The sequence below is a fragment of the Solea solea genome, chromosome 18, assembly GCF_958295425.1.
Source record: "Solea solea chromosome 18, fSolSol10.1, whole genome shotgun sequence".
NCBI lineage: Eukaryota > Metazoa > Chordata > Actinopteri > Pleuronectiformes > Soleidae > Solea > Solea solea.
The window spans coordinates 22315656-22443293 of record NC_081151.1 but is presented as its reverse complement, the minus strand read 5'-3'; the positions used below and the strand labels follow the sequence as shown (position 1 = coordinate 22443293).

The 127638-nt window shown below is 39.7% G+C and overlaps 9 protein-coding genes across 17 annotated transcripts; 5 read left to right on the top strand and 4 right to left on the bottom strand.

Moving 5' to 3' along the window:
* Positions 1–6137: 6137 nt before the first annotated feature.
* On the bottom strand, positions 6138–8946 carry si:dkey-177p2.6 (uncharacterized protein LOC568712 homolog). Its single transcript, XM_058614926.1, has 2 exons — positions 8151–8946; positions 6138–6947 (listed from the first exon to the last, which is right to left on the bottom strand). Exon 2 carries the CDS (start codon positions 6941–6943, stop codon positions 6179–6181), a length of 765 nt encoding a protein of 254 aa, XP_058470909.1. The 5' UTR covers positions 6944–6947; positions 8151–8946; the 3' UTR covers positions 6138–6178.
* Positions 8947–10317: 1371 nt separating this feature from the next.
* On the bottom strand, positions 10318–17915 carry cdca4 (cell division cycle associated 4). 3 transcript variants are annotated; one of them, XM_058614925.1, is made up of 3 exons: positions 17745–17915; positions 13839–13979; positions 10318–13041 (listed from the first exon to the last, which is right to left on the bottom strand). In XM_058614925.1, the coding sequence occupies exon 3, from the start codon at positions 13030–13032 to the stop codon at positions 12064–12066; it is 969 nt and encodes a 322-aa protein (XP_058470908.1). In that variant the 5' UTR covers positions 13033–13041; positions 13839–13979; positions 17745–17915; the 3' UTR covers positions 10318–12063. The 3 variants fall into 3 exon arrangements, with proteins under 3 accessions (XP_058470908.1, XP_058470906.1, XP_058470905.1); XM_058614923.1 differs by having other exon boundaries at positions 13839–13976; XM_058614922.1 differs by lacking the exon at positions 13839–13979 and having other exon boundaries at positions 17745–17913.
* A 3917-nt stretch (positions 17916–21832) lies between these two features.
* On the top strand, positions 21833–27633 carry ahsa1b (AHA1, activator of heat shock protein ATPase homolog 1b). Its single transcript, XM_058616351.1, has 9 exons — positions 21833–22057; positions 23040–23230; positions 23486–23568; positions 24748–24865; positions 25077–25168; positions 25891–26019; positions 26154–26255; positions 26404–26455; positions 26664–27633. Exons 1-9 carry the CDS (start codon positions 21978–21980, stop codon positions 26834–26836), a joined length of 1020 nt encoding a protein of 339 aa, XP_058472334.1. The 5' UTR covers positions 21833–21977; the 3' UTR covers positions 26837–27633.
* A 54-nt stretch (positions 27634–27687) lies between these two features.
* On the bottom strand, positions 27688–31381 carry LOC131445339 (uncharacterized). Its single transcript, XM_058616353.1, has 6 exons — positions 31233–31381; positions 30586–30658; positions 29964–30057; positions 29351–29467; positions 29007–29112; positions 27688–28238 (listed from the first exon to the last, which is right to left on the bottom strand). Exons 1-6 carry the CDS (start codon positions 31272–31274, stop codon positions 28113–28115), a joined length of 558 nt encoding a protein of 185 aa, XP_058472336.1. The 5' UTR covers positions 31275–31381; the 3' UTR covers positions 27688–28112.
* Positions 31382–31730: 349 nt separating this feature from the next.
* LOC131445337 (phospholipase B1, membrane-associated-like) lies at positions 31731–37534 on the top strand. The gene is made up of 16 exons (XM_058616350.1): positions 31731–32369; positions 32484–32521; positions 33030–33123; positions 33303–33361; positions 33604–33671; positions 33827–33861; positions 34009–34129; positions 34354–34405; positions 34507–34587; positions 34862–34927; positions 35016–35107; positions 36053–36134; positions 36779–36880; positions 36957–37052; positions 37128–37199; positions 37307–37534. Exons 1-16 carry the CDS (start codon positions 32309–32311, stop codon positions 37421–37423), a joined length of 1236 nt encoding a protein of 411 aa, XP_058472333.1. The 5' UTR covers positions 31731–32308; the 3' UTR covers positions 37424–37534.
* Positions 37535–38051: 517 nt separating this feature from the next.
* Positions 38052–62926, top strand: larp1b (La ribonucleoprotein 1B). Of its 4 annotated transcripts, none has more exons than XM_058616347.1 (20): positions 38052–38851; positions 42963–43024; positions 45652–45708; positions 47068–47293; positions 48201–48374; positions 49251–49376; positions 49587–49752; positions 52012–52156; positions 52753–52930; positions 53370–53569; positions 54156–54230; positions 55006–55365; positions 57602–57713; positions 57916–58085; positions 58176–58282; positions 58600–58760; positions 58852–58996; positions 60644–60753; positions 60894–61021; positions 62068–62926. In XM_058616347.1, exons 1-20 carry the CDS (start codon positions 38470–38472, stop codon positions 62350–62352), a joined length of 3369 nt encoding a protein of 1122 aa, XP_058472330.1. In that variant the 5' UTR covers positions 38052–38469; the 3' UTR covers positions 62353–62926. The 4 variants fall into 4 exon arrangements, with proteins under 4 accessions (XP_058472330.1, XP_058472332.1, XP_058472329.1 ...); XM_058616346.1 differs by having other exon boundaries at positions 38053–38851; positions 57599–57713; XM_058616349.1 differs by lacking the exon at positions 48201–48374 and having other exon boundaries at positions 57599–57713.
* A 1513-nt stretch (positions 62927–64439) lies between these two features.
* Positions 64440–74364, top strand: pgrmc2 (progesterone receptor membrane component 2). The gene is made up of 3 exons (XM_058616176.1): positions 64440–64983; positions 69734–69889; positions 72460–74364. Exons 1-3 carry the CDS (start codon positions 64641–64643, stop codon positions 72555–72557), a joined length of 597 nt encoding a protein of 198 aa, XP_058472159.1. The 5' UTR covers positions 64440–64640; the 3' UTR covers positions 72558–74364.
* A 2142-nt stretch (positions 74365–76506) lies between these two features.
* Positions 76507–87573, top strand: jade1 (jade family PHD finger 1). Of its 3 annotated transcripts, none has more exons than XM_058615773.1 (11): positions 76507–76664; positions 79302–79384; positions 80400–80467; positions 81738–81895; positions 82266–82450; positions 82532–82743; positions 82904–83071; positions 83524–83640; positions 84253–84864; positions 84978–85095; positions 85391–87573. In XM_058615773.1, the coding sequence occupies exons 2-11, from the start codon at positions 79309–79311 to the stop codon at positions 86344–86346; spliced, it is 2670 nt and encodes an 889-aa protein (XP_058471756.1). In that variant the 5' UTR covers positions 76507–76664; positions 79302–79308; the 3' UTR covers positions 86347–87573. The 3 variants fall into 3 exon arrangements, with proteins under 3 accessions (XP_058471756.1, XP_058471757.1, XP_058471755.1); XM_058615774.1 differs by lacking the exon at positions 76507–76664 and adding an exon at positions 76853–77036; XM_058615772.1 differs by lacking the exon at positions 76507–76664 and adding an exon at positions 77092–77761.
* Positions 87574–111315: 23742 nt separating this feature from the next.
* On the bottom strand, positions 111316–126165 carry nsd2 (nuclear receptor binding SET domain protein 2). Of its 2 annotated transcripts, none has more exons than XM_058615488.1 (22): positions 126014–126165; positions 123180–123831; positions 122495–122660; positions 122220–122392; positions 121523–121756; positions 121000–121201; positions 120550–120659; positions 120006–120126; positions 119798–119913; positions 119510–119599; positions 118636–118762; positions 117667–117867; positions 116989–117168; positions 116149–116305; positions 115853–116055; positions 114830–114933; positions 114459–114728; positions 114258–114374; positions 113934–114075; positions 113731–113837; positions 112999–113197; positions 111316–112465 (listed from the first exon to the last, which is right to left on the bottom strand). In XM_058615488.1, the coding sequence occupies exons 2-22, from the start codon at positions 123804–123806 to the stop codon at positions 112164–112166; spliced, it is 3948 nt and encodes a 1315-aa protein (XP_058471471.1). In that variant the 5' UTR covers positions 123807–123831; positions 126014–126165; the 3' UTR covers positions 111316–112163. The 2 variants fall into 2 exon arrangements, with proteins under 2 accessions (XP_058471471.1, XP_058471472.1); XM_058615489.1 differs by lacking the exon at positions 126014–126165 and adding an exon at positions 125056–125263.
* Positions 126166–127638: the final 1473 nt, after the last annotated feature.

The window sequence follows — 127638 nt, the reverse complement described above, 5'->3', positions numbered from 1 at the left end:
GGGTCACATTCCTGCGAGTGTCCTCATCAGGAGAGAAATTACTCAGAGTCACAAGATGAGAAGTCCTTTTTTTTTCTTTATCTGTGTCACTGTAAGTTCTTCCATGATGTCTCTGACCCCGCGTTTAAATGTTTCAATCCCACCTTGTCCCGGCATTTATTATTTATTTATTTTAACATTTCAAAATACCAAAAAAAAAAAACTTCACAGTTCCAGCTCCAGAGAGAAAATCACAGATTTAACATTGCACAGTGTTCAGAGGTCACGTCTTCAGTCTCATGTGTCGTTGAGTCAAAGTTATGATCGATTTCATGTCGCATGTTTGTTTATAAATAAAACGCGAGTCGAGAATAATTGTGCAGAAGTCACAAAAAAGACCATTTTATTTTATTTTTGTCCATAAACACGAGCCGAGCAAACGATGAACTGTCACATTTTCCCAAATTTCAATCCAACTCAGGACTTTTTGCTCAGGTGCGTTTGTATAGTTGGTGAAAATGAAGAACAACACGTTCTTATAGCCTCTGTACATAGTAACATAGTAATGGGGGGGGGGGGGAAAGCAGCCTAAATGCTCTGTATCTAACGGTTAAGATGTGGGGCCACATTGAGTGGGGGGGCCAAATGTTGCCTGTGCGCCGCCAGTTTGACACCTGGTGGTCAGGATTAAAACATTGCAAAGATTTGACAATCGTCTCGTGTGAAAAACAGACTTTTCTTTCAGTCTCGCGTCTTTAGTCCGTGTCAAACATCTGGACGCTCTCTGTGGGATGTTTCCCTCTGTGCCATCGTGTTTAGCAGCAGCAGCAGCAGCAACAACAGCAGCAGCAGCAGCAGCAGCAGCAGCGACTGTTTTTCTCCTGTTCTGTGAGTTTGTGCTGAGTCAGCACATTAAAGACGAGAAGAGGCCGGGGGCTTCACTGCAGCCGACGTGCGCCTGCAGAGAAACACTAAACCCCAGAGTGACGCAGCGCGGCTCTGTTGCTGCTGCTGTCCACCAACCACACCTTCACAGACTCTGTGCTGTGTCATCACACACACACACACACACGCACGTGTGAGTAAAGCTGGAGCAGTGGTTGTGTGTGTGCAGCAGTGCACGTGTTGCTCCTCCTCATGTGGCCACTCCCTGAAAAGGCAGCACCAACATCCGTGTGCTCCTCTGGAGTGAAATCAGAGTCCAACACGAGTGCAGGGGCAAAATCAAACCCACTGCAGTAACAGGACACTCCACAGTCTGCAGCAGAAACACTGAATTAATGCTGATTCACAGGTCCATTCCGTCTGTCCTGTTTCTGTACCTCTCCTGTAAGTTCTCTTCTTCCAGGGAGTCCTGGTCCTGATCAGCAGCACAAATATGTACAAATAGTAAGAAGAATGAGACAATTTCAGATATAAAACTCACAACAGAATATAAAAGTTAGAAAAGAAAGAGGTATAATAAAGTAAAGTGTACAGGAGACGTCTACAGGCCATAACAACAAGATCCTTAATCAAAGAGATTACATGTAAACAACATGTTTCCTTGTCTGTTTAAGACACGACCAACCTACAGAGCACAGGAGGAAAGAGCACTGAAATATTCTACCCAAGTCAAAGTGCCACTATTGACTACTACTACTACTACTACTACTACTACTACTACTACTATAGTGATTACATTTAACTGAAGTGCAAGTAAAAGTACTGAGTGAAAGTTACTTTTCTAACAAGGTTCTTGTGTCGCGCAAAAAAGAAAAGGGGACACAAATCTCACATGAACTGTTTTTAATTAAAAACAAATAAAATATGTAAACACATAATGTATCGGTCAACAGGGGTCAAAGGTCACAAACGCTTTAACTTTCTCACTCACTCAGGGACCTGAATTAACGCCAATTCACCTGTCCTCATCATTCACCTGTCCTCCTTGTTCACCTGTCCTTGTCATTCATTCACCTGTCCTCCTTGTTCACCTGTCCTTGTCATTCATTCACCTGTCCTCATCATTTACCTGTCATCATTCACCTGTCCTCATCATTCACCTGTCCTCATCATTCACCTGTCCTCTTCAATCACCTGTCCTCATCATTTACCTGTCCTCATCATTCACCTGTCCTCTTCAATCACCTGTGCTCATCAATCATCTGTCCTCATCATTCATTCACCTGTCCTCATCATTCACCTGTCCTCCTTGTTCACCTGTCCTCATCATTCACCTGTCCTCATCATTTACCTGTCCTCATCATTCACCTGTCCTCATCATTTACCTATCCTCATCACTTACCTGTCCTCTTCAATCACCTGTGCTCATCAATCACCTGTCCTCATCATTCATTCACCTGTCCTCCTCATTTACCTGTCCTTATCATTCACCTGTCTTCATCTTTCACCTGTCCTCGCCATTTATTCGCCTGTCCACATCATTCATTCACCTGTCTTCCTCATTCATTCACCTGTTTTTCTATTTTTCTATCTTTTTTAAACAGTTATTCCAAAGTTTCTCAGCTGTTTAAATGTGAATATTTTCTTGTATAAAGGAATGGAAGAGGACGTTTGTCTGTAGATCATCTTTAGTTTAGTTTAGTTATATAAAAAAAACAGTTTTCACCTGAAAATCCAAGTAAATAATCGACAGATTCTTCGATGATGAAAATAATGGTCAGTTAAACCTCGAGTATCAGGTTCAACAAACACCACTGCGCTCTCTCTGAGAATTTGCACCGTCATTGTCACTTTCACGCATCTGCTGTGTCACAAAAAGACCGCCAGGGGGCAGCCTTGCCTTTCATTTCACTCCTCAGTCTCACGTGGGCGCTCACGTTGTTGCCCTGTACTGAGACTGAAAGGCTGGAAAAAAACTGCCTGTGACAAAACACGACAATGTCGAATAACAACAATGATTATTGATAAATCTGCTAAAATCCCTTTTTATATAAAGTGTTTGTGGTGGAAAAAAAATATATTTTAACAATTTAAAAAAATATAATACAATTCACTCACGTGCCTGCTCACTTACAGCACATGTACACCAGGGGGAGACAAAAACGTGGGCCACAAAACAACAGTTTACCCCTGATTCCAGAGCCTTTAAGCAGAGGTCTCAAACACGAGGCCCGCAGCCCACATTTGGTCCCCCACCGTAAGTTGTGATGCACATGCGTAAATGGTAAATTTAGGCCTAATATTGTTGAAATTGCATTTGTTTGTAGTTGTTCATCATCAATAATAAATAATAAATAATAACGCAAACTAAAATTGAAAAACACTGTTTCGTTAACTGAAATCAAATAAAAACTAGAGTTTAAAAAGAAAAACAAACTCACTGAAACTGAGTTGTGTTTAAAACTAACACATTGTAGTGAACATTTTAATTTCATTAAAAAAAAATTCTTAGTTCATTTGTATTTGATCATATCGACATAAATCCAATTCCATCGTCTGAACACTGGCTAAATATAGAGTTGGCAAACACGGAAACAAAATGTGGTTCAGCCAATCAGCGTTCTTCAGCACACAGAAGTCCCGCCCCTCCAAGGTTCCTGGTAATCTGAAAAATTCCCTGGTAGCTTCTTCTTTCAGGGGAAGTTTCACCCGGGTAAATTTAGGTGGAAACACTCCACTGTTCTCTTGTATACACCAGGGTGTGTGATTGGATGAATTAAACATATCATTATTAATAATAATAATAATAATAATAATAATAATAATAATAATAATTAATAAAGCCTGACAGTGAATGTTTTGCCTGCAGGACAAAACTCAGGGCGGTGAAAGTCCAGGGCGATTTTCACGAGGCTGCTCATAAACCACATGACACCTCATTGTTAATGCATGGGCAGCGTGCAGCCGTGTTCAGTGTCTCTGAATATGTCTCAGAATATTCAGCAGAAACATGTTCATTACGTGTTATTATTTATTTATGTTACATCGTAACAAAACCAGTGCGAGCGTGATGTCGTGTCACAGGAATAAAGACTCACACGTGTCGATATTTGTGTTGTTTTTTTACTGTATTATTCAATAAAATCTATAAAATATCCCACACACACACACAAATACATTTCATTGTTAATGATCAGATCCTTCACTTACATTTATATCATAATGAACAGCTTTCATACATTTATAAATAACACACTGCAGCAGCAGGATTATGGTTTGTTTGACAAATCCAGCTGATCCACACACACACACACACACACAGTGAGAGTGTGTGTATGTGTGTGTGTCTGTGCACAACCGTGAAGAACAAAAACAAGTTGTTGTTGAAGCAGCAGTGGGCTCCTCCCACGTCGCACGTGATTGGTCCGTGGCCCGAGTCTGGGCAAAACAAGTGACGCAAGCCGCCTCCTCCTCCTCCTCTTCCTCCCTCCTCTTCCTCCCAGCCTGTCAGGATGCATTAAGCTCATATGGCAGCAGTGTTCACAGAGCGTAGGGAACAAAAATCAGGGCCAAGAAGAAGAAGAGGAGGAAGAGGGAGGAAGAGCTGATTCTAACAGCCACAGCAACACAGGACTCAGGTTCTAATCAATGACGGCCACAGATGACCTCAGCGCGACGTGAAAGACCAGGTTCAGTAGTTTAAGGCACGTTGTTGTTGTCGAGAGGACGGGCAATTCTGGTCTGGATGATCAGTAACGGTGCGGTTTAAGGGGCTCACAGGAGCGTGAGGAGGTAGAACAGGAGTAACCGCGTCGCCGCCTCCTCTCTGGACAGTAGGGCTGTCACTGTCCGCTCAAAGTTCAAATTTCACCACCTTACAAGTCACAACATACAGCCAAAAAGTGCATCGCGCGGTCTACGGTAATTACTAAGTGGTCCAGCAGAGGGCACTGTGGGCACGGCTTGACCTTTATAGAGACAGGTGACAGGTCTTAAAATGTGAATATGGACGAGTCATGTGATCGACATCACATGACTCATAGTGACTAATCACATCAGATTTCTTTGAGTAAGTGACAGCCCTTCTGTGCAGGAACTTGAAGTTTTAGGTAGAAACCAATGAAAAAGGAAATCACATGACTAAAGGCCATAAACAGGCGACTGTTGTCGTTTTACAATTCATGGACACGTGGCAAAGTTCAAAGGTCCTCAGACGACGTCCACAAAACTCTTTCACTCAGCCACCCACTCATTTACTCACTCACTCACTCATTCATTCGGAGTCGTGCGTGACCACCGATGCTGTGTACGTTTTCAGGCGTGTTAGCACGAGGAGGGAAGATCCTCTCTGAAAACGTTGTTTTCAAACGGTCAGCTGTCGTGTGGATGTAGCCTGAGTCCACACGAAGCCGGGGTTACATTAATATTTAAAAAACAAAAAAAAAACACGAGCTGCCGACGACGAGTCACCGCTCACGTCGTCTTCGTGGTGAGAATCTCGTCAGTTTACGACAAAACTGAAGCCACTCACGCGTGGTTCATTTACATACAGACAGAGGACGAGTAATATCTGCTGCAGTTTGTTCTTGATTTGCATTCATAAATAACAACAGCAACAATAATAATAATAACAATAATAACAATAATAACACATAAAGGCATCAATGTTCATTTCCCATGATTGGAAGCTTCTTTGGCTGGAAAATTCCCGCCAAAACGGATACAAAGACGGTCGAGTTTTTGGATGATTTCGGATTTAAAGCTCCATCAACATGAAGAAGCGTTCAGTCCCAGCGTGACGGGAAACACACACACACACACACACACACACACACACACACACACACACACAGACACACACACACACACCCTCTTAAGTAATTGAAGAGATTTCAATTAATAATCGACCCGTGACTGAACTGACGGCAGCTCAGGTTGCTGCTCTGTGAGCAACTTTTCTTCATTTTCCTCAATAGAAACAGAGAAGTGTTGCAGGAGCACGAGAGGAATTTAAAGCTCCACTTTGAAATCAATTCCGGGAAAATCTGTTGTTAAAACACGGTTAAAAAATCAAAACACTTCTGTCCAGTTCAAAACTGGGAAAAAAATTTTTTTTCTTTTGTCGCTTTGACAAATACTTTGAAACACAATGTGTTTTTGAAGATGCACACCAGTACTTCTGTGTTTAAAATACAATAATTCCTTTAAAGGTGCACTTAATTAATTTTTTATATTCTTATAGAATGATTGTCAGAAAATTGTTAAAAAAAGCTGCGTTCACACTTCACATGAGTGTAAGAATGTTTTTTGGGGATCAGGACTTGACCAGAATCTCCATGATGTGGTCCAGATCGTTCAGGTCCATGAGACACGACTGGAGACTCGCCGGCGAGCCGTGAGTCGGCAGCCGCACTTTCACGTCCTCGTCGTCCGCCCACAGCGACATGCTGACGGGCCACGGCGAGCCCGTCGCCCAGGGAGACGCCACATCCGACGTCTCGTACATGGACGTGTCGATGTCCTCGAAGATGTCGTCCAGGGCCAGGTCGCCGAGGTAGCCGATGGCGTTTACCGCGTCGCTGAAGGCGCTGACCGTGGCGGCGGGCAGTGATTTCTGTGGCTCAGGCGAACTGTCCGCCTCCTGGGGCGAGAGTTCGGGCGGAGACAGGGGCAGGTCGTCCTCGTCGCCCTCCAAACACCCGGGGCACGTAACGGGCATGTCGTCCATGAGGAGACAGGAGTCGGCGTGGACGCCCGGGCTGTGGTTTCCCGCCCCGTCACTCCTCACGTCCTCCTGGAGCTGCCGGAGCGTGTTGATGAGCAGCACGGAGCGGCGGAGGCTCAGCTCCACGCCCACCTGGTAGCGCTGAAGCTTCTCCAAGCAGAGGCCGAGCACCAGCTGACGCTGCTGCAGGTGACTCAGGTGGTCGTCCAGGACCTCGTCCACCACGCTCTGCTGCTGCTGCTGCTGCTGCTGCTGCTGCTGCTTCTCCATCACAGCGGCAGGAGCAGCGGGGAGAACCTTGGCCTCCAGCTCCTCCAGGCAGCTCCGCTTCCGCTTCACGCCTCGACCCAACATCAGCCTTAATGGGACACAAAAGAGTTCACAGTTATGATGTCATCAAGTCATCGAATTGTGGTTTTATCAACTCTTTTCAACATTTGCGGAAGGTAAACGTAAATATAGCTCAAACTGATGCCAATAGGCAACAAAAATATTTCTTATGTATTAGTGTTTATGAAAAGAGTATTACATAATAATATTGATATTATTCAGCCTACTGTTTTCATCATTAGTCGTGTAGTATGACCGAACCATGTTTGACCATATTATCCGATTTTAAATCCGATTCTGTGGCGTTAATATCGCGCATCCCTAATTTCCTTCAGCTAGCATAGCTTTTTGTTGAGTGGCTAAAATGCGTTTTTTCGTTTTTACTACGACTAAAACTACTCCTGGCTCTCACACAGCAGGGGGCGCTCACACACCCAAACTATCACTTTAAGTGTGATAACTTCAAACAATTGGCTGAAAAACTGTAATTACAATACATTTAAAAGACAAACCAGATAATCTCCACAGAATATAGTAAAAAAAAAAAAACAATCAATATAAAAGGCTTGTTAGTTGCTTGATTTTACTACTTTGGTTACTACCTACGACTTTTTGGCGTATGGTGTTAGAAATCATGTTTTTTATTTGGATTTAATTCAATAAATCGCCTAATTATTCCGTCTCTTCGAGGCATAAGTCAACAGTAGGGACTTGTCTGTCTGAACAATCACTTGTAACAAAATAACCATTAAAACATGAAAGGGACTATTTTTTCTATTTCAGACATTTTACATAAGCGAGCATTTCAGCTGTTAGTGTATGAGTCACACAGACTGACTCTCCTGCAGACTAAGACACTTTACTCATCCATGCAGACATTAGTAACACACATCACTGAGTCTGTCCGCCACAAATAATCACGCATAAAAACCTCTTTTAATGACAGTTTAGCCCCACGTGAGGCGACTCAAACTGATTTAATACAGACCATGTTTAATATCTGATTGGATTCAACAACTTAGAAACGTTTGAATTCATTAGAAATAGATATTTTAACCATGTTATGTACTTCTTTTGCCCAAATAAACGGAACTGTCACCTTTAACCCCCTTTAAATGTGCCCGGACTTCAGTGGGAAAAACCAAACCCCAAGTTTAAATGTGTGTGGGGGGGACTTGACCGGCATTTACTCAAAAGAGAATAGTAAATAAAAGGAGAGGAGTAAACCAACCTTACGTGTCCGTGGATAGTGTCATTAAAGTGTCCAGACTCCCGTGGATTCGCCCGGTTGTCGCTGTGTCCCTGCGCCGTGGAGTCTCGCTCTGTGATCAGGAATGTTCCGTGACCGTCGCTTCATCCACAGCAGCAGCAGGAGTACAGGGACAGGGGGCGGGGCCAGCGTCGACCTAGCGTCGCTTCTGATTGGTGGACGCGACCGCTGATCAAGCCCCCGCCTCCGCCACTCACGGGGCAACGAATGTGCGGACGGCTGTTCCGACAAGGAGCTGCTGCTGCGTTCACGGGCGTCACGTAAAAGTCATTCAGAGCACACGTGTGAGGCGAAAGAGCGACATTTTACGATAAGATAACGAACGTTTGAGTTTTACCCGAGTGTTATCACGTCTTCGTAAGTGTTATTGTTGTTGTTTTTTAAAAGTTGGCCACTTTTTCTGTAAAACAACCTATGACCGGACACTGTGTTCACTGCTTTATCTCATAGCTAAGTAGCCTAATTCTGGCGTGACACTGAACTAACGCTCCTTGCACCAAAGTCCATAGAGAAATGTATAGATTGTTTAATCACAGCACACAGGAGGTGTTGATCCACTGCTGCCTCCAACAGTAACTGCAAACGTTGTTATTTCGGTGTGTGAAATCCTCTGCTCGGATTTACCAAAAATGGCACAGACTGTCTAAACAAGGCAGCTGTAGACCAGCAGCTCCCTCCTGTATCCCTGTGAGCTAAAATCAATGCTATTCTCTGTGGACTTTGGTGCAGGAGGGCGATCGCTCTACAAACTTTCTAAAACAGTTTTCCTGTCAGAACAGGCCTGACCTCTAACCTGGGAACCACTATTTTAAATAACTAATAAGCCACATGAAAAGTATTTAAAGTTTTTTTTCTGCAGAGGTATTTGAATCAAACGGAATACACACATCAAACCTGGTAATTATGAACTAAATACTTTGATATGAAGGAAAGTGACTTAAAAACTGCCCAAGTTCACTCTTTAATTACAAATAGACCATCAAATGTGCTGTTGTAAGAAGAAATAAAATCATAATGTTAATACTGATTAACATTAAATTAAATACTGATGTATTTTGCAAGTGTTGTGGCATATGATAATCATAAGAACATTTATGATTTTTTTTAGGTTTCCTATTAAACAGAGGAAACCTTGATTTCTTAGGTATCAAAGCAATATAATAACAATAAAAAAACGTGTCAATGGTAGAAAAATCTCGAAGCAGCAGCGAGCACCTGAACGCGTCGCTTTAAAGAGACAGGTGACTCAGAAAGGAAGAGGCAGGGCGGAAGTGACGGAAATGAGTAGGAGGAGGGCAAACACCAAATAAGGAAATACTTCTTCATTCACGTTTTTTTTTTCTTTTTCTTTTTCCTCTCTTCCTCCTGAACCTGTCACATTTAAACTTCTCCACTCTTCTTTTTCTTCTTTTTTTCCCTCCCCCTAAACACAAAGTAAACATTCACAAAGCGCTGCATTCACTGTCAGCTGACCTCCATTTCGTGGTGTTTTTAAAGAATATTGTTATAATAGTAGTGGCCAAAATACACCCTTTTAATCAACACAATTCCTAGTTTTGTCACAGGTTTCTCAGCGCCTGCCTCACTGTTGCTGCTTTGTACGATGACGCGACAATAGTCTCTTTCTCTGATGAGTCGCTTCTTTCTTTATTTTCCTCAGGCTGCATTTTTGCTGAGTCACCCAGAGCCTATTAATCTTTAACTATAGGCCAACCAAAGAGCGGGCGGAGGGCCAACACGCAGAGTGAGCTACAAGATTTCTTTTTTTTTTTTAAATGCACAAATACCTTGTGACTAATTCAGCTTTGATGCCTTTTTGTGAGACAATGATTTGATTTGCTTCATATTTATGAATCTCCACGACCACGGGGTTTAGTTAAACCTCAAAGCACACACTCCAACACTGAGTCTTTTGCATTTTTTGTTTCTATTTTACATCCCTACAGAGGGACATGTACGGATACACAGGCATTATGCGGTTTCCTTTGCAGTGGATATGCAAATCCTTACAGGAACAGCTAAGTTTTCGGTCAGTAGAAGCAGCCTATTAGTAAAAATAAAGCAGGGAACATACTCTTAAAAACACACTTAAGCACAAAGAAACACAACAAAATGACACCACACACAGTTTATAGTTGCACCTTTTATTATAAAAAATATTTACAAAGATGCTACAATGTTTTTTTTCCTTAATATAAAAAAATGCATACATTTTACAACGGTAATTAGTCTTTGAAGTTTCTAGCTCCCATTCAGACCAGAGTGACATCCTTCAGGAGTGTTGCGGTAAGGTATTAAGCGTGTCGTAATACTGTATTTTATTCAATACATTTTGTTTGCCTGAGTTAATCTCTTCATCACGTTAAGGAACAATTTTGAAAAATGCATTGGATTTTTCCACATCTTGAGGAGAAAAGGCAACTGTTTGCATAAAGGAATTAAAGGACATTGGAGTCGTATACAATCATTTTTTTGAAACGCGTATGACAGAGCTGCATAGTGATTTGAATAGTAACCCGGTTGTTGTTATTACTTTTAATATTTTTTTTTTTAAATGTGAGGAATAAATAGGTACTGCATTCAAAATGAAGGGGCGAAATTTGGATAAATATAATTTCATCGGGGCCAATGAAGTCGATATGGCATGTCTGTACCTAGATATAATAAATACAATAAATAAAAACAACAATAAATTAGATGGGTTAACAGAGAAGAACTCTTCGTTTGTCGTTCAGACAAACGGGAGAAAGAAATATGGCTTGTTGATGCAGCTTTCAGTCCGGGGTTTCTCCAAACGCTTCAGGGAGAAGCTGCTGTTTATTGTTGTCAAGATTCTCAGATGTGTAAAGACGATAAAGGGGCAGGAAACTTACGTGAAATTTGCCGTCGTGGTGAATGTAAACTTTCCGCAAAGGGCAGACAAATCTTAACCAGCGCACATGTGTGTTTTTTGGTGGTTCGCGGTAAATTCCCTGCCCGACGTAAAGCTTTAGAGGAAAATGAAGGAACAGCGCCGATAAAGGTGTGTGACGATGCCAGAGTCCTGACAGCGGTTACAGTTGACTTATTCTTTTTACCAAACCATTGGGAAGACACCGTCTCAAGTCTGGCTACATTAAAATTTTAAAAATCGCCTGGGAGGGGACAAAAAAAAAAACAATAATAATAATATCAAATGATACTTGCAAAATCCCCCCAGCTGTATAATGCAAAAAATATATTTCTATATACACATACGTACATATACATATATTCCATTCATAATTGCTCAAATCTTTAGGAAAATATGCATTGATTCATAGATTTGGATTTACAATTTGTTCTGGTTTTTCTGGTGTGTGTGTGTGTATGTAGTGTGATGAATTGTTCCTCAGTCCATGTAACAATAAATAGAAAATGGACAAAATAAAAATAAACGGCAGAGTGCGACCAGGAGGAGCTAGTTATGACAGAATGAATGACAGACGAAAACATGGAAAATACGTAAATAAGAATGCATCATGGTATAGGTAATTATCTTTGCCTTCTCACAGACAACTGTCCAGTTTTGGGGAAATAGTGGGAAACTAACTGCGGCTCACGTGAATCCCCAAGTTTACCAATTTCACCCTTTTCAACGTCCAACGTTATTCGATTTAGTCAATAAAACATGAAGCTGCCGACTCGTCAACATGGCCGTTAGGAGAATAACTACATCTCTTACAAACAGCACATCCCAAAAAATCTACGCGGCTCGCTGTGAGTTTCCCAAGTCGCCCCAAAACCGCCAACAGTGTCCGTGCGTAACAATACCACAAACAGAACATGCACGTGTGCTGTGCATAGTCTGGAAAGAGTCTGTGGGATCAGGACAGGCCAGAGGAAATGTTCTGTTTCAGGATCCCACTATGATCTCCATGATGTGGTCCAGTTCATTCAGGTCCGACCTGCAGCTGGAGCTGGAGCTCAGAGCCGTGGGCCCGTGAGAAGAAAGGCTCTCCAGCAGGTCATAAGGCCCCATCTTGGGCGAGCTCTGCATTCCTGTCAGCACCGTGTCGAGGTCATAGTAGGACGGGTCCACGTCTGAAAACAGTTCCTCCAGCGCAGGGTCAGGGGGCGGCGCCGGGTGCTTGATCTCAAAGGTCCCAAAAACCTGCTCCCCTGTCCTGGAGTCTCCGCTCAGGTGGTCCCGCTCGACCTCCTCTCCCTCCGACACACACTCCTCGCTGTCCTCCTCCTCCTCCTCCTCTTCGTCCTCGCACTCCATGTCGTCTTCTTCCTCTTCCCAGCAGGGCCCCATCCCAAAGGGTCCTGCCAAGTACGACGCCGAGGACATCTGAGGGGAGACCGGGGACAAGGTGGACATGGTGACCTCCGTCTCCACCTCTCCCTCCATCACCACCTCCTCAGCGTGGTAGCCTTCGTCCAGACCGACCACCGAGTAGGGCTTCGGGCTCTGGCCGGCCTGCGCTGCTGCTGCTGCGTCCGTCTGCCGGCACAGCACCTCGGTGGCCACCAGGCGGTCGGTGGGACACTGGGCAGCAGCCAGGGCCTGCGTCATGATCTGCCAGGTGCCGTCCTGGGTCATCTCCTCCTGGATCTGCCGCACCGTGTTGGCGATGAGCACCGAGCGGCACAGGTTGGGCTCCACCAGCATGTGGCAGAGCTGCAGCTTGATCAGCGACATGTCAAGCAGCGACTGCCGCTGTAGGCTGTACGAGGACGACAGCGTCCGAGCCGCCGCTGCCGCTACCGCCGCCGCCGCCGCCGCAGATGCAGATGATGGCGCCTGGGCCTGCTCGCCACTGGAGACCGGCTCCTCCGCCGAGTCTGAGAACTTGCGCTTGGTGCCCTTCGGGAACATGTTGTCTATCTGCGATGATGGTGAGGAAACAGAGACACAGTCAAACACCAGACACCTAAACATTTAACTGAGCTTATATTACATTATCACACTGAAAAACACATCAAATGTCTACTGTTTTTCACTAGCTGTGGTGATTGTGAAAAGAAGAAGTTATGTAAATGTGTGATATTTAATGACTTATGTGGTGAAGGGCTGTCACTTTTCATCCGCACAGAATACAGGTAGGAACTTTAAAAAAAAAAACTACCGGAGATCTAAATATACAACCTAGAACCACCTTTCTATCTTCAACCTCTTTGTAACCCAGTGAGGCGACTCTTCCATTTCTGCGTACGCGCATCTAGTTGAAGTACTGCACAACTAATCGACAAATTATTCAGCAACAATTTTGATAATAGGTTGACTGATTTGAGTAGAAGTATACGAGTATAGCAGGTTTTGTGCCTCTTAAATATGAATATTTTGGTTTTTTGTTGGGGCATGTATGCACATGCTGGAATGCGACAAAAAAGGTTTGAAATCCATTTTGAATGTCATCTTGGCCCATTAGAAAAATATATAGTATTTCGTTTGGTTATTTGTTTTGTAAAACACATTCGCTTAAATGCTCAAATTTAAGAGAGAAAAAATGACAGCCCTTATGTGGTGTAATGTGTGTGTGTGGACGTGAGGAAGTTAGCGCTACAATCTGCTCAACGGCAGCTGTGACTTTAAAACTAAGCTCTACAAGTCTCTATGCACTATACAGTAAACAGTAAATAGTTTGTTGTAGTTGTTGTTTTTTTTCTTAAAGTTTGCTCTACCTTTCCTGTTGAGAGGCACAGGCAATAGCAATGCAGCTTGGTCCCGGCTGCAACGCTTCAAGTACTTTTGTACGAGCGACAAGCAGCTTTTGTTCAGCACCATTTCTGCCCATTTTAGGCCAGTCAGAGGCAAGACTCCTGCTGGGCGGAACAACCACACTTTTAACAGACCACCGAGCCACCGAAAATAGCATGGTTACCAACTAAAGACGGACGCTGCATCAAAGTAAGCACAGACTAGACAAACCTTTGTCAGGAGGAAGAAAAAAACAACAGCACACAAGTTACATGATCAGTGACATTTTCTGTCCCAGTGCCACCTGTGATCAAAAAAATAGGATTTCCTAATCAATAAGGTGCTTTTAAGGGGGGGTAAAGGTGATATGAAAAGTAACAGCATTCACAATATTCACAAAACAGTGCAAATAACCACTAGTATTTACAGGGGATATCAGGTTTCCAGGTTTACGCACGCACGCCACGCTTCAAAAACCAGTAGAACAAGATTTCCACTTTCTCTTCACTGAGGAGGGGAAGAAAAAAATAGAGTCAACTTCCTTATTACACACCACTTCGTACACACAAATGTCTTAAAAGGAAGTGAACAACACTGACAGTAAAGGCCCTCCGACTCCAAAAATGAATGGGATGCACGTTAAACAGGAGAGTGAGCTCTGAACAGCAGCCTGTGGCATTTAATTTTCCATCAGACAGGGGGAAAGAAATTGTGTGCAGTGTCCGGCTGGGTCTGTGTGTGTGTGTGTGCGAGTGTGTGTGTAAAAACCTGTGGGCAGGGCATTTGGGTGAATGACTCCACTTTCTTCCATTTTCTATCACTGATACATTTAGTTAAAAAAAGAAGAAAGTCACAAAAAAAAGATTAATAGATGTTGGGACTCAAAATTAAAAACAAACAGCAAAGAGTTGTTAACAGTTTTACAAAAATGGCCCGCTTTTCTGTGGAAACTAAATGCTCTGAGAAACTGTGGTTATTGTCACAATTCATCTGCAAACCAACAAGGCAGAATATGTTTTTAATCTTCAACGACAAAACAACTGAAATCCAATAATCTGTGCAAATTATACATAATTTCAAAATGAAAACATGATGCACTCAGATTATGCAGCTAAAAAAAACCCTGGTGTGACGACTAAACACCACATACTTTCATTCAGTCAAATTATAAATGACATCAAGAGTGATTTCTAGTTCACCAAGAACTGACTTAGAAGAGTTGCTGAGCTTCTCTGAGACAGAAAGAGATGATTTAATAACAGCTGCTGTCTTCACCTGACTGATCAGATGATTGAACTACATCCACACCACATTTCAAGAGATTTTACAGTCCACACCAAACAAAGACGTGTGTATCTAAAAGACAATGATTGTTCGGGAGTCGGGAGTTCTTTGAGTCCTCGCTTTCAAGCCAAAGAAAAAATGCAGAGTAACATTTCCTGACAGTGGACAAAATAGGGGAAAAAAGGTCATGTATGAAGACGCCTGGAGATCTAAAATACAAAAGAGTGAGAAATCAATTATAGACACATGTCTTCCTTGTGTTGTGCAATTGTGCGGGGCCCCTGTTAAATAAGAAACACTAGAGAGCACTATATCTCACTGCAGACAAAAACAACAAGGTGTCAAAATTCAAATATGATTTTGATTTGATACAACCTAAGAGAAGGCACAAATTTGTTTTTGTTACAAAGCATAATACACAGGAGAGAAAACAGATTTGGACACGAGATATATATATATATATATTTTTTGCAAATATATAAATGAACGTTTTAGAACACCCAATAGTTTGTCATTTTGAGGATAAATCTCCAAGATTTTAAATTAAATTAATAATTAATAACATTTGCTTTACGTGATATTTTAATTAAAAATAAGAAATTGATTTCTTTTTTATTATATCAAGGTCATCAAGCATCCACAGCAGACAAATACTACAGCAAATGCAGCAAATGCAATGTGCATTTTTGTAAGTCAACCATATTTACTACAGTTGCATACATTGTATATTAATAACCATAATCTCAATTAATGCTCCTGTGATTAATGCTCACAGGAGTGCAGCTAAACAATTATTTTACATTCATATTTTTTGTATACCTTTATTTCATTTATCAAAAAAAAAAGCCAATACTTTTATCATATTCTGATGCTGTAAGTCTGAAATTGACAGAAAGAGGCTAACAGATTATTTTGATAATTGATAGTTTCAATGAGTAATTCTAATTGTGCGGGTTTGTTTGATTGTGATTGACGGTCACAGTAATCACCTTGATCTCAGGTTGCATTGTGCATTTTCTCCACAACAAGTACTCAAAAAATGTAAATCAATTCCATGATTGATTACTTGTTTTCCTAATTATTAGGACAAAATACCCACCAATTTTCCAGAACAGCATCCTTTTGGACAAAATACTAAATAACACAGTGCATGGCCACATCAAACATTTTAAATGACACTCATTTTACAGTCTAGCATAATTCTTGATGTATATCAATAACATATGTGCCATATCTGTTCTAGATTATTACAGTGAATGAGTGTCCAAAACAGGCCATTTGAGGGTGAATTTGCCATATTTGTGGGGGTAATTTACCTTCTGAAAACATACCATCTGTATTTAATTTGTATTAAATGAAAAAATAACGTTTTACAGTATTTATCAAGTTGGTGGATCAAAAACATATACATGTACCATTGGCATTAAATTGTTAATACTGGGTGAAATTGAGCATGCAAACTGTAAAATTTAATTGCACATGGATTGAACTACTACGAACGAAGTTTCAGTGTTTATTTACTGAAAGGGGGATTAAAAGAGCTTTACGTTGCCTGCTATAGATGCTCAACTGGCATGACTGAGTTCAGTTTCAAAAATAACATGTAATTAAATTGTACGTCATGACAGTGAACGTGATCATAAGATTTAACACCAAAATGTTGACTATATGGTGTTCAAAAAAACCTGTGACGAGCACAAACCAGGAAATGAGTAATCATGGTTAAAAAAAAAGCATGAACCTGCCTGAAATTACAAACACCACTCGAGTCAAATACTAGTGTGTTACACAGGGATTAAAAGATGTATATTTTAGTATAAACCATTGTTAGGTTTATAGTAACACAGTGTGTGTGTGTGTGTGTGTGTGTGTGTCGTTTCAATACTAGGAGCCAGAAGCCAAACAAGATGCAGCCTCGCTTTACGTCAATGGCTCCTAACACGACCCATCCCCCACTGCACACACTGGGAACCAGCACTAACACTTTAGCTCCGTGCTAAATTAATAATTCAACTTGAAAACACGGTGGTGCTGATTTGAACGCTTCCCAGCCATCAACACACTGTCTTCACCGCCGTCAGCGGCGCGAACGAGTCGGTAAACCCGTCCAAGAGCTGCGGCTCGGGGCCGCTGGCCGTCACTGCCGCATGCTTTGTCTTTTCAGCATCAGAGCCACCGAGCGACAATGAGGCCATTTTGCGCTAGTAGCTAATGGCTAACCGGCTAGCTGTGCTAAGCTATGCTACGGAGCTGCCGCTACTGGCTAACCGGGTTAAATATGTCGACTCAGACGGAAAAATAGTGCCTCCATGGGGGCAACACATTAATTGGCACTCGTTCCATTTTAGTGAAATGTGGTGATTCCATTTTACTGCCCCCCATAGCTAAAGAATAAAATAAAAGAATGCTAGCAAGCTAATTAGCCAAAAAAGCGCCCACCCATCCTCCGCGGTGCTTCCTCCCTCTCGAGCCGAAAACAAGAGTTTTCACCGCTGCTCGGCTCTTTTAAGTTCCCCAAAAAACAACAAACCGCCGCCCGGTCGAAACCTCTACCACCGAGCCTGTCTGTGTTTGTTTATTTTTGTGTGAGTGCGTGAAGTCCTCACCTGGTGTTTGTGTTATTTTATTCCCGTCTGGCTCATAGGATCGACGGCAGGGAAAGCGGAGATCAGGTTCAGATGAGATCATTCATGCCACGGCTTCAAAAACTGAACTACCTCCTCTGTCTGTTCTCCTGCTGCTGCTGCCGCTGCTGCTGAGGAGGAGGAGGGAGAGCAGAGGGGGAGGAGGGGGGGAGAAAGAGAGAGAGAGAGAGAGAGAGAGAGAAAGAGAGCAGGGGGGAGGAGGAGCCGAAAAAAAGCTGCAGCCATATGCCTGGGATTCCTCTCTAATCATTTTTTCCCCCTGCTTTTCTCTCCCACTGATGCTTTAATGTGAAAAATATGGCTGCTGTCAAGAACGAGAAACAAAACAAAAGTCAGACATGGATTTAGATTCCGTACAACACACATTTATTTAGCTCTGTATATGCATTCAAGGAATGTCTGTCTTTTAATCGCATTAAACTATCCAACGGCTCGCTTGAGAGACTTCAAACTTGGCCAGTGACTTAGTAATGTCGGCAGCATGTACACTGCCAAATTTGACGGTATTTGAACGGAAAAAGCACAAGTGTTATCCGTAAAAATGCGACACATATTTCGGCAAAAAGAGCCGCTTCCAAGAGGTTCAATGGTGCCCCCTATAGTCCAAGCTCTCAATCACACCTGCAATCACAGCAGGAACGCCCGGAATTCCATCTCTTGCACAGCCCCCCCATCAACAAAGGTCGTACGTTTATAAGTAGTGAATCGGTAATGTTTCCTTTGATCAAAGTAATCAAAGGGGGCACTGTTTGTAGGACAACTTGGATCTGAACTTTGATCTGAACTTTGACCTGCGATTACGGACTTGTGATTAGGAACTTTGAACTGTGGAGGGCAGTGTTGCACCTTTGCGAGAAGAAGTATGTTATGCATGGGTGTATAATCGCTTTAAAACAAAAGTTGTCTGCTTCTCGTAGCCAAAGAATAAACCTGTTTGTACAGGCTTATGAGGGGCCTTGCTTTACAGGGGCCACCATCTTAGCCAAAACAGCCAGATTTGTGTGTGTTTTACGTAGTTTCAGTTCAGTTAGTGGCGTGCACAGGTAGACACTAGGTGGTGCTATAGCACCTGCCGTTGCCCTCTGGACCAAGCAAGTGCCCTTTTGAAAGTTCGTTGTTATGTGGCAATGCTCACTCTACACTCACTCATGATACTTTGTACAACAGTTCTGACACCTTTAGTTCTTAACATGTTGACATAAATAAATATGTAATTACATTGAACATGTGCCACAGTGCCTGTAATGTTTTCTTATTATAATCTCTCACTGCTATAATAAGGCAGCCGATAAGGCACCTGCCCCCCAAAACTTCTGTGCACGCCACTGGTTACAGGCTTCAAACTTGGCAGGTGTGTGCAGTGCCGACTTTGACATTGTTTGGATGAGAAACATCCAACTATCTACTATCTAGCTAGCCATCTATCTTTCTAGCTGTTTTGGGTTTTATTTGTTAGTGTTATTTCTCACACATCTTACATAACAGAAGTGGGTATAACCAGTGATTTAAATACCTGTAAAAACGTAATTTTACACACAAAAAACACCATTTATCCCAACAAGTGTAATAATCAGTCATTATGCTGCTGCTAATTACATCAACCATGTCTGGGTTTTTTTGGTTGTTTTCACTCATGGTAATTAGATGATATTTATTTCAGAAACCTGTTACACCTGGCTTTAAAATGTGTTGGAAAACAAAACAAATACAGTGAATGTATTTCCCTTTATTGTTCTCAAAGCCAACATAGTAATGTTGCTTGACACTAAAGTTCTCCGAAGTCTTGTTTTGTCCTCAAACCAAAGCCAATCAGTTTGAATGATTTCTTTGTTATACTGAGCGACAAAACCAGGTAATATTCACATTTAAGAGGCTAAAAAATCAGAGAAAGACACAGATTAAATGATTACCAAAACAGCTGACAATTCATTTAGTAATGGATGATTAATCAAACAGTAATGATAATGAGTGTCTCCTTTCTCCATCAGGAGCCACTTACTGTTTATTATAATGATTTAAAACAGAGAAAAGCAGCAAAACCTGACATTTGAAAAGGCAAACTCTGGGAATAATATCATTAATATTATTATTATTATTATTATTATTATTAGGGTTAGGGTTAATAGGTTAATTAATAGGGTTAATTATTATTATTATTATTATTATTATTATTATTAATAATAATAATAATAATAATAATAAATGTGATAATCACAGTGTTGTTTTGATGTGAAAGTGAAAAGGTTTTTCCAAGAGCCACAAAACACTGCGTCACTAAAGTTTTTGTTTTTCTTTTCCTCTGTGTTTCAGAGGACGTTTTACAGAATTCTTTCATATTGTTATTAGTGCTGTGTCATGTCAAATAAAAAGCAAAGATGTGACATTTAAATGAACATTATTTTAAGGTCCATGTGCTCAAACCTTTTGCTTTCCAGTTTGTTCCATAATAACTTTCTTTTAATTTGTATATTTGGTGCAGAAAAGACTTGATCTGATCCACATTGTCTGCATCACATCTTGCACTTTGATGAAATGAGATGAATTCAGTTAAAATAATTCAACTGCTGAGACTCTCCTGTCTCGTGTTGCACTCTTATTTCTACCAGGTGACCTCCCTGCTCTTACTTCATTCTGAATCTGATACAAACGCCTGCCGCCAATATCCTCATCCCATAAAATATTTAGTTTATGCTTTTTGATTTTTGCAAACTTTCGACTTGAAAGATTGTTCTCAGGAACAAGCAGGGGTTTGGTTTGCTCATAAAGGTGAAGGTGAAGAGGAAATTATTCAGTTGTGTGCCACCTTTCAAAGTTTGACATTGTTGAAGTGTTTACACTCCTCAGAGGATCTACATTCTGCTGTTGGTTTATTTGGTTAGGGCTCATACGCACTAGAACAGGTTTTTTTTTTATTGTATTAGCTTTTTATACACGTGGAAGCAGCGTTTCTCCAATTTTTGGTGTCTTTCTATGACACAGTGTTACAGCACTATGTACAGTACAATACAGTGTTTAGAGTCATTCGGGGGGTTGAAGATATTTCTTATTCATGTAAATGTTTTTAAGAACAAAAAAGACACATAACAGAGAAAGTTTTGTTTCCACAGTGATAAGGCTTGATAAGGATCGTTTATCCTCCCCTTTCAGGAAGGATATATTTAAACTGTCTGAAATTGTTGAAATGCGGATTGACAGATTTGAACTGTGGAGGGCAGCATTATTTTTATTATCATTATTTTTAGGAGAAGAATTGTTTGTGAAAAGTGCTGATTCAGGTGATCATTTTTATTTTGCCTAAGGTGGACCATGTGCCCAAAAGGCTGAGTCGACAACTTCTTCGACACTGCATTGTAAGTTACCTTCCACATCTGCTCTATACTTTAACTCCTACTGCACATGTATTCTTACACGGTGACTCACGACCCACAACGGTATCCGTCATCTCAGGAGACTCTGAGTTTGAAAACATGGGTTCGGAATCTCTGCATTATAGTTTGGTAAACTAGTGGCTGCCAAACAGCATCTTGCGTGTGGGCCCCCACAAAGCTGGAAACAGCCCTGAGCTCGATGATTGTTATGCGTCACTGCATTAATCTTGGATCTCAGTGGAACAACTCATTCATTGAGTAGTTGAACATAATATATGACATCGAACATAGACCAACACTTCAAACCTAACACATAACGTGTATTAAATGGTGTAATAATCGATGGGAAATGTGAATGGGTTTAACCTTACTAAATATTAGCTTTGCTAATGCAGTCTAACCTGCAGCGCTACCTGCATTTTGGCGGGCAGTCAATGAATTTATTGAAAACGGGGGATTTTCTTGTCATTTTCTGACAAAATGAAGAAGCTTGATGCATATTATGGGTCATTACTCTGATTTTAATAACAACAATATTCTTATTCAAAACACTTTTTTGTCTGTTTTTTAAAAACGTGTTGCACGCGGAACTACTCCATGCAGGAAATGGGGGGGTGGCGGACATTTTATGAGCGCCTTCCACAAAACGTTCCGCTTCTAGTACTTTCTGTGCACGGCGTATAAACGCGTGAGCACCGCCGCACACAGAGAGAGAGAACGAGCGGCGACCAGACGCTTCTAGAAACAACGTGCACCGGGAACAGTCACCGGCAAACTCACCTCCTCACCGCATCGACCGTTTATCAGCGCCGCTCAGCTACTAAAAATGGCCAAGTGGGGAGAAGGAGACCCTCGCTGGATCGTAGAGGAAAGAGCGGACGCGACTAATGTCAACAACTGGCACTGGTGAGATGAGGCACACCGACGTGCTAGTTTGTTAGCTAGCTAGCACGCTAATGCTAACACCACACACTCACACATTAAGCTATTTTTTTTTAACGATAACCAGTCGTTATATGTATATTTACTGTCGGTTAGTGTTGACGGTAAACACTGACTGTTGATTACTACAACTGAGTCAAAGTTCACGTTTTATTTTTAAATTTGCTAGCATGTAGCCGGGCTTAACATAACTGCAGTGCACAGTTACACTTAACTGTCGATCATTTTCTAGATTAATTGAGTACTTGTTTGGGCCATAGTAATCGATAAATAATCGACTCGTTGTTGCAACTCTACACTCAACATTTCACGACATAGAAACTCAATGTGTTAATAACAATTATGAAACCATTATTATAACTGTTTTACTGGTGAATATTATACTGTAGCAGCATGAAAATACAATGTTAATTGTCTCCTACTAAGGAACAATGCAACATTATTACCTGTAATGACATTATTTGTGCTCGGTAGAAGTGTGTGCTATGGTAGAAGCATGGATAATGTACAGAATATATAGGGACACCCATTACTGACAGTATAGAATATCCATGTTTTTAGTAGTAAAAACCACAACAAAATACTATAGAATAAATGAAAAAAAAAGGAAAAAAAAAACGGTTGAGCCAGCCATGAACGGATTAAACTGTTTTGGTGGGTTGATACTTCAGAAATACTTTAATGATCCACGGGGTAAAATTGCTTAAATATGATCATGAGCAGAACATTAATAATATTGTAAACTAGGATCTATGTACAGAGTTTCTGTTGCAAGTATGGTGCGTTCCATTTTTAGTACGTAGGTCATAGGTCGTCCTGAACTCGGACTGCCCGTCCCTAACTGACTCTTAATCCATGGCCACATTTGTGTCCGCCTTAAAGAAGTTTATAAAAATATGTCATTTACCTGTATGCGTCTGTTTTCTCATCACTTTGTTCTCCGCAGGACCGAACGAGATGCGACAAACTGGTCCTCAGACAAATTGAAATTTCTGCTGGTGGGACTGAGTGTGGAGAACGAACAGGGCACTTGTGAGGTGACGGAAGTGAGCAAGGTGGAAGGAGAGGCCTCCATCAACAACCGCAAAGGGAAGCTTATTTTTTTCTATGAGTGGACCCTGAAAGCCACTTGGACTGGTGAGTACACGACTCTTTACCTCACAGTAACGGCAACCTCGCTGATCAAATATGAACGAAACAAACAGGAAACTGACCTCGTTACTTGCAGCTGTTTGTCTCCCTTTTTCTCGTTCACATTCTTGAGTAGCGTGCAGAGGAGAGGGAGAGAGCAGCTGATCAAAACCATGTTGTCGCAGTCAGTTTTAAATTAAATAAACATGTCTTTGAGTCTGTACTGACGTTTTTTCTTTCTTTCTTCTTTTTTATATCCAGGAACTTCAAAATCAGGAATCAAATACACAGGAACACTTGAAGTTCCAAATCTGTCTGATGAAAATGACATGGAAGACCTTGATGTGAGTTTCACTCAGTAAAGGTGTTTAATTAGTAGGAATGTGTTTAATCAGCAATTATTAGTGGTGTTGTGGACACTGTCTCTCTCGCTCTCTGCCGTTGACGTGAGATTCCACACAGAACGACGTGTGAGCAGTAGTGTACCGTGGGGTTTCAGTCGGGGCCTTCAGAAAAAAACAAAAAACACGCACAAACACTGACTATATTCATGTGACAGTTGATCTGCAACAACCATAGCGCACACGCACACCACTGCGCATCTATAGGCTACTGCATCATTACCACCACATCTTCTGTTATGTCAATCAGCCACCGCAATTTCACAAGTTTTGTCCTTCCAGAAGTCCTCCAGACTTCTAAAAAATGTTTTAAATGTATCATTAACACTTGAACTACCGTAAATGATGTACCTCTTCGGTGTAGGTCTTACTCCTTCCTCCTTGGCTGACGACACACGTCAGTCAAAGTTATAACCAAATAGGAAATGGCAGCTTCAACGAAAGGCCAGCAATATTACTAGAGCAGGTCCACGGAGCTATGATGCGTTTAATGACATCCCGGAAAATCCAGCTCAGCTTCACAAAAAATTACCATATTCTTTCTGGAAATATAATCATAACATACTGAAAAAGTAATTGAATTCAGACACGTTCAGACACACATTTATTTGATTATTAAAAAATAAATAATAATAATAATAATAATAATAAAAAAAAAATACTTTTTTGATATTGTCAGGGCCAGCAGGGCCTTCTCTCTATGTGTCAGTAACATTAAACAAGAGCGAGCAAATGAAGTGATGCCTGGGAAATGAAAATTCTCAGATTTACGTCTCCCCAAAGACAATGACAAAGCATGACTTTGACAAGGATCCCAAGGACAATCACGTATCCAGATGCAGAGCGTGCGGAAAATCAATAAAATCCCATGGATGAAGATGCTTTTTACCTCCGCATCTTAAACTGTCAGCACGTTCGGTCCTTGAATTTGGGAGAATTGGTCCTGGAAAGTCTCTGAATCATGTCAGCCATGGTGCAGGAACCCTGATTATGTCTCTGAAATGGCACAAATGTATCACAGCTTCATAGTTTAAAAGACTATACTCGGGATAAACAAATCCCGGGTAAACCTGCTAATTTCAAGTAAATTTGGTGACGCTTGTCCTGTCGATCTTGGTCTAGGTTTCTGTATCGTTGAACAAAGATGAGCCTGAGACGCCGCTGCTCAACCTGATGAAAACTAAAGGAGCTGACAAAGTTCGCATAGCCCTGGACAGTTACGTGGGGTATTTAAAAACAGGTAAGGGAGGGTTTTTTTCCCTACCTTTTTTAAAATTCAATCAGGGTCAAAACTAAACTCTTAAAATACTGTCAACGCCATCAGCTGCTGGTCATGTATTTTCTAGATGTGCTGTGTCTAACTCTAACTACTTAAATATTTAAGATAACGTTAACAAAAAAACCCATGGCCACTAAGGTTGTGCAGTCATTTATTATTATATTTTTTGCAGAGTTCACACAGGGAATGATCCTGCCGACAGCCAACGGTATGGCCACGATTCAGTCCACGTCACAGTCCAAAGCCAAGCTGGATAAAACTCAGGTCAGTGCTGCTGAAACATCAAATTCAAAAGCTCACTGTTAAACCCTCCATACATATATACATGTTCATATGTTGGTCTTTCCAGATATCAAATTACCAACATGAAAGCATGGCAGTCACGTCATTGTCCAATAATGTTTGTCCCTCCTATGTCGTACTATGAGAGAGGTCAGACTATATTACAAATTTAGTCTGCTACCAAATCACGTTAGTCCAGTTCTTTCTGAGACGCAACAAAAGAAATCTGTTTAAACTTTCTTGTTTTCATGTATGTGAAATGTTCTGTTGCAGGAAAGTCAGACTACAATTGAGCTAGTCTTAGTCGGACTAACATACCTGCGTAATGTGATTCATAGTCTGATTACTCCTGTGTGTGTGTGTGTGTATATGCTTAGTCGGACTGGAGTCAGACTTTGCGTTCTGCACACGCACCAAAATGTCCTCCACGGTCTTTGATCCTGAAGTAGAAGGAGGCGACGAAACAATAATTTGAATAACGATTAGCATGCACAGCAGGTACGAAACATAGAACCACAGCACGCTCCACCTCACCGTTCTGTTTTTGTGTGACGTAAAGGTCAACTGGAAACTGATTCAATACGCACTCAGCTTATGAGGCGATACAGCGCCACCTACTGGAGTTAGAAGACTCCTACCAGTATTGGCACCAGCTCTGTTAGCTCCTCTCTTACCAGGCTGTGGTTCTGGTTGTGTTTGAATAGATTTCTGCGCCAGGAAGTTCGACCGCTCCGGTCAACACCGGCGTCAAGATCCCGACCTGCAAGCTGAGCCTGAGAGAGACTTTCCTCACCTCACCGGCCGATCTCTACAGAGTTTTCCTCAACCAGGAGGTGAGCGTCGCGTGCTCTGCGCCAGAGTCGCCTTGGCTCACGTTTTTCTTCACCGTCACTGAACATGCAGCGGGTCGCGGATCACAAAGTGTGAAAGGTTAACGGAGTTCTGGTTCTGTGTGGTTTGTGTGCAGATGGTGCAGGCGTTCACGCGAGCTTCAGCCTCGGTGGACGCAGACAAAGGAGGAAGGTTCCGTCTTTTAGACGGAAACGTTTTGGGTGTATTCACGGAGTTGGTGAGACCAACGTTTAAACTTTAGAATCCTGGAAATAATATTTATGTTCAACATTTAAATGTGTATATCAACACTGTCGCATATTTTTTAATGACGTAAATGTGTGGATTTTTTTTTTACCCACTTAAATATTTTTTTTTGCCTCCAGATTCCTGATGAGAAGATAGTTATGAAGTGGAGATATAACAACTGGCCCAGTGGTATGTTTCTGCTTTTTATAGTCTTAATATTTTTATTTGATTGATACAAACAGGAGAGTCGAGCCGAGTAGTGCTAGAACTGTATCATGGAAAAGCACCAGTGGGATTTGAAATAGCGTTGGTCATGGAAGCTAAAGGGAAAAACAAATTCGAATGTCCCAGTCGATTCCGTGGGACAACAAGCGTGTTTTGTTTTTCTGTCGTACAGAACATTACGCGAGAATCACGATGGTCTTCTTGGATCGGAGCAGCGAGACCGAGCTGAGGCTGGAGTTGGCGGGTGTTCCCGAAAGCGAGGAGGAGCGGACGAGAGAGGGATGGAAGAGATACTACTTTGAAGCGATTAAACAGACATTTGGTTTCGGATCGCGGCTCTACTGAAGACGGCAAACTGTTCACGCTGTTCTTTTCCTTTTGGGGGGGGGGGGTTACAAAATCTTGTCCTATAACGTCTCGGGCACAAGACGTCGGGTTTTTAAGTCAAAGCACGAGTTTAAGAAAGCAGCGAAAGCAACCTGTCTGGGTGTAAATGTTTTTAATTTTCTGAACGTATTTAAATCTACATCTTGTTTGTCCTTTCAGTATTTCAGTCCTAGGAGAGTAAATGGACTGTGCCTTTGCGATGAGAAATGGAATCAATAAAACAAAGAAGAATTTATCAAACCACTAACACAAATTGGCCTCGACTTCTAAATAAAAATGTAGTTCACTTCGAGATTTAAAAAAAAAAAAAACATGTTGCTTTTCTTTAATTTGAGCAGTCATGTTGCTTTAAAAAAACTGCAGTTAAGATGCTTTTCAGCACAGATGCATGATCCAGACAGAAGTAACAGCAGCCACTGAATTTAAACCTTTACTCGTCACTTCTCGCTCAGCAGTACTGTACTTTTACACCGGATTCATACACATTTTCAGTCCTAATGTCAGTGTGTGTGATCAGAGCAGCTCCACTTTCCAGCAAATGTTTTTTCAGTGTTGGATCATAAGAAAAACTGTTAAAAGTTCTTAAAGCAGGTATCTTGCGTAGCAACAACAGAGACATGATTGTAAATTTTCACTTAAAAAAAAAAAAAAGCTTTTAGAACAAAACTGCGTCTATTTATTCCTCTCATTTCATCCCATCATACTGTAAAAAAACTTGATAAGTTTATTGGAATAAACCAACTCCTGTATCTGTTTTTTTTGTGAGTTTTATCTTTAAATCTTAATTAAATTTATGAAACCCAAACCAGTTGAAATGAGCTTATTTATTATTTAGGTTATTTATTTTCACAGTTCATACTCAAAATGTTTTCTGCCTTTAAACATTTAATTTACAAGTGCTTTAAAAAAAAAAGTTTTCTGCTCAGGAAAAATAAGCACTTAGTTTGGTTTTACTGCAAGTTTCACTTTTGTTTGTGACCAAATAAAAGTCAGACGAAGACGATGCAGAGTCTAAAACTAACGATCAAAAAAAAGTGAACAAAACATCTGCTTCACTAACAAAAACGATTAACTTTCTATGGTACAAAAATACAATCAATACATTTTCTTTTCACAACCCTGAAACATAAGAATAGTAAAAGGGACCCAAAACAAAAAGCCAGGTCGTCTTTTTTATCGAACAGAAAAATCTCAAGTTTATCCAAAAAAACAATTTCATCAGGCAAACGTCGAACTACGTCATAGTAAATATCACTGAGCAGCTCAAATGAAAAGAAATGTTCAAACAAAAAACAGATGAAATGGCTGTAAATTCAGTGTTTTTTCCTCTGGTTTCATAAACAGAGTAGAGCTCCGACTCCTGGAGGAGGAACAGGAAGTGAATCAATTAATAACAACAATAATGTAAACAGAAACATGATTGTCTTTCTTTGATGCTAGGAGGAAAAGGGAACATAGTTTGAGGGTTTTTTAAAGTCTCACTTATCTGGAGTGTAATAAACATTTCAGCCTGTAGAGGTCACCACAAAGACCCAGACTGCGAAACCGGAAACAAAGCTCCTTGTGATTTGAAAATGTCTTGACTGACTGACAAGACGGACAGACACTGTCTAGTATGTTGGCAAAGCTACTAAGAAAGAAAGATAGAAGCTACCCAGCATGACCTAGCATTTCTGGCAAAGCTACTGAGAAAGATAGATAGAAGCTACCTAGCAAGGTTGGTTAGCTACTAAGAATGAAAGAGGCAACCTAGAAAGTTAGCTAACCCACCAATAAAAAAAAGCTATATATAAACAACCTAGCATGTTTTCCAAGCTACTTAAAAAGATAGGAGCTACCTAGCGAGGTTGATTAGCTTCTATGAAAAAATAAGCTACCTAGAAAGTTGGCTAACCTAAGAAAGAAAGATAGAAATTAGCAACCTATCTGACATCTGAAAAAAAGATGGAAACTACCTAGCATATTAGCAAAGCTACTAAAATGGATCGACATTGGCTACCTAACAAGTTAGATTAGCTACTACGAAAGAAAGAACCTACCTAGAAAGTTAGCTAAGCTGTTAAGAAAGAATGATAATTAGCTACCTAGCATGTTAGCTAAGCTACAAAGACTGTTTTCAGGAACATACGCTGGAGCTGGAGTCGTGGTCGACTGAGTCGAGGCTCATCCTCGGTGCCGGCTTCTTTTCATCCACATCAGTGGCTTTTTTAACTGAAACTTCATATTGTTTGGTCCTTTAAAGAAAAAAAAATCAAACATTCAAATAATGGATTCATCATTTCAAATCTTTCTTTTTGAAAAACCAGATTCCTTTTCGTGTGTGAGTGTTCGCTGAGTCACATCATCGTTAAACAAACGGTGTGAAGACGTTGCCGTTTCTACGTCTTTACAATAACATTGAATAAATCAAAAATGAATATAATCCTCACACACACACACTGGTTACAGGTGCGGAAGAGCGCTGGAGTCTACCTGTACAGCGGCCACATACTCATGCCTCTGTTGTCCCTCTGGGCTGCCGTAGTCGTCGATCGCTCAGTCAGCTCTTTCAGGAAGTAGAAGAGCTTCTCTGACTCGATGCACTGTTTCCTGCACAACAAACGTTCAGTTCACATGCAAATCTTCAACGTTTTTATTATTGAGACTTGGCTCAAAACAGAAGTAGAGTGTACTTTGTCACCACTTTTACATTAGCTAGTGATTAACGCATGTTTTCAGGTATTTTTAACGTATTGTTGGCTTTGATTCTTGTGTCAGACTTAACGCCTAAGGCCTCTAGTTGCATTAGCTAGTGATTAACGCATGTTTTCAGGGATTTTTAACGTATTGTTGGCTTTGATTCTTGTGTCAGACTTCACGCCTAAGGCCTCTAGTTGAGCTAGAACTGTATAATGGAAAAGCGACATTACTCTGTTCATCAGCATATAAGCAGTCTTTTTCTTTGGCTCCAAATACAAAAAAAGGAGTGAGAGGAAAAACCTCTCCGAGTCACTGAAACTACGACTTGTATCATGTGTGAAAAGGAGAATCTCTGACTTTGATTTACAACAAATCTTCAGACTGAGGAATCGTCAGGTTTACTCACATGTGAGCGACAGACATGACGGTGCTGAGCTTGGACTGAGTTATCACGCAGGTTTTAGTCAACAGAGACTTCAGGAACATTTCCAAGGCCCGGGCTGCTCTCTGTGGTTCAGGACGTCACTGCTACACAACAACAACAACAACACTCTCTACACACTCTGGTCTCAGTCTGCTGCTGATTGTTTCCTCCCAGCATCACAGTCTGTATCACTTGTTTTTCTTTTCCTCTCAGAATTATCGATTATTGTTGTTTTGTTTACTAACGTAGGTTCTTACTGCAAAACCTGGAGCAGAGAAAACATTAGTTTAAGCTCCAGTGGAGAATTTTAGCGTCTTAATAACCAATAAGTTACTTGAGTTTCAGTGACTTGTTTTTAAATATAATATAAAACACACCAAGGGGACCACAACTCCCAGCATGCCTTGTGTTTCATAAGAAAAAGTTTAGGGAGTGAGCCGCCATATAATATAAGAAAATATGTTGCAACAAAATCAGTGAGAAGGCACTAAACTTATACAGATACAACTAATCACATACACAGTTAATCAATCATAAAGCTATTAATCACAAATAAAGTTAATGGATAAAAGATTAAAAATGTTGCTCATGTGTGACAGGATACAGATGATCACAGGAACCGCCATCGCGATCCTCCCGACCTCGGTGTCCTTCTGCATGATCTTCTTGATTCGACTCTGTGAGTAAACATATAAAACAACCTATTAACACACTATTAGACCAAATGAGTGTGAAACTTATCTGAAGTGTTTGGAGAGAAAGGAGGTATGAAAATGAACTGTTCATATTTAAGATAATTTCATAGAATCGAACATAACACTTTAGCTTCTTAAATGTGAATATTTTCTGGTTTATTTGCTCTGTATAACAAAGGAAATAATTTAAACTAAACCATTTTGGTTTGTGGACAAAACAAGACATTTGAGAACATCATCATTTCCAGGTTTGGTAAACACTCATCAACATCAGACATTTTATGGACTAAACGATTACTGGATTCATCAAGAAAATAACCAACAGATTCATCAATTGAATTCATACAATTCAAAACAAATTAATTTAGACTTTACAGACTTTAACTTGTAATTCCCGATTTAATAACTGTTTTAGCTACGGTGGCTGCGAGGCTTCCCACCGTCCCTGAACGCAGCAGCCGCTCCACGCTAACGTTAGCACGTAGCTCCTCGTGAGTGGAGCGCGTTAAGTTTAAAAAACAGGTTTAATCCAGAGGGAAACGGGTTTAAAACTCACCGGAGGGAATCGGACATTAAATCTCCTCTTGTTTCCGGGCATTTTACTCGCTTCAGTTCGCGCCGTTCGACCACATTTCTCATGTTTTTACCGCAAACCGCCGCCGAGTCCATTTGTTTACCTTTAGCAGGAGAAGACACCTGAAAAAAAAAACCCACACACACACACACACACCTGAGGTCAACCTGCGGTCAAGCCCCGTGACCCCGGCATGACGTCACACGACCCAGCGCCTCCTTAATTCACCAAAGTTACACATTTTTAAACTCTTCAGATTCATTTTTATCACAAAATGTTGACGTTAATTAAAAAAATCATTACATTTAAGTTGAGTCTCGCAGATTATTGTGAATTATATAATAATATATAATAAAAATAATAATTTTACTAAAAAACACACACCTGGGGTCAACCTCTATGACCATGACATGGTTTTCTTGCTAATTTTATTTTTATTTGAATTTTTAATTTACTCAAAATTAAAAGATTTTAGAACGTGATTTTCTGCATGTCTATTCAATTTATTTTTGGGATTAAATCCATTATTTTGTTTTATTTGTTTTACAACAATGTGAGAAAACTGATCATTACTTTGATAAAACAAATGCAAATTTCTTTTCACTTCAATTTAGACATTTTATTTGTCTTAAAGTAACATAGTGGTAGAATGGAATCTAACCCTAACCCTACTTACATTGAAAATGTATCAGCTAAAAATAAACCATTAAAAAAAGAGAATGGTGCAAAATAATAATTTAGCCAATAACTGATAATGCCATTAGTGTTTTATTTCTTTGTTTTTTTATTTTCTTGTTCTTTTGTTGGCAGGGAGACAACACAAACTCACACACACAACATTATGAAATAAATAACCTTTATTACACTAAACATTTATGGGCGTTTTAACCTTTTAGTGCCCGCTTATTAAACAGATCTATGTTATTGTTCAGAACACGCTGGCTTTACGCTACAAAGGTCAAAGATAAGGTTCATAATTACTCGTTACAAGGGTCATAAAACATTAATGCAGCCTTAAAGACAGCATTATATTATCCTCCATTTTCTGAAGTAGAAACATGTTTGTCGTGTCTGTGCTGTTCGCAGCCTCTGTGTGTGTGACACACTGTCATGTCAGCGGTAGGTGATGAAAAAACCCAAAAACACTTTCATTCCACTGTAGTTTTTTTAATTTGAACGATTCTGTGGTTGAATTATGAAGACACGCGTTCACTTTTTCTTTTCCTCTTGCAGGACAAACACTGAATGCAGGACAAAACTCTGTCCAACAGGTATTTCTCTCTCTTTCTCTGGCACTTAAATGCATTTTTCATAAATTCTATACATTATATAATCTGTATAGACACAGTCAAATCTGGTTATTTTACCTTAATGTGCTATATTCAAGAATGTATCTACACATACAGTAACTTACATCTGAAAATATGTCATTTTCTTTACATACATGCACATTTACATAATTAATCTACCATATATAACATTAGTATTCAGTTATGACCTTTTTAAAAATATGAATAAGCCTTATTCAGATGAAAATGTTGTTTTTCCAACAACTGGATTAACAAACATCACAATAATAAACAACATTAAAAGAGATTATGCACAAAATATGCCACAAATCTAGAGAAATAGAGAAAAATTTGTGTTTTTTTTGGCAAAAAACAAAACTTTTGTTGTTGTTTTTTAATGAAAGCAAAAGTTTTGTTTACAGACAAAACGTTTGTGACCTTGTCTCTCTTCGCGTCTCATGAACGTGTGACTGTGTCTTTTTACCTGCAGGATGTTTACGGAGCAGAGTTCCCTTATCGTCATCGTCTTCATCCTCTGTTTCACTGTCACGACACGAGTCCGTCTGCAAACGTCCCCACGTCAGGTGATTCAGTCAAATCCTGTCACACTCAAGTCAAATATAATCAAATATTTACTTTTTATTCTTCATAAAAAAGTCACAGATCACAGATTTAATCATTTAGTTTTTTTTTTTAAATAATGTGTTCTGTGTCTTTATGATTATTTTTTCCTGTGTTTTGTGTTTTTTTTGTTGTGTTATAGTTGAATTTGTAAAAGCTGCAGACGTAAAAGTCATCGCTGCACTGGGAGACTCTTTAACTGTAAGTGAAGATTAAAATAACCAAGAAAACATTTCACTTTATTGTGTTTTATTGACAGAAATTGTAAATGAATCCCATCAGTTTTTATTGGGAGTGTTATTATTTTTATTTATTAAAAACCCTGTAATAATTATTATTTAATTGCTAAAACAAAACATGCCGATATTGTAATGGAATTTACTTTTGATTGATAGTGTCTGCAGCTTATTTATTTATTTGTTTGTTTGTTTGTTTGTGTGCAGACAGCCTGTGGTGCTAACGGCTCCACATTTGTTTCCATAGCATATGAGTATCGTCATATGTCGTGGAGGTAAAATCACTTCTTCTATATTTCACGTAAAAATTAAAAGTCATTCAGTTATTGCTTTAGTGACACTGCCCAAAACAAGCCATGAACAGCATTTAAATTACACATATTTATCATCCGTTTTTTTTTTAATACATGGAATTATTGTTTTTCTGCAGCATCGGAGGACACAAAGATGTCATTACACTGGCAAGTAAGTTCACAATATTCACTAACAAAAAAACTATGAAAATATGAAGATAATTGTAAATAAATTTTAATGACATCATAGTGAACGAATAAGACGTGCATAGAGAAAAACTGAATTTGTTTTTTAAGTTATTTAAATTTCTGTTTCCAGACATTTTTAAACTCTTTAATCCCAAACTGCTGGGTCTGTCTCCGGAGATGACGTTTTACGGTAACCCCACAAGCGTCAGTGAGACCGGCTTTAACTTCGCTGTCACCGGCCACAACACGCTGTGAGACTTTTTGACCTCTATTTCTTTAGCTAGATGAACCTAACATACCTCACTATTCAGTGTTGTAAGTCACATCAGAGAGAATGAGATGTTTTTTTTGTATGGGCCTGTTGTATGTTTTCTTAAGAACAAGAATAATTACAGCTGCAAGTTATTTGACATGCAAAATAACTTCATTTTAACAAAAGCTATTACTCGTGTGTGTGTGTGTGTGTGTCCAACAGGAACATCTTAAACCAGATCAGAAACATGATTGACACTTTCAAGTCTCATCCTGTATGTTTCAGAGCTCAGAGTTTCATAAATTGTAATTTCCTTCACTTCAGTGGCATCAGTCTCTTCAAAGTGACCTGACATTTCTTCTTCTTCTTCTCCAGGGTCTGAACTTCCAGAAGGACTGGAAGGTGGTGACGTTGCTGATCGGCATGAACGACATTTGCGATTATTGTAAAAACAAGGTAAAAAGGAAAGTGTACTACAGCGTTTAAATCAATACTACTTACTGTAACAATGATGATGGGTGTGGTTCCAGGTGAAATCTCCCCACACTTAACTACAGTGTATAGAAAAGCTGTGAAGGACAATCACAATCTGTCCTATTATAAAACCCATTAAAGTCTGCTTTTATAGTATTAGTTCTGATCATTCCTATTGTTCTATGTTTACTTACAGCCTACAGTATATTATGTGCTGTAAAACTGACCAGCTGCTCATGTTTCCGACCCTCTACAGAAGCTGTTTTCCCCCGACAGCTTCGCTCACCACATGACGGAGGCTCTGGACCTGATGATGAACGAGGTGAGGTGTTGATGTTGTGCCCTAAAAATGAGACGTCCACCTGGTGTCTCCAGCTGGACGTGACACAAGAGACCTCCTCTGGTTTCAGATTCCCAGGACCATCGTGAACTTGGTGCAGATTCCGCCGATGAAACCTCTGAGGAAAATACACAAACCAATTCTGGGCTGTTACCTTCGGAAGTAACTTCTACTGCTTTAACTCCTTCTCACATTAAAATTCAAGTTAAACCTCCAGATTAGAATAGAATAGGTCTTTATCCCTTACTTCCCCCCACTATTGTAAATGTATTCAATTTGAAATATAATCACTTCATCAGATTATCACATTCCTAGATTATTGTATTTTATCAGGTGTACACATTATTCCATGATCACAGTATTGGATTATTGTAATTTCCTCAGGTTAGCATGTCATTAGATAATCACATTGATAAGTTATCATTTAAATGGATTAACACGTCTTCACATTATTGGATTATTACAATTATATCAAGTTGATAACATAATCTGATGGTTAGGGTTAATCTGATGAAATTACAATAATTTAGAACTGTGATAATGTGTTAATCCTATGAAATATGAATAATCCAGTCGTGTGATAATCTTGATAATGTGTTAATATGGTTTAATTATTATTCTCCAGTAGTGTGATAATCTGGTAATGTGTTATCTGGTTGAATTGTTATAATCCAGTAGTGTGATAATCTGATAATGTGTTATCTGGTTGAATTGCTATAATCCAGTAGTGTGATAATCTGATCATGTGTTATCTGGTTGAATTATTATAATCCAGTAGTGTGATAATCTGATTATGTGTTATCTGGTTGAATTATTATAATCCAGTAGTGTGATAATCTGGTAATGTGTTATCTGGTTGAATTGTTATAATCCAGTAGTGTGATAATCTGATAATGTGTTATCTGGTTGAGTTGTTATAATCCAGTAGTGTGATAATCTGATAATGTGTTATCTGGTTGAATTATTATAATCCAGTAGTGTGATAATCTGGTAATGTGTTATCTGGTTGAATTGTTATAATCCAGTAGTGTGATAATCTGATAATGTGTTATCTGGTTGAATTATTATAATCCAGTAGTGTGGTAATCGTCTATAATTTGCTCACAGGGTTTTCTGCTCTTGCTTGATTAAACCTGAAGAGAACTCACCTGAACTGCAGGAGCTGGTTGAGATTAACTATGAATTTCAGGTGTGTTTGTCTTGTTGTTGGCACTAGTCGTCATATTTTATTTAAATTGTTTGTATTTTTTCCATTTGTTGTTGTTTTTTTTTTTTTTTTTTATCAAGATAAGTAAAGAGTTAAAAAGTCATTGACGGTTCACCGTAATTGATCAATAACTTTTTTCCATAAACTATAGAATTCATGACATAACAGAGTTGTATTTGTATTTATTTTTAAATGACAGCCTTTTCACTCTTGGATAAAGTAACTAAAAGTATGTTACCGGGAAATGACTTTCGTAGAAGTTTCGTAGTTGAAGTCACTTTTCTTTTCATATAATATTACTTAAGTAAAAGTCTTAAAGTTCATGACATTAACTGCACTTAAGTATCAAAAGTCATTCTCTAAAATAAAATGTACTTAAGTTTAAGAAGTAAAAGTTAACTGGAAGGTTGTGGGTTCAACTCCTGGCTCTGCTAGTCTGTCTATATGTGTCCTTGAGCAAAGACACTTCACTCCATGTTGCAGTGTGTGAATGGGTGAAAACTTTAGTGTAAAAAAAGCTCTATATACTGTAAATACAGACCATAATACCAACTCTTCTTCTGATTTTAGAAATTAGAAATATGAATAAAGTACTATCACTAACAACTTCCTCGTTTTTTGTGTAGAGACGTTTGGAGAAGCTGTTGCAGAGCGATCGGTTCATCAAGAAGGACTTTGCTGTTGTTCTGCAGCCCTTTATGGAGAACACAGAACCACCAAGACTTCCTGTGAGTCTCACATGGAAAAATGCACCCGCGCAACATTTAAAACACACACACTTCATCTTTTATGGCCTCATTTCAGGACGGGACGGTTGACTTCAGCTTCTTCACAGCAGACTGCTTACACTTCAGCGTGAAGGGACACGAGGAGCTCGCCAAAGGACTGTGGAACAACATGGTATCACGTTGATTGATCATTATTATACGAGTGAAGATCTTACTTTTAAACCCTCTGTCTTCGTCTGACTGTCAGTTTCAGCCTGATGGAGGGAAAGACAGGATAAGGACATTTTTAGAGCCGATGAAACCCATCTGTCCACCACCGGTACAAAACTTTTGTCTGACCCCCTGGGGAGTTTGTCATATTGTTTATTTTATTTTTATTAAGTAGAATGTGGTGTTGGGCTCATTTGTCTGCTGACTCTTCTGCAGGAGCATCCTTACATCTACACCAGACCCAGAGAGGCGTCACTTACAGCCACGCTGAAACGCTTCGCCTTCACACTGATGACACTCTTTTCGTCGCTTGTCCCCTTTCACTCACCGTAGCTGTGATCCTACGACATAAAAACACTTGTTATTTACAATCAAGGCAAAAAAAATAAACAAAAGTGGTACTGTAATTCTCATGTGATTAAAATGAATAAAGCATAACAAAGATGAATGGATGAAGACATTTTATTATATATATACTATATATATATACTGTATGTACATGTACTGTATGTATGAATTTGTATATATGTATTTCCATATTTTCCATTCATTTGGACAGACTACACAAAGCCTTATCACTAACCTTAATCATAACCAGTTAATACCTAACCCTAACCTAACTGCTATTACCTAACAATATTTGCCCCTAACTTAACTAGCTCCTCAGAAATTAGGTTCTGCCTCTTTAGAACCAGGTTTTGGTCTCTATGAAGACTACTGGTCCTGACAAGGTCAGTGTTTATGACAGAAAACGGTCCTAACAAATACAAACACACACAGACACAGACACACACACACACACACACAGTGGTTCCGTTTTATTCCACATATGGAATACATTTAAGTGTTTGGCGCTGCAGTACCGCACAGTGACCGCCGGGGGCAGCAGAGCCACTGTTTACAGCAGGCAGAGGGCAGCAGCAGCACGAGCTCTTCTTCACGAGCTGGAAGCGTGGAGTTGAAACCGGAGACCGAGAGGAGCGAGGACGCCGTTGTAGTTTGTTTTAAAGTGGAGAAAAAAGTGAGATAAAGTCTCGGGTGAAGCCCCCCCTTTCGGCTGGTGTCGTCCACACAGTGCCAGATTTGGAGGAAACCACTCGTTAGTATGAAACAGTCGCCGAATAACAACAATTAAGTCGGGCTCGCGCTACATGTCTAGCTGCTAGGCTAGCTAGCTAACAGTTAGCTGCAGAAGCTACTTGGGCTAGCTGGCTAGTAGCGAGGTCCAGCCCAGAAAAGTTGTTTACCCCAGGTTGTGGAGGTGGTCACCCTCCCCGAACTTTTTTCCCCCACGATTTTTCATTTTTTTCGGGTAAACAAATCGAGGACCAGCGGTTCACACTGGATTTAACAGCGTGTGCTGTCTGGAAACGAGCAGGATGTCCGCAGAGGTTCAGTGCAGTCAGGTCGACTCTGGTTTGACAGCGGTGGCGGTGGTGGAGGTGGAGGAGGACAAGAAGAACCAAAACCAGTCCGAGGGGCAGAAAGACCGACGAGACGAAGGGGAAGAGGGGCCGAGAGGCTTCGAAACCCCGCTGAAGCAGGAGGCAGAGGCGGCCAGGAGCCCCACGGACACGCACATGGAATGCAAAGAAAACGACAAGGAAAACGAGCAAAGCGGCAGCAATGCTGACTCTGCTGCTGCTGCTGCGGACGCGGTGAAGAGGAAAGTTGTTGAGGCTCCTCCACCCAAAGTCAACGCGTGGACTAAGAGGACCACGGGCAGAGTGTCCATCAACAACATCAACTCCCACGAGAAAGGTCAGATCGTTGTTTGCGTGTTTATATATATATATTTTAGTATCTTAGAAACATGGCAGCAGGTGACAGGGACTGGACTGCACGTTGCTGCAGCTCTTTTGACAGCTTCATTGCGGGAGACACACAAAGAATCTTGAATCTGCAACACTGTGAATTAGTGTCCGAATTCGACTTGAATGAACCCCACACATGTATATGTGAATGTCATACACCAGCAGGTGAGTGGTGTTGATGATGGTGGCATATTTATTTGCCCCCCATCCCCCTCCTGTGTGCGCTCGGATTGCTCCCGAGCACCACGTGTTGATTGCTGACAACTGCTACTTCTTTAGCCTCCAACAGCTGAGCTACTTTTCCCTTCTTTGAATAAATTAACAGTGTAAACGCAGACCGGGGCTAATGTGTATGTACGTGTGTTAAATACGGGAGCTCCATAATCAGCCTGGAGTCATGATTGCTGCAGGGTTCCCTGCTAAAATGACAAGCCAGGCTAACTCTCTGCTGCTGCTGCTGCTGCTGTTGTAAAGACACGTTTTGCATGTCCAATGGCCTGACTGCCTACAGTTCCTCCCACCAGCCTGTTCACTTGACTGTCACTACAAGTGAAAGCACAAGAATGTGAACGAGGAGGCTGCTCAGGTGAAGTTTAAGTGGGTGTATTATTACTACTATCTCTGTATTAGACCAGTTAATGATCTGCATCTCGATTCATAATCAATTTACTAAATTAATCTAATCGCCAACTATTTTGATAATCAATTTATAAAATTTTAAAACAAGTTTTCAGATTTTGAATATTTTCTGTTTCTTTGCGCCACGCAAGAAAATAAATCATTAAAACCAAGTCATTTAGGGTTTGTGGCAAAACAAACAAAAGAATTTGAGAACACCATCATTGTTTCCAGGTTTGGTAAACACCGTTTAACATTTTCTAAACATTTTCTTACATTTTACAGGCCAAACAAGTACTCCAGTAATCAAGAAAATAATTGTTAGTTGCAGCCCTACTTTTTCTTATCTGTTGCTTACTTTTAATAGGGCTGGGCAGTCATTCAACAACAATAATTATTTTATGCAATTGTTAGGTGTATAAATGGATATTTTTAGGCAAGCTTCTTATATATAAAGCTTCTATGAGTTCTAGGGCTGCAACTCATGAGTATCTTCATAATAGGTGAATCTAGCCATCAGGTACTTGTTGTACACGATGAATAATTTTCTGACAAAATGTTGGGAAATGTTGATTGTTGTTTCCCAAACCTTGAAAAGCGACAATGTTCCCAAAATGATTCAGTTCTACTGGCTTCTTTGTTATATGGAGCAAAGAAACCAGAAAATATTCATATTTAAGAAGCTGGAAATCCGGAGAGATTGTTATAATTAGTAAAAATCATAAAAGTTCTATTTTAGAGGCTTGTGCTTCTTACAGGGCAGTGCCAATACACTTTTAATATTATATTATATATCTCCAAAAAACACATTCATTTCTGTCCTCTAGCTGCTAAATATACTCCTAGAGCAGTAAAGGATAATTACACGAAGAGTAAGTTGAGTTTTCTTACCTAATTTTATGTTAGTTACATGTATATTATACACGTATCTTTATATTTGATTAAATTTGTAAATATCAGTGACTGGAACAGCCTTTAAAATGAGGAAACCGATACCAGATGCACAATCATGATATCCAAAATGTTACGTTTTTGACAGTTTCTGTCTATATGAAAATACTATATGTAATTTCTTCTGAGGAATTATTTTATCCTCTTAAATAGGTATTAACCCCATACAAGACTTGATTGGTATATTGGCCTTATAATGGTTAAAATGACTGGATTAGATATAGGAAAAATAAAAGTAAAAATCACAATGATCCAACATTGTCATGTGACAAGCTGACAACATAAAAAGTCCTAAAAAACATTGATTACTTGCTTGCTTACCAAAAATGACAGTAGAAGACGGCTGACATGGGTTTTTCTATGGCCAACGCCATTTTTTTTTTAAACTAGTGATAAATACAGATTTTGCCAATTAGCCAACAGGTAATCCAAAAAAACATTTTGGATGAAAAAAAACATTTATCAGGTTTCTGGGAACAAAACTGCATAATTTTACATTCATAATTAATGATCATACACTGGGGATTATTTTAAATTAACCTCGAAATGACAATAATGTAAATGAAGTGTATTCTGTTAGATGTCAGACCAGCTTGGTCACAAGATGTCTTCTTCCCCTGTCTTGTTTTTTCTTATTCAACAATCTGAACCAGAGTATTTTCAGTTTATAAATGGAGAAAGTGTTTGATAAATGACTCATTTGAGTTGCTTTATCTAATGTTGGTTGATTTCACAATGAATAAGTTTATGCAATAAATAAAAAAAACTCTTTTTAAAATGCATTTTAACTCGATTGGTAGCAGAAGTTAAAGGGTCACTCCCCCCAGTTTTACACATGAAGTGATGACGTCATTGAGATGCCATCAGGGAGGGCGACCTTTGCTTCAACTCAGTGGGTAAAATGTTTTACTGAAAGTCTGCTTCACACACTAAGGGAAGGACCACACTGTTATATTGCCTGTTTGAGTGGTGGGTGGTGTGGTGTGGGGGGGCTGCTCGAAGACACTGTTGCATTATGGGAAATGCAATAGGATCCAGGGTTTTTGGCTTGTGACTCATACTCGGAGTAAAAGCCAGGACACTGCACTTTCCTCTGCTTTTGTAACAGCCACAACTTCATGAAAGTGGACTAAATGTAATCGAGTATCAGTTATTAGAATTTAATGGAATGAAGTGTCCTTCTACCTAATCTACTAACTGATTTAATCCCTTTAATCTCTTTTTGTGGCAGTTTAAATGCTCAAACTCACAAGATAGTTCAGTTTGCATTAAAAAAAAAAAAGATCCACTAATTTAGGGCTGCAACTAACTGTTATTTTCATTGTGGATTATTCTGTTGATTATTTTCATTGATAATCTGAAAATGTCACAAACCACAACAAAAAACCCTCTTACACTGATTATTAAAATAATTGACAATTAATTTGGTATATAGGATAATAGTGAAACATTTAAATAATACAAACAAACAAACCCATTAGGTTTTAGCTGACTATATCTACAGTCTAAATTTAGTCAACTAAAACCTAATGGGACTAAAATGTGATTGTATTTTGTCGACTAAAACATCTCAGATGACTAAAATGAAACTTAAAACTGGCATTTTTGTCCTAAGACTATAGCTGAAACTAAATCAAAATTTGCTGCCAAATTAACACTGGATTATTTTCATAATCAAATCATCTGTCAGTCATTTCCTCGATTAATCAATGAGTTGTTCAGTCCATCAAATATTTGAAAATGTTCCCCAAACCTTAAAATTATGAGATTATTCACATTCTGGAAGCTGAAAAAAAGTTGATTATGAATTTAGCTATCCATTATCAGTTAATCGTTGCAGCCCGACTAAACTTTTTTTAAAAGTTGAAATAGAACCGTATTCTTTCTTGAATTGCGTCTGTTCAACTAAAGTTTGAGTTGTGAATGTGTGTCACAGGAGCACACAGCGACCGGTGGAGCTATATTTGAAGTGCAGGCATCGTTTTACAGTGTTACTGTACGGCAGTTCACAGGGTTGGACGTGTGCAGGCTCAGCCAGGCATACACCCATTCAGAATGAAGCCTCGGCCCTGCGTCGCTTATCAACCCGACCATCCTCTGCTTGAGCGATAGGGACTGTCAGGCTGCAGCGGGCCACTCCCAGCATGCAGCTGCCTGCAGAGACGCAGCCACATACCGCTGCTGGCTACACACAAAACACCCTCAACTAGTTCAGTCGCTCGGGCCCTGAGAGGGGGAGGAGGTTATTTATTCATTCTGTACTGACAGAAATTCCCTCTGCTCCACACACACACACACTTTCACACACAGCAGGGCAAGAGCACGCAAAAACGTACACGAGTGGACTTTTTTTTAACTCCAGCACTGGGCACAAACTGCTCACCTGTGCTGAAGAATTAAAACAGTTTTCTTTTTAAAAATCAGGCGATTTAGGCCTGTTGTGGTGAATATGAAAATGTCAATTTCACTCATTGGTTCTGTATCTGCAGATCAACAAAACGCTCTGAAGGTCGTCCGAGCCAGCAAACCCAGAATGAAAAAGCCCAGCAAGGTAAGCAATGTTTCTTCTCCCCCCCCCCCCTTGCTTTAGAACCTGTCAGACTTTAAAACATGTGACTAACACCGCAGCCTGTACATGACGTGTCAATAATCCCACAACAATACCGATGACTTGATACTGGTCACAATCACTTGATCGGATATTGGACATATATAAATATAGAATGCAATACAATATGATATTTTGTGGGCTCTTTATTTCTTCTTTATGGGAGAGGAATATTTGGTACTTAGTTGGAGAATTATTATGTGTTGGCTTGACTAGTTTAAAAGGTCTATAGTGATTATATAGTGAGTTTTATGGAGCAAAGAAAGCAATGAATCAATTGTCAAAATACTGAGTAATCTATTAATCGTTGTAGCCGTCATCAAAACCAATTTGTAATAGCATTGATATCAACAGTGAGCTCTTCTGTAACGTTAACGGACAGTTTCATTGTTTGCAATAACGCAATTATTTGCATATATGTATCCAAATTTAAGAATAAAGAAATGACAACAAGACAACTGTCACTACTAAAGAAAATATATATATATATGTATTTTTAAATGTAACCTTTATTTAGCCAGGAATAGAACTCATTAAGATTAAAAATCTCTTTTGCAAGCACACAGTCTACTTGAGGTTGTTTAAAAATACTGTTAAAAGTGTCCAATAATACCAGATCTTTCAGTAGCACAGAAAATGAACACTTACAGTTAAATGATATTAATTTTCTTTGCACCATAGAAGATGACTTAAAAACATTCTCTTGTCGTTGATATTAGTTCTTGTTTCCTTTTAATTTTATTAACTTCTTTTTTACGTTTTCTTATAAAAATGGTATTGAGTATTTGGATTTCTAATACCCTGATCACATGGGCATTTTTCACCACTGTAAGTTCTGTCCAGCAGTGAATCGAGGATGGGAAATCAACATCTGCTGCTCTTGAGCTGCTTGTTTTGTTTGTTTTTCTTTGACATTTCAGATAATAATCACATATTTTTCTTAGAGATTCTGGGTGTTTTTTGGTCATACTATTACCACTCCACTGGCTCCATGTTTTTAAATCTACATTGGTCCTAAAACTCCACCATAATTATCACAATTTTCATTCAATCTTTTGTTTTTCTACGTGTATAGATTAATGTCATTGCGTGGCAAACGTCTGTAAAGTCAAACCGACACTAATTGTAATTTTGTGAAGCAGCAGAAACCTTTAAATAACTTGTTATACACTACTTAATTACATACTGCGCTCAATTAGGGCTTTCTTCTTTTCATACTTGTTGAACCTCATGGTTTAATTTAGATTTTTATTCCTAGTGTCCCTAAAGTATGGGTGGGTCAAAAATATTTGGACAGCGATAATTCGTTGTCCAAATCCGATTTTGCCGACCAACGGGGGGCAATAATGTGTCATCTCTGCTGTAGCACCGCTGCAGATTGAAGCATAGAGCGTAGCTATCTAGTAAACGTGCTGCTGTGTGTTACCACTTCAAAAAAAGACGGGATTCATTCTGCAAGTTGGAAGTTTCCCCAGGCTGTTCTGACGAGTAACGCAATGTGAACAAACTTTGTTTGCATGAAAACGTTACAGGCGATCTCGCTGTCATTAGTGAACTCGGTGTAAATACAAACAAAAGCCACTTAAAAACATGCAGTTTGACTTATTTGCTCGCACTCCATACTATGGCTGCAAATAACAATTATCTTCACAGGTTTTCCCTAACCTCAAACTGTTCACAAAAAGAGCAAAGAAACCAGAAAATATTCCCCTCTAAGAAGCTGAAAATTTGAATTTGGTTGATTATTTTAGAAAAACCCAATTTAAACCCTACATTATACACACAAGATCCCCAAGAACGTCTATAAAGGCTGTAGTACATAGTCCAGGCCCAAAAAATAGCTTATTTAACGCTCCCCAAAACACAGGTTCTGTGACGATTAAAAACTGCTATAATTCGTCTTGACTGTTAAAAAGAAAAGTCGGTAAGAAAAAGTGATTTACGATTTGCTTACGCGATACGTGTAAATAAGAGAATTGATATTTTTAAGGTCAGTGCATATCAGTTATAAGTTAGCGTTGCTAAGATTACAAAATAGCCTCTATTATTCCTCTTATTTTCTGTTAATCCTCTATCCAAACCATATATTCAGCCAAATTACTTTTTCCTCCATCTGATAAAATATAACTGTAATCTTGACAAATAACATAAAAAGATTGTTGTAAAATAATGTAGAAACAGTGTTTTCAATGAAAATTTACATGTAAACTGAATCCCTGTGTCAGAATTTGTGTCATAGTATAAATGTTTAACGTTTCCGCCGGTTCTTTCTGAATATAACCCCGGTCTGTTTTAACCTTGGTCTCGTATCACAATTTATCCGAATTTGCAACATTGACAGTGGTGGAAAAATGACTCCTCTTGTTTATCGTTGTTGTTTGCATTTCCCCTGAACACAGAGCACTGACCTCTTTAAGGCCACTCGGGTTCTACCTGCTCCTCTCTCTCACACACACGCACACACGTTAACACAACTAGAATAAGTCCAGGTCACATGGGTCAACGTGTGTAATGTTACAATGACGACTATTTTGTGTTAATGTCAATTTCTTTTTCTACAATTTTTACAGTCGAGTGACTTCAGTGACATCACAAACTGGCCCACACCTGGTGAACTGGCCAAAGAGGTACGACCTTCGTGTTTGTGAGTGTGAGTGTGTGGTTATGTATGTGTGTGTGATGGTCATTAAATTAAAAAGAAAAATGCATTGTGCTTCTTTCCTGCAGATTTCAACTAAAACAGACTTGTCAGGTTGTTTTTTCTGATTTCTGCTCACTAGATGGAGCACTAAAACAAGTTTAAATTCCTCACTTGGTCTCAACGCTGATGTGATCCAAAATATTTATAGTCTTCATTTCTTTTCACCCAAAAAACAAAACAAAAAGGTCTTGTGGAATATTGTTTCCACATGTCATAAATGGAGGCTGTTCATGATGAAAGACGAAAATGTCCTTCGGGCTCTGCAGAACAGTGTGTGAGAACAATCCTCAACACTAATGATAATAACAAAAAACAATGTTTATTTTAATGTAGTGATTTGAAATGATTACCACTTTTTGCTTAAAAGGGAAAGTTGAATTTCAGTTGTATTTTCGGTATCTTATTAGCAATTGAAATGGACTTTAAATTTGCACATGAGGGCTTGAACAGAATACTCCAAGTTATACAAAATACAGCAAAATGATATCTTCTACTTTCCACTTCATCATAAAGACACAAAAACAAAACCATAGGGAATTCGTTTTTTTTACTTAAGTGTAAGTACTCAACTTCAAATCCCTTTAAAAGGAGACTGTGTCAAACTAAGACTAAAGGTCGACTGATACGGGTTTATCTGTGGCCTTTTTTTTTTTTTTGAAAAATCGGGGCAGCCAATGGGTAATGCCACTTTTTTCGTCCATCTGGTAAAAATATACCTGTTTAATGATAACAAATAATGCAGAACCAACAATCTGTATTTCTGCACTGCAGTGCAATTTTATATACTGTATTTCAATAAAACTAGAGTTCGAACTGGATATTTAATACATGAAATAGTTAAGAACCAAAGTGGGTAATCTGTAATAATTAACTGATTTAATAAATAACACTAGGCCAAATAAGACTCCCAATGTTCATCAAGATCCTTTTATGTAAATGCAGTTAAATGTAATGGTTTGTAGATTGTAAGACACTCAAAGAGCTGAAGTTTCTAGTGTGTCATTAATAACAATAACAACAAAATATTTATTACTTAATTTATGATTTTAATTTCGTAGATTATGGTTTTGGGAAATGCCATCAGCAATTTTACAGAAATGGTGTTACATATCAGCTCATTAATTTAGTTTTTTTTCATTTGAGGATTTCAGTCCTTCAATGACTTTCAAAGCATAAATGTTTCTTTTGGGCCTCAGGAACTGACATGCAAATGTAAGGACGCAGAGAAAGCTCTACTGCATGCAAATGTCTGTGAATTCAGCCTCGTGTTTGTCCGTTCCTCCAGCAACAGCAGAACGTCATCAACAACAACGGAAAGAAGCCTTCGTCCGCGCGCAGAGAGAAGGAGAAGCGACGGGAGCGACCGGACCGCAAGTCGGAGAGCAGCCATGACGGCGGTGAGAGCAAAGAGAACCAGGAGGCTCAGCCGGACCCGCTGGGAGACCTGCCCAAAGACGGAGAGTTGAAGGCGGGACAGGACGCCAAGAGCCTGAAGAAGAGAGGAGGCGAGGGTGAGGACTCCTGTTTTTTTTCTCTGTGTGAAGCATGTTCAGCAGCATTCTTTAAATAATCAGATTGTTGCTGATGACAGTGTCAAACTCCTGATCAGGTTTGATTAACCCACATTAATCTCTCACTGTGCAGTGACATCATCACGATCTACACTGATTTGATTTTTATGAATGAACTTTTTAAAGGAGCTAAAAATGGCAATAACCACATCTTCCATTTCACTGAACAGTGATGCCTTTGATTCCTTGATTGCTGCATCAATGGAGCTTGTCAATAACTGTATTGATCGTGACATATTGACAAATGCTGTTTGGTGCATGTTCTGCTGTGATCTATCTTTTTTTTTTTCTTTCACATCTTTACCAACACTTACTCGGGACAAGTAACGGATGCTTAAACCTGACCAAGACTAATACGAGGCAGTTCCCACCTTCCGATTGTCTAAAACTTGTAGTTCTTATTCCCTTAGTACTTATTGTAGTCCCCCCCCCCCCCGTTTCTTAGTGTTATGCTAAGCTATGCTCACGTCTTCCTTCGTACTCAAGGGACAGTGTGAGTGAGTTTATTGCTTCCCATAACTTTCAGCACAGAACTAAACAAGTGTTTAGTAAATAATGATCAGTAAGGCGTATGTGCTACAACCTTACCTCAATTAAGCTTTAAACGTACTTTTATTTACACTTTTATATATATTTAAAGACTCATTTTGATTGTACTTTGACTGTTTTTGAAAGGGTGTTGTTGGCTATCGATTCAAAACACAGAACAACACAAAACAACTTCCCCGTAAAAGGTGTCATCGGATTTTTGTTTTCGACTCACACTGTATTTAATTCAGACTAATTTTAGTTCATTCAATTTGACGAAACTCTTCAAGCTCTGTTTTCGGTGTGCAATCATCGCTAGGTAACAAACGTAAGTGGGTTTCTCTGCCACTGGAGGACGCGTCCCGGGACGACGGCGACAAGATGCCCAGTGGTGGCCCGACGCGCTCGGACACAGACCCCAACAGCGACTCGCCCGACCCCACGTCGCCCAATCACACGCTCCATAATAACAGGCCACATGATAGCAGCAGGAGTAAGTGGCCAGCAGCTCTCTCCACCCTCTTTGTTTTTGCTTCTTGACTCACCGGTTTTGGCTTCTCGGCTTGTTTTCCCGCCGCTCTAATACCACTGCATGTTTGCTTTCCCAGCTGCCATCTGTCTCCAGAATCTGCTCTTGCTCCGCACTAATGCGTCAAAACCGTGATGAGTTGAAATACGGCCGTCTGCCGTAAAAAAAACCTGAAAATGAATCCATCAGGGATTGTTTTAGTTTGGTAAAGTTCTGCTTCAGACTCCTGTATCTCTCACGAGGGCAGAAGAACAGTTTTTATTAAATGGTTAAGATGTGTTTCCGTGTGCAAGGTGTTTGTCGTGATGTTGCTGCATCGACAGATCTACACATCTGAATTAAGAACAAGTAATTATAGTAGTATTATAGTATTTTAAGACTTTAAAGTGATCATAAAACATGAAAACTAACTAATTATTTGTGTTATAGCAGAATTTGACCATGTTTATAGTGAATGGCGTTGTTTCTAACACACGTAAATGTCCTTTATTTAACATTTAAAAAGCCAAAGAAATAAACAAACCCGGTGTTATTTGAAATTAAAGGTAATGAACTGTATTTTAAGCATGTGTTACAGATCATATCCACATATATCTCCTTTATTCTTACAGGAATATTGATTTGGTGATATATATCGATATTGGATGATATTAATAAGTTTATTGTGATTTTTATTCCCCCCCATATTGCCCAGCACTAAAATGTAATAATAGAAGGTTCTTAGTTATTGGTATATTTACTGTTAAGGATTTTGTCAGGTTTTCTCCACCATCACTTTTACAAACTTTAGGGTTTGGCGTTTTTTTTCTTAGAGTTATTTTTTTCTTACTCTGTTCGCAGGTTGGAGAAGAGAGCCGCGGGATTTCGGCGACGATAATGGGAGTGTCCGAAGCGACAGTGGGAGCACTCGAGGAGGATTGCGAGGCCGGGGGAAAGGTCGCGGGCGCGGGAGAGGTCGTGGAAGAGGCATGTTTTGACGATCATGTAGAATTTGCGATCTGTTGTTACTGTTCCTTGAAGCTTTTTGAAAGACAAAACTGTGTTTTTCCCCCTGTCTTTGTTGACACAAAAGCAACATTTCGATGCTTGGATGTCACTTCTTCTTTTTTTCTTCTTCTTCTTCTCCTCGCAGCATCAAGTAACCGTTTGTCACTTCTCTTTCCTTCGCCGTCTCAGGTCGCTACGAATACTCGAGCTTCCGGGACTCCCAGTCTTCCGACGGCTCGGCTCAGGGCCCCTCGGAGTTTGGCACCAACATGGTTTACTATTACGACGACGGCAGCAAGGTCCAGATGTACACAGTGGACGAAAAGCTCCTGAAGGAATACATCAAACGTCAGATGTGAGCGTCAATCATAATTCTTTGTCCTTTCACCTTCGTTTATTTTAATTTCTCATAATTGATCAATTTATTGAATATTTTCTCGACTCATTTATTAGTTGTTTGGTCCTTAAAACCTCAAAATGTTGTTGTCAAATGTCTTTTTTTTCTACTACAAACCAAATTGATTTAGTTTTAATGATTTCTTTGTGATATGGGACAAAGAAAGCAGAACATATTCACATTTAAGAAAAACATTTAAGATTTCTGATCGTTTTAGCTTCTTAAATGTGAATATTTTCTAGTTTCTTTGCTCCATATGACAAAGAAATCATTTAAACAAGATATTTGAGAACATCATCAACATTTCCTGACATTTTATGGATTAATTGAGAAAATAATTGGCAGATTAATCGATTATGAAAATTAATTAAGTGTAACACACTTGTACTTTTAATTCTCTCTGTTTGCCCACTTGTTGTGTTGCAGGTCAGTCTGATTTTAACTTTATTCATATCTAAATCGGCAATTCTTACTCAGTTTAAACTTTAATTTAACCTCATGTTTTTTCCAGAAATTTAAAATGCTTTGATGGAGCTTTTGCTCTATTTTACACGGTTATTTTATTAGAAAGTAAAACAAACGTCGGCCCAATAACAAATGATAAAAATCATCAATATTTAACAAAAGAAAAAAATTAAAAAAGAAAATTATATAGCTTATTATAGGTCCTGCAGCAAATGAATTTTATTCCTTCTTCTACTCTGATATTAAACATTTACCCCTTGTACTGTAAGAATACAAATATCTCAAGTGTCAAATATTTCCCTTTCAAAATTCATTTAAAAAAAAGCTTAAATGCATGGATTCATGCGAGTGCAGCACTTGATTTTGGCCATGGTCACTTTTTATCAGTTCGCTGGAAAAAGGTCAAAGTGGAAAGAAACCAAACCGTAATCTCCTGAGCAGCAGGTGAGGAGTGTGTGTGAACAGAGCAGAGGTGTGAGTGACAAGTAAAACGGCTCTCGGTGTGGTCGCGGGCCTCCTGCAGGGGGCAGTGTGCGTCTGACGGGACGACTTTGACCTCATTACAGAAGCAGACTCAGAATAGTGTAGGGTGAGGTTGAGTCCTAAATATAGTGCGGGTGCCTGTGGGAGGACAGCGGATGAATTATACGCAGGCCTCTGCAACAAAAAAAAAGGAAACTTAAAAGGAGGAAGGAGAGAGGGATTGAAAGTGGAGACATTTTTGTCTTCACTGTCTCTCGTCTGCTCCCTCAGACGGAGTTAGTTAGTCCATGTAAAAAAATAAAAAAGCAGCCCAGTGCCACGGGGCTGAGCAAACATGCATGCTTGTGTTTCTGTGTAACAAGTGATAGAGATTTTCCACTCCACCAGAGTTTAGTTCGCCAGTGCTGAGAGTTTATTCTGCCTATGAGAAGCAGTGAATGTGTTACGTTTTAACATAAATAAATGCCTCTTCTCTTTATTGTGAGTTGTTTTAAAAAAGGCAGAGTATTAAACATCAATAATTCATTTAAAGAAATTCAATTATTTGAAAGCATTATTATATATTCTGTGCGGCTGGGAGCAAGGAAAAATCATGTTGGTGTAGTTGATGATTAATTCAGTTATATTTGCTTCCACCCAAATTATTATTATCCCCTCTATTACTGTAAGTAACGGCAATCATTGATGATATGATGTGAGTTTTAGGATCAAGTTTGAAATCTGACTCATTTTTACACATGTAATTTGTAAAAATATTGAATATATTGAATATTGGATATTTTTAGTTTATATCCCAAGATAGTAGATATGTTTTCTTTTGAGATGTGAGAGTGACGACAATACGCTGTGAATATGCTCTAAAATAAAATATGATCTGCTTTTTATAATCTGTTTTACATTACACTTATTATCTTTCATTTCAAATCATACCAGGTTTATTTTGTTGGTTTTTTAATGTGAAATGAAGGATATTTATGTGTGTTAGAAACAATGAAATTGCCTCTAAATATGGTCCAATTCTGCTATAACACAAATAACGACACTTTAAAGTGACTTTTTAAGTAGAATCTCTTTGTTTCCATGTCATTTTTAAATTATGATGATCAATGCAACATGAGAAGTCATCACGACGTGACGATATCCAAAATCTAAGACCGTATCTTGTCTCATGTCACGACATATAGATAGAATATCGCCCAGAATCTTACGGGTTGTATCAAAAAAGAGCCAATATTTGTTGCCTGATCCAGCACGTTTGTCCTCCTGCAGTGAATACTACTTCAGCCTTCACAACCTCGAGCGTGACTTCTTCCTGCGGAGGAAGATGGACGTGCAGGGCTTCCTGCCCATCTCCCTTATCGCCAGCTTCCACAGAGTTCAGGCCCTCACCACTGACATCAGCCTCATCATGGAGGTAAGATCACCACCACTGCGCTGCCAGCTCCTCCGGGATTTGTTTAATTCTACCATTTGTGTGTCTCTCGGGTAATGTTTCCCGTCTCCGGGGTGCACACATAAACCCCAGGGCTGCATCTGCATGACTGTGTTTACTTTATTTATAATTCAGTCAGAGTTTGATTATTGAAGCTGCCGAAAGTTTTTTCAGCAGTAGAATTCACTTATGAAACATTTCGTGGACTTAGCTGTCTTGAAGTAAAATGAATCACTTATACGAGATACGCAAGCTTTAAACGTTGTCTTGCTGATAAACAAAGAAGTGCGCGCAGCTGATTGGCTTAATCAGTGTTGTGGGAACTCATTTAACGATGGTTTGAATTAAGGCTGAACAATTCATTGAAATTTGATCGAAATGTCAAAAGAAATGTCGTACTGCAATTTTAAAATTTAGTATTAGTTTATTTTATTTACTTTATTTATTTTAGATAAAATATTGTCATGACCTATACACATTATATTCTATAGACTGAATTAGGGCTAAAATCTTGATTCACAACAACATGTCAATAAAGACAATAAAGTAAGTCAATCCATGCTTTTATCCTGCTCCAGGCGCTGAAGAAAAGCACAGAGGTGGAGCTGGTGGACAACAAGGTTCGCTGTAAAATTGACCCGGAGCGTTGGCCCATCCCCACCCCTCCCGTCGTGGGCTCCCCTCACACCGACTTCTCCCAGCTCATCAACTGTCCCGAGTTCGTTCCTCGACAGACCCTCAGCTCCACAAACTCTGGTCAGTATTTGACTCAAATCACCCTGAAAGGTGATGGATTACTGTCAAAATGTCTGTGTGTGTGTGTGTGTCTTGATCGACCCACACATATTTTAGTAGTTAAAAAACCTCGGATTCTAATTTTTCAAATGTGAAAAAAAAATAGATAATGTGTAGATAATTTCGTCAGTTCCTTTTATACAATTCCATAAAATAGTCATCTGTAATGCAGTTGCACATCTCAACTATCACTTTTGACCAGCCGACAAAGAAATGTACAGTGTTTTCTGAGAAAATAAAGAAAAACAGTGAATATTCACAATTTGAAAAACTGGAACTGAGCAGTTCTCAGATATATATTCCACTGCTTCATAATCACCCACTTATTTTCTGACATTTGACAAACTGCCATGTGTTATTATTAATTATTCCATTAAGTGTGTTTCTACGATGTGTTTAGATCTTTCAGCCTCGTCGCCTGTGAAGCAGTCTCCTCCCGAATCTGCCGAGTCTCAGGACTCGGTTGAGCCCGACTCCTCCAGCCAGGACTCGCTCCCCGCCACGGAAACGGCGTTTAAAGACGCCCCGCCCCCGAAACCCGACCCCGATGCCTGGATCCAGGTGGAGAAACGTCACAAACAGCCGCCAGGAAAGACAAAGGTATGGAATATGAAGAAAATGTTCACCAACTAAGGGATAACATTTTTGACCCCATGGGAAGAAACATGTTCAGACAGCTTGCCAGGTCTGTCAAAACAAAAGAAAGTTGAGTCCAGTCCTTCTCACTGTATGTCCGTCTTTATGCTGATGACACTGTTAAATATGTCTTTGCTGAAATTAATCTCCTGTAGAAATGAGGCTGTTGTGGAACTTTATTGTTCAACGTGACTTTTGAGGTCTAAAAGCCTCTGTCTAATAATTCCAGCTTTTTAAATTAAAGTTATAATTAAGGAAAACAACTGTTAAGTCATCAAAAGGTTGACAGAACCATGGGAAATTATGAGAATGGTCGTCACATTTATCACCAGTGGTCGTGATGTAGAGCGACAGCTTTTGCTTTTATTATGATGTTAGATTAAGTGTACGGTGGCCTTCAGGGACAAACTTGGGCAGGTAACTTTTTCATCGCTTCCATCATCATTTGCTTTTCTTTCCTTGCCCGTTTCACTCTTTCCTCCACATGTCTGTCTTCTCCATCCATCTCTTCCGCTGTCTTTTCATCCTCCCATCGTCTTTTGACCGGCAGCTTGTCAGTGACGATGCTTGTGTTGTTGGCTCCTCCCCTTCCTCAGTGCCCCCACCTGACAACCTCCCCTCTACAGTTGAGTACTTCCCTCTAACCCCTCTCTCCTTCCCCGTGCTTCTCTTTTATTTCACACCTCATATTAACCAACATATTTCCTCAGCCTCATTTGGCCATATTTATTATTTGTGGGAGTGGGAATCGTTCAGCAAATGTATCATATATGACACGCATAATGATACTTGATATATTGTACGATAATCATCACAATGTTTAGTCTAAATGTAGGAAACAAAATGCCCACAAAAAAGGTAAAGTGCAAGATTTGGTGGAGTTGCCACTGCAAGGAGTCATGAAATGGTGATTATTGCTGAGACATGCTGGTGGGAAATCTGTTTCAAATTGGGCTGATATCACCATTATTCTCACAAATCAATTTGATTCAATTTCACAGGGCCTTCATTTGATTCGGTATCGATACATGTAGGATTATTTCAGTTAAAATGTCGATATTGGAAGAATAAGATTTCACAAATCAATATCAAATCATCAAATGAATATTGATTTTGGTGAGTTAGGTTGATTATATACATGTCTATATCTACATCAAACTTATCTAATGGTCTGTTTTCGTTCAAATATAGCATGAAGTTTTACATTTGGCAGTTTAAAAGCTCAGCACGACTGATATCGGTATCATTATTGTATCAGACACGACAAAGTGATATCAAGCCGATCCTAATAAAAAGTTTATATGAAATTAAGTTAAAATTAAAGTGTTCAGTTGTCTTATTCTGGAGTAAATATACTTCTGTTCCTTGTCTAACGGCTGCGTCTTCACTGTGTCATCCAGGGAGACGGTAAGACGCCTCCTCCCCGCCACCCGGCTCCTCCGCAAACCGAGGTGGACCAGGAGGAGCTGGACTTCCTGTTTGACGAGGAAATGGAGCAGATGGCGCCCAGGAAAAACAAGTTCACCGACTGGTCAGACGATGACGACTCGGACTATGAGCTGGACGACCAGGACGTCAACAAGATCCTCATCGTCACCCAGACCCCTCCTTATGTCCGGAAACACCCTGGCGGCGACCGGACAGGGAACCACGAGTCCCGGGCCAAGATCACCACGGACCTCGCCAAAGCTATCAACGACGGGCTGTACTACTATGAACAGGACCTGTGGAAGGGAGAGGAACCGATCGAGGGCGTCAAGGTGAGAAAGATGCTCTTAAGTGTGAAAAATATTCATGAAAATTTGTCCTTGAAACACATTGTTCACAGGTTTTGCATCTTTACTTTTTATTTATCTCATCTTTATCTTTCTGGACTGAAAATTAAAAAAAAACTAGTCTAGTTGAACCAAGCTCTGTCATTATACCACGCTGAGGCCTTATTGTCCAATTTAAATAAGAGAAGAGGAGGCATGGAGAGTCATGTAGCTCTGTGTTGCTCTGAGGGTCCAGCAACCTGTTGCTCAGGTCACTAAATCTGACCTCCAGTAACATTATAATACATGGAAGGAAACACCTTTGTAGTAAGATGTGACCTGCTTGGCATTCCGTAGTGCGGTTCCAGTATGTTGATTAAATGTTTAAATCCAGGATTTTCCACCGCTGAATAAGGTCACATGTCTGATGCTACAAACACGTGTATAGCGTGAGTTAAACTTTGAGGACAGAAGAGTGATCTGTGTTGACGGGGTTGTTTTCATAGTTGCGTCCACGTCCTTATGATACACGTGGAGAAGTCCTGTGCTTTGCGACACGGTCATAACTTAGTTTACACGCTGGGGTTTTCTGTTACCATGGTTACTATTGTTTGGCAGCAGCTTCAGGTTAGCAGGAGGAGATAACATGTAGTCGTGCTACAATGGCTACAACCACAACACTGTTTTTTTTCCCCCCTCTGGCACGACTTGATACATTACATATTTCACCGGTTAATATGACACTGTGAAACTCTGGATTGGTAGGAGTTATTTGAAAACTAAATAACTCTCTAGCTTCCTGTCAAGAGTTAATATCTTATTATTTTACTATAAATATTGACACATCATTCACTTTTCTCCTAAACTGAAGGCTGCGGGTCCTTTTTTTTTTTTCTTTCTTTCTCTTTGTGACGTGGCTTTAATCCGCTCAGCCTCGGGGCTCAAAGGTTGTCACTGATGTGACCACATGTGGGAAATATCAAGCCTGTCACACATGCTTACACACAAAAACACACCAAGGTTGTCTGGATATTTTTCTCGCTCTCTCTCCTTACGCTGATGTGTCAAGTTCAAAGTCTGCTGCACAGCTGCTGTGTGTCACACCAGCCTCCTGCACGCCAGTGGCTGCAGCCACTGGCGTGTCGCGTATATTTTTACCACGATGTCGCTCTGTTATCAGTTCAAACAGCTTGAAGTGGGGCCTGACAGCTCAGATTATCCTTACGCTGAGTTCGTTGATGGAATTCTTTGATTAACACTCTGATCTTTCCCACTCAACTGCCTACTGCTTTTTACTTTATCAGGACACTAAATCTAGCAACTACGGATTATTTTCATAATCGATGAATCTGTCGATTATTTTCACGGTTAATCAAGTAATCGTTTGGTCCATAAAATGTCAGAAAATGTTAAAAAATGTTGATCACTGTTTGTCAAACCTCAAATGTCTTTGTTTTGAGTATTAATGATTTCTTTGTTTACATGGAGCAAAGAAAATATTCACATTTAAGAAGGTGAAACAATCAGAAATCTTGTTTTAATCATGAAAAAAGCTTCAAACCAATCAAAATAGTTGACGTTTCATTTAGTAATAGATTAATAATAGAGTAATTGTTTCAGCTCTAGATTTATGGATTATTAATAAATTAATCTTCAATTTAGTTAAATGATCAATCGGTCTTGATTGATCATTCTCTGATTTTATAGCTTCATAAATGTGAATATTTCCTAATTTCTTCACCTCAAGTAACAGAAGTAATTAAAAGTAGGCTATTTTAAATGATTTTTATATAAACAACGTAATATAAATGCCTCGACTCCAGGAGAATTTGATTGGGGAAAACATGTTTCCTCTCATTTCTCTGGTGGCATCAGTTTTTAATCAAAAACCAAATTAGGTTTGCAACGATTCATTACGAAATTAATCGACAACTATGTTGATAATTAATTTATCATTTTAATGTTTGTGTTTTTTTACTTTAATTCAAACAAATCTCTATTAGTCCATTTCATGAATGTATGAATGTCCATATAGTAAAGAAATCATTATAATGTCACCATTTGATCTCACCGGCTATAGCCGGTAAAATAAATCTACTTTTACCTCATTAGAAATGTTTATATCTTCACACAAACACAACACCTGTCCTGTACCTGTTTTTAGTAAATAATGTAAACAAAAAAAGAAGGTTCTGTTGACGTCAGGAGTATGATCCTTTTCTGTTTCTCTGTTCCTCAGCAGGAAGTGGAACCCTTCAAGAAGCTGAACGTCATCAGTAAAGATGAGTTTGACACTCTCACCCCCAAAGTGCCCGTCGACCCAAACCAGGAAGTCCCACCTCCTCCAATGCCAGGTGGGTTAACTGTTTCACTCAAGCTGGGAAACGTGTTCTTTCTCTTCTTTCTGCATTTCATTTTAATACTGCTTTTCGGTTACACAACAAACGGTTGTTATTTACTTCAAATCTGTTTTACCACTGACTCTGACCCCAGTATCGTAAAATTTATTAAGTCATTTAATTTTAATGACCTTTTGGTAAATGTATGTTTCTACAGTGGACAGCGCAGCACAACTGTCGCATTCTCTGCCTACAACGGTCCCCGAGTCGCCCAGCACTCACCAGCCCCGGACCCCCAGAACGCCTCGCACGCCCGGACGCCAGGACCCCACCAAGACACCGCGCTTCTACCCCGTCATGAAGGAAAGTGGCAACGTCGACGGACAGGTGAGCTCTCTTTACTCTTCTGTGTAGATTAATAACTGGCAATAAATAACTGTTGTGATTTTATTTCATTTTTTTTCTTGTTCTTTCCAGATGCCAAGGAAGAAGAAGACACGCCACAGCTCTAACCCTCCTCAGGAGGCGCACATCGGCTGGGTGATGGACTCACGTGAACACCGGCCGCGCTCGACGTCCATCAGGTCTGACCACTCTTTTCAGTAAAGGACTGCTATTGTTTTAGTTAGTACACATTAAAAAAAGGAAGAACACAAAGCAGTCACATGTCCTCCTCTCGCTTTCGATCCGTTAGTGCTAGTTGTCGTTTGGTTTGACTCACCTGACCTTCACTCACTTCTCTCTGTATCAGTAAACACAGAACAAGTGGATTAAAGTGCAACAAACAATTACAGTGTTAGATTCGTGTCATTTAAAATGGACTTCTGCAGATTTGGAAAGAGAGTTGTGACTTTTATACACTGACTCAAAAAAAGATTCCTCTTCTGTGTTTCGCCCACAGCAGCTCAAATGCGTCTCCATCAGAGGGCGCTCCACTGTCAGGAAGTTACGGCTGCACCCCTCAGTCCCTGCCAAAGTTCTGGCATCCATCCCACGAGATGCTGAGGGACAACGGCTTCACCCAGCAGGGTTACCACAAGTACCGCCGACGGTGCCTTAATGGTACGAAGCCGGATTGTTTTTATATTGCGACTTCAGAGTCTTCACCGCGTGTGTGTGTGTTTCTCTGATGACTGAAGTGATTCTCTTCCAGAGAGGAAACGGTTGGGGACCGGTCAGTCTCAGGAGATGAACACTCTCTTCAGGTTCTGGTCCTTTTTCCTGAGGGACAACTTCAACAGGAAGATGTACGAGGAGTTCAAACAGTATGCGCTGGAAGACGCCAAAGATAACTACAGGTGAGCTGGTGGAATGATGTCACATGCACCGCTAAATCATGAACAAAGGCATAGAAATATATACTGCGGTGGAGAAATTTTCATCAGTATTGCTGATCAATAGAGAAGATTTTTGACATTTCTTTTTATTATTACTTGTAAGTTTTCCTATTTTTGTTCAGAAACTTGATAAATGATGCTTAGTTATTAAAGCTCAAATTTCTTTTAGTAGAGTGGGCAAAAATGCTAACCAATTAGTCAATGGTATCATACGTAGACTATTTGAATATTCTAAACTTCAGCGCATGAGAACCAGTAATGCAGAGTTCACTGGGCAGCTAACGAGATGCATTCAAGAAACCTCGTAAATTTCATCACTTCTTTTATGATCCCCTGATATGACTAATGCAAAGTTTCCACGGGTCTTTGAAATCCTTAAAGTTTGTGAATTGGGAAAAAACAATTCAAAGCCCTTGAATGTTTTTGAAAATGGCCCTAAATAGACAGTTGATATTTAGGTAAATGTCTCCCTTGTTTGTTATGACGCCACCTACTGTTTCATGCCCTTGATGTATATAGACTAGGCCTACGCAACACAAACGTGGAGTAGGAATTACTCGCGGTGTTGTGGACACTGCCCACTGTCTCTCTCTCTCTCTCTGCCGTTGACGTGAGATTTCGTGCAGAGCAATGAGTAACGATAAGCAAGAGAGAGCAAATTTTACGTGATGCCTGGGAATTGAAAATTCCAGGCCCTCAGTCTCACCAAAGACAAAATACTGACTTTGACCAAGATCCCAAGGACAATCCCTTGTTGTTGCTGCAAATCAATAAAAGTGTATGCCATGGACAAAGACGCTCTTACAAGTTGCCCTCCCATCTTAAGCCGTGTCAGCACATTCGGGTCTTGAATTTGAAGGAAATGATCCTGGAAAGTACTTGAATTTGGTGTCAACCTAGGTGTGGGAACTCTGCTAATTGCTGAAAGTAGGTTGAATCAGTTGCTGGTGCTCTCTACAGCTGTTATTTTTTCGCACAATAAAGAAAAACTATATCTGCAAAAATATTGTGCTAATTTCACTACAGGGAAAAGGTTTTATACGTCGATATCGCCCTACGCACTTTTATCAATTGGTCAATTTTCTCCTTCGAGTGAGAAAACTCCTATGTGATATATCTTTTCGCAGACAGACTTTTTCTTTCTGATAACAGGTTTAAAGGAGTCGCCAGTTGCACATCTGCCAAACCAACATTCTTGTCTGAAAACATGGTTGGCTCATCTCAGCTGTGGGCTGATGAGGGAGTGAGCGTAGTTTCAGAGAGATAGAGAGAGAGAGAGATGGAACCAGCAGACTCGTCCGTCTGGTTTTTCCCATGACAGCTTCATCAAAGTTATTAACGATTCATGAGACAAAGCTGCTTCTGTTGTCAGCTGCTGCAGAAGCATTGGGGGGAAAATGGCTGATTCACTGAAGATCAGCTGGCTGTGCAGAAATGCCACCATGTGACCCGTCTCTGTGTGGAGACACCTGCGTCCAGTGATGCGTTCGGTTTACATCAGAAGTCGGAACCGGGAGTGACGCCATTTAAACGTGTTTAAACTTGAGAAGTTGTAAAAAAAAAAAAACATGCTAATAAATGGGTACACATGTGTTGACTCTCCTGCAGGTATGGACTGGAGTGTCTCTTCAGATACTACAGCTACGGTTTGGAGAGGAGATTCAGGTTAGATCTGTTCAAGGACTTTCAAGAAGAAACCCTCAGGGACTTTGAGAAAGGTAAGGAACCTCATGCTTTGATTGCTGCTTTTTAAATGATTGAACACTTTGTTTTAGTATATTTAGTACATATATATATTTTAGTAGTATTTAGTTTTACAGATTTAGAAACGATGTGTGTGTGTGTGTGTGTTCCTCAGGTCAGTTGTATGGTCTGGAGAAGTTCTGGGCCTTCTTGAAATATTCACGGATGAAGAACCAGCCCATTGACCCCAAGCTGCAGGAACACCTCTCCAAGTTCAAGACTCTGGAGGACTTCAGGGTGGTGGTGAGCATCTATGTGTGGTTTGAATGAGACAAAAAAACTAAAACATTTAAAGCTACACAGAGCGTTTGAGTCTTGAAAACACGGCTGTGAGATTTCACCCACTTAAATCTCTCCTGGTGAAGTCTTTTCTTGCCTTAGTTTATATCTTAAGAATATATTTGTGCTTTATATCACTGTTAGAACTCCTCCTACACCAAAATCCATAGAGAAAAACAGTGTTTTTAGCTCATGGGGACACAGGGTCTGCTGCTCTACTGCTGCCTTGTTCAGTAACTTTGTGTCACACAGTAGATCCAGATTTCAAACACTGATGTCACAAAATAACATAATGTGAACTAAGTGATGGAGGCAGCAGTGGATCAACACCTCCTGGCTGCTGTGATGTAATCACTGATTTTCTCCATGGACTTTGGTGCAGGAGAGAGAGTGGTGCAAAGCAAATGTGTTTTTACGATCTCTTTGACATAGGTGCACCTTTTTGTTAAAGCTATAGGGTTAAAAATATTAATTCAGTTCACACATTACTGCGTCTGCCGCCGTATACACACAAAAAGACTCCCTCAGTCGTGCCTGATAGTTTTGCCTGACAGAGCCTGTTTTCAGATGAATAAAACAGCAAGTAAACTGTGCTACATCATCTCTGTAAAAATACGAAAAGTTACAAACTGCAGCTTTAAATGGTTAAAATATGTTTGTTTGTTTTCCTGTTTCTTTTCCCACTGGCAGCCATTTTGACAAAGAGTTCCTGGAACACGAGGTTCTTACACCAAACTTAATGTGTCACTTTTGGGATTGTTGTCTTTTCCCCATTAATCCAGACTAGGGGTGCACCTAAGGATCATTCTTATCAATTAATCTGACCATCTATTTCCTCACTTGGGTCCAGAAAGTGTTGAAAAATGGCAACCAGTGTTTCCCAAACCATCGACCGATGATGTTCACGAATTACATTTTCAGTTTTCATGTCACATTAAAGTGTTTTAATGCATTTAAAAAAACAGCAACACTCAAACTGATCATTAAAATAGTTTTTTGTGCTTGTGCAGCCCCCGATAGGAGAGGAGGGAGGCAGGAGGAGACGTCACTCGTCCTCGGCCGGGGACGAAGGGAGACGTCGGCGACATTCTTCCAACACTACCTCAAAACCCGCGCAGGCCTCCAAATCCTCCAGCAACACTGCTGCTCAACCTGCTGCTGCTCAACCTGCTGCTGTGCAGAATACACCCAAAGACAACACCCAGAAACCAGCAGCTGCAGCTGGATCAGCCACCCAGGCCAAGAAGGCGGAGTCAGGAGCCGGGAAGAAGCAGAATGTGGCACCAAATAAATAAAGTGCCCTTCGTTGAGGTGTGGTTGTTGAATAGAAGAGAATCAGAGTGTGGCAGTGGCTCTGAGCTCCAGTATTTGCTCTGTTTCAGACGCAAACTGTCCTGGTATGAAGAGAGGCCGAGCGTGGTTGACTTAATTTGATTGTTTTTATCAGTGCATTTCATTTTCAAGCAAAGCAAGCAAGTGTAGGCAGTGAGCTTGATTCTGTGCTCCTCATGTTTACAGATGAAAAAACACAAAAAAAAAATGCATTCCCTGCATTTTGCCTCTCTCTTTCTCTCTCTCTTTCTCTTGGATGCCAAACCTGTCAACACGTTTGTTGATCTCCACAATCTGCCGACAGCGCTGATCCGTACAGAGCTGCCGAGCTGTGAGTCTAGTTTTGCCAAGATATAAAAAAAAAAAAAAGAAATAAGGAGAGACGCTGCAGATTTGTCTTGTGTGCCTTAATCTGATTCACCAGGACGACTGGAGGACGATCGGTGACAAAATAGCCAAAATTCTGCCTTTAAAAAAACAAACAAAAAAAAAAATGTCTTCCCATCTAATATGATTTGTGTTTGAATGTTTTTTTTTTTTTAAAAAAGTGCCACCGCCACTCGCCGTTAGTTTAATCACGAGACATAAATAAATTCTGTCTTCATATTGACAATCAAAGTCGACATCTGCAGTCATAAATTTATGGAGTGACCCCAAGGTTGTTTCTCCTTACACACAAATGTACCATGATGTGTTTATTTTTGTTTTTCTTTTTTAAAACGTCTGACTGACAGGCATCTCATCTACACCATTACATCACTTCTTAGTGAAAACCAGAAGAAACTATGACAAAGTTTAGTTTTTTGTTTTTTTTATGTGGGAAGCTTTAATGTCCCGTTTTACACCCAGAGTTAGAATAATTTATTGTTTTATTTTTGTTTTTCCTTTTACTTGATTTATGGAATAGTCTTAGGTAATCGCTGCAGTTTTAAATGGCTTCTGCTGTTGAGTATGAAAAGAAAAAAAAAAATTCTGGGTGTGAGCTTGCTTCATAAAACTACAGTATATTTTTAGCTTAGAAGTTTACTTCGTATTATGTTTGAGGCTTTGTGCTCTAGAGCACTTTAATCATTAACTTTCCTTTTACTTCATCAGTGGACTTCAAAAAAAAAGAGGATTTAGAGTTGAATTTAAAGAAAAAAAATGTAAATACTATAAAAAATCATTTACTATTCAATTATCCTTCTGATTTTAAGTGATTTTGTTTTATTGGTAATGTGGTTTTTTTGAGTGTATTTTAGGACAAAGTGTTGCATGTTGATGAATTGTAAAATGCAAAAAAAAAATATATAAAATAACAGTTGATTGTACAAAAACGTGTTTGTGTGGTGTGATCTGTTTGGCCTTGAGCTGACGCGGCACATTTTGTCCATGTTGCTGATGCTTACAGAGTTGTCAAGCCTGATCTCCAGGTGGAATGTAGGCAGAAAAGCAAAAACAAACCATGATATTACATTACATCTGGAAATTGGATAATAATTGTCATTAAAAAAAGAAAAATACCTTATTTGTTTTAGAAATGTTTAAATTTGGGCCGAAATGACCCCATTTAAAAAAAACAAAAACAAGTGCCAGTTAGTGCCAGTGTGTTAATTTAAATTGAAATGTTCGCATTATTGGAAGAAGTTTGAGCCGTCTTTAAGTTGATTTGTTATTTAGAAGCGATTTATTTATACTACGGGTCGCGATGGAGGGACAAATTCACTAAAACTCCTGGCTCAACTTCCGACTGTGGTAGGCTGGTTTTCTGCTGCCTTCACGTGCACCTCGGAAACTCGCAACACCAAAAACAAAACGTGGCACTTTATTATCAGTGCTTAATGCAGCTATGAGCTGTTCGTTTAAAAAATTTAAACACGCATGTTCTCCATATTGAATTCATTAGTTTGTTTTCCTTTTATCTTCGTTGTGTAGGGTTAGAGTTGGGTATTCATCCGTATGTTTTCTCTCTTAGAAAATGAAGTAAGAGGGCAGATCAGAGGCAGCACAAATAAAAGGCAACGACACCGGTGTACACCATTCTCAGCTGAATTTACTGGGGGAATGCACATGATCTAGCTGTTAATATTATTATATCAATATATATATATGTATATACATGAAACGTTCGGCTCGTTCACGACATTCTCACTACACGACATTTTTTTCTGACTTTTATATTTGGGCACTGGTTCAACTGTTGCGTCTGTGTGTTCCGACGGTCCCCGAAGGCAGCAGCAGTCCAGGGGCGGGCAGGCTCTAACCGTGCAGTATGGCGGACGATGGAGACAGTTCGAGCGGACCAGTTGACACGAACGGCGGGCAGGGGGCGGCGGTTGAGTCGGACGGGTTCGGCCTCGGCGGGATGTTGCTGAATATCGGTATTTTGGTGGCGGTGGTGGCGGTCTGTGTGCTGGTGTACCGGTGGTGGGGCAGGCGGCTCGTATCCGCCGCGGCCCAGGGCGACGAGGCCTCGGCTCTTCCCAAGATGAGGAGACGGGACTTCACGCTGGAGCAGCTGCGGGAGTATGACGGACTCCAGAACCCCCGCATCCTGATGGCCGTCAACATGAAAGTTTTCGACGTGACCAGCGGCAAAAAGATTTACGGAAAAGGTGAGCGGGCTAGGGGGGTTTGCAACAGGACTGACAGCCGAGAGAGTTAGCTTACGTGTCCCGCCTTTAAAGACTCTTCTCGGATCAACATTTGGGCGCAAACCGCTATGGTTAGCTTAGCTTAGCTCTGGCTCTTTGGCTTTGTGTTTTTGAATGGGATTCTAGCTGTCAGCTAACTAGCACGCCTCTTTTATTAACGTTCGCGGCTGTTGTTGCGACGCTGTTTCAATGTCTTTCTACTTAATATTCACGTTTATTGAATAAGTGGAACTTTTTTTTGCTGAAGTGCAACATTTTAACAAGCTAGCCTGCTAGCTGGTTAGCCGTGTAGCTTGTTGACGTGCCCTCAGACACACGGCGGTGTCTGGGCTGTCTGCTGTGGAGCAGCCGCTTGTTTACACTGACGAGGCTGCTGGTGCACGGAAATACAGTCCACGCATGACGATTTTCAGCTCTAACAGCGGTTAAATCGAAAGTAGAAGCTGATTTTCCGACCACTAACTTGCAAAACAAATTATTTTATTACAACTTACTTTTGTGAACAACCTTTTACAATCAGATTTGATTGTGGGTGGTCACAATTCTCCAAATTCTTTTCGATTTTCGATTTTAAGGTCACGATTCGAGTCGGTCTAGGATCATTGATTTCATAACGTTCTCTACATGGTGTCATAAGTGGTATCATGTCCATCATTTGTTTGCAATGTACCACACTAAGACCCTATTGTCAAATTTAAATGTTTTGTTAACAATAACCAGCAAATGCTTAAATCACGGGTCACAAGTCTGATGCTGCAGAGTTTTGGGAATTCTGTGGAGGTTTCGCTCCAAGTGAGGACAGAGGAGTTGTCTAGGTTAATGGAGTTGTTTCCATAGTAACGTTTACGTATGCAGATTCTTTGCTACTCACTCATAACATAGTTTACACACCATGGATTTTTGACGGCAACAGAAATGTTATCAACAAAACTTCCCGCTAACGCAAAATATTTCCTTTCACAATTATCCCAAGTGAAATAATCACGATTCACAGTATTATTGTCACACGTGTAAGAACCATGCTTTATAGTGCTGGGATCTCCATAGATATCATGATATTTAAGTCTCGATACAATACCATCACAACATTGCAAAATACCCTTTATTTGCAAAATAATATTGTGATAAACTCACACAACAGCTCTAGTGAGAGTGAGCACTTGGCAACATCTAGATTCTTAAACGTAAACCGATGGAGCCTAATGTCTGAAGTTTATCGTCACTTAGTTTGCAACTGTTCTCTTTCAGAAATTGTGCACAAGCAAGGATGAATTGTACAGAGGATACAAATGAACTAGTGTTACAGAGACATTTCTGACGGTTATCAAAAATTGTGACATTTTGCTGACATTACAAAAATGACTTCCCAAAATAATGTTACAAAATGTTGCTTAAACATGTGACTTTGTATATTTATTTATAATAAAAGTTAAAAATCAAGAACCTGGAATAAAATAATTAAAGTAAATCATGAGGTCCTAATGAATGGATAGATGCAGGCTCCCTGTTGTGGTCCTTGGAAATAAATCACAGAGACTGTATGTTGGTTTAAATTGACACCTATGATTTGCTCCAGTCACAATTATCCAGATAATGGAAATTCACATTCATTGCAAGTCATTTCTTTTAGCACATAGCAACTTCTTTACAACCATTTCTGTACTGATAATAATAAATAATAATACATTTTATTTATATAGTGCTTTTCATGAACTCCATTTAACCTTAAAAGCAGTCTAATATCACTTTGAATAAGTAAATGAATCATTTCCAAGAGAAAAAAGTCACTAAGAGCAGTTTATCTTAATTAAAATGGTTTTAAAAGAATATGTTTGGGGATCCAAAATAAATAAAATCAAATCACTTGGGATCACACCCTGAACCAGAGGAAATGTTCTGCATACTGTGCAGCTCTTTATTGTGTCTGACCTGCTGCTCCACATTTTCTCTAACCTGAGTCATGAAACTCGAATGATTTAAACAAACATTCCCAGTCGTCTTGTGTGCCACCTCTCACTGCTCCACACTGAGCCAAGTGTCAGAGCCACACCGTGGAGTTGGCAGCGTCCTATCTTCAACCGTCCACTTGGTCTTTATCACAACTGACTGCAACAGTGTTTTTTTAATGACATTTTTTGGGTCTGGTCTCTGGAAAGTGTCGTTTCCCTGTTTTGTGCCACTTTGCGGCGAAAATGTTTTTCATAACACGGGCAGTTTATCCACAGTTGTTGACCTAGTTATTCAGTCGTTAAACGCAGACTTGTAAGCTGCAGCGTTGTACTGTTGTGTGGAGACGCGCCTGTGCAGCTGGAGCTGTCATTTACAGCGGATATTTGGGCTTTAAATCTGGCTCCTGTGTCGTTGTCGTGAGTGATGAATATGAAGACAATAAAAAGGTTTAAAAACAAAAGATATCAAACTTTTTCCCCCCTCTCTCCTCTTTGGTAGGATGAGCAGTGTTTTCTGTGAAGCGCCCAGTTGTGTAAGACGAGAGTATATCTAATCTTTGAGGCGATAAGGTGCTTCATGGACTCTTTAACTTTGCTCTGAAGGCTGGAACCACTTTCCCCTCTCACTCTCTGTTGCACAATTGTCAACGACTTGACTCTACTCGCTTTTCCATCAGTGATAGATACTGACGAGGTTCCAATAGTGCTGAGGCCATACTAAAATGTGACGTCGTAAGTGCGACGTCCGATGCGAGGATCAGAGCGAACAATGCCGAACTGTAGATCAGTTAATGCTTCTCCTATCGTCTGGTCGTCGCTGCAGGATTTGGCATGCGTATTTCTCATTACCGTAACTGCTAGACCGTTTTTGATATCTAGAAAATTCAAAAACTATGGGTATGACTCCGCCTTTTGCCCTATGTTGGCTGAGATTGGCACAGTACCCCTCCCGTGCGGCCCTCATGTGGCAGATAAAGCGGTAGAAGATGGATGGATGGACACCGGAAAGCAGAGAAATAGAGTAGTGCAATTACCCGATTATTAATCAATTACTAAATGAATCGTCAACTATTTTGGTAATTGGCTTTCAAGCTTTTTTCTTGATTAAAACAAGATTTCTGATTGTTTCAGCTTGTTAAATGTGAATATTTTAGTCGTTTATTTGCTCCCTATAACAAAGAAATCATTAAAAACGGTATAATTTTGGTTGTGGACAAAACAAGACATTCGAGAACATCATCATTTCCTGACAAACACTGAACAACGTTTTCTGATATTTTATGGACCAATCGATTACTCGGTTAATCGAGAAAACAGTTGACAGATTAATCGATTATGAAAATAATCACTCATTGAACATTTTCTGACAATTCTACAGCCATAAAATCAAAGTAAATCCAGGCGGCCTGAATATCATGATAGTCATCAGAGTGTTAAAGAGAAATCCTGAAAACGTGCGTTCATCTCGTGAGCCCAATCACGACCACGTTCAGTGGTATTTCAGTATGCTCATGCAGGAAGTACTGAACCATTCTGTGAACAAATCTTTTTAATCCACTGATTCTAATAATTCAGTCACACCTAAACCAAGTGGAGCCGAGTCGTGCTGGAACTGTATAGTGGAAAAGCGTCATTTGACGTCCTCAGCAACGGCATCAGCTGAATAACTGAAAGTGATGGAAAAATTATATCGGTGTTATATATCATTTCCTCCCACAGGGAATATTTTAAATTGAGGAAATGGTTTTTTTTTGGCCATTTTATACTTGTTTTTGTTTTTGTGCCAGGTAATAAATATTACACAAGGCAAACGTCTAAATATTGACAGTCTGGTGATGTGTAATGTGCCACAGATTCACAACAATAAGTCTCTGTGGTCACATATCTGCTCACATTGCCTCATCTTTTTCTATTTCCTTTGGTTTGTTATTTTCATAATCGCTTCTTCATCTGTCAAATATTTCCTCCAATTGTTGATGAGTGTCGTGCTTTTAAAACCAAGGAATGTCCTGTGTAAGGCTGCAGCGATGAATCAGTTAGACATTTATTCTTTTTAATAATTAAAACAAGTTGTCTGGTTTTTGCAGCTTCTTGAAAATCAATCAGTTTTGTGCTTTCTTGCTCTATATAACAAAGAAACAATTAAAAGTCAGTGGTTTGTGGACAAAACAAGACATTGGACCAAACAGCTAATCAATTAATGGAGAGGTTAATCTATTACGAAACTAATCGTTACTTTGTTATATGGAGCAAAGAAACGGGAAAATATTCCCATTTAAGAAGCTGAAAAATCTGAGAAATTGCTTTAATTATTAAACAAAACACTCCAATAGTTGGTGATTTTTTTCAGCAGTCGACTGACAATCGTTTAAACAACATTTTATTGTGATAATTATTGATATCGACTGAATTGACGCCTTTTATCGCGATCGTGTATGACTGCTCTGTTTGTAAAAGAATTTTCAAAGTAGCTGCTGATAAATTGAGTGATTTCGCTGATTAACTCACTTTTTTTGCTTTGTTTGTGTTTTTTTCAGACGTTTCTTTATCTGCTTCTGTCCTTTAGTCAGCTGGTTAACTTATCAGTGGCTTTGAATGTCACATGATGCAGGTTTTGACAGTTAAGTTAAGTTAATTGTTAACTCTGTCAAAAGAAAAGACACTCGACCCTCAGCTTTTGATTAAAATATATTAAAGGTAAATAAACTGCTCTGCTGAACTAGTTTTCATCCAGACCTTTTTTGTTTGTTTTTTCCCTTCAGCTGGTCCTTATGGCGTTTTCGCCGGCCGGGATGCTTCACGAGGCCTGGCCACCTTCTGCCTGGAGAAAGACGCCCTGAGGGACGTGTACGACGACCTGTCGGATCTCACCGCTGTACAAATGGAGAGCGTGCGGGAGTGGGAGATGCAGTTCATGGGTACGCTGATTTTTTTTTACTGACGGCAAAACCGGAGTAAATGTTCCCGTAGATATTGATTGGGCTCGGGTTTCACAACCACGCTGTTTTATCTTTGAGGTGAAAAGGGGACTTTTTAAGGTCTTTATAACAATTATTGACATTTACAACATTTATGTGTAGCACAAAAGGGGTAGAAACATCATAAATGATTAATAACAGACTAAAAATATGTTTTCTTCCCCTGCCCAGGGCTCTACTTCTGCTTTGTGCTGCAGGACGACATTTTTAAACGCATTATTTTGTAAACAAGCACCAAAGTTTCCGTTTATTTGAAACTTTATTTTTTTCCCGAGGGGCGGTTAAAGGCACGGTGAGCAGTTGTCCTCAAGACAAAGAGAAGACATCTTTTCTGTGAGAATAGATAAAAAAAAAACTAGGCATCAGTGGAGAGAAAAAACTCAATTTTAACAGGAAGAAAATCTCTGACAGAACCAGACTCAAAGATGTGCGGCCATCTGCCAAGACAGGTTGCGGTGAAAGGAAAAGGGGGAGGTTGTGTCTGAAGTTATCTGTCTGTCTGTCAAAAGTTGTGCGGGCTAACGGTGAAAGGTGACCGGCTATTTCCTGTTTGTGCTTTTCTTTTTCTTTTCTTTTTTCTGAGCGTTGTGGTGTGCCACACCCTGGACAGATCTCCATAGTCCATAGTTTTTGAATTTTCTAGATGTCACAAACGGTCTAGGAGTTCTGGTAAAGAGAAGCTCGCATGACAAATCCTCTGTGATGACAGGATGCTCACAGAAGGCTTATATCTCTTAAATTTGCCATTTTTGTACAAGATTTAAGAGTTGAAAGAACTGGTTTTGCTTTATGAAAATGTGATCTTTTTGCCCGTTATTCAACTGTTTGGATAAATATTTGCCCTGGACCAAATTTACCTGCCAACCCCTGCCCTAATGTGTGTTCATTTTACAAGAATAACTACAAGGGGCTGCAGTCGATGACTAAACTAATTGTCAACTAACTTTATAATTCTGATTTTCTGATGCATGAAGAATCATTAAAAGAGAATAATTTGGGTTTGTGGACATCGTCGTTTTGGGGTTTTCTGACATTTTCTGGCCCAGACGATTCTTCGACAGATTAATTGCGGCACCAACACTTTGAAACCGCGGTGAGGTTAGTTTGAGGGAAGCAGTGACTGTCGATTGATAGCGCTGTGGCTTGAAGTGGCGTTTCGTTTTGGGGCAGAAATGTGCAAATGTCCTGGACTATAAATATCTCCTGCTGCCACATGTGCAGAGAAACGGAACAGAGCAGGAAACAGTGGAGCTGCGAGGGGGAAACAAAGGGCTCTTTCAGAGACTCCGTTTCTGCCGCGTCACGTTGGTCTCGGTTCAAAGATGAATCTTTACTCGTGAGTGACTTCAGTTCAGAGTGGAGGCTCAGTTGTTTTCGTGTCGCGGGTCTAAATGTGGACTGAGCTCTGCTGCAACTCTGCTTCCTGAAATAACAACTCTTCAAATGTACATGATGAAAATAACACGTGTGAAGCTGCCTCCTTGACTCCCATGATAGCGCCCTCTACAGCTATATTAATGTATATATCGATGTCGGTTATCGGCCCGGCAAAAGGTCCAATATCGTGCATCCCTAATTTCAAATGTTGCATTTCTGTTCTCAGAAACCTGAGAAATGTTGCTTACGTTACTAAAAAACTTGATTTTATTCATCCAAGCTTTTATTTTAGTTGTTTTGATCGCCCGTATGTAATTAAATCTTGTTTTTAAGTATCATTAAAGAGTTTTATTTTATCAGAGGGAGGGTGAAAAAGGATAAATCCGATGAATTTACAGCAGTGTAGGACAAAAAAAGAAATCAAATATCGCCGCAGCCACAGAAAAAGCATCTTCTTTCTCTTATTCACCACAAAATGCTATTTATTTGTATTCTTAGTTCAAAGATATACAGCAGGTGAGCAACTAAGAGAAGGTGTAAACTAGGGTGTGTGTGTGGGTGTGTGTGTCATTGCGGTAACATGTGGCTCTGTGTGAATATCTGACGAGGGCGTGGCTCGACCTCTGACTCCTCCACACTTATGTAACGACGCCTGAACGAGGACGACGAGACAAAATGAGGGCGTAGCCTCGTGCTTCCATTTTTAAACTGACATTTGAAGTTTTCAACAAAGTCCAAATAAAACCTGCGCACATCTGTGAGTTTTAAAGAATTTAAATAAGTGTTTAGATTTTTCTTAAATATGACTATTTTCTATTTTCTTTGCTCCATGTAACAAAAATAAATCAGTAAAAGTTCAAAAATCATTTTGCATCAGTTGACATTTTCTGTGAGTTTCTGTGATTTTCAGCTTCTTAAATATGAATATTTTCTAGTTAAAGAGTGAATCATTTTGGTTTGTGGACAAAAACAAGACACTGATCGACGTTTTCTAACGCTGTCTGACATTTTATGGACCAAGCGATTACTCAACAGATGAATCGACTATGAAAATAACGAAGGAATGGTTTTGAGAATGGTTATTGTTGCCGTCAGAGTCGTGACGTACCGTGGTTTTTGTTTGTCTCTCGCAGAGAACTACGATTACGTCGGCAGGTTGCTGAGGCCCGGAGACGAGCCGTCGGAGTACACGGACGAGGAGGACATCAAAGACCACCTGAAACACGACTGAGCGGTGTCCGTCCCACCGACCAAAACCAGGAGTCCAAACAGCTGCGACAGACCGCCTCTTCTTCCTCCTCCATCCATCCTTCCATCCTCGCTACCTGACCCTGCTCCTCCCAAAAAAAAACCACCCACCCTCCTGAAGCTGTTCTGGTGTCGTGGCTGTTCTGGAAAGGACAGAACTCTGGAGTCTCAAAAAAAAAAAAAAAAACCTTCCTCCCTCCTCATCCACCAACAGAGACTACAGAGAGAGAGAGAGACAGTGAGGTCGAGCCATTTGATTTATCCAAACTTAACCGCGAAATTTGTCGGGGGAATGAGGGAGGTACAGGAGTGTGGTGACGGCCGCTGATGCTGCTGCTGCTGCTGCTGCTGCTGCTGTTGTTGTCGGGTGGAGGCCGCTCGCAGTCGGTCAGGAGCCGATCGGTGGATCGGGACGGGGAAACGGATTTCTCTTCTCTTTTTACCTGCAGTTTAGTCACATCGCAACGGCAACACTGCTTCCGCTCTTTGGGACGGCTTATCAATCAGTCAGTCAATCAGTCTGTTTTCACTTCTGATTCTTCGATTCTGTTCTGCGTTCAAACCATTTTACACCCCCCTCCTCCTCCTGTCGCTCAGACGGCAGCGCTGTGGCCGAACCAAAGGTAACCGACGGTGGGGGAAGAGGGGGGCGTCGCATTTTCCTGTTGTGTTTTTGTAGTGTATGCACTACTAGTTTTCTTCGTTTGTCACCATGTGATTGTATTTGTTGAGTAGCAACAGGGGTGGTGGGGGGCGGGGGTTGGGGCTGTTCTCGCTTTATCTTTTTGTTTGGACGGGGGGGGTCAATCACATGGGACGTACAAAGGGAAGGTGATTTAGTTTTTCGTCGTCCTAATCAATCGAATCAATTGTTTACATGTGTCACAAGCCAGCTACGAGTCTGTAGACCCCGCCCCCAAAACCCCACCCTCTCCCTGTAAAACAAAACAATGGTCCAAGTATTAATTGTGCCTTATTTAGTTTGTTGTGTCAGTCCGAGGCTGGTGTAACAGGAAGTGAGCGAAGGTTTCGGCGCCGTCCAGGCGACTCCACCCACCCTACCCCAAGCCCCGCCCCCCTCCCCGTATGCTTCTAGAAGGCAAACGTTGTGATGGTCGTCCGCGCACAGAGCGACCACGTGTTACGTAGACCCCACTCCCCTCCTCCTAAACCCCACCCACCGCCCGCCAACTTCACAAACTCTGTAAATAAACCGTCGGAAATTACTCAGTGTTACTGCCATATTTATGTAGTTGATGACAAAACTCCGTATACGTATAACGCTGTGTCGTATTTGGCCAAAAAGAAAACAAAAAAAACACAACCCCTTCTCCCCCTCTCATGGTTTATGTTTGTATCTTTTCTTTTTTTCTCTCAGTTACTTTTGAAAAAATGTGTGTGAATTTCCAAAAAAATTCAATAAATAAATCAATAAAAATTAAATAAAGTATATAAAAAGGAAACAAAAAAAGGAGCGTTGTGACAGTGCTGCAGGGCGGGACAAACAGGAGCAGTTTGTGCGTTGTTGTTTTTTTTTTTGTTGTTGTTTTTTTCCGGAGACGTTTGCTTATCCTGTAAATATATATCGTATCATTTTATTAAAAGCATGTGCAACAACAAAGTGAGCTATGCCGAATTCCCACCACGTCATGTATTTAAATGTTGGGCGTGCGCGTGTGTGTGTGAGAGTGTGTGTGTGTGTGTGCGTGTGTGTGCGTGCGTGTGTGTCAGGAAGGAAGGAAGGAAGGGATTTATTCATGCATAATAAACTGATTTGGTTAATAACTGCACACGTCTGGAGTTTATTTACTGTCATGAATGGACGAAAAAAGGCCCAAAATCCACACATCTGTACTTTATTTATCTTTCTAGACAACGTTTACTCCACTACATTTCCTCTAACTCTTTGTTACTACCAAATAAAATCAGAAGAAGAAGAAGAGTCGGTATTATGGTCTGTATTTCTATAGAGCTTTTCTATTCTTGATGAGCTGCTTTACACTGCAGTTTTCAGCCGTTCACACACTGCAACATGGGGTTTTGGTGTCTTTGCTCAAGGACACTAGATTTGCAGAGCCAGGAATTGAACCTACAACCTCCCAGCTGAAAGACAACTTGCCCTACCACTGAGTCACCATGGCTCAATCCTAACTCCTCCCCTTTTTTTTTGAATACTTTTACTTGTAAAACTGCTTGACGATAAACATCTGCGTGAACGCTGAGCAAAAAACAGATGCTTTCAAAATTCAAAACTTTATCGTCCAACCGTGTAACGTTCACTGGTGTCTGTCACAAAAGTGTCGACATGAGAAGATTCATAGGCTGTAATAAAATAAAATGGAGACCAAAACCTGGTCCTAATGAGGCAGAAGCTCATTTCTGAGGCGCTGGTTTAAGTTAAGGGTTAAAAATTTGAACTGTGGTTATGGTTAAGGTTACTGTTACTCATCCTCACAACTTTAAAGGGCTTTTGAGGGAGAGTTAAGACCTGATTTTAGGGTTAGTGTTTAGGTTCAGGGTTAGGCTTAAGCATTTAGTTGCACAAGAATGTGTGTGTGTAATCTTAACTGTTTGTTTCTCTTAATCCACCCAAATCCACAGCTTCTTTCTCTCGGATCAGGACCAGGATCAGGATCAGGATCTCGGGTGACCAGGTCTCCTACTTTGTGGCAGCATTTGCACCCCACGTCCCACATTTCTATTCCACTCTATATGGATGTTTTTCTAAAAGGCTGTGGCCTCAAACACAGGACGCCGTCTCCCTCTTGTCGTCCGTTTGACTGAGTCGCAAATATTTGACATCTTTTAAAAATAATTTGTGAGTGGGCAAACTACTTACAACTGGGTCAGATCAGCTTCAGGAGTTCCTCCTTGTGTCATGTTGTCGTACAAAAGCTGCATCATAATTACAAATACCTATTTAGTTATTTATTTCGTATATGTTGTTATACTTGTATAAAGCACCGTACATACTGTCTATCCTGTGTTTATGTTATTTAATTTAAATAGATAATCTATCTGTTTACTTCTCAGCACTGATAACATGTGTCCCACATTCTCCCACAGAAAAACTCTCTTTTTAAATTGTCCCTCAGTTCCTATGTTGGGCTCTGACCCTCATCACGGGGAGTGATGATGATGATGAGTCACTGGTCCTTCACTGTAAGTCACTCAGTCTTGTGATGATTCCATTACACAACCTTTTATATGATTATTTTCTGCAAATGGTTAATTTTGTTTCTTTCTGTCTATTTTTATTTATTTATTTATTCATTTATTTATTCGTTTATGTATTTATTTATTTATTTAGTGTCTCAATATGGAAAACTGCATGAGTCAAATACTAGAAAATTTTAATTGAATTAAATTAAGAAAATAAAGGTTCTTGAGTTTGTTTAATGCAAACATTACAAAAGTAAACATAATATCATTGTACTGCCCTCTCGCGGCCACCAGGTGCAGCTGCACCTTCTTCTTTAATTTCAGTATTTTATATACACATATCATTTCTGATATGTTTTATTTTATTTTATACATCTATGTAAACTATTTGAAAAAAAAAAGGAAGAAAAAATCTAGTGGGCACCAGGTGGAGTTTAATATATATTTTCTTTATTTTAGTATCTTACATGTGTTTTTGTATTTTGTATGTAATATTGTTTTTATGGAAATGCAGTTCAGTCCAATAATATCATATTCTTTATTATTATTATTATTATTATAATATATTTTTCTTCTTTTTTACATATATCTTATTTTGTATATAATATTTAAGATATTTAAGAGCCATTTGTTAAAAGACAAAAGCTTCTACTGCCCTCTAGCGGCCACCTGGTGGAGCTGCAGTCCGGTCCAATAACATCACAGTCCTTATTTTTTTTTTATCTTAAAGGGGGGGGGGGGGCTTTTGCTGCCCTCTAGCGGCGTCCATGTAGAAGTGCAGTCCGGGCAGGGTAACCTCCCCCCTGGCCGCCGCCGCTGCTCCGTGTTTGTGTATGTGGAATGCGGGTCAAGCGGAACTCACGGTGGAAAAAAAAACTGCGCCTCACATCAAACTCAAACACCTGCTCGCCTCGGCCTGACGTGCTCTGTATGTACCGACCACTTTTCTTCATTTACAACTCTTACACGCTTTTAATCCATGTTCATAATGTGAGCGAGTGTTCATGAAGTGCTTCCCGTGTTTTGAGTGAGTTTGTGTCTGTGGTGTGGTCGCTCCAGCAGCAGCAGCAGCAGCTCCAGCAGCAGAGCTAGAGCAGCAGCAGCAGCAGCCCCGCTACGAAAACGCGACATCGTCATTTCAAAATGGCGCCAAAGATTAACCTCAGCCAGTGGCTCGCTGGTTAGAGCCGCCGCCTCACTGTGTCCTGCCGCGGGCTAGCAACACTACATCATCATCATCATTAACCATATCCATCAACACCTTCCACGCGCGCGCGTGTGTTGTTCATGCTGATTTCAGGTAGTTTGTCTCAATCAATACCTGACCCCTAACCTTTGGCACAGAGCTCACCCTAACTGTGGGACGGTAATGAGCCGGTGTTATGTTAGCAACGGCGGCTAATGCTAAATACAACTAATGTAACGGACGCGTAGCTTTAGCCTCCGGCTAGCGAGCTAGCCCATGTTGCTAATCAACAACGTCAGTTAAACGCAACGTGCAGGCTGTTGCTGTGGGTGAAGGAAAATATTATAATGGGGAATGTCGTGTATGACTGCTTTACAGTATTGCACGTTTTAATATATGTCATTCTTTATTATGGGTTTTTCCACCCAGAGGCGCCGGGTGTGGGTGGGCCCAGCATGTTGCATAACAGTGGTGGGATATTAGCATTGTAGCTAGTGGCTAGTTAGCCTGGATACGCAGCCCTTATGGTTAAGAAAACCCGCAAACATCGCGTTGTGTTGTCGCTTAGAGGCTACACGTAATCATGTTAACTCTATGTGTGCGTGTAGGTGTACGCGTGTTACATTAAATTAATTTAAATAGAAGTTACTGTACGCAATTGTCAGCTAAGGCTAGTCGCTAGTTAGCTCTGTTTGTTTGAAGAGCGAGCGTCACTGTCGTTAACCGTGGCTAGCCAGCCGTTAGCCTAGCCGGCCAAGCCTGAGTTAGCATCGTGTCCCTCCCTCCTCTGTGCACACCGTGGCTGCTGCGAAGCCTGACATTATGTCCACCTGTCCGGTGTAAGTAAGTGTAGACTCCTTGTTGGTGTATTGTATTCGGAGCTAACAGCTGATATGAGGCGTTTTCCTGCCTCTGCTCTGGGTGCTAACTTGTTGTCATCGCTGGAACTGTGTGTGTGTGTGAGTGTGAGAGACCGTCCCCTCAGGGCTGCGATGCTGTCAGATCAACAAGGAAGCATGTGCAACACTGTCAGTGTGTCACTGTGGTGTTTACCTAGGCTGTTTTTACAGAGACAGCGACCATTTTTCATTAATTCCCCAAAACGTAGGAATGTATCATTAATTATCACAACAGATGGTCTTAATAATCCTAATATACTTATTTGGCACTTAAAGCAGTGGTAATATTTACACATAACCTGAAATATGGTAATTTAATAAATGGGGCTAATGTTACTTTATAGAGGTGTGAATCACAGGGATATGATGGACAAACAATTCTGTGGTAATCAAAATATTGCAAGACAATCATACAGCGATACATCACCATATCTGTCTAACTGAAGAAAACAAAATGTCTGTGAAAAGTTAAATGTGCAGAATTTCTGTATTTATTCACAATACAGAGAACAAAGTCTATGTATTGAACGTGGATGGAGCATCTCTTAATGTAACTTTCTCTACCATTATCCTGCTGTAAACTCCCTCTTCTTTGGCTAGAGTATAAGTTAATTAAATTATCTATATTTGCCCTGGTGTATTGATTCTCGTATTGAACCAAGAAGTACGATGATATATCACCAAATCCATATTTTGACCCACCCCTACTACTACTACTACTGTAATGCATTATTACATGCACCATCGGTTGCATACAATGTGTAGTTTGTTGTTAATCCATTCAGCGATTAGTCTGTTATTAATCATCAACTATTTTGATAATCAATTAATCATTGAGTTTTTCTTTTAAATGAATTAGACAAGCTTTCTGATTTTTCAGCTTCTTAAACATTATTTTGGATAACATCATTTCAACATTTTCTGATATTTTATGGACCATACACCTAATAGAATAATTTAGTTTGTATGTCGTGAATGTGGGATCTCTTGTCTGTGGCTGTTCCGGAAGTTTTTTTACATTCTTGTCCCCGTAAAAACTGATTTTGAGGGTGTGTTTTTTGTTGGAACTGATTGTATAGTTAAGCCTCATGAGTTCAAATATACAAATGTACAAATATAAAATAACACTTCATTGTGAAACTTTAATTTGATTTATTTTATAGTTTTAGTTACTACTCGTTGTCTCTGACTGATGTATATGACACTTTTTTTTGAATGAATGAAGTCAGTCAGATAAACATGAGATTGAAGTGAAAACTGCATCACATGTTCCTGGATTCCATGATAATATCATTATTACATGTCTTTGTTTCTCATCAACCATCCCAATGCATAGCAAATTCTCACACATGAGGTTCTGGAAACTTGTTTTTAAAATTAATCTGAATAATAATTGATTATTTCGTTACATTATTATCTTTGTTTGAAGTCTAGATTGTTATTAAATTGTAACCCTGTTTTTTTCTCCTTTTGACTGAAGTGTTTCTATGATGGAGCTCAGCAGACAGACGACCATGAAGAGAAGCAGGAACCCCAGCAGCAGTGATGAATCCGACAGTGAAAGTAAGCAACAAAAAAAAAAAACTTTTATTTTCTGCTGAGTCATCTGTGCCAGGTTTAATTATAGACCAGAATGAGGTCACTACAACTCCACCATCTTCCTCACATTCACTTGTTATGTAGGGTCAGCACATATGAAGTTGAAGTTAATGTATAAAGATAAATCTTTATACACCCCCAAGTACTTTGGGGGTGTTTGACTAATTGTTTTTGTCCTGAACATTTATTTTCCTAGTCAGTAAATGTATACTAAATGCTCAGTTAGGGGTAAGAAAAAGCAACAATAATATGAATAACGAGCAACAAAGAAATAAAGACAGACAGAAAGGAATAAAGTGTCAGGAAACAGCTTGTGATTTTTATTTATTTATTGTTTTGCCACATCATGCATCAGACTTTAATTAAGTGGTTGATTTGAAAATCTGACACAGCCACAGTCTCATTGAAGAAAAATATGTCATGGAAAATACATTTAAATGGGCCTTCTAAATTTGTCTTTAAATTGTTAGTAAGTTATATTAGTTTTAAGCGCTGGATAAAGTGGTTGAAGAAGAAGACTTTAAAGTTCACTTATTAGACAAAATGTGACTTTTATATAATCAGAGTTTGGGTTGAATCTAAAATATTATATATGTAGCTTCACTACAGCTCTAAGATGCTGGAAAAGCATTGAATTTGACCTGTAAGGTGTTTGAAAGGTGCTTTAATTTGACCGAACCTCGTTCGTTGTCTCCGTGGACTCACTGATTACTTCTGTTAGATGTGTAGAATATTATGAAGGCCTTTTATAGGCTGAAACTGAAGTAATCAGGTGTTTTTATGTCCCGTATTTAGTACAAATTAAGGTTTTATACATTCGCCCTCTGTGGTTTTCTTGGGTGTGTGCACAAATGATTTAAATATGCATACGTTTCCAGGTTAGAGACAATAATCTGCACGTTGTTTGAGGTTAAGTCTGATGAATAAATAAAAGCTGTGACGTGTGTTAATAAGTGTCTTTTTGCTGTTTCTCCTGCAGGTAATTCCACCTGCTGGTCCCAACATTCATCACAGCCGAGGAGAGGCACCGGACAGAAGCCCTCTGAGGTACAGGTCATGACGTTGCCTTCTGCTGTTTTTAATTATTTTTTCCCTCTTAATTTCTAATCATTGTGTTTTTAAAGTGAGTGAAACACTGTGGCGTGATATCACTAAAAACAAGTCTTTAATTTGATGTGTTCATTTATAGACTCTGCTCTCTGAGAGTGTGAGTTGAGAAGTGTGGAAGCCTTTCTGTCGTTATCTACTGTTCATTCTTTGGACTCGCTGTGTTGCACTCCCCTCTCTGACTGTGGGCCAATCAGATTAAACCAAAACAACTACGTTAGTCTGAGCGGGATTCTGATTGGCTGCTTCCTGGTCAGCTGACTGCACACAGCCTGTCATCTGCTGTACAAACATGGATACACAGTGTCTCGATGAGAAAAAGCCTGGAACTAATGATTACTCACATGATTATTTATTGCACATTTATTTATTTTTTTATTAATTTTACCTTTAAAACTTTGGAAAAGTAAACATTTATCTCTATTAAACTGTTTATTTAGCTCAGTTTAACAAACCTTAGTCTGCATTTATTTTTTGCAACTCTGTCTCTGTTTACGTCTTCACTCTAGACTAATTAAGTTGTGCTGAAGAGGCCAAAAAATAAGATATTCAATCAGAAAACACTTACAATGAGCTGTGCGCCTTCTGGTTTTATGATTCGGTTTAGAATAATCACGTCAACAAATTGATTCCACGATGCATTGCCTCCTCAAATAATTCAGTTTTAATGATTTCTTTTATTAATATAAAGTAAAGAAACCAGGGGGGGAGAAAAAATCACATTTAAGAAGCTGAAAAAAGTCAAAGAAAATATTAAACCGATCAATCGGTTGTAAAATTAGCCAAGTGCATACAACATGGAACCTACAAAGAACAATGTTTGAAAAGGAGCAGGAAGAATGACCAGTCATCCGTTAACTAAACACTTAACTTTTTATCTCCAGGTTAATTATTATCTGAATATCCTCCCATTGCTTAAATAAATCATCAATACATACATAAATGAACCCCTCCTCGTCGTCTGCATCCTAATGAATTTAATAATTCTTGTGAATTTCTCTGTGAGATGAATAAAGTATCTATCTAATGTACATGGATATATAAAGATACAGTAATTCACACATTTATTTATTAAGTTCCAGGCCTCAAAAAAGAAAACTAATGCTTGTACAAACTGTGAAATCAACAGTCGCTGCATCTGCTGTGAATTTAAACTTCAATCTAGTTGGACTCGTGTGTGTCTGATGTTTGTGTTCTGACGCTGCTGCAGGTTTTCAGGACGGACCTGATCACCGCCATGAAGGTGCACGACTCGCACCAGCTCAACCCGGAGGACTATTACGTCCTCGCTGACCAGTGGAGGCAGGAGTGGGAGAAAGGGGTCCAGGTCCCCGTCAGCCCCCAGTCCATCCCACAGCCTGTCGCCAGGTAGAAATACAGAAAACAAAACAAACACAGGCCACGAGAAGAAAAATCAGCATTTTGTCAGTTTACAGCGTCCCAAATAAATGTCAAACATGGTGATTTTTATCTTTTCTTTTTGCATGTGAGAATAAGAGTCGAGTAGCAAAAATGCTAAATTTTTTCACATTATAACCACAAAATAATCGCAATGAAATTGTTTTATTATTTTGTTTACGCCCTGCCTCCAAAGAAATGTAGTTTACGTTGGTATTTCTGCCAAGGTTTGGGCTTTTATCTCACAGTAACAACTGTATTTTTCATTAAACCTCAGTTTAAACACAGTGTGTTAAGACAATTTAACAGTTTTATTGTCCACTGTGTGTGTGTCGTGCAGAGAGTTGGTAGAGAAAGGGAAGGAGGTCATGTTTATCCGGCCCAAGAAGTTGATCCGGACGTCGGGCACCGAGGCGCTGGGATACGTCGACATTCGGACACTAGCAGAAGGAATGTGCCGCTACGACCTGGACGAGGAAGACGTGGCCTGGCTGCACGTCGCCAACGAGGAGTTCGCTGTTATGGGTGAGTCAGGAAAATGGAAAGCATGTATCCTGTGATGTGGAACCCGGGGATTATTTTCACATTCTCTCTCTGTTTCTGCAGCTATGCCGCCAGTGGACGAGATCACCATGGAGCGGGCGGTGGAGGAGTTCGAGCACCGGTGCTACGAGAACATGACGCACGCCATGGAGACGGAGGAGGGTCTGGGCATCGAGTACGACGAGGACGTGGTGTGCGACGTCTGCCAGTCGCCTGACGGGGAGGACAACAACGAGATGGTATTCTGCGACAAGTGCAACATCTGCGTCCACCAGGTCAGACGTCCACACACACACACACACACCCTCCTTCTCCTTCTGTTTCCTAAACAATGAAGATTAAAAGCGTTGGTCTGATTTCTCCGGTCCCGCCACTATATCCGTGTTCACTTCCTGTCCTGGAGCTGAGACGCCGCATGTTTGTATTTCTCACCAGGCGTGTTACGGCATCCAGAAAGTCCCGAAAGGCAGCTGGCTTTGCCGAATCTGCGCCCTGGGCATCCTGCCCAAATGTCAGCTGTGCCCCAAGAAGGGCGGAGCCATGAAGCCGACCCGAAGTGGAACCAAGTGGGTCCACGTCAGCTGTGCCTTGTGGATTCCAGAGGTGATGACTAATGTTTTGTTTTGTTTTTTTATTGAAAATCTGAAGTATAACAAATATAACTTTGTGTTAAAAAAAGAATTGCATTTTATTTATAGATAATGCCAACTTTTAAGGTAAATTCTGTCAATAAAATGCTGTTTTTTAATTTTCACTTCATGTTTTTGTACACATTTTGTATTTTCTTTCTTTAAATGATGTTTGTTTGACAGCAGTGAACTGAAAAAGGGACTAAATCAAAAAAACCTGCTCTTAAATCCTACATTTTAGCAGCGAGAATGAATTTAATCTGTTTTTGTTGTATTGTATTTATCATGCGTTCTTAACTAAGTATGTTTTCTATCTGATTTCTTATTGTCTCGTGTGTTTTTATGGTTGCAACCGCTTTTTCGACGTGTTGTTTTCCCCACAAATGGCAAAACAAAGTGACTCTGACGCGCGTGTTCGATGTGCAGGTGAGCATCGGGAATCCAGAGAAGATGGAGCCGATCACCAACGTGTCGCACATCCCCAGCAACAGATGGGCTCTGATCTGCTGCATTTGCAAAGAGAAGACGGGAGCGTGTATACAGGTGACGTTTATGTTTATGTTTAACACACAAACCACGGCAAACAAACTAATGTGGAGAATGTTTTTCAGTGAATTTGCGGCTCAGTGGCAGGTAGGACTCCGTTGTACTTAATTAGTTGTTTTCTTGTATTAAGCTTCAATATAACAGGTTTAAACGTGATGAATCGTAAACACATGACACCTCAGAATAGTCTTCACTCAAAGAGAGGATTAAATTTGTTTGGATTAAATTCGTTTGGATTAAGTTCCGATGCATAAAATCCTTTGATCGATCTTTAAATAGCTGCCTTTTCTTGTTTCCGTAATCTCCCAAGACTATCGAAATCATGCCAGATTTGGCTTGAAAGACCCACATTTTTATTCACATTAGTTCTGTAAAAATCTCTTTTGTAACCCAGTGAAATTTGTATGGAAACTGAAATATCTCAGAATAAATTGATATCGAATTGAAAATTGAAATTGCATCAGGATGTAGAATCAAGAGATCAGCACCTAAAATATTTTGAAGTTCATTGACAAACAGATAAACACTTCTTGTCTCCGCCCACCCCTGCAGCTTTAAATGTCTTTTATTTTGAAAAGCCTAAAGTCAATGTTTTTGTTGTTCTTCCAGTGCTCAGCGAAAAACTGCCGGACTGCCTTCCACGTGACGTGCGGCCTTCACGCCAGCCTCGAGATGAACACCATCCTCACCAGTGACGACGAGGTCAAGTTCAAGTCCTACTGCCCCAAACACTCGGGACTGGAAGGCGACGAGTCCAGAGACGGAGACTCGGGAGGCGAGGAGGAGAAGGAGGGCGCCAGAGACAAGAAGGGCAGGAGGAAAGGCCGGGTGAGAGGAGAGGACGACGCCACCTTCTTCTCCTCCTCCTCCTCGTCCTCCTTTGTCGCGCCTCAGCTCGTCGACAGAGCGCCGAGTGTCTCGGCGGAGATCAGCAGCCGCCAGCAGGAGAAGAGGGTCAACCAGCGCAAGCTGAAGCTGCAGGAGATGGAGGAGGAGTTCTACCAGTTTGTGGAGGTGGAGGAGGTGGCCGCTCACCTGAAGCTGTCGCCGGAGACGGTGGACTTCCTCTACCAGTACTGGAAGCTGAAGCGCAAGGCCAACTTCAACCAGGCGCTCCTCACGCCCAAGAAGGACGAGGAGGAGAGTCTGGCCCGACGCGAGCAGGAGGTTCTGCTGCGACGCCTGCAGCTCTTCACACACCTGCGGCAGGACCTGGAGAGGGTACGTCTCCAAACATTTAACATCATTTATGAAGCTTTTTCTCATCTAAAGCTCGAAAACTCTACACTAACGTGTCAAAGTAAAGTGGACGTCGGCTGTTTTGTGCTCCTCAGGTTCGGAACTTGACCTACATGGTGACTCGGAGGGAGAAGATGAAGCGATCGCTGTGGAGAGTCCAGGAGCAGATCTTCCAGCACCAGGTCAGACTGCTGGACCACGAGCTGCTCACAGGTCAGTCACACAACACGTATGTTAAACATGTTAAATACACATAAAACAATATGTATAATGTGTACAAAGCAACTGTAGTGATCTGTTTTGCCCACTGTTTTTTCTTAAGATGTGTCACCAAATTCGGTCCTTGAATTTGAGGGAATTGGTTCTGGAAAGTCCTTGAATTTTATGAATGTGGGGACCCTGACCTACTGATCACAAAAAAATAAGATCCATCCGTCAAAAACTGCACACAGGAAGTTGCTAACAGAAGGACAAACACTGTCCTAATTTTGTGATTTTGTGTTTTCAGGCGATCCCTCTGCGCAGGACTTGCAGGATCTCTTCTCTCTGGACAGTTTATCGTCTCAGGACTCGGAGTCTCGCTCCTCCTGGAGCCACGCCGGACTGAAAAGCAAACGAGGCTCTTCCAAGCAGGACAAAAGGAAAAGCAGTGACAGGAAAAGCCTGCGCGACTCGCGACACAAGAAGGAAAACCTGAGCAAACTGCCGGACGCCAAGGAGAGCAAGAGCTCCCGGGTCAGAGAGGCCGCGGGCGACGCCACAATCCCAGACTCTGACACCAGTCAGGAGATGGACTTCCTGTCGCCTCACAAGTCAGAGGATCGGGAGACGTTCACTCTCAAACTGCACAAACCCGAGAGCAGGAGGGTTGTGAGGCGGGACAACAACGAGGAGCGGAGGAGGAAGAGGAGGAGCGGCAGCGAGGCCACGCACAGCTTCCCCAGCCACGTCAAGAACAAGCTCGGGTCTAAACATGTGGACAAGTCCATGTCCATCAGGCTGGTGGACATCAGAGGCTCCGACACGGACGACTACTACGGAGAAGAAGAGGCGACGAGTAGAAGCCCCGCCTCCCCGGACGCGACCCCCAACACTAAATCCGGCGACGCCTGCGAGACGCCGCACGCCGCCGCCAAAGCCAACATGTTGCCGAGGAAAACGCACGCCGGCGTCTCCCACCATCTCAAAGGCTGGGGCAAGTTCAGGATCCCCAGGCGGAGCGAGAAGGAGGAGGCGGAGCAACGCAAGCCACTGCTGCGGCCGCTCACCAACACGCCGGAGCCGACGCACCCGAGGACGCGACTGCACGCCGGGACGGAGAACGACGGCTACGCGTCCGACTCCAAGCCCGGCGACGGCGACCCCTGCCTGAAAAGATGCCACTCCCACCAGCTGAGAGGCGACGCCTCCCTGAGCCGCCGCTACGGCTCCGACATCATCCGTCGCGGCGTGCTCGCCTCCTGATGGCGGTGGAGAGGAACACTGAGAGAATAAGCTGCACTGTGTCGGTGGAGAAAAAGAACGATGGTCGCTCTTTGTACCTTTATTTTTCTGGATGAATCGTTTAAAAGAAGAAGAAAAAACAGAGCTGATATTTATTTTTTATTTGTAAAATATGTAAAACTGGGAAATATTTTACTTTATTTTGAGCTAGTTTATTATTATTATTATTATTATTATTATTATGATTATTATTACTATTAGTTTTCCTTAAAGGGATTGTTCAGGTTTTGTCAGGTGTGGTTGTGTGAGGAACCAGAAGAAAAACACGAGGAAAAACAGATTTTTTAGCAGCTTAATGAAACGCTCTGTGTCCGCTTCAGTCTACGATGTTTTAAACTTTATTTCCCTCTAACTCTCCCACACCAAAGTCCGTTGAAAAAATCAGTAATTTAACATCGCAGCACATAGGAGTTGTTGATCCACTGCTGTCTCCATCGCTAATGTGTTATTTTGTGACTTCAGGGGTTTGAAATCCTTCGTTCTGATTTATTTTAGTGACACAGACTCGCCACTTGAGGGCAGCAGACGACCTGTGTCCACCCAGCTAAAACCGCCCATTTTCTCTATGGACTTTGGTGTGGGGAGAGTGAGTATTCTGTCAGCAGAAATACTCTGAAGATATCGTAGGCGAGACGAAACCGTCTATTTCCTTGATTACTCGATTACTTTGCGCCAGAACAATTTTGAAAACCAGAAAATATTCACATTTAAGGAGCTGAATAATCAGAGAAACTTGTTTTTATTTTTTTTATTTTTTTTATTTTTTTTAAAGCGCTCAAAGTAGTTTGACGATTAGTTTAGTAATCGATGAATCGTTGCAGCCCTGGACTTGAGCTGACTGTTATATATTTTTTTTTACGACACCTGTTGAGTGTCTAAAATCAGTTTTTCCTCGTCTCCCATTCGGTAGCCGTGGCCAGCAGGGGGCGTCCACAGCTCTGATAAAGTGTCAGTCCCTCATTTAACCACGCTTTCTGAAAATCTGAATATCCCTTTAGAATAGAAAGATGTCAAGTTGCCACTTAAACGCTCGCTCAGATATTTACAAGCATCAGCTACGTAATAAAAGTCGTGATTGTTGTCCGGGACCACAAGCTTGTGCGATGTTTTTTTTTTGTTTTTTTGCCGTAGTATTAAAACTCAACGACGAGTAGGTTGCACTTAATCTTAAAAACTTAAAAAAAAACAGCTGAAACAGATTATCTTAATCCAGTCAGTGACGTTTTTTTCTTTCTTTTCTTTATTATTATCGCTTTTCAACTGCTTTGCACAGGAAGTGAAAACTGCTCAAACTCCAGCTGTCATCATCTCTTCATCAGTCTTTATCCCAAAACATAAAATGTCCTCGTCATCAGCACTTAAGTGTCACTGAGCTGCGATCGGGTTCGTATCCGTCATGTGCCTAACTTTGATTTGAAGCGTTTGCACTACGAGAGGTTGGCACAGGTGTGAGGTGTGTGAGTGAGTGAGCGTGTGTGAGTGAGTGAGTGAGCGTGTGTGAGTGAGTGAGTGAGCGTAGAGTTATTTTTACACTGAAAAATTAAATGAGCGTTTCGTATCCTCAGCCACTGCTGTGCTACTACTGTTAACGCAAGAATCAATCTGGTCCTGTCTTTGTCTAAAAGAGGAATAAAAACTCTGGAGGATGACATTACTGTGTGTGTGTGTTTTATTCTTCATCCTGTTTTTTACACACAAACACGTTTTTTCTTTCTATGACTTTTTTGACTGATTTTGGACAACATACTAACCTATGACTTTTTTGAATGGTTTTGGACGACATACTATACTATGACTTTTTTGACTTGTTTTGGACGACATACTATACTATGACTCCTTTGACTGATTTTGGAAGACATACTAACCTATGCCTTTTTTAACTGGTTTTGGACGACATACTAACCTATGACTTTTTTGACTGATTTTGGACGACATACTAACCTATGACCTTTTTGACTGGTTTTGGACGACATACTAACCTATGACTTTTTCAGGTGATTTTGGACGACATACTAACCTATGACTCTTTTGACTGATTTTGGACGACATACTAACCTATGACTCTTTTGACTGATTTTGGACGACATACTAACCTATGACCTTTTTGACTGGTTTTGGACGACATACTAATCTATGACTTTTTTGACTGATTTTGGACGACATACTAATCTATGACTTTTTTGACTGATTTTGGACGACATACTATACTATGACTTTTTCAGGTGATTTTGGACGACATACTATACTATGACTTTTTTGACTGATTTTGGACGACATACTAACCTATGACTTTTTTGACTGATTTTGGACGACATACTATACTATGACTTTTTTCTCCAATTTTGGACGACATACTAACCTATGACTTTTTTGACTGGTTTTGGACGACATACTATACTATGACTTTTTCAGGTGATTTTGGACGACATACTAACCTATGACTCTTTTTTGACTGATTTTGGACGACATACTAACCTATGACCTTTTTGACTGGTTTTGGACGACATACTAATCTATGACTTTTTTGACTGATTTTGGACGACATACTATACTATGACTTTTTCAGGTGATTTTGGACGACATACTATACTATGACTTTTTTGACTGATTTTGGACGACATACTAACCTATGACTTTTTCAGGTGATTTTGGACGACATACTATACTATGACTTTTTTGACTGATTTTGGACGACATACTAACCTATGACTTTTTTGACTGATTTTGGACGACATACTATACTATGACTTTTTCAGGTGATTTTGGACGACATACTAACCTATGACTTTTTTGACTGGTTTTGGACGACATACTAACCTATGACTTTTTTGACTGATTTTGGACGACATACTAACCTATGACTCTTTTGACTGATTTTGGACGACATACTAACCTATGACCTTTTTGACTGGTTTTGGACGACATACTAATCTATGACTTTTTTGACTGATTTTGGACGACATACTATACTATGACTTTTTCAGGTGATTTTGGACGACATACTATACTATGACTTTTTTGACTGATTTTGGACGACATACTAACCTATGACTTTTTTGACTGATTTTGGACGACATACTATACTATGACTTTTTCAGGTGATTTTGGACGACATACTAACCTATGACTTTTTTGACTGGTTTTGGACGACATACTATACTATGACTTTTTCAGGTGATTTTGGACGACATACTAACCTATGACTCTTTTGACTGATTTTGGACGACATACTAACCTATGACTCTTTTGACTGATTTTGGACGACATACTAACCTATGACCTTTTTGACTGGTTTTGGACGACATACTAATCTATGACTTTTTTGACTGATTTTGGACGACATACTATACTATGACTTTTTCAGGTGATTTTGGACGACATACTATACTATGACTTTTTTGACTGATTTTGGACGACATACTAACCTATGACTTTTTTGACTGATTTTGGACGACATACTATACTATGACTTTTTTCTCCAATTTTGGACGACATACTAACCTATGACTTTTTTGACTGGTTTTGGACGACATACTATACTATGACTTTTTCAGGTGATTTTGGACGACATACTAACCTATGACTCTTTTGACTGATTTTGGACGACATACTAACCTATGACCTTTTTGACTGGTTTTGGACGACATACTAACCTATGACCTTTTTGACTGGTTTTGGACGACATACTATACTATGACTTTTTCAGGTGATTTTGGACGACATACTAACCTATGACTCTTTTGACTGATTTTGGACGACATACTAACCTATGACTCTTTTGACTGATTTTGGACGACATACTAACCTATGACCTTTTTGACTGGTTTTGGACGACATACTATACTATGACTTTTTCAGGTGATTTTGGACGACATACTAACCTATGACTTTTTTGACTGATTTTGGACGACATACTATACTATGACTTTTTTGACTGGTTTTGGACGACATACTATACTATGACTTTTTCAGGTGATTTTGGACGACATACTAACCTATTACTTTTTTGACTGATTTTGGACGACATACTAACCTATGACTTTTTTGACTGGTTTTGGACGACATACTAACCTATGACTTTTTTGACTGATTTTGGACGACATACTAACCTATGACTTTTTTGACTGATTTTGGACGACATACTAACCTATGACTTTTTTAACTGGTTTTGGAAGACATACTAACCTATGACTTTTTTGACTGGTTTTGGACCACATACTAACCTATGACTTTTTTGACTGGTTTTGGACGACATACTAACCTATGACTTTTTTGACTGGTTTTGGAAGACATACTAACCTATGACTTTTTTTACTGGTTTTGGACGACATACTAATCTATGACTTTTTTTACTGGTTTTGGACGACATACTAACCTATGACTTTTTTGACTGGTTTTGGACGACATACTAACCTATGACTTTTTTGACTGATTTTGGACGACATACTAGCCTATGACTTTTTTGACTGATTTTGGACGACATACTAACCTATGACTCTTTTGACTGATTTTGGACGACATACTAACCTATGACCTTTTTGACTGATTTTGGACGACATACTATACTATGACTTTTTTGACTGATTTTGGACGACATACTATACTATGACTTTTTTGACTGATTTTGGACGACATACTAACCTATGACTTTTTTGACTGGTTTTGGACGACATACTAAACTATGACTTTTTCAGGTGATTTTGGACGACATATCAACCTATGACTTTTTTGACTGATTTTGGACGACATACTAACCTATGACTTTTTTGACTGATTTTGGACGACATACTAACCTATGACTTTTTTGCCTGATTTTGGACGACATACTAACCTATGACTTTTTTGTCTCATTTTGGACGACATACTATACTATGACTTTTTTGACTGGTTTTGGACGACATACTATACTATGACTTTTTCAGGTGATTTTGGACGACATACTATACTATGACTTTTTTGACTGGTTTTGGACGACATACTATACTATGACTTTTTCAGGTGATTTTGGACGACATACTATACTATAACTTTTTTGACTGATTTTGGACGACATACTAACCTATGACTTTTTTGACTGATTTTGGACTACATACTAACCTATGACTTTTTTAACTGGTTTTGGAAGACATACTAACCTATGACTTTTTTGACTGGTTTTGGACGACATACTAACCTATGACTTTTTTTACTGGTTTTGGACGACATACTAACCTATGACTTTTTTGACTGGTTTTGGACGACATACTAACCTATGACTTTTTTGACTGATTTTGGACGACATACTAACCTATGACTCTTTTGACTGATTTTGGACGACATACTAACCTATGACCTTTTTGACTGGTTTTGGACGACATACTAACCTATGACTTTTTTGACTGATTTTGGACGACATACTATACTATGACTTTTTTGACTGATTTTGGACGACATACTAACCTATGACTTTTTTGACTGGTTTTGGACGACATACTAAACTATGACTTTTTCAGGTGATTTTGGACGACATATCAACCTATGACTTTTTGACTGATTTTGGACGACATACTTACCTATGACTTTTTTAACTGGTTTTGGAAGACATACTAACCTATGACTTTTTTGACTGGTTTTGGACGACATACTAACCTATGACTTTTTTGACTGGTTTTGGACGACATACTATACTATGAAGTTTTGGTCTCATTTTGGACGACATACTATACTATGACGTTTTGGTCTCATTTTGGACGACATACTATACTATCACTTTTTTGTCTCATTTTGGACGACATACTATACTATGAAGTTTTGGTCTCATTTTGGACGACATACTATACTATGACGTTTTGGTCTCATTTTGGACGACATACTATACTATCACTTTTTTGAGTGATTTTGGACGACATACTATACTATGACTTTTTTGACTGGTTTTGGACGACATACTAACCTATGACTTTTTTGACTGGTTTTGGACGACATACTAACCTATGACTTTTTTGACTGATTTTGGACGACATACTAACCTATGACTCTTTTGACTGATTTTGGACGACATACTAACCTATGACCTTTTTGACTGGTTTTGGACGACATACTAACGTATGACTTTTTTGACTGGTTTTGGACGACATACTATACTATGACTTTTTCAGGTGATTTTGGACGACATACTAACCTATGACTTTTTTGACTGATTTTGGACGACATACTAACCTATGACTTTTTTGACTGGTTTTGGACGACATACTAACCTATGACTTTTTTGACTGATTTTGGACGACATACTATACTATGACTTTTTCAGGTGATTTTGGACGACATACTAACCTATTACTTTTTTGACTGATTTTGGACGACATACTAACCTATGACTTTTTTGACTGGTTTTGGACGACATACTAACCTATGACTTTTTTGACTGATTTTGGACGACATACTAACCTATGACTTTTTTGACTGATTTTGGACGACATACTAACCTATGACTTTTTTGTCTCATTTTGGACGACATACTATACTATGACTTTTTTGACTGGTTTTGGACGACATACTAACCTATGACTTTTTCAGGTGATTTTGGACGACATACTAACCTATGACTTTTTTGACTGGTTTTGGACGACATACTAACCTATGACTTTTTCAGGTGATTTTGGACGACATACTAACCTATGACTTTTTTGTCTCATTTTGGACGACATACTATACTATGACTTTTTCAGGTGATTTTGGACGACATACTATACTATAACTTTTTTGACTGATTTTGGACGACATACTAACCTATGACTTTTTTGACTGATTTTGGACTACATACTAACCTATGACTTTTTTAACTGGTTTTGGAAGACATACTAACCTATGACTTTTTTGACTGGTTTTGGACGACATACTAACCTATGACTTTTTTTACTGGTTTTGGACGACATACTAACCTATGACTTTTTTGACTGGTTTTGGACGACATACTAACCTATGACTTTTTTGACTGATTTTGGACGACATACTAACCTATGACTCTTTTGACTGATTTTGGACGACATACTAACCTATGACCTTTTTGACTGGTTTTGGACGACATACTAACCTATGACTTTTTTGACTGATTTTGGACGACATACTATACTATGACTTTTTTGACTGATTTTGGACGACATACTAACCTATGACTTTTTTGACTGGTTTTGGACGACATACTAAACTATGACTTTTTCAGGTGATTTTGGACGACATATCAACCTATGACTTTTTGACTGATTTTGGACGACATACTTACCTATGACTTTTTTAACTGGTTTTGGAAGACATACTAACCTATGACTTTTTTGACTGGTTTTGGACGACATACTAACCTATGACTTTTTTGACTGGTTTTGGACGACATACTATACTATGAAGTTTTGGTCTCATTTTGGACGACATACTATACTATGACGTTTTGGTCTCATTTTGGACGACATACTATACTATCACTTTTTTGTCTCATTTTGGACGACATACTATACTATGAAGTTTTGGTCTCATTTTGGACGACATACTATACTATGACGTTTTGGTCTCATTTTGGACGACATACTATACTATCACTTTTTTGAGTGATTTTGGACGACATACTATACTATGACTTTTTTGACTGGTTTTGGACGACATACTAACCTATGACTTTTTTGACTGGTTTTGGACGACATACTAACCTATGACTTTTTTGACTGATTTTGGACGACATACTAACCTATGACTCTTTTGACTGATTTTGGACGACATACTAACCTATGACCTTTTTGACTGGTTTTGGACGACATACTAACGTATGACTTTTTTGACTGGTTTTGGACGACATACTATACTATGACTTTTTCAGGTGATTTTGGACGACATACTAACCTATGACTTTTTTGACTGATTTTGGACGACATACTAACCTATGACTTTTTTGACTGGTTTTGGACGACATACTAACCTATGACTTTTTTGACTGATTTTGGACGACATACTATACTATGACTTTTTCAGGTGATTTTGGACGACATACTAACCTATTACTTTTTTGACTGATTTTGGACGACATACTAACCTATGACTTTTTTGACTGGTTTTGGACGACATACTAACCTATGACTTTTTTGACTGATTTTGGACGACATACTAACCTATGACTTTTTTGACTGATTTTGGACGACATACTAACCTATGACTTTTTTGTCTCATTTTGGACGACATACTATACTATGACTTTTTTGACTGGTTTTGGACGACATACTAACCTATGACTTTTTCAGGTGATTTTGGACGACATACTAACCTATGACTTTTTTGACTGGTTTTGGACGACATACTAACCTATGACTTTTTCAGGTGATTTTGGACGACATACTAACCTATGACTTTTTTGTCTCATTTTGGACGACATACTATACTATGACTTTTTTGACTGATTTTGGACAACATACTAACCTATGACTTTTTTGACTGGTTTTGGACGACATACTAACCTATGACTTTTTTGACTGGTTTTGGACGACATACTAACCTATGACTCTTTTGACTGATTTTGGACGACATACTATACTATGACTTTTTTGACTGATTTTGGACGACATACTATACTATGACTTTTTCAGGTGATTTTGGCGGACATACTAACCTATGACTTTTTTGACTGATTTTGGACGACATACTAACCTATGACTTTTTTGACTGATTTTGGACGACATACTAACCTATGACTTTTTTGACTGATTTTGGACGACATACTAACCTATGACTCTTTTGACTGATTTTGGACGACATACTAACCTATGACCTTTTTGACTGGTTTTGGACGACATACTAACGTATGACTTTTTTGACTGGTTTTGGACGACATACTATACTATGACTTTTTCAGGTGATTTTGGACAACATACTAACCAATGACTTTTTTGACTGATTTTGGACGACATACTAACCTATGACTTTTTTTCGACTGGTTTTGGACGACATACTAACCTATGACTTTTTTGACTGATTTTGGACGACATACTATACTATGACTTTTTCAGGTGATTTTGGACGACATACTAACCTATTACTTTTTTGACTGATTTTGGACGACATACTAACCTATGACTTTTTTGACTGGTTTTGGACGACATACTAACCTATGACTTTTTTGACTGATTTTGGAAGACATACTAACCTATGACTTTTTTGTCTCATTTTGGACGACATACTATACTATGACTTTTTTGACTGGTTTTGGACGACATACTAACCTATGACTTTTTCAGGTGATTTTGGACGACATACTAACCTATGACTTTTTTGACTGGTTTTGGATGACATACTAACCTATGACTTTTTCAGGTGATTTTGGACGACATACTAACCTATGACTTTTTTGTCTCATTTTGGACGACATACTATACTATGACTTTTTTGACTGATTTTGGACGACATACTAACCTATGACTTTTTTGACTGATTTTGGACGACATACTAACCTATTACTTTTTTGACTGATTTTGGACGACATACTAACCTATGACTTTTTTAACTGGTTTTGGAAGACATACTAACCTATGACTTTTTTGTCTCATTTTGGACGACATACTATACTATGACTTTTTTGACTGGTTTTGGACGACATACTATACTATGACTTTTTCAGGTGATTTTGGACGACATACTATACTATGACTTTTTCTGACTGATTTTGGACGACATACTAACCTATGACTTTTTTGACTGATTTTGGACGACATACTAACCTATGACTTTTTTAACTGGTTTTGGAAGACATACTAACCTATGACTTTTTTGACTGGTTTTGGACCACATACTAACCTATGACTTTTTTGACTGGTTTTGGACGACATACTAACCTATGACTTTTTTGACTGGTTTTGGAAGACATACTAACCTATGACTTTTTTGACTGGTTTTGGAAGACATACTAACCTATGACTTTTTTTACTGGTTTTGGACGACATACTAACCTATGACTTTTTTGACTGGTTTTGGACGACATACTAACCTATGACTTTTTTGACTGATTTTGGACGACATACTAACCTATGACTCTTTTGACTGATTTTGGACGACATACTAACCTATGACCTTTTTGACTGGTTTTGGACGACATACTAACGTATGACTTTTTTGACTGGTTTTGGACGACATACTATACTATGACTTTTTTGACTGATTTTGGACGACATACTATACTATGACTTTTTTGACTGATTTTGGACGACATACTAACCTATGACTTTTTTGACTGGTTTTGGACGACATACTAAACTATGACTTTTTCAGGTGATTTTGGACGACATACTAACCTATGACTTTTTTGACTGATTCTGGAAGACATACTAACCTATGACTTTTTTGCCTGATTTTGGACGACATACTAACCTATGACTTTTTTAACTGGTTTTGGAAGACATACTAACCTATGACTTTTTTGACTGGTTTTGGACGACATACTAACCTATGACTTTTTTGACTGGTTTTGGACGACATACTATACTATGAAGTTTTGGTCTCATTTTGGACGACATACTATACTATGACGTTTTGGTCTCATTTTGGACGACATACTATACTATCACTTTTTTGTCTCATTTTGGACGACATACTATACTATGAAGTTTTGGTCTCATTTTGGACGACATACTATACTATGACGTTTTGGTCTCATTTTGGACGACATACTATACTATCACTTTTTTGAGTGATTTTGGACGACATACTATACTATGACTTTTTTGACTGGTTTTGGACGACATACTAACCTATGACTTTTTTGACTGGTTTTGGACGACATACTAACCTATGACTTTTTTGACTGATTTTGGACGACATACTAACCTATGACTCTTTTGACTGATTTTGGACGACATACTAACCTATGACCTTTTTGACTGGTTTTGGACGACATACTAACGTATGACTTTTTTGACTGGTTTTGGACGACATACTATACTATGACTTTTTCAGGTGATTTTGGACGACATACTAACCTATGACTTTTTTGACTGATTTTGGACGACATACTAACCTATGACTTTTTTGACTGGTTTTGGACGACATACTAACCTATGACTTTTTTGACTGATTTTGGACGACATACTATACTATGACTTTTTCAGGTGATTTTGGACGACATACTAACCTATTACTTTTTTGACTGATTTTGGACGACATACTAACCTATGACTTTTTTGACTGGTTTTGGACGACATACTAACCTATGACTTTTTTGACTGATTTTGGACGACATACTAACCTATGACTTTTTTGACTGATTTTGGACGACATACTAACCTATGACTTTTTTGTCTCATTTTGGACGACATACTATACTATGACTTTTTTGACTGGTTTTGGACGACATACTAACCTATGACTTTTTCAGGTGATTTTGGACGACATACTAACCTATGACTTTTTTGACTGGTTTTGGACGACATACTAACCTATGACTTTTTCAGGTGATTTTGGACGACATACTAACCTATGACTTTTTTGTCTCATTTTGGACGACATACTATACTATGACTTTTTTGACTGATTTTGGACAACATACTAACCTATGACTTTTTTGACTGGTTTTGGACGACATACTAACCTATGACTTTTTTGACTGGTTTTGGACGACATACTAACCTATGACTCTTTTGACTGATTTTGGACGACATACTATACTATGACTTTTTTGACTGATTTTGGACGACATACTATACTATGACTTTTTCAGGTGATTTTGGCGGACATACTAACCTATGACTTTTTTGACTGATTTTGGACGACATACTAACCTATGACTTTTTTGACTGATTTTGGACGACATACTAACCTATGACTTTTTTGACTGATTTTGGACGACATACTAACCTATGACTCTTTTGACTGATTTTGGACGACATACTAACCTATGACCTTTTTGACTGGTTTTGGACGACATACTAACGTATGACTTTTTTGACTGGTTTTGGACGACATACTATACTATGACTTTTTCAGGTGATTTTGGACAACATACTAACCAATGACTTTTTTGACTGATTTTGGACGACATACTAACCTATGACTTTTTTTCGACTGGTTTTGGACGACATACTAACCTATGACTTTTTTGACTGATTTTGGACGACATACTATACTATGACTTTTTCAGGTGATTTTGGACGACATACTAACCTATTACTTTTTTGACTGATTTTGGACGACATACTAACCTATGACTTTTTTGACTGGTTTTGGACGACATACTAACCTATGACTTTTTTGACTGATTTTGGAAGACATACTAACCTATGACTTTTTTGTCTCATTTTGGACGACATACTATACTATGACTTTTTTGACTGGTTTTGGACGACATACTAACCTATGACTTTTTCAGGTGATTTTGGACGACATACTAACCTATGACTTTTTTGACTGGTTTTGGATGACATACTAACCTATGACTTTTTCAGGTGATTTTGGACGACATACTAACCTATGACTTTTTTGTCTCATTTTGGACGACATACTATACTATGACTTTTTTGACTGATTTTGGACGACATACTAACCTATGACTTTTTTGACTGATTTTGGACGACATACTAACCTATTACTTTTTTGACTGATTTTGGACGACATACTAACCTATGACTTTTTTAACTGGTTTTGGAAGACATACTAACCTATGACTTTTTTGTCTCATTTTGGACGACATACTATACTATGACTTTTTTGACTGGTTTTGGACGACATACTATACTATGACTTTTTCAGGTGATTTTGGACGACATACTATACTATGACTTTTTCTGACTGATTTTGGACGACATACTAACCTATGACTTTTTTGACTGATTTTGGACGACATACTAACCTATGACTTTTTTAACTGGTTTTGGAAGACATACTAACCTATGACTTTTTTGACTGGTTTTGGACCACATACTAACCTATGACTTTTTTGACTGGTTTTGGACGACATACTAACCTATGACTTTTTTGACTGGTTTTGGAAGACATACTAACCTATGACTTTTTTGACTGGTTTTGGAAGACATACTAACCTATGACTTTTTTTACTGGTTTTGGACGACATACTAACCTATGACTTTTTTGACTGGTTTTGGACGACATACTAACCTATGACTTTTTTGACTGATTTTGGACGACATACTAACCTATGACTCTTTTGACTGATTTTGGACGACATACTAACCTATGACCTTTTTGACTGGTTTTGGACGACATACTAACGTATGACTTTTTTGACTGGTTTTGGACGACATACTATACTATGACTTTTTTGACTGATTTTGGACGACATACTATACTATGACTTTTTTGACTGATTTTGGACGACATACTAACCTATGACTTTTTTGACTGGTTTTGGACGACATACTAAACTATGACTTTTTCAGGTGATTTTGGACGACATACTAACCTATGACTTTTTTGACTGATTCTGGAAGACATACTAACCTATGACTTTTTTGCCTGATTTTGGACGACATACTAACCTATGACTTTTTTGTCTCATTTTGGACGACATACTATACCATGACTTTTTTGACTGGTTTTGGACGACATACTATACTATGACTTTTTCAGGTGATTTTGGACGACATACTAACCTATGACTTTTTTGACTGATTTTGGACGACATACTAACCTATGACTTTTTTGACTGGTTTTGGACGACATACTAACCTATGACTTTTTTGACTGGTTTTGGACGACATACTATACTATGACTTTTTCAGGTGATTTTGGACGACATACTAACCTATTACTTTTTTGACTGATTTTGGACGACATACTAACCTATGACTTTTTTGACTGGTTTTGGACGACATACTAACCTATGACTTTTTTGACTGATTTTGGACGACATACTATACTATGACGTTTTTGAGTGATTTTGGACGACATACTATACTATGACGTTTTGGTCTCATTTTGGACGACATACTATACTATGACGTTTTGGTCTCATTTTGGACGACATACTAACCTATGACTTTTTTGACTGATTTTGGACGACATACTATACTATGACATTTTGGTCTCATTTTGGACGACATACTATACTATCACTTTTTTGTCTAATTTTGGACGACATACTATACTATGACGTTTTGGTCTCATTTTGGACGACATACTAACCTATGAATTTTTTGACTTATTTTGGATGACATACTATACTATGACATTTTTGAGTGATTTTGAACGACATACTATACTATGACGTTTTTGTCTCATTTTCGACTTAGATTTGTATGTCGTCCAAAAATGAAAACTTAAGAACTCTGTACAATGTGTCAAAGTTATTACTTTGACCTTATGTACTCTGTACATAAGTCACAAGTACTCTGCCCCCATCTTTACCTTACCTTGTACATGCGACAAACACAGCCTGCTGCAGCTCATTGCTTAAACCACAATACAAGAACAGAAGGTTCGTCTCCTGTGATGAAATATTCATCGAGCTAATTTAAACACATGCTTTTGCAGACTCCTCAATCGGCTCATGCAGAGGCTGCATCTTGTTGTTCTCTGTATGACCACTGTCTTGAAGCTTCTATAAAGACCCAACTCAGAACATCTGTTTGAATACTTTATTCCAACAACCGTAGCTGAAATTTCCATAACATATGTTGTCCAAAATCGGAGAAAAAAGTCATAGGTTAGTATGTCGTCCAAAATCGGAGAAAAAAGTCATAGGTTAGTATGTCGTCCAAAATCAGTCAAAAAAGTCATAGGTTAGTATGTCGTCCAAAATCAGTCAAAAAAGTTATAGGTTAGTATGTCGTCCAAAATCAGTCAAAAAAGTCATAGGATAGTATGTCGTCCAAAACCAGTCAAAAAAGTCATAGGTTAGTATGTCGTCCAAAATCAGTCAAAAAAGTTATAGGTTAGTATGTCGTCCAAAATCAGTCAAAAAAGTCATAGGTCAGTATGTCGTCCAAAATGAGACAAAAAAGTCATAGGTCAGTATGTCGTCCAAAATCACCTGAAAAAGTCATAGTATAGTATGTCGTCCAAAATCAGTCAAAAAAGTCATAGTTTAGTATGTCGTCCAAAATCAGTCAAAAAAGTCATAGTATAGTATGTCGTCCAAAATCGGAGAAAAAGTCATAGGCTAGTATGTCGTCCAAAACCAGTCAAAAAAGTCATAGTATAGTATGTCGTCCAAAACCAGTCAAAAAAGTCATAGGTTAGTATGTCGTCCAAAATCAGTCAAAAAAGTCATAGGTTAGTATGTCGTCCAAAATCGGAGAAAAAAGTCATAGGTTAGTATGTCGTCCAAAACCAGTCAAAAAAGTGATAGGTTAGTATGTCGTCCAAAATCAGTCAAAAAAGTCATAGGTTAGTATGTCGTCCAAAATCACCGGAAAAAGTCATAGTATAGTATGTCGTCCAAAATCAGTCAAAAAAGTCATAGGATAGTATGTCGTCCAAAACCAGTCAAAAAAGTCATAGGTTAGTATGTCGTCCAAAATCAGTCAAAAAAGTTATAGGTTAGTATGTCGTCCAAAATCAGTCAAAAAAGTCATAGGTCAGTATGTCGTCCAAAATGAGACAAAAAAGTCATAGGTTAGTATGTCGTCCAAAATCAGTCAAAGAAGTCATAGGTTAGTATGTCGTCCAAAACCAGTCAAAAAAGTCATAGGTTAGAATGTCGTCCAAAATCAGTCAAAAAAGTCATAGGTTAGTATGTCGTCCAAAATCACCGGAAAAAGTCATAGTATAGTATGTCGTCCAAAATCAGTCAAAAAAGTCATAGGTTAGTATGTCGTCCAAAACCAGTCAAAAAAGTCATAGGTTAGTATGTCGTCCAAAATCACCTGAAAAAGTCATAGTATAGTATGTCGTCCAAAACCAGTCAAAAAAGTCATAGGTTAGTATGTCGTCCAAAACCAGTCAAAAAAGTCATAGGTTAGTATGTCGTCCAAAATCAGTCAAAAAAGTCATAGGTTAGTATGTCGTCCAAAATCAGTCAAAAAAGTCATAGTATAGTATGTCGTCCAAAATCACCGGAAAAAGTCATAGTATAGTATGTCGTCCAAAATCAGTCAAAAAAGTCATAGGATAGTATGTCGTCCAAAACCAGTCAAAAAAGTCATAGGTTAGTATGTCGTCCAAAACCAGTCAAAAAAGTCATAGGTTAGTATGTCTTCCAAAACCAGTTAAAAAAGTCATAGGTCAGTATGTCGTCCAAAATCAGTCAAAAAAGTTTTAGGTTAGTATGTCGTCCAAAATCAGTCAAAAAAGTCATAGGTCAGTATGTCGTCCAAAATCAGTCAAAAAAGTCATAGTTTAGTATGTCGTCCAAAATCAGTCAAAAAAGTCATAGTATAGTATGTCGTCCAAAATCGGAGAAAAAGTCATAGGCTAGTATGTCGTCCAAAACCAGTCAAAAAAGTCATAGTATAGTATGTCGTCCAAAACCAGTCAAAAAAGTCATAGGTTAGTATGTCGTCCAAAATCAGTCAAAAAAGTCATAGGTTAGTATGTCGTCCAAAATCGGAGAAAAAAGTCATAGGTTAGTATGTCGTCCAAAACCAGTCAAAAAAGTGATAGGTTAGTATGTCGTCCAAAATCAGTCAAAAAAGTCATAGGTTAGTATGTCGTCCAAAATCACCGGAAAAAGTCATAGTATAGTATGTCGTCCAAAATCAGTCAAAAAAGTCATAGGTTAGTATGTCGTCCAAAATCAGTCAAAAAAGTCATAGTATAGTATGTCGTCCAAAATCACCTGAAAAAGTCATAGTATAGTATGTCGTCCAAAATCAGTCAAAAAAGTCATAGTTTAGTATGTCGTCCAAAATCAGTCAAAAAAGTCATAGGTCAGTATGTCGTCCAAAATGAGACAAAAAAGTCATAGGTCAGTATGTCGTCCAAAATCACCTGAAAAAGTCATAGTATAGTATGTCGTCCAAAATCAGTCAAAAAAGTCATAGTTTAGTATGTCGTCCAAAATCAGTCAAAAAAGTCATAGGTCAGTATGTCGTCCAAAATGAGACAAAAAAGTCATAGGTCAGTATGTCGTCCAAAATCACCTGAAAAAGTCATAGTATAGTATGTCGTCCAAAATCAGTCAAAAAAGTCATAGTTTAGTATGTCGTCCAAAATCAGTCAAAAAAGTCATAGGTTAGTATGTCGTCCAAAATCGGAGAAAAAAGTCATCGGTTAGTATGTCGTCCAAAATCGGATAAAAAAGTCATAGGTTAGTATGTCGTCCAAAATCAGTCAAAGAAGTCATAGGTTAGTATGTCGTCCAAAACCAGTCAAAAAAGTCATAGGTTAGAATGTCGTCCAAAATCAGTCAAAAAAGTCATAGGTTAGTATGTCGTCCAAAATCACCGGAAAAAGTCATAGTATAGTATGTCGTCCAAAATCAGTCAAAAAAGTCATAGGTTAGTATGTCGTCCAAAACCAGTCAAAAAAGTCATAGGTTAGTATGTCGTCCAAAACCAGTCAAAAAAGTCATAGGTTAGTATGTCGTCCAAAATCAGTCAAAAAAGTCATAGGTTAGTATGTCGTCCAAAATCAGTCAAAAAAGTCATAGTATAGTATGTCGTCCAAAATCACCGGAAAAAGTCATAGTATAGTATGTCGTCCAAAATCAGTCAAAAAAGTCATAGGATAGTATGTCGTCCAAAACCAGTCAAAAAAGTCATAGGTTAGTATGTCGTCCAAAACCAGTCAAAAAAGTCATAGGTTAGTATGTCTTCCAAAACCAGTTAAAAAAGTCATAGGTCAGTATGTCGTCCAAAATCAGTCAAAAAAGTTTTAGGTTAGTATGTCGTCCAAAATCAGTCAAAAAAGTTATAGGTTAGTATGTCGTCCAAAATCAGTCAAAAAAGTCATAGGTTAGTATGTCTTCCAAAACCAGTTAAAAAAGTCATAGGTTAGTATGTCGTCCAAAATCAGTGAAAAAAGTCATAGGTTAGTATGTCTTCCAAAACCAGTTAAAAAGTCATAGGTTAGTATGTCGTCCAAAATCACCTGAAAAAGTCATAGGTTAGTCTGTCGTCCAAAATCAGTCAAAAAAGTTATAGGTTAGTATGTCGTCCAAAATCAGTCAAAAAAGTCATAGGTTAGTATGTCGTCCAAAATCACCGGAAAAAGTCATAGTATAGTATGTAGTCCAAAATCAGTCAAAAAAGTCATAGGTTAGTATGTCGTCCAAAATGAGACCAAAACGTCATAGTATAGTATGTCGTCCAAAATCAGTCAAAAAAGTCATAGGTTAGTATGTCGTCCAAAATGAGACCAAAACGTCATAGTATAGTATGTCGTCCAAAATCACTCAAAAACGTCATAGTATAGTATGTCGTCCAAAATGAGACAAAAACGTCATAGTATAGTTTGTTGTCCAAAATGAGACAAAAACGTCATAGTATAGTATGTCGTCCAAAATCAGTCAAAAAAGTCATAGGTTAGTATGTCGTCCAAAATGAGACCAAAACGTCATAGTATAGTATGTCGTCCAAAATGAGACCAAAACGTCATAGTATAGTATGTTGTCCAAAATGAGACAAAAAAGTGATAGTATAGTATGTCGTCCAAAATGAGACCAAAACGTCATAGTATAAGTATGTCGTCCAAAACCAGTCAAAAAATTCATAGGTTAGTATGTCGTCCAAAATGAGACCAAAACGTCATAGTATAGTATGTCGACCAAAATTAGACAAAAAAGTGATAGTATAGTATGTCGTCCAAAATGAGACCAAAATGTCATAGTATAGTATGTCGTCCAAAATCAGTCAAAAAAGTCATAGGTTAGTATGTCGTCCAAAATGAGACCAAAACGTCATAGGTTAGTATGTCGTCCAAAATGAGACAAAAACGTCATAGTATAGTATGTCGTCCAAAATGAGACTAAAACGTCATAGTATAGTATGTCATCCAAAATCAGTCAAAAAAGTCATAGGTTAGTATGTCGTCCAAAATGAGACCAAAACTTCATAGTATAGTATGTTGTCCAAAATGAGACAAAAAAGTGATAGTATAGTATGTCGTCCAAAATCACTCAAAAACGTCATAGTATAGTATGTCATCCAAAATCAGTCAAAAAAGTCATAGGTTAGTATGTCGTCCAAAATGAGACCAAAACGTCATAGTATAGTATGTTGTCCAAAATGAGACAAAAAAGTGATAGTATAGTATGTCGTCCAAAATGAGACCAAAACGTCATAGTATAGTATGTCGTCCAAAATGAGACCAAAACTTCATAGTATAGTATGTCACAAAATCAGTCAAAAATGTCATAGTATAGTATGTCGTCCAAAATCAGTCAAAAAAGTCATAGGTTAGTATGTCGTCCAAAATCAGTCAAAAAAGTCATAGGTTAGTATGTCGTCCAAAATCAGTCAAAAAAGTCATAGGTTAGTCAGTCAGTCAGTCATCATCTACCGCTTTATCCTCAACCAGAGGGTCGCGGGGGGTGCTGTGCCAATCTCAGCTACATCGGGCGATAGGCGGGGTACACCCTGGACAGTTCGCCAGTCCATCGCAGGGCCACACACAGATAGAGACAAACAACCATTCACTCTCACACTCACTCCTATGGTCAATTTGGAGTGTCCAATTTACCTATCCCCACATTGCATGTTTTTGGACTGTGGGAGGAAGCCGGAGTACCCGGAGAGAACCCACGCACACACGGGGAGAACATGCAAACTCCATGCAGAAAGGCCCTTGTTCCAACCGGGGCTCGAACCCGGGTCTTCTCGCTGCAAGGCGAGAGTGCTAACCACTACACCACCGTGTGGCCCTTCATAGGTTAGTATGTCGTCCAAAATCAGTCAAAAAAGTCATAGGTTAGTATGTCGTCCAAAACCAGTCAAAAAAGTTATAGGTTAGTATGTCGTCCAAAATCGGAGAAAAAAGTCATAGGTTAGTATGTCGTCCAAAACCAGTCAAAAAGTGATAGGTTAGTATGTCGTCCAAAATCAGTCAAAAAAGTCATAGGTTAGTATGTCGTCCAAAATCACCGGAAAAAGTCATAGTATAGTATGTCGTCCAAAATCAGTCAAAAAAGTCATAGGTTAGTATGTCGTCCAAAATCAGTCCAAAAAGTCATAGGTTAGTATGTCGTCCAAAACCAGTCAAAAAAGTCATAGGTCAGTATGTCGTCCAAAATCAGTCAAAAAAGTTATAGGTTAGTATGTCGTCCAAAATCAGTCAAAAAAGTCAAAGGTTAGTATGTCGTCCAAAATCAGTCAAAAAAGTTATAGGTTAGTATGTCGTCCAAAATCAGTCAAAAAAGTCATAGGTCAGTATGTCGTCCAAAACCAGTCAAAAAAGTCATAGGTTAGTATGTCGTCCAAAATCAGTCAAAATTTGTCATAGGTTAGTATGTCGTCCAAAACCAGTTAAAAAAGTCATAGGTTAGTATGTCGTCCAAAATCAGTTAAAAAAGTCATAGGTTAGTATGTCGTCCAAAATCAGTCAAAAAAGTCATAGGTTAGTATGTCTTCCAAAACCAGTTAAAAAGTCATAGGTTAGTATGTCGTCCAAAATCAGTCAAAAAAGTTATAGGTTAGTATGTTGTCCAAAATCACCGGAAAAAGTCATAGGTTAGTATGTCGTCCAAAATCACCGGAAAAAGTCATAGTATAGTATGTCGTCCAAAATCAGTCAAAAAAGTCATAGGTTAGTATGTCATCCAAAATCAGTCAAAAAAGTCATAGGTTAGTATGTCGTCCAAAATGAGACCAAAACGTCATAGTATAGTATGTTGTCCAAAATGAGACAAAAAAGTGATAGTACAGTATGTCGTCCAAAATGAGACCAAAACGTCATAGTATAGTATGTCGTCCAAAATGAGACCAAAACTTCATAGTATAGTATGTCACAAAATCAGTCAAAAATGTCATAGTATAGTATGTCGTCCAAAATCAGTCAAAAAAGTCATAGGTTAGTATGTCGTCCAAAATCAGTCAAAAAAGTCATAGGTTAGTATGTCGTCCAAAATCAGTCAAAAAAGTCATAGGTTAGAATGTCGTCCAAAATCACCGGAAAAAGTCATAGTATAGTATGTCGTCCAAAATCAGTCAAAAAAGTCATAGGATAGTATGTCGTCCAAAACCAGTCAAAAAAGTCATAGGTTAGTATGTCGTCCAAAACCAGTCAAAAAAGTCATAGGTCAGTATGTCGTCCAAAATCAGTCAAAAAAGTTATAGGTTAGTATGTCGTCCAAAATCAGTCAAAAAAGTCAAAGGTTAGTATGTCGTCCAAAATCAGTCAAAAAAGTTATAGGTTAGTATGTCGTCCAAAATCAGTCAAAAAAGTCATAGGTCAGTATGTCGTCCAAAATCAGTCAAAAAAGTCATAGGTTAGTATGTCGTCCAAAACCAGTCAAAAAAGTCATAGGTTAGTATGTCGTCCAAAATCAGTCAAAATTTGTCATAGGTTAGTATGTCGTCCAAAACCAGTTAAAAAAGTCATAGGTTAGTATGTCGTCCAAAATCAGTCAAAATTTGTCATAGGTTAGTATGTCTTCCAAAACCAGTTAAAAAGTCATAGGTTAGTATGTCGTCCAAAATCACCTGAAAAAGTCATAGGTTAGTATGTCGTCCAAAATCAGTCAAAAAAGTTATAGGTTAGTATGTTGTCCAAAATCACCGGAAAAAGTCATAGGTTAGTATGTCGTCCAAAATCACCGGAAAAAGTCATAGTATAGTATGTCGTCCAAAATCAGTCAAAAAAGTCATAGTATAGTATGTCGTCCAAAATGAGACCAAAACGTCATAGTATAGTATGTCGTCCAAAATCACTCAAAAACGTCATAGTATAGTATGTCGTCCAAAATCAGTCAAAAAAGTCATAGGTTAGTATGTCGTCCAAAATGAGACCAAAACGTCATAGTATAGTATGTTGTCCAAAATGAGACAAAAAAGTGATAGTATAGTATGTCGTCCAAAATGAGACCAAAACTTCATAGTATAGTATGTCGTCCAAAATCACTCAAAAATGTCATAGTATAGTATGTCGTCCAAAATCAGTCAAAAAAGTCATAGGTTAGTATGTCGTCCAAAATGAGACCAAAACGTCATAGTATAGTATGTCGTCCAAAATGAGACAAAAAAGTGATAGTTTAGTATGTCGTCCAAAATGAGACCAAAACGTCATAGTATAAGTATGTCGTCCAAAACCAGTCAAAAAATTCATAGGTTAGTATGTCGTCCAAAATGAGACAAAAACGTCATAGTATAGTATGTCGTCCAAAATGAGACCAAAACGTCATAGTATAGTATGTCGTCCAAAATCACTCAAAAACGTCATAGGTTAGTATGTCGTCCAAAATGAGACCAAAACGTCATAGTATAGTATGTCGTCCAAAATCAGTCAAAAACGTCATAGTATAGTATGTCGTCCAAAATGAGACCAAAACGTCATAGTATAGTATGTCGTCCAAAATGAGACAAAAACGTCATAGTATAGTATGTCTTCCAAAATCACTCAAAAACGTCATAGGTTAGTATGTCGTCCAAAATGAGACAAAAACGTCATAGTATAGTATGTCGTCCAAAATGAGACAAAAAAGTCATAGTATAGTATAAAAAAAAAAATATATATATATATATATATATATATATATATATATATATATATACCAGGGGTTCGTCAGCTCTAATAATAGTTATTTACAGTAGCCCATAATGGACCAACTAAATAAGAGTTTTGACGCTAAATTCATTTAATTGATTAATAACATGTAAAATTGTTAATTTTCCAATAATCACTTTAGTAAAGTACATTTTAAAATAACAAATGTCCAGCGGTGCACAGTGTGGACGCACGTTTGAGCACTTTTTATTGCACGATTCAACAGACGTGAGATCCTGCACCAAAGTGTTTCGAGAGAAAAAACAAAAAAAAAAGAACATACAATGTCAAAGAAATTGTATGATATTTACAATAAATGCATCACTATTACCACTTATACATTATGTACATATTAGTCTCTGGTTTTTACTATGACAGTAGTTACAGAATGGAGAAAAAAAAAGAAAGAAACCCCTAACGCACATGTTTACACTTTCAGCTCTACAGGGAAATTATTACAGTGCTTAACAAAAAAACTGTCTGTACTGCATTCACTCAACACACACACACACACACACACACACACACACACAATAATAATAAATCAAGGTTAGGATGAAGAATATAAACCTGCTGCACCTGTGGACATGTCACAGTCACATGTCCTGGGGGGAAGTTGTCAGAAAATGGAAAAAAGAGGAAATAAAAACCAAAACATAATTAAGTTCTCTCCTTTTTGTCGTTGTCAAATATAAAAAAAAGCAGCCCTGGTGTTTATGAAAAACAAAACAAAGACTTGAAATATTAACAAAAAAAACGTTTGATACGAAAACAGGGTTCAAATAAAGTTCAGTCCCGGTTTACGAAGTCACGTTAGCTCCCCAAGTACGGTGGCCTTTGAGGGACTCCTTCTCAGGCCTGTGGAATTAAAATGAAGGCGTTTGAGGAGGAGGAGCTTCAAATCAAAGACCCCTGATAAACACGCAACACTGACACCTACAGGACAACACCTGCATCACCAGGCTTTTCCAAAAGATTTTTTTCCCCAAATGGTAAATATGACCAAGAGCGTTTTCATTTTAAACAATAAAACAAGTAGCAGTTTCTTAAATGTCATGTTTTTAAGGTGTTTTTTTATTCACGCCATTTAACAAAACTCTAATAAAAAAAGTCTATGATTTCAGATGTGGTAAAAGTGCTTGTTTTGACTCAAAAAAAAAAAAACCCTCTGAATTATTCTCTTTCAGCAATTTAGTTTAGTTTAGACTTTGGTGGAGGGAGAGTGAAGGGTTCACAACATGACACAAACTTTAGTTTTATGCCCAAATAAGGACATCTAATGGGAAGATGAAGCAGTGAACATAATCTCAAGTTCTCAGACTTAAATTGACATGGTGTCACCAGTTGTAGCCACACTTTAGACTGTGTCACGACCACACTTTTTAAATCTGCAGATTTGACTAAACAGTGACTGTACATGTGTTGCTACAACGCAGATTTAAAAACCTCAAGATCAAGTCGGTCATTTTAGGCTTTTCCACCGTGTTTTTAAAGGCCGGGGTCATACTTGGCATTTCACCCATTAAAGTAACAATGATTTCTCACAGAAAATGAACCCTGAATCGTGTTTCCTTTAAGCACCGAGTTGTACACGTATGAGCACCGGGTTTGTCGGACTTCGAAACACGAAGACTCGACGCGGAAAAACATCTGTGCGAACGCAGAAAGCAACTGGAATACAAGATAAACACGGAAATTAGCGTAATTAAAAAAAAGCTCTTTACACTAAACCGTGGCTCCCGACGTTCACGAACGTCTGTCGCCACCGAAAACTCCAACCGTGTTCGCGCTCCGGAACTTCAGCCTGATCTTTGGGCAGCGATTGTGTTCATTATTAACCGGTTTCAAGAGGATTCAGTGCAGTTGGAGTCAGGTACACGTAAAAAACAAAGTACAGCAGCACAGGAGTCGAGTTTTCTTGAGCCTCACTGAATACGGAGTAAAGTGAAAATTAAAAACAAAAAAAGAAAGTAAAACATGTTAGCTCGTGTTGAAGGATCAAACAAAAACGGTCCAGAACTCGACAGAGGAACGACGTAACGACATTAACCAGTGATAAAAAGGTCAAACAGTGACGGTGAAAGGCGTCCAGACTCCCAACAGCATGACGTGCACGTTTTTAAAACATCGCTGTATCGCAGATTTCGGATTCTTCAGTGACAAAAAACAAACAAACAGAAATTCCTTCATTTATCTGTTCAAACATCGAGCGCGAACAGTCGTCAAAGGCTCCGTCCACACGGATACAACAGGAAGGCGTCGTTCCTCTGCAGTGGTTTTCAAAAACATTTCACCGACGACGACGTGAAACGTTTTTTTTTTTAAACGGCCGACCAGGAAGCTGGATCGTTCGTTTCCTACAGCGACGCAAACCCAGAGCTAGCAGCGTTTCTTTAACTCCTCCGAGTCGCGTGGATGTAGCACAACACAAATTTATTCTCTCTCTCTAATCCCTTGTTTTCTGGAGCGGGCAGGTAGATTAACGGTTTTTAAGCGCCATTATTCAGCATCCTGATTTAAAAAAAAAGAAAAAAAAGTGAAACTGAGCTAAGACTGGAAGAGAAAAAAACAAACCTACAGTTAAATATAGCCTACGGCTACGAAGTTAGAGTAAAGAGGTCGTGTGAGGCCTATTTATAGTGTCCTGGTGTTCCATTTTACATCTGACACACACACACACACACACACATACATAATGAAAATAAATCCATTTGGCAACGTGTTTGATGTTTCACTCGTTTCACTTTGATAAACACATATATAGATATAGCTCTAAAATCTCTGCTGTTCAAGATCATCCATGTTGAGTGAGTGAGTGAGTGAGAAAAGGATTCAAGTTAGCAGACGGCGGCGGCGTGAGCGTACCGGTTCCTTTTGTTGTTCTAAGGATCGGGAAAGTAAAAAGTCGACGAAAACAAGGTAAAAATAAAATAGAGACATGAACGGGCAGTTTGGTTGTTGGTGGAGTGAGAGTCCTGCTGCTTTACCACAGATGCTGCGACGTCAGTGCAGACACGTGTGGAGAAGAACCTGAAAATGTGAGAGCTGGAAATTGGAGTGTGGGCGCTGACGATGAAAGCCCACAGCGCCTCACAGACTTTGTTACGTGGGTTTTTTAGTCATTTGTGACGGAAGAAGCAGGCGTCAGAGTCTAGTTTGAGGGGGTTTGAGTTCACACGTCAGGCCTCTGCCGCTTTCCTCTTCGACGCCTTCGTTTTGGCCCCTTCCGTTTTCCTGGAGGCCTTGGCGGAACGGCCGGCAGTGACGGCGGCGCCGCTCGTCTCCGCGCCGGCACCCTTGTCCGGGTCGTCCGCTCCCTCCGGCTCCTCGTGCTCCTGACAACAAGGCTGCCCCGTGGGCGGCCAGGGACGCAGCGCCCCCTCCTGGTGAGCCTTGCAGAAGGAGTTGGGGCAGAGCTGGCAGAACGCCTCAGAGTTTTTCCCACAGACGTCGCAGTGGTGCCAGGGACAGTCCCAGCGTCCTGCAGGGAGAAGAAGAGGAGAAAGAAGAAGATTGTTTATTATTCAACCTGGTTTGTTGGTTCTACAACAGTTCTGGTTCCACAAAAGCTGCAATGGTTAATTCCTGAATTCACCATGAACTACTGAGTGTTTTCTTCCCATTTATAACAAGTTCTCTGAATTTTCAGCTTCTTAAATGTGAATATTTTCTCTTTTTTGCTCCATATAACAAAGAAATCATTAAAAACTGATTCGCTTTGGTTTGAACGCCAACATTTTCAGGTTTGGGAAACACGATCGACATTTTCTGACTTATTTATGGACCAAACAAGTATTCAGTTACTCGGGTAAATAATCCATGGATTAATGAGCATGAGAGTTGCCACACACGATAAAATAAAAGCGTAAATCCTAATATTTGACAAGAATTTCGACAGGACGTAGCACACGCATAGAACAAATTAGGGGTGGGGTTGAGTAAGCCATCAATTGCTTGATTATTAAAAAGTCAATCAGTTGCCATGACGACTCAAAATATTATTTATTTCCTTACCGAAGGGTCTCTTGGTGAGGTTGAGGCAGGACAGGTGATACGCTTTGGTGCAGGTCTTCTTGCCGCAGAGCACCAGCTGTCCGCCGTCGCCACAGCGGAAACAGTCGTCCTCCGACTTCTTCTTTCCCTCCGTTTTCCTCCGCTTGTACTTTCTCTTCGCCCGCTTTCCCTTCGCGTCGGCCGTGTGGCCGTTTGAGTTCTGTGGACGAGACAAACGCGCTCCTTTAATCACATGACACCGTTTCCAATTGGCTGTAAAAATGTAAAAGAACGACTGTTAAATATTGAGATTTTAGACATTTCCCTGGTCATTGTTGCAGATTAACCCACATTTTTAGGTTTTTTAAGCCTTTTTAACTGAGCTACAGTTCGGCTTGATCCTCCTGTGACAGCGTGCACAGCATCGCCTCAGCTCGCTCAGAACCTCGCCCGAGCAGGTACTATAAAAACTGGAAACGCAAAATAACCGTGCTGAGGTGAGCCGGTGGAGACACGCCAAAAAAAGTGTTATCCTCCCGTAACATATTATTCGACGGTTATATTTTATCAGATGGAGGAAAAAAGAAATCAACAAAAATTAAAAAAACTAAATCAATTCTCAGCCATCGGCTGCCGCTGTAGAGAATGATGGCAATGAAATTAAAATGCATAAAAACATTGAAGAACGATAGAAAGCAGAGTAAGAAGGGTTTTTTAAAGAAGAGTCTGTGCACAGCTGAAAAGAAATCTCACCTTGGGCCGATCACCGAGAAATCCGCTGCAGTTTGGAGCGCCGCAGCGACACACCGTCTTCTCGTTGCCCAGACAGTCCAGGTTGTAGTTGAAGGTCAACTCGGTTCCTGTGATCCACAAAAAAATAATAATAATGATGATGATGATGATAAAGACGAGCAGGTTGGACTCGTTTGGAGAAATCCCGATCCAGCTGGTCTCACCTGCTGGGACGTCACAGACGGCGAAGAGGCCGACTCGCGTGTCTCCGTTCACCGTCCACTTCTGCGTCTCACAGTTGGGCTGACAGCTGTGGTTCATGAAGCGAGAGTAGTTCCCCTTCGGCCCGGCGTCGATGATCCGGTCCTGAAGAAACAAACAAAATGTCAGGATCGTGATTAATTACAGAAAATATATTGTCGACAAGGGAGAGGATCTTTAACAGTAAACATTTCCCCGTCTCATTTCTCTCATTAGTTGACGCAGAGAAAGTTTGGTCGGTGCCACAAAAGTAGGAAAAGTTCGACGTCCAGCCCATAAACACTCACCTTATCGATTGTGAGCATGTAGAAGTTGGTGATGTTGTTTTCGTGGGCGTAATTGATCCTCGCCCTGCACTCCTCCTCGTCGACCAGCTCTCCGATATATTCGTTCACAAACTCGCCCTGTTGAGGAGAATCACTGATCAGAGCAGAGACGACGGACCAGACACTCAGAACGGTGAGTTTTTTTAAAAACCGCTCCCTCACCTTCTTGATGTCCCGCAGCGCGACCAGGCCCCAGCCTTTGCCGGGCGTCTTGATGATCTTGGTCTCCGGGTAAAGGCGTTTGGTGAAGTCCTGGTTACAGCAGCGCTCTCCGGTGGGACAGACCTGCGGGTGACACTCGTACTGCAGCATGCGGTTCAGACACTCCGACTCGAAGCCGCACGGCCTCTCGTCCGTCGGCTTGCAGTTGCACTTGGGGATCTCGAAAATGTCGGCGGTGTAGACCTGAACTTTGCCGAAGGGTTTGTTGACCTGAGCGAAAACATTCGAGCGTTCAATTTCAAAATCAAAATAAATGAAGAGATAATAGCAGTGAACTCCTCAGATATAAAAGAAGAGATGAACTTTCCCACCTTGATGAATTTGTATGGCGGCGGCTTTCGACTGTACTCTTGTGCTTCCTTGGCCTCCTGTTTAATTTTGATCTCCTTGAATCGAGCTTCAGCCTCCAACAGAGCTGAGGGGGGAGAAAGTAAAGTAAAGGCTCGTTACATCACACATTTATCTGATCATGTCAGTCGAGAGGAAGCTGGAAAAAGATGTTTCTATGTCAACACCGGAATCAAATAATCACCTAGAGCTACAACTAACGATTATTTTCATAATCGATGAATCGGTCGATGATTTTCGCGATTAATCGCGTAATCGTTTGGTCCATAAAATGTCATAAAAATGTTGAGTCAGGGTTTGTCAAACCTGGAAATTATTTCTTTGTTATGTGGAGCAAAGAAACAAAGAAAATACTCACATTTAAGAAGCTGAAACAATCAGAGATCTTGATTAAATAATGAAAAAGCTTCAAACCTATTAATCGATTATCAAAATAGATTACATTTTAATATGGTGGTAAAATTTTAGCTACTAACTCAATTGTCAACTATTTTGATAATAGATCAATGTTTTATTTTTTACAATTCTCAGATTTTTCAGCTTCTTAAATGTGAATAGTTTTTTTATTATCTATTTTTGCTCCATTTAACAGAGAAATCATTATAAAACTGAATCATTTTGGTTTGTGGACATTTGACAACGTCATCATTTTGAGGTTCGGGAAACTCTGATCGCCGTTTTCCAACTTTTTCCGACATTCTCTGGACTCAATAACTTTTCTGTTATCATGAAAATAATAATTAGTTGCAGCACTGATGAACAATTTGAATCTCAATTTTGGCAACATGAACATGAACATTATTGAAAATGCAAAGCAAACAAGCGCCCCCTAAACCACATATGCCAAACACAGCTGCTGCTGTTCCCTACACAATGCAGCTCAGTATTTATTCATAATATTGTCACTTAAAAAAATAAAAAAAATAAATCATTGCAACAAAATCATGATGGTGCAGCCCTCTGAACAAAGAATTGGGGAGCGTTACCGTTCTTAAAGACTTTGCCGATGCCAGTCCTCTGGTGTTTGCTGCCTCTGTCTCCCTCCATGTAGGGAAACACGCGACCCTGGTGAGTCCAGAAATAATCCTTGGAGCCGAAGAAGAAGACGGGAAACTCTCCGATCTCGTGGCGAAGGTGCTGGATGTTGGTGGGGATGTTTCGCGGGTGGTGGATCTCTGCGGGCCACCATCTGAGGGGAGGAGGCAGCAGCAGCAGCATGAGTAACTCTGGCTACATTATAATCTGCATTAGCACCGAGACGAGTTGGAGACATTTCTGTCACCTGTATGTTCCCAGTTTGACCCAGATGATGTCTCTGTATTTGGGTTTCTTTCCGGCTCTGCAGTCGTTGCAGAACCAGCTGCCGTCGGGCATCGCGATGTTCAGGCAGTCGGGGTGAAAGGCGGCCGGACAGGACTCGCAGCACAGCAGCTGACCTCCTGAAACACAGAAGGACAAATCCTGTGACACCTGGAGGACACGTCACAGACGTGAAGTTCATCTGTACAACGGTGATTAAGACCAAGCTGCCACTCAGTGATCAACCAACACTCTATGGTCTGTTTCTGTTTCAGGGCTTTAACATTTATTCCAAATCATCCGACATCTGTTCAAACATGGTGGGGAAGCTTTGCAGTTTTTGTTTATTTTTAAATTTATCTGCTGTGTTATGGTACTGATGTTTAAATTGTCACTGTGGACTGATTAAGACACTTTGAACCTTGAAGTTCAAATTAAATCCTTAAAAAAAAAAACAAAACCCCAACACATTTGAGTTCAAAATACACAGCAAAGAAGTGCATCAGACCATCTGTGGTTCAGCAGAGAGCAGCTTAGCTTCAGATCCTTTTCTTTTTCAACATTCGCAATGTATTTATTGTTATTACTCAGACGTCTGTGTAGTTTAGTCCTTTGAATGTCTTTGTCCCAGCTGTGTGTATTGTTTGTATTAATATGTGTATCAGCCCTACTTTGTTTTGTTCACTCATTCATTTGCTTTTTCTTGGTTTAATTAATTCAAATGTAATAAAAACACGTGCTATAGAAATAAAGCAGACTTATAAATAACATGACTCCTGGTCGTTGACCTCCCCCTGCAGGTGAAAAAAGAGAAGAGACGAACCTTTGGAGCAGACAAAACACCAGCTGACGTTGACGTGGCTGTGGTGGCTGTAGCCCTTTTTGGCGTTGAAGTGGTTGGTGCAGATGATGGCAGTGTTGGTGATCATCTCACTGCCCGCGGCCACACACAGGTCACCGACGTGATACGCCACCGGGCAGCGGAGGCAGCGCATTAACCTTCCTGCAACATGGAGCGGGAGATTACACAGACGTACAGTACACTGAGTATAGTGTCCCAAAATACAGATGCAACCTTTTTAAAGACGGAAACTGATATATATGTCCATCCAGGGTCAATTTCTACACTTTTCCAGAACTGTATACCTTTGGTAAATTTATATGAGCATATACTCAAAATGATTTCCCTCTTTTTATCAAATAAAAGATGGTACAATGTGCTAAACAACCCAAATCACACACAAGGGAGGTCCAGGCAGAGCAGTTTTCATTTAAACAGTCAAACCTACTTTAATGCTCCAGCTAATGGGCTGCTGTTTATATAGAATTGCTATTTCAAGCACTTTTTGAAAACACAACATACAAATTCAAGCATTTTCAAGGATTTCGAGCCCCAACACCCTTAAGAAAATATGTAAATCAACTAGTAATTAATCCTTCACTCAGCACCGGGACTGAAGTAAACTTTTAGATTAAACTCCGACAGTGAAGACGTCCTCACCCTTGGTGGACTTGTGCTTGGTGCGGCAGCCGTAGTGGCAGCTCAGGCAGGTGTGGAGTGGACAGCGGAAGCCCTTGTTGTCGAATAAAGTGAGGGGGTTGAGGCGGGCGCACGCCTCGTGGTAGAACTTGCCGCAGTGCGGGACGTGGCAGCGGCGCACCTTTCCCTCCGACTGTTTACAGGTGAAGCACGAGTGGATTCCTGGAGGAGACGAAACGGCTGCGATTAAACGTGCGCTCACATCGCTGCTTTTTTCACCACAGACTGTGTTTGTATCAGAAATGCATCTTTAAAGATTAGTGCATGTGTGTGTGACAGCTCCAGAAAAAGACACTTTCATTTAGATAATAATTAATACAACATTTTGAATTAATATATTATTTGTTTTGATATGTATGCATATATAAATTTGATGTGTATCTTAGAAATGTCATTATTGAAATGTGAAAGAGCGCCCAAATAAAAAATAAAAATTGTAAAAGTTAATAATTAATACAATTACAACAAAAGTGACATTAGAATTAATCTCCCAACAGAATAAAATCATTAAAAATACTAAACATTGTCAGCTCACAGCTACTGCAATGATAGGTTTTCATTTTAAAGCTGTGTGACTTTTAAATATACACAAGTATTCACTTTATCAGCTCCCACCAACTCTAGACACTCTCACCGTATGACTCACACACGCTCTCTGATGGAGACGAGGTGAAAGTACAACTGCAACACAGCAGTGGTAAAATACAAGTGCACTGTGGCTGAAAATGACAGAAGTCAACCACTTCTTTTGGAGCTTTAAATTCAATGCATTTCATAACAATGTAATGTAATTAAAGTCCTATTTGTGACTTAAAGAGGGAATGGAAACATTCATAAGTCAAAACCAAAAGTAGATCCACTTAAAAAAAAAAAGAGATCAGATGAAGAATAAAATCACTGAGGCGTGGAAGTTCAGTGTGAACGTCTCACCTGAGCTGCACTCCTGACACAGCAGCTTGTCGTCAGGTTTGAAGGACAGACCCAGACAGTGGAGGTGAAACATGCCGCAGCATTGGCCTTCGCAGGCCACCAAGTCCTCACCAGCCTGCTCACACATCTGTGTGTGTGTGAGTGTGTGTGTGTGTGTGGAGGAAAATAAAAACACACAAAAAAAATCAGGAGAAGTCGAGCAGTTTTTAACCAAAGATATTTGTGTGATATACAGTAATGTGCAGGTTTGTTGTTTTTAAGTCTGTCAAATTCTGTGATCTTAATCATTTGGATGGAAATGATATAATGTAAATTTGTTTTTTAAATATTAACAAACTCATACAACATGTTTATGTGATGATCCAACATGTCTTAAATAAACCAGATATTTATTATTATGGTTCCACTCCCGGTACTGTCGTTTAAGTGTTATTTTAAAACTTAGAACAGCGTCTCCTGTATTTTCTGAACGGGTTCCAATAAAGTCATTGAGAAACGATGGTCATTATAGCGTTGATAAAACAACAAATGTCAGGCTTTTGCACAGCACAGTAGAATATATCAGATGCACATAATGATGGACAAGTGCTACCTTGTCGAAATAAGAACTCTTACAGATTCACCTGAACGACAAACATTTCACGCTGCTGTGTTATTTTATTATTGGTTACTGTACAACTGGTATCTAATCAACCAATTCAGTGCTTAAAAAACAGTTATTTATAATGACGGCATGGTGCAAAATAAGTTATTTATTCAAGGTTCAAATATGAAGATGTGCCTTAGAGACAACATTTTTCAATATTGTTTCCACTTGTACTTAAATTAAATTTCGACACTGGCCAAAATGAACAAATACTTCAGTCAGACGTACCTGGCAGACAAACTCTTTCTTGCGTTCGCCTTTCTTTGTCCCGTCTAAGCTGTCGCTGGGAGAATCCGGACGTCCTTCACTTCCAGATCCCTGCGACAAACGACGCGGACGTTAGATGAACTTTAAAAAACAGTCGTTCAATCAAGTGAAGCCCGAGTTATAATAGACTTTCCTTTATAACTCAGGCTTTTTCACAAACAGCCCCACTATCAAGGTTTAAAATTTAAATTGCAATCATGCCTGAGGACGTTCTTTTGATACTAACCCTACTAAGTGTCAGCCTCTCACCTCAGGATCAGGACATGGTGAAGTCCTCCTCTTCTTTGCTTTGGCAGGCGTGGCCTGGCTCTCTCCATCCTGTTTCCTTTTCCTCCTGCGCTTTGGTTTCTCTGCGTCTTGGTCGCCTGTCAAAGATGTTTGAAGTAGAATCACCACATGCTGCGGGACCGCGACTTCTCTCTACGCCACAGACACAGAGTGTGAAGGGTTTGTTTACCAGTGAGGGGGTCTTTTGATTTCCTCTGTCTCCTCTTGATCTCCTTTACGTCTTTTATGTCTTTCACGTCAGTTTTCTTCCGTCGCCTCCGCTTCTTTTCCGTTCCGTCCGGATTCAAGGCCTGAGGATTTAAAGCGTCACTTAGTACGTGGATGTGATGATAAACAAGGAAAAGCAAAGTCTTAATTCAAAGTTTTGGGCTATGGTAGATGCAGATCTTTAGAAATGCTAATAATCTAAGCCCTTTGTCAACTTCACCTGTTTAATGATAAACAATACAAAAAGAACTGCTTAACTTCAAGACCCAGTTATTGAACAACACTGTCTTGTAAATTATATACAGTATTTACAATAAAAATATTGGCTAAACTAAACATTCAACATCTGAACATCTTATTATTTATAAAGTTTCTGAGAAAAAAAAAAGCATAATTTCTAATAATTGGCCAATGTCTTTGATTAGAAAATGGCAACTCAGGAAGAACCGATATAAAATCTTTTTTGGGGGGTACCTGAATTGTGATTTGAATACAATTAAACTCACCTGTTTTTCAGCGTCTGTGTTTATTTTACGTCTTTTCTTCGGTTGCTGAGTCTTGTCGAGCGCCGCGTCCGTTAGCTGCCTTTTAACGCTCTTCTTTCTCTCCCGCTTCACTGGAGACAAATATTTAACCACATTCATTTGATTTAGAACGAGGTGAAATCTTGAAAAGCAAATTCAAAACATTTCAAACTTTTTTTTTTTTTTTTTAAACAAAAGCTTAAGAATTCAATTGTATTTTGCCCTCCATGTGTTGAATCCCTAAGTGAGCCAAAGGAAACATAAACACAAACTTAGCCTGAGGAGGAAACAGCAGTGCCCTAATAATAACCACAATCATTTACTGGCCACATGTGGTGATGTCCAGCAGCAGCTTCTGCTACATGACCTCACCTGTCGAGGTCAGGTTTATATCAACCGATGACTAGTGCTCGTATCGAACTTTGAACCAACCTGGAACTGAGACCGTTGCTTCGTCAGTTGAAGTAACCAGCTTTGATTTCCTTTTCTTCACGGTGTCAGAGGAGTCGTCCTTTGCGGACTTTTTCCTTCTCCTGACCGTCTTGGTGGGAGGCTGAGTCTGTCGGGGTCGCCTCTTTTTCTTCTCAGGTGCCACAGACTCCGGCTGATTATCTGGATCAGTGGTGGAAGAATCCTGCAAAAAACACAACCAGGTGGAATTGAACTTGAAGCCATTCAACATTGGGGAAATCTATTTTTCATATTCTTTTCAATTGTTGCGTTAAAAAAAAAGAAGAAAAAATGAAAACAATGAATCCCCTTCTTAAATGTAAGAAGACTCAGTTTAACATTTCTCAACGAGAAAATAAAAGACAGATTAATCAATTATGAAAATAAACAGTGGAAGAGGCTGCTACTTCCTTGACTTCTATGTTCTTCTCCAACTGTTACTTGCACAAAGAAGAAAACGCATATCCACATCTGCTGTGACGTTGGGTTTTGTTGCCGGACCTACCGGCGCGGAGGGAAGACCTGGACTGAGCCGCGACGCCGTCTCCTGGTTCGTCTCGCTGTCCTGTCTCGGTTTCAACTTCTCCAGGATGAGGGGGTTCAGGTGAGGGCCCTCGTCGTCGTACACAAACGTGAAGTTCATCGTGCGGTCCTCCAGTGACATGCCGACGGCCTCCTTGGCCTGGATGATGCCCATGTTCCACTGGGCCTGGACTTTCCGTGGCACGGATGGAGCCGCCTGCGCAAAAGCAGCACGGTTAGACGACAAAAGAGGCACAAAACACTGGTGAACGATGATAGCACCTTAATATCAATACAACAATAACAGTGGCCACACATTCAGCTCCACAGTTTTAAGGGTTGCCTTTTTGTTGCAAGTTATCCATAAAAGAAAACTTTGTTTGAATCCCACAAGGGAAAATAAAAGCAAAACTTGTTTTAAATCCTTTCTTTGTGTGTTTTCAAGATAAAAAACACATCGAAATTCGAGTTTGGTGTGAAAAAATCTGATTTTTAAGCCATATCATCCAGCTCCAATTCAGATAAATAACCATATTCAAAAATAAGGTGTAGGTTAATGTTTGCATTCATTAGAAGCACACATTTACGACATTAAATGTTAATTTAATTAAACTTGGCCTGACAGATTGACTGCTGCACCTCTACACCACACCGATTCAAAGGAATAGAAGGTGATTTACGGTTTTGTGGATGCCGCAGGAGTTGTTCTGAGTCCGTCTGTTGCGCTGGCTGAGCTCCTGGTATTGATCTTCTCCAGTGAAGGACACAATGTTCTTCTCAAATATGTAGCCTCTTTCTGGAGCGTCTCCAAAATACTGTACGTGGTAAAGGAGGCCTCCTCTGATTCTGGGCGCTGAAAACAAACGGGGAAATTAATAATGGCATAAAGTTAAACTTGAAAACTGATGTAAATAACTTGGCACTTAAAAAGTCCAGGTGGTCGTGACTCACTCACCTTTCGGTTTGTGTTTGAAGTGAGTGTTGAATTCCGGGTCTGTGGTGACCATGCAGGGCCACCAGGGGTATCCCGACACTTTAGTCCAAACCACGTCGCCGACAGAGAAACCGACCAGGAAAGGAGACGCTGCGACCTCCACAGACAACTCTGGGATGAGTTCAAACTGCAGAAAGAAAAATGCACCAATAGAATCAATAGATTCCCACAAGTACACATCACTGTCTGTGCATTTTTCCCCTACAAATATGAACAAATAAACAGAATACATTGAAATGGCTTAAAGACTAGTTTAATGTTATAGTCATATAATAGTACTTAATAACCCACAGAAATGTTTTTTACACAACTACATTAAAATACACTTAATATTACTGTAAATCAGTGGAACAGGCCGATTTGTCCTTTTTAAAATTAAAAATACTTTATATAATTTCACTGTAGTGCATAAAAGGTAGATTCAATAACTGAAGTTAATTTTTTCCCCTCTCATTTATCATTAAACGACTAAATATATGGTATAAAAATCTGCATTAGTTATTAGATTTCTACAAATTGGCACTGATCATAGAAAAACCCATATTGGTCGGATATACATCGGCATATCAGATATAGCATAACTGGAATACTACACTATAGACAAATGCAAGTTCTAGCTTTTAATAAATAAGGGATAAAAGTTAACCTCATCGTCTGCGTCTGCTGCTTCTTCTCCATCTGCAGCATCCGTGTGGTCAATTTGCTCCAGAGCCATTAAGGAGGAAGTGAGGTTTGGTTGAGGTTTTGGTTTTTGAGGTCGCCCTCTCCTTTTCTTCTCGTCCTGTCTCATCTCAGGTCCAGATATAGAACCTTCACTGGCTGTGGACAAACTGGTCCCGCTGGCACCGCAGGGTTCAAACAGCGGCTGCGTGACCACCTGGGGTATCGTCACCTTCAGCTCGGGTTCTGTATGAGGAGTGCAGTTGTGCTGATGGGTGCCATTGGTGGCCGGGGCTTCTGCACCTTTCAGCATCGGTGGCTCTGGGGCGCAAAGCTTTGGCAGCGCGTCCTGGTCTCCGTTCAGCACCCGGGAGGTGAGGTCTTTGAGCCTCTCGTGGCTGTGGTTGTTGTGACTGTGGCCGGCCATCTTCTGAAGGACACCGTCTTGTAGTGTGGCAGCCAGCTGTGCAGCAGCTTTGTCCATGAGCAGAGCAGGGTCACTGCTCATGTCCCCCCGACCCTTCCGGACACTGAGGGACTCTGGTGGCTGCTTCATGCTGATTGGGTTGGCTGGTTCGGGCATCGAAGGCAGAGAGCTACCTTTAGCGTCCATCCCCAAGAACCCTCCTCCGGGCTCACTGAGCAGCAGGGGAGACACAAAGAGACTTGTCATTCCAGAGGCTCACTCACAAATCATAAACAAGACCAAGCAGTACTGTTGGACAGTATGACTAAATATATATATCACGGCATTTTTCTAAATTTCAACAGTTTCACGGTATACAACGGTATTTTGTTTATATGCACGAGTGAGTGCTCCAGCAGGAGCAAGGCACAAAATGCTCGAGCACTCGAGCACACACACCAATTTTCAACTGTATACCGCCCAGCACTACGATGCAGTAGATTTTAGTCACTCTTCCCTTTAAAAAGTGTGTGAATTTAATAGTAAATTTATGCTTTTGCAGAAAAAAAAGTGTCTCCATACTGTCTTGGACCAGCAATGTTATTAAATGATAGGTTGATACTAGGACTTAACAATTAATCAAAATGTTATCAAAATCAGAATATGACCTACTGTACTTTTCAAATCGCAGGATGTGCAGTATTTCTTAAAGCCCAAATGTGTCAAATTACCATTTTAGATTAACTGCCCTGACCTATACATATATCACATTCTACAGACTGAAGAAAACATCTTCGTTTCTCACAGATCTGCACAAAGATCACACAGTAATCATTTTTAAATGTTATTCAAATTGCAATTTCAGTCAAAAATAATCAATTATTTTTTGTTTGGTCAGTAAAATTTGGAAAATGTTGACTGGTCGACACCGGTCGATCAACATGTGTTGACATTTAATGGACCAAACAATGACTTGACTGATCTGACTGACTTCAGCAGCACCATAATCATCATATCGATATATACAGAACCTTTTGACGCTAACAAAAGAATTACATCAAGATGAGAGCATTATTGAGTTCTTGCCAAGCCACAAATATCGCAATAAACACCGTCCCGTGGGGTTGTTAGTGTGGCACCGTATCTTCGGCTAAGATTTTTAGTATCAACATCTCTAAAATTTGACAAAATGGCCCTCGGTCGCTGCAGCAGAGCATGAACACAGTGTTGAGCGCAGGGAGCTGCACCTGTCACATCGTGTTCACACAGAGTACTTTTGCATGTTTTTCATGAGACAGATGAGCCATTGATTACAAGTCTGCAGCGACAATCGCTCAAACAACGATAGACACACATAATACACGGGAGAGGAGTCAACGCAGCGTTTAAATGCACATGAACAAAAGCCACCGGGGCGGAAGGAAAAGCCTCTTCCCCAGAGACTGTTTCTCCTTACCGCGACTGTTCCAAGTTGCTTTTCTCCTGGAGGACTTAGCTTCGGCTGCTAGCTGCCTGCAGCGGTGAGGAGAAAGCGGGGCTGCGGGCTCCAGCGCATGCAGCGAATGCCCAATGAGTGTGTGGCTAACCGTGCCGCGTAATCACCGCATCACCGGCGAGAAAAGCCGCGGAAATGGAAGCAGCTGACAAGTCTGAGTAAACGCTGCACTGGCCGTGCAAATAACTGCAGGAGACTGTACACATCCTAGTTAGACACAACACCACCAACAACGGGACTGAACTCAATCCCGAACGTTTGGAACAACACTTCAGACATTTTGGCTCAAACTCAGTGGCCCCCTGATGCCTGCCGTAAAATGTCCCACCTCAGCCAGCGATTATCCATTAATGTCATGCATGAAGCGGGCTCCGACTATAACATGGGGTGGGAGCCACGATGTGGGAATAGCATGGATTCCAGTTGAGGACGAACACAGTCTAATCTCTGTCAGTAGCCATTACCCCCGCGTTCCAGCAAATAGACAAAGCCGCCAATGCCGCCACCCCGACGCTAAATTCAATTAAGTTAGCCACAAGCTATCGTAACAAATCAATGCAAAACGCGCATAAACGGCGCAGTGGGTGGACGAACGAGTGTGGTTGATTGTTACAGTCGTGTCGCTATTGTTTCGGTGATATTTGCTCGATTTGTAGGCGCCATGACAGCTCGTTTCAATAAGGATAGCCGTGCTAGCCGAAGCTAACCAGAGTGCCGTTGAAACACAGTGAAACTGCTCATTTAACATTAGCGCGGTGAGCTAGCTGGCTAGCTAGCTAGCCGGCTAGCGGGGTCCTCCGCTGCTAAAATGGATGATCGGCCCCGAACAAGTGTCCTTAGAAAAAGCTCCGCAGCGGCTAAAACGCCTCCAGGTGTGACGGTGACGCGGCCGAAGGAGTGCGTGTTTGTATGCGGTTACCTGTTGAATCTCCTGTTGGTGTTTAAAGGCAGAAAGTGTCCGCATTCATCCTGTAAACGGAGTCTTTCATTCAGGTCGAATCAAAAAAGCTTGCGGGAAACTCAAACCGTGCGGCCGACCAGCGCGAAAAATACTCACTTCCGATTGGTCGACAGCGGAGAGAGGATCCAACCGGTCCTTTCAAAAAAAAAAAAAAATCAACCGTAGGAAGTGACTAACCCCGGTGTCCCCGGTGTGTCCCCGGTGTCTCCTCCTCACAGCACCAGCAATAACTCACTTATTAGTTTATTAGCGAGGAAAAATGTAAATCATACTGTAATGGCCGCTGCAGGTATTTTAACTAACTCAAAATAAATACGATCGATAGATACAAATATGTGCGTTCTCTCTAAATAAATAAAAAGTTAAAAAGAAAGATAAGGATTAATAACTATACATTTCATGTAGAATCTACATAGATAGACTGTATATATATATATAGTGTGTACATACTGTATATGCAATATATAAATTACGTAATTTCAATTACAACAGCTACTACTACTTCCTTCCTCTTCCTTTATTTCTCTGTGTGTGTGTGTGTGTTTGTTTCAGTCCACTCTCAATGTTAAAGCACAAAAAACTACATCCTCAAAACTGACCACAGAATTGAATCAATGCCTCTAAAACTGTGTCAACACAAACTGAAAGCACTATGATCTGTATGTAAGGGAGAAAGTGTTGCAGAGTCACTGCATTCGTTTTTTGCAAAGTATAAATACACACATAAATAAATAAATATGGATAGATTGAAGCACAATAAAAACAACACACACACACACCACAGCATATTATGTGAAGACATAATGTGTGCAGTAAATTCAAACACAAACCTGCAGTACCAATAAAAGAAGCTACGTGGTGTAAAAGCAACAGGAATTGTATGTGCTTCCTTTATTTAAAATGCCTTCAAAATAAAAGTTCTTCCTATCTCTGCAGTTTAATGAATGGGCGTTCTGAGTCATTTAAATAGCAATGGTGTATTTGACGTGTGTTTATTTCTCCACTGGAGAATCTCCAGTCCAATATACTAGTACTATACTTACTACATGTTGGTGATTTAAAGCTTTTAAATACTTAAACCCCCCACGACCCTCATGTGGAGGATAAAGTGGTAGAAGATGGATGGATGGATGAATGATTTGTTTTTAACAGAGAAGAAGGTGAACCAGGATATGCTGTTATAGGTGAGAACAGATTGGAAGAGTGATTTATAAGAAAGATGTTAAGATTAATTCATTTATTCATTAACTCATTCATTCATTTCCTCATTCATTCATCTCCTACAGCTTTATCCTTCACATGAGGGTCACAGGGGGGCATTAGTACCAATCCCAGCTGACATAGGTTCACACTCTGGACAGGTCACCAGTCCATAACAGGGCCACAGCTTTTAAGATTAATTCATTAATTAACTTGCTCATTCATCTTCTACTACTTTATCCTCCACATGAGGGTCGCTGGTGCCCATCCCAGCTGACAGAGGGTGAAAGCTGGGTTACACCGTGGACAGGTTGCCAGTCCATAACAGGGCCGCAGCTGTGAAGATGAATAATAAATATTAACTAAAAAAGAATAAAATTATA

Coding starts and splice junctions, on each gene's coding strand:
- si:dkey-177p2.6 (XM_058614926.1), bottom strand. CDS start 6,943: ATGTTGGGTCGAGGCGTGAAGCGGAAGCGGAGCTGCCTGGAGGAGCTG.
- cdca4 (XM_058614925.1), bottom strand. CDS start 13,032: ATGTTCCCGAAGGGCACCAAGCGCAAGTTCTCAGACTCGGCGGAGGAG.
- ahsa1b (XM_058616351.1), top strand. CDS start 21,978: ATGGCCAAGTGGGGAGAAGGAGACCCTCGCTGGATCGTAGAGGAAAGA. Junction 25,169..25,890: donor CCAAGCTGGATAAAACTCAG/GTCAGTGCTGCT, acceptor GTGTTTGAATAG/ATTTCTGCGCCAGGAAGTTC. Junction 26,256..26,403: donor TGGGTGTATTCACGGAGTTG/GTGAGACCAACG, acceptor TTTTGCCTCCAG/ATTCCTGATGAGAAGATAGT.
- LOC131445339 (XM_058616353.1), bottom strand. CDS start 31,274: ATGCCCGGAAACAAGAGGAGATTTAATGTCCGATTCCCTCCG. Junction 30,058..30,585: donor GGCGGTTCCTGTGATCATCT/GTATCCTGTCAC, acceptor CACAGAGAGCAG/CCCGGGCCTTGGAAATGTTC. Junction 29,468..29,963: donor GTCATGTCTGTCGCTCACAT/GTGAGTAAACCT, acceptor TTTGTTGTGCAG/GAAACAGTGCATCGAGTCAG.
- LOC131445337 (XM_058616350.1), top strand. CDS start 32,309: ATGTTTGTCGTGTCTGTGCTGTTCGCAGCCTCTGTGTGTGTGACACAC. Junction 32,522..33,029: donor GACAAAACTCTGTCCAACAG/GTATTTCTCTCT, acceptor TTTTACCTGCAG/GATGTTTACGGAGCAGAGTT. Junction 34,928..35,015: donor TGGACCTGATGATGAACGAG/GTGAGGTGTTGA, acceptor CTCTGGTTTCAG/ATTCCCAGGACCATCGTGAA.
- larp1b (XM_058616346.1), top strand. CDS start 38,470: ATGTCCGCAGAGGTTCAGTGCAGTCAGGTCGACTCTGGTTTGACAGCG. Junction 49,753..52,011: donor GAATACATCAAACGTCAGAT/GTGAGCGTCAAT, acceptor GTCCTCCTGCAG/TGAATACTACTTCAGCCTTC. Junction 52,931..53,369: donor CCTCAGCTCCACAAACTCTG/GTCAGTATTTGA, acceptor CGATGTGTTTAG/ATCTTTCAGCCTCGTCGCCT.
- pgrmc2 (XM_058616176.1), top strand. CDS start 64,641: ATGGCGGACGATGGAGACAGTTCGAGCGGACCAGTTGACACGAACGGC. Junction 64,984..69,733: donor CAAAAAGATTTACGGAAAAG/GTGAGCGGGCTA, acceptor TTTTCCCTTCAG/CTGGTCCTTATGGCGTTTTC. Junction 69,890..72,459: donor GTGGGAGATGCAGTTCATGG/GTACGCTGATTT, acceptor TGTCTCTCGCAG/AGAACTACGATTACGTCGGC.
- jade1 (XM_058615772.1), top strand. Junction 81,896..82,265: donor ATCCCACAGCCTGTCGCCAG/GTAGAAATACAG, acceptor TGTGTCGTGCAG/AGAGTTGGTAGAGAAAGGGA. Junction 84,865..84,977: donor TGCGGCAGGACCTGGAGAGG/GTACGTCTCCAA, acceptor TGTGCTCCTCAG/GTTCGGAACTTGACCTACAT.
- nsd2 (XM_058615488.1), bottom strand. CDS start 123,806: ATGGACGCTAAAGGTAGCTCTCTGCCTTCGATGCCCGAACCAGCCAAC. Junction 120,127..120,549: donor ACACAGACGCTGAAAAACAG/GTGAGTTTAATT, acceptor TTAAATCCTCAG/GCCTTGAATCCGGACGGAAC. Junction 117,169..117,666: donor CAAGCACAAGTCCACCAAGG/GTGAGGACGTCT, acceptor TCCATGTTGCAG/GAAGGTTAATGCGCTGCCTC.